The sequence below is a fragment of the Lissotriton vulgaris genome, chromosome 9, assembly GCF_964263255.1.
Source record: "Lissotriton vulgaris chromosome 9, aLisVul1.2, whole genome shotgun sequence".
Taxonomy (NCBI): Eukaryota; Metazoa; Chordata; class Amphibia; order Caudata; family Salamandridae; genus Lissotriton; species Lissotriton vulgaris.
In genome coordinates, this window is record NC_141697.1 from 601,071,655 (window position 1) to 601,215,833 (window position 144,179).

The 144,179-nt window shown below is 46.9% G+C and overlaps 1 long non-coding RNA gene across 1 annotated transcript; it reads right to left on the minus strand.

The window, feature by feature from the left end:
* Window positions 1–20,317: 20,317 nt before the first annotated feature.
* LOC147691939 (uncharacterized) lies at window positions 20,318–99,683 on the minus strand. The gene is made up of 4 exons (XR_015299974.1): window positions 99,481–99,683; window positions 65,710–65,919; window positions 22,802–22,846; window positions 20,318–21,867 (listed from the first exon to the last, which is right to left on the minus strand). It is a non-coding gene; the product is annotated as an uncharacterized LOC147691939 (long non-coding RNA).
* Window positions 99,684–144,179: the final 44,496 nt, after the last annotated feature.

Genomic DNA, 144,179 nt, shown 5'->3' on the forward strand with positions numbered 1-144,179 from the left:
TACCTTGATACTAGATGTGCCGCTAAACAGCACAGATACACTGTCGAGAACAGTGCAAGAACTTGAATGCTTGATATACTGCTAAACAGTACAGATACACTGTCTAAAACAGTGCAGACCGCGTTTGTGTACCCAAACCCGTCTTTACCGGATACATAATAATGCACCCGTCTAGATACGTCCCAGCAATGGTACTCACCGGGAAGCACGGAAGAGAAGGCCTCGGAAAACTCGACTGGACTGGACCGGACTGGACTCGACTCGACACGTGTATGCTTCGGAAACTGGTGGGCCTCTTGACACCTCGGACCTTGCTTCTTTCGGCTAGGCTCTGGTCGGGATCCTCCGCACTCCTCACCGCCTCGTCTGGGTGCTGATCGCAGTCTCCGTCACCTCCGTGGGCCAGAGGGAGATACAGGAAATCCTGCGGGTACGCGTAATTGTCCGACTTGACTTATGGCAGGGGGCAAAGGTTGCAACGCACCAACCGGCGCGTAAGGTCAATCAATCAATCAGTGACACTTATAAAGCTCGCTACATACCCTTAGGGTCTCAAGGCGCTGGGGGGGGGGGGGGGGGGGGTGCCGCTACTGCTCGAACAGCCAGGTCTTCAGCTTCTTCCTGAAGGAGAGGTGGTCTTGGGTCAGGCGCAGGTCGGACGGGAGGGAGTTCCAGGTCTTGGCGGCCAGGTAGGAGAAGGACCTTCCTCCTGTAGTCGCTCTTCGGATGCGGGGGACGGCGGCGAGGGCGTGGTTGGCTGATCGGAGGTGGCGTTTGGGAGCGTAGAAGTTGACTCGGCTGTTGAGGTAGCTCGGGCCTTGGTCGTGTAGGGCTTTGTGTGCGTGGGTGAGGAGGCGGAAGGTGATTCTCTTGTTGACGGGGAGCCAGTGAAGGTCTCTCAGATGTCCGGAGATGTGGCTGGATCGTGGGATGTCGAGGATGAGTCTGGCTGAGGCGTTTTGGATCCGCTGGAGTCTCTTCTGGAGCTTGGCGGTGGTCCCGGCGTAGAGGGCGTTGCCGTAGTCCAGTCGGCTGGTGACGAGGGCCTGGGTGACGGTCTTCCTGGTCTCTGTGGGGATCCACCAGAAGATCTTCCGTAGCATGCGTAGGATGTTGAAGCACGCCGAGGAGACGCTGTTGACTTGCCTGGTCATGGAGAGGGAGGAGTCCAGGATGAAGCCCAGGTTTCGTGCATGGTCTGTCGGTTTGGGTGCGGTGCCCAGGGCGGGAGGCCACCAGGAGTCGTCCCAGGCGGAGGGTGAGGAGCCCAGGATGAGGACCTCCGTCTTGTCCGAGTTCAGTTTCAGGCGGCTGGTCGTCATCCACTCGGCTACCTCTTTCATCCCTTCGTGCAGGTTGGCTCTGGCGGCGGCGGGGTCGTTGGTCAGGGAGAGGATCAGCTGGGTGTCGTCGGCGTAGGAGATTATGCTGAGGTGGTGTTTGCGTACGATGGCCGCGAGGGGGCTCATGTAGACGTTGAAGAGGGTGGGGCTCAGGGATGATCCTTGGGGGACGCCGCAGATGACTTCGGAGGCCTCTGACTTGTACGGTGGTAGGCGGACTCTCTGTGTTCTTCCGTCGAGGAAGGAGATGATCCATTCCAGCGCCTTGTCCTGGATTCCGATGTTGCTGAGGCGCCGTACTAGGGTGCGGTGGCAGACCGTGTCGAATGCCGCGGAGAGGTCTAGGAGGATGAGGGCCGCTGTTTCTCCATTGTCCATCAGGGCTCGGATGTCATCGGTGGCGGCGATGAGGGCGGTCTCGGTGCTGTGTTTGGCTCGGAAGCCGGACTGTGAGGGGTCGAGGGATCCGTTCGTCTCGAGGAAGGCGGCCATCTGCTTGTTGACGGTCTTCTCGATGACTTTGGCTGGAAACGGGAGAAGCGAGATGGGGCGGTAATTCTTGAGGTCGGTGGGGTCCGCTGTTGGTTTCTTGAGTAGAGCGCTGAGTTCGGCGTGTTTCCAGCTTTCAGGGAAGATGGCGGTGAAGGAGGTGTTGATGATGTCTCGCAGGTGGGGTGCGATGACAGCGTCGGCCTTGTTGAAGACGTGGTGAGGGCAGGGGTCGGTCGGTGATCCGGAGTGGATGGAGTTCATCGTGCGGATGGTGTCTTCGGTGCTGATCGGGGTCCAGGCGTGGAGGGTGGTGGTGGGGGGGGGGGGTGGCTGGTCGGTCGTGGTGTGCGTTGGTTGGTTGTTGAAACTGCTGTGTATGTCCGTGATCTTGTTGTGGAAGTATGAGGCAAGGGAGTTGCAGAGGTCTTGCGATGGGGTGATGTCGTTGTTTCCTGCGCTGGGGTTGGAAAGCTCTTTCACGATGTTGAAGAGTTCCTTGCAGTTGTGTGCGTTGTTGTCCAACCGGTCCTTGAATGCTGTTTTCTTGGCGGCGCGGATCAGCTGGTGGTGTTTCCGGGTGGCAAGTTTGTAGGAGGTCCTGTTGTCCGGTGTCGGTTCCCTTTTCCAGACTTTCTCGAGGGCTCGGCAGTTCTTCTTGGAGCTCTTGAGTTAGTCGGTGAACCATGGGGCCTTCTTGCTGCCGGGTCTGCTAGGCGGGGTCCTCAGCGGGGCGAGTTCGTCCGCGCAGTTGCTGATCCACTTCGTGAGGTTGTCGGCGGCCTGGCTGGGGTTCGCTGAGCTGGCAGGAGGGTGTTGGCTCAGGGAGGTGGCGAGCTGGTCTGCTGTGATCTTGTTCCAGCTTCTGCGGGCGGTCTGTTGCTGGTGTTGGTGGGTCGTCGTTCTCTTGAAGGTGAAGTGGACGCAGCTGTGGTCCGTCCATTGAAGCTCTGTGGCGTGGCTGAAGTCGATGTCTGTGCTGGATGAGAAGACAGCGTCGAGTGTGTGTCCGGCGAGGTGGGTGGGGGTGGACACCAGTTGCTTGAGTCCCAGGTTGGCGAGGTTGTCGAGCAGGGTGCTGGTGTTGTGGTCGTTGTTGTTCTCCAGATGGAAGTTGAGGTCTCCCAGGAGGATGTAGTCAGCGGAGGGGAGGGCATGCGGGCTGATGAAGTCGGCGATGTCCTCGCTGAATTGCGTGCGTGGTCCAGGGGGTCGGTAGATCAGGGTGCCTCTGAGGGTGGTGTTCGGGTTGGTGTGGATCTGGAAATGCAGGTGTTCGGCGCTGGTCAGGGTGTTGTCGGTGCTGGTCGTGAGACGGATGGTGTTCTTGTGGATGATGGCGATGCCTCCTCCCATCTGGTTGGCGTTTCGGTCCCTCCGGACGATCTTGTAGCCCTCTGGGATAGCGATGGCGATGTCGGGAGCTGAAGAGGCGTTCATTCAGGTCTCCGTGAGGAAGGCAACGTCAGGGGCTGTGGCGTCTAGGAGGTTCCAGAGTTCGATGGCGTGTCTGTGGACGGAGCGGGTGTTGAGCAGGATGCACTTGAGGTGGGTGCTGCTGGAGTTCGACTTGGCGGGTGCTGGTGCGGGGCTGGTCCGGATGCAGGAGAACTTGCAGGCGTGGCAGCTGAAAGGTCCGTGGGTGCGTCTTGGAGTGGCTTGGTGGCATTCTGGGAGTCGGCCGGTGTTGAGAGCGATGAGGGTGGCGGCTGAGTACGTCAGGCGGGTAGGTCGAGGTCTTCGAGGTCCAGGGGTCCTGGCGCTGGTCGCGATCCGGTCGCGGACGGGCGCAGACGGGCTTACCTTTGGCGCGCCTTCGGCGCACATTCGGCGCGCCCGCTGCGCGTGACCGCTGCGCGTTCGCACGGTCGCCATTTAAGGCGAAGTGCGCGGGTGGGCGGAGCAGCTGGGAGGCGGGAGCGGGGAGGGTTACAGAAGACAAAAAAGGGGCGGGGACAAGCGGCGGTGGCGGGAAGGGAGGGCGGGGGGCGGCGCGGTAGGCGGACAACAAGGAAGGAGAGCAAACACGGGGAAAATGCAAATATAATGAAACAGGCACAAATTAACGCAAAAACAGGGGAAAAAGAGAGTTAAACCAAGTTAAACAAAGCAAGCACAAAAAACCGTCAAAACAAGGGCAAAAACACTCGCAGCGGCGGCAGCCGGCAAACGAGGCAGCAGCGAGGCAGAGGGCAGGCAAGGGGCACACGCAGCAGCTGGTGGCCGTGCGGCGCGGGGGTGTCCCACAAGTGGGTCACACTCACCTGCGTCGCACGGTCGCCATTTAAGGCCAAGTGCGCGGGTGGGCGGAGCAGCTGGGAGGCGGGAGCGGGGAGGGTTACAGAAGACAAAAAAGGGGCGGGGACAAGCGGCGGTGGCGGGAAGGGAGGGCGGGGGGCGGCGCGGTAGGCGGACAACAAGGAAGGAGAGCAAACACGGGGAAAATGCAAATATAATGAAACAGGCACAAATTAACGCAAAAACAGGGGAAAAAGAGAGTTAAACCAAGTTAAACAAAGCAAGCACAAAAAACCGTCAAAACAAGGGCAAAAACACTCGCAGCGGCGGCAGCCGGCAAACGAGGCAGCAGCGAGGCAGAGGGCAGGCAAGGGGCACACGCAGCAGCTGGTGGCCGTGCGGCGCGAGGGTGTCCCACAAGTGGGTCACACTCACCTGCGTCGCACGGTCGCCATTTAAGGCCAAGTGCGCGGGTGGGCGGAGCAGCTGGGAGGCGGGAGCGGGGAGGGTTACAGAAGACAAAAAAGGGGCGGGGACAAGCGGCGGTGGCGGGAAGGGAGGGCGGGGGGCGGCGCGGTAGGCGGACAACAAGGAAGGAGAGCAAACACGGGGAAAATGCAAATATAATGAAACAGGCACAAATTAACGCAAAAACAGGGGAAAAAGAGAGTTAAACCAAGTTAAACAAAGCAAGCACAAAAAACCGTCAAAACAAGGGCAAAAACACTCGCAGCGGCGGCAGCCGGCAAACGAGGCAGCAGCGAGGCAGAGGGCAGGCAAGGGGCACACGCAGCAGCTGGTGGCCGTGCGGCGCGGGGGTGTCCCACAAGTGGGTCACACTCACCTGCGTCGCACGGTCGCCATTTAAGGCCAAGTGCGCGGGTGGGCAGAGCAGCTGGGAGGCGGGAGCGGGGAGGGTTACAGAAGACAAAAAGGGGCGGGGACAAGCGGCGGTGGCAGGAAGGGAGGGCGGGGGGCGGCGCGGTAGGCGGACAACAAGGAAGGAGAGCAAACACGGGGAAAATGCAAATATAATGAAACAGGCACAAATTAATGCAAAAACAGGGGAAAAAGAGAGTTAAACCAAGTTAAACAAAGCAAGCACAAAAAACCGTCAAAACAAGGGCAAAAACACTCGCAGCAGCGGCAGCCGGCAAACGAGGCAGCAGCGAGGCAGAGGGCAGGCAAGGGGCACACGCAGCAGCTGGTGGCCGTGCGGCGCGGGGGTGTCCCACAAGTGGGTCACACTCACCTGCGTCGCACGGTCGCCATTTGGTGGGGGAGGGGTCCCTATTCGGGCGCCAAAATAATGTGGTAAATATTTGATTTACCGTCCTAATTTCTATGCAGGTAAGTACTTAAACAAAAATAACTCAATCGGAAAGAAAGATGCAGAGTCCGTGGTGTTAGAGTTCTTAGGGGTTTTATTCCTTAAAAAGGAATGGTTCTGGTACCGGATATCGGGTTCCTGACACCACTGGGGTACAGGAAGGGATAGAGCATACTTTATTGACAAGACATAACTTTTATACCTAAATCATACAATAGATACCAATACAGTAGGCGTAACAGCTGAGAGAAACAAGATAAAAGCATACACATGTTAGCAATACGTAATCAGGAGGCGTGAACTAGGCGTGAACATAGAGGTGTGTGCTAGAAAACGTCACATGGAAGTGTCACAAGTAGGTGGGTACATAGCAGAATCTTGCAATGTCAGCAGAAATCTGAGGTCTGGATGCGCGCGCAGCTGCATGACGTGTGATTGACGTGGAGCTGGAGGGTGCAGGGGACTTGACATTTACACTAGTGGAAAGAGACAGAAGTCTGGCATGTCAGATCAACTCGTACCTATATCATATCTGATATCTGGTGTTTGGGAACCATATTATCTAGAGGGAAAGGTCTCTTGGGCAGAGGCTATTCTATACTAACTGTGAGTGCGTGTATAAGCGTCTACGTGTCTGCATGAGATGCGAGGGGGCATGGGCCTACCATGGTAACAGAAGCTATGAATTACTTGCACGGAGACAGTGAGGCCGGGCCCTTTGCTCTGCAGCTGGAAGGATGTTTACTTGAACTAGTAGGCAGGAATGTATTTTTGAGGAGCGGAGCAGATAATTCGAAGGTTGACTACAGTCTTGGCAGGCAGCAGGCTGAGCTAAGCGCCGTTAGCCGCGCAGGGAGTAAGGCAGAGGTCACGGGTACAGAGGCAGCCCAGGCTGAGGCGTTCAGAGTCAGAAGGCAGGAAAAGGCTCGATGGCAGAATTCAGGGCCTACTTCGCCAGAGCTGGAGAACGTGTAAAGTACACTACATAAAGACGTTGGCACAGCATACTTAGGAACGGAATATTCAACCCGTTCAGGGTGGATCTGAAAGAGGACATGTTGACGTTGGACGCAAATGTATTTGCGTCTTCATAGCTGGCACAGGAGGGAAGTTACATGCACTTTAAGCTTGTACATGGAGACGGTGGGGTACACGTTAGGGAACATTTCTTGACCATAACATTTATATTTCCTCAGTGGACAGAGAAAGATTATGCTATAATAATGGTTTGGTTTCAGTTTGGTAATATCACATTCTAGCTCACAACATATAGTGACTCGCTATAGTTCATATTTGTGTTTTTCCACTTCATTTTCCTTAGTTCCTCTTTTCAAACTCTTGTTCTTTTTTCTGCCCTGTGTTCATGTTCAGCTGTTTTTTGTTCATCTGATTTCTCCCGTCATTCTTTTACTCTTATTTTATGTTATACATGTCATGTAAGTGCTCTGTTCTTTTCTCCTGTCATTCTTTTACTCTTATTTTATGTTCTACATGTCATGTAAGTGCTCTGTTCTCTGCAGTATTTCCTTTCAATTTTCAACCTTGTGTTTTTTGTTTTATTTTTCTTGTTGTTTTGTCTGCCTTCTGCTTTTACCTGATTTTCCAGCCCCATTTCAAGCTTAATTCTTCGTTCTTTTTTATCCTGTTTTGTTTTCCTGCTATTGCTTTCTCTTACCTCTTTCTCCTTTGTCACTTTCTTGCTCTGTACTTTTTGGTCCTCAGCGCTCCCGGTTTTCCCTTTTCCCTCTTGGCCTGCATGGGTACAGAAAAACTGACAAGTACAGCAAGAATGATCTTTTAGAACATCTGCATTTGAGCTTGTGCAGAGCTCTGTCCAAGGTGCACTCGTTAGAGAATTGCAATAGAAACGGGAGGAAAGAGATTATTACAGCCTTGTGCCGTGCACCATCTGCCTATGCTCCTGTCCCTCTTACCTGTTCCTCTTAAACCATTGGATCTTTAGCCATGGGGGACGCCTCTTTGGGGATGGAGAACTGCATCTCGATGAGAGGTAGGGTTGCTGGCAGGGGTTCATAGGCAGAAACACCTACTGCTACAAGGCTGCTGTGAGGCAGGCAGTCTCTCCAGCCCTGAAAACACTTCGATCAGCCTCCAGCCTCCTAAAAAATCCCCAGGTCCACTGCAGTCTAAAAACGGCCTTCCCTCATTCCTTCTGGCACTTTGTATATTATGTCATTGATAAAGAGAATATTTTCCCCTTTTTATTGTGACATAGTTTTTGAGTTGCACTGCTTATACAATTTGTGCAACCATTCAACAACACCTGGTTCAAATATGTTCTCTCAATGTTTCAAGCTTTGTTACAAAGGTAACAAAAAGATGTTAATATTTCACTTCTGTTCTTGGATTTTCGTCACAATAGAATACACTGAACATAATCTTCACAAAAGTTATTAACAAAACTTTATGCTATTGCCATTATAAATTACAATAACTTTTATTTAAGTATTAATTATTGAAAAAAATTTAAAGCCTTTGTTATTTGTAATATAAATACATGTAAGTCACGTAAATACAACACATATTACATTACAAATGCTATAGGTGTCACATTTGCAAAAGTTATAACTATTGGCATTGTAAATGACAAAGCCCTTGTAATAACAGAGTTAGTCAGAGCACCATACATGTTGTCCTCTTTTGTTCTTTATATAAGGAACCAAGGACCAGATTTATCAAGCCCATTTTGAAGGGGCGGCAACCATGTAATTATAAAGAAGGTTATGACTACTTGTTATCGTTATCATCTTCTGGAGTATGTTGCGCCATGCTAAACTTTATACGAGTGTCACTTCAGATTAGGAAACGGTATGGCTAACCTGGCCTTAGACCTGTACATTGTTGTGGGAACCCGTTTTTATTTTACTTGTTGCTGTATGATGGCCATTCCATTATAAATATTCTGTGAAATAATACTTGCTGACTTAAGGTGATTGGTACGTGTTCTATTGTCTATATGTTTCATCCTGATAAATGATTTGTGGAATATATCAACTTAGGTTTTAATTTTTTTAATGTGTAATTTTAGATGGTTCATTTTAAAATTAATCATGTTTTGTAATTTAAAATGTATACTTTTATGATTCTCTGTTTGAATCGAATAAAGTTTTTGAACCGAACCGACAAAGCTATTAATTTCGCTATTTTCAAAAACAAAACATAAATAGAAAATTTGTCATTTACAATACCAATAGCTCAAACTTTCCTAATGCGAGACCTATTGCATTGCAAATGCTTGTTTTTTACTGTGGTAGCAAATGAGACAGCTGGCTATTCCAGTGAGAAGCACTTCAAGACACAGGACATGATCAGAGAAATAGAAAAGAATAGGAGTGAACTGTACCAAGGTCTACTGCAACCTCTACAGAAAACCCTTCAGCTTTTTCACTGAAACACTGCAACCCCTTAAGTAGCAGATCTAGCAATCTGGCCTTGACATCACCCAAACATCTAGGAAAAGCAAGCAGGCAAAGCAGATTTGTATCCAGAAATCCGACTGGGGGGTTTGCTACATCAAGGCTCATTTTCAGAGCTTGTTAGATGTACCCATTCCACCTTAGAGCAGTTGTGAGACTGTCACTGCATGTGTTCTGGCAAATGGCCCAACACTAGGCAACCCAAGTTCTAAGTGCAGTGGCTTACAGCTCTAATGGACAGGATTTTGGAAGTAAAATCTCCGTGAACTTATGGAAACGCATGTGGCTTCAATTGTGTTAATTTACCTTTGTCGAAGGAGCTGAAAAAAGCTTTGGGTTATTTGATGTTGGGCTCTTTTTGAGATGCTCATCTGTTGACAGCAAGTGGCAATTGCAATGTTTCCCACGCGGCAACATTTTGTCATTCAACGCTGGGTAGATCTGTTTTGTCTGTCAGGATTTCAGAGAGTAAATTGCATCTAGACCCCACAATTGTCAAGGCCAGATGTAACACTTCCGTCCGCCTCCTATGTAGTAACTGATGAAAATGAAGTGTTCTTCAAAGAGGTGTCTAGAGAAACAGGTAGCTCACGTTTCGGGGAAGTGGCTACTGTGCTAGTATTCTGTACGTCCAATTAAAGGACAATGTAAAAACTATTTGAAAAGAAAAGGCTGTCTGCTATACTGATGCCTTCCTTATCAGACAGAATAAAGTGCTGAAAGCCCTACAGCATCGGAGTCGCAGACAAAATTTAATTTAGAACTGCCCTGGACCTCTGGTCTGAAGCTGGAATTACCTGTACCGTCTGTGCCCAGTGCTTATCCTCATGCGAATGGCACTGCTCTGGATTTGGAGAGTTTAGGAGTCCATGTACATGCACTTTGGAAGTACCATTCCTGGCCCTATTAGTACAACAGATGGAGTTGACAACTCAGTCACAAAAGGATCAGAATCCAGACATTTACTGTCAGTACAGCCACACTGCAGTTGAAGGGGCACTAGGGGGTTCCCAAGGCTGCACCAGAGATTCAAAGGCTTTTCTGCAAAACAATAATGGACGCCATAATCTATCTGCTGGTCTCATTTGTGTTGGGTCAGCCTCCGTTTAAAAGAACACACCTGTTTTGGAGGTTGGATATTCTGAAAAATTAGACCAGAAACTGGGAAGGAATCAGAGGGTTCTTCCAGTGCTATTTTCCTGTGATAATGCTTCACCAATGAGGAGAATGTGTGGACTGTTAGTGTTTTTTGTTGGAAGTGACAAAATAGTGTGAAAATGCACAGTGAAATGACTAACCATTCTCTTGATTGTGGCACCTGCTGTGTGCAAAACAACCTACTGATTCCAGAGAAGACAATGCGCCACAAGAATGAACTGATTGAAAAACAAAATCCAGATCCAGTCAGCTGCCTGGAGAAATACAAAAACTGAATCTATGGGAAGGTTTATGCATTGAAAAATGGCTTTACATAATGGTTGGTTTAGCATGGGGTGAAAAGTAAAGTCCTACTACTGACCAGTTGAGGTCCCATTTCCAGGAATCTTTTCCTTCTAATAGGAAACCTATGGCTAGCAAATTATCAGAAGTATGGTACAATGGTGAGTGTAGACGGAAAAAGTCCTCTCTGATATCCGCACTTAAGAACCACAACATTAGCCAGGTTCAACGGGCTAGAAAGGATTACAGATGTGCTATGGCCGAGGCTAAGAGGGCATGGGAGGAATCCTATTGGGCAGACTTGAAGGCGGCTAGTCTGTCCAAAAATGGCAACTTGTTTTGGAGACTGGTCAGGAGAACTAATAGTCGGGACCCTGACCAGATCCCAAACCATATTACCAATCAGGAGTGGTACGATCATTTAAAAAAATTACATGAGGGAGCCGCTGACTTGGAATATCAAGAGACCATTAGCTGCCCACCCCTTATAGTTCCTCCCGAACCATTTCAACAAATTGTGGCGAGAGAGGTAGAGACAGCCATAGGAAAGATCGTCCCAGCGAAGGCCCCAGGCCAAGATGGCCTACCAGGCAACCTATACCGAGCAAACTCTAAAGAACGGGCCATATATTTTGCCCTGCTGATCAATGCCCTCTTGGAGGGGGCCCCGTCCCTGCTTCGTGGAAGGGGCGGAGGTAATCTCCATCTATAAGAAGGGCCCCAGGGGAGACCCCGCCATCTACCGCCCCATCAGCCTAATAGATGCTGGCCAGAAGGTGGTTGGCCGGGTCTTACTGGGGAGGATTCTCTCCTGGGCCGGGGAGAACAACATTCTATCGGATTATTAGGCAGGGTTCAGGGCATGTACAGGCAATATCGATCAGGCCTTTAGGTTGGCACTCCTGTACTGGAAGGTGGTGACCATTGGAAAGGGCAGTCTTTACCTCGCTTTTATCGATCTAAAGACTGCCTTTGACCTGGTCCCCCGAGACCGCCTATGGCTGGTCCTACAGGAGATGGGGATACCCTCGGCCATCCTGAATCTTTTGGTTCGTATGCACGAGGGCAATTATGCCCGAGTTAGGTGGGGTATACAGGACCAGAAAACTGAGAAAATCCCAGTAGAGAGAGGAGTACGCCAGGGTTGTGTTATGGCCCCAACCCTCTTTTCTCCTTTTGTGAATGGGGTGATCTCTTATCTATTAGAAATAAATGCAGATGTCCCAGTCCTGGCGGGTGATAAGGTGCCCGCCTTACTTTACGCGGATAACTCCTTACTAATCTCCAAAACAGCTGCTGGTCTGCAAAAATTGCTAAATAGGTTTTATTCTTTATGCAGCTTGAGGGGCCTGGCAAAGAATACCTCGAAGACCAAGCTCCTGTTTTTTAACCCCAGTAGGCAGATCAAGACCACTCTCACACTCGACGGGGTGCCCTTAGAGCGCGTCAAAACATTTGATTACTTGGGTATCAGAATCTCAGATAAATTGACCTGGAAACCACATATCGACAAAATGGCCCTAAACCATAAGCGGGTTGTGGGTGCCATAGGTAGAGAGCATCGCTCATCAAGATCCAGGCCAATTGCCCCTGCCCTCGTGATTTACGCAGCCAAGGCCGCAGGCTCAGCACTATATGGAGCCGAGCTTTGGGGCTTTGAAAAAAAAAAAAATCGATGACATGATAAAGGCTGAAAACAAGTTTTTTAGAGAGTTGATCTCATTACCACAGGGGACCACAACCAAGCCACTATTGAGCGATTTGGGACGCCGCTCATTGAAAGATCTCGCCACTCTACACCCTCTTCTCTATCGTGCTCGTCTGTGGCGTACACCCGAGTTATCCAAATACGCCGACGGCCTAAGAGAAGTGATGCATCTTGAGGGATTAGATGGCTCTCAAACATTAAAAAGTTCCTCATAGCAATGGGCCTCGGAGAAGCCTGGGATTCAGGGTCCCCGTTGAATAAGATAGCCGTCAAAAGTGCCTCCTGGGCTTGGGTTGACAGTCAGGAGACTAGAAACCATGGCCTAGGTAAGCTGACTGATAAATTTTTCTTGCATAAGCAGGCCCCAAGCCTAGAACCCTGCCTAGATTTTATTCAGAAACCCATAGACAGGGCTCTCTACATCCAGTTCAGATTGGGCACATTCCCAGTTCGTGAACACACCAGCAGCTGGAAACCTCCCTACCAGACACACCCGTTTTGCCCACACTGCGATGGAGTGGTCGAAAGTGTCCCACACCTTGTCTTTGCATGTGCTGCTTATACTAAGCCATGGAAAAAATGGTTGAATCCTGTTTGTTGTCAACTAGGAACAAGGAATCACCGCGAAGCGTTGAGAATTCTACGATCAGACACTAATACCAGTCTGGTCTGCGGTGTGGCGAAATTTCTAAGTTGGGCATGGGCGATTATATTGAAGAAGTTAGCTCCGGATGAAGCCCCTTTTAAAATTTTGTATTACTCTTTGTCTCAAAGCTGAGTTAGTTTAATCTATTTTTTTTAAAGTGTATTGTGTGCCCTTTCCCTGATGAATTGTTATGCATTGTCTGCATAATTAAGTAGGTGAGACATGGAGAAGGGAAAAGGAAAAGCTGTTTTACTTTGATGTGTTTTTTTTTTTTTATCTCCCGTTAATATGGTATCAGTGTCCTACATTTTTTTAAATGTTTATATTTGGACCCTTTTTGTTTATAAAATGTTAAATGCTTTTATGATATACTCAGATCGAAATAAAGCTTTGATGATGATGAAAGTCCTGTAGCTAATTCCAGATCCCCCACTTGTACCCAGGCATGGTTGGTGTTGTGCAGCGTAATATCTTGTTTTGAACCTTTTCAAAACATTTGGCGGGTGGGGGGGGGGGGAGAGGGGAGAGGGGGAGGGGGGGTTCACCTTCTGTATTTTTGAATAATACTGCCTGAACTATTCTGAGACAACTTCAAAGCCTGGCCTCAAGTGCACCTTCAGAAAAGTGCTTATGGAGAACTACACGATTACAAGAGCAGCAATAGTACTTAAACCCCAAGCAGCAATAGTACTTAAACCCCAAGCAGCAATAGTACTTAAACCCCACGCAGAAATTAAGCCGAGTATGTAATAGGAGGGGAAACTGTGCTGCCAAGAGCATAAGGCAGACGTTCAAAGTTGGTAGAAATGGTAGTTAACAAATAAAAAACATATGAACGAAGTTACTCCGTACCTCTTAGTCAGTGTGTAAATAAAACAAACACTGAAATGGTATATAGAATTGCCTCGTTTCTTTCACACTAAAACAACATTGGCCAAAGCAAGGAACAGTCACCTCCCTATTGAAATGTTTTCGATACCTAGGAGGGGACTGTGCGAAGCTTAATATGCTTCTAGTAGGACGTCTTCGTACATATTACCCGCCAAAGAAGTTCGAAGCTTTCTGACAAAACACACCGAGGAAGTACGCTCTCCTCTACATATTTTAGCATAAACAACCCTTCATCCCCAGGACTGCAGTTTGCGTATTAGCGATGGTGGAGAAAGGATTAAGATGCACACACAGTATACTGGTGGCCGAGAAAATTCCCAGTGTGTGTGAATTATTCTCAAGTAATGACTCTTGAAATGAATCGTACCTAGATTCATGCAGTCATGGACCTCTGTGACGAAGTCATAAAACAAGTGCAACCTGCATTTGTGCCCGTTTTAGCAGATGTTCTCATGAAGCACTGAGTGCAAAACTGGACTTGTTTCACTTACAAGAGTTTCCAGACATTTGCTTCACTCACAGCTGGGTTTTGTGTGTCTACAGCAACCAGGATCTTTCTGACCTGCATGCCGATTCAATCCTTCGCTTTTTTCAAACGTTGATGGTCATTAGTTTTTTTTTTTATACGGGATGCTTCAATTGTCCTGCTCAAGAAACTTTGAGGAAGACCCCCGACTATGATGCTTCAGGGGTCGGAATCACATCAACATGATTGTTTCACACTATTAGTAAATTATTTGGAAATTGCTGCACCAGAGTTCAGAGTTTTATTGAATTTTCAATAATTCAGTTTAATTTGGCACTTTAGATTTCACTTTAAATGTCCTCACTACCCCAGTTGTGTATTTTTAATACCATCAGTTGTAGATCATGAAATAAAAATACTACTTTAAACTGAAACTTATTACCGAACACCCTAGGACTTTCTTGCCATGTTTAAAACATTTGTGGAGCTGTTGAAATAATTGAAGGACCATTCCTCAGCAAAGGGTCTAATGCTGCACACTTTTCCTAAATACATTTAACTTAGCACCTACAATAAGCAGTCCGGATGGAACAATTTTCTTTGTCATAGTACCCTCAGGTTTCCTCAAGGTTTACAGCACGACACAATGTATGTTTATGTCGGCTTTTACAGAGGCAGCTCACACCAGTCTTCATCTTGGGGTACTGGCTCATGCAAGACAATATGCAACGGTAAAACACGTTATTGCACATTACTTACAATTGAGGTCATAATGGCAGCATACTCGGTGCCAGTGTTGGCCTAAGAAGTGAACCTGTTGGTGTAACAAAACCAAACAAGAAACCTTTCAAACAAGTTTATCTGGTAGAGACTATCTAGCTGCAGGTTCTTTACCTTAGAATTATCCCCAGGCGTCAGATTGGATCCGGAAAACTTTTGTGACCAGTACCCCTGCGTTTCAGTAGGTGGCGTTGTTCGGCTCAGAGAGGTGTTGTCCGCATCAGAAGTGATGTGCACTGTGTCTACTAGGTGCCACCCCAGCACGCTAACATCAGTTTCTTTTTGCGGCGTTTCGTGCGAGGAGCTCGAAGCCATGAAAAACACGGACCACTGGTGTGTAAAACTAGGGCCCTGACAGGGGAAAAACCTGTCCCTAGAAATCCATCCACCAAGCGGGGAGGATGGGTGAGTCGGTCAGGAACGTGAAGCTAGATAGTCTCTCTATCAGATAAGGCGTTATTGAATGTTAGTAACTTGTTCATCTTATAGAGGCTTCTAGCCCCAGATTCCTTACCTTGGAATAGATACCCAAGCAATATCTCCTTGGAGGTGGATATGCGAAACAATTGCACAACAAAAAGTCCTGCAGGACCAAATGGGCAAAGTGACCAACCCGACTGACCTGACTGTCCAGGCAGAAATTATTTGCGACCATGTGCAGAGAGACACACATTGCTACCTGGTAGTTGTACAGGATAGACACTCTGCATGCTAACGCAATGGTCGCAGCCTTTGCTCTGGTGGAATGAGCATGCAAGCCCTCGGGGAGTTGCTTCTTGGCCAATGGATAGCAGATTGTAATGTAGAGCACGATCCAGTGGGAAGCGGTCAGTTTCTGTACGGCTGTTACCTTCATCGCTCCAACAACCCCACAAAGAGTTGTTCATCCACCCAGAACTCTTGTGTGGTCAAGGTAGAAGGACAATGTTCTTTTTGGTTGTAGACAGTGGAGTCGGTCTTCTTCCTGTGAAGGATGTGGCAAAGCGTAAAATGCAGACAGGGTAATGGGTTGGTCTACCTGAAAGGGAGTGACAACTTTCAGCAGAAGTGAAGCTCTTGTGCAAAAAAGGCTTTTCTGGGTAGTTGCTCCGGTACGGAGGCTTGGATGGCAAAGCCTGAAGCTCACATATCCTCCGGGAAGATGTTACTGCCACCATCAAGGCCTTCTTGGTGATAAGGACCTTGAGAGGCTGATGCAATAGTTCAAAGGGTGTGCACATCAGAAACGTTAATACCAAATTAAGATCTCACTGAAGCATGATAAAGGGTGAAGGTAAAAAAGTGTTGCAAACTTTAAACAACCTATTTACAACAGGGGATTTGCAGAGGGGTGGCTGACCAGGCAACCGCAGAAAGGCTGAGATGGAAGAAAGCTAGCCCTTTAGGGTGCCCAAAGCAGAGCCCTGCTGGGTAAGAGAAGGACCTCAGAGAGGGGCCCAGAAAGAGGGTCAACCTGTTTCTCTATACACCATGCCACAAACTTACCACAAAGGCAGGCGTGTGCAGTCTTGGTGGACGGACGCCGGGCTGCAAAGATAACACTGCACACTTCGGGCAGAGGGTAGAAAGCAGTCAACTGTCATCGCTCAATCTTCACACATGAAGGCCGAGCGTTGACAGGTTCAGGTGGAGAACCCTCCCTTGTTGCTGCTAAAGAAGATCCTCCTGAAGGGACAGCCTGATCAGAGAACCAATGGCCATGCTTAACAGTTAGGGATACCAAAGTCGCCAAGCCCAGTCCGCAGCCAAAAGGATGACCTGGGCCCAATCATCCTGATCTTCTCAAGAACTCCTGGCAGGAGTGGTATGGGTGGAAAGGCATAAAGGAGGCCTGAGCTCCACTCGAGATGAAAAGCATCTCCAAGCAAGAGCCACCTTGGAAACTCCAGCATGCATAACGGGTAGCATGGCGCAATCTTGGCGGTAGCGAACAGATCTAACCAAAGCTCTTCCCACAGCTAAAAAGGACCTTGCACTACCTCCAGACGGAGATGCCATTCATGATCCGCTATGCATCCTTGACTGAGTTAGTCTGCCCTGCTGTTCATAGAGCCCGCCAGCTGTTGCACCACTAGGGAAATGCTCTGATATTCCAGCACTGTCTAGAGGTGCAGGACCTCTTGACAGAAGGTCCACAACCCCACAACATCCTGTTTGTAGCAGTGCCACATGGCGGTATTGTTGTCCGTGAACACCTACACCAACCTTCCCTTGATGGGAGGACAGAAAGGCTTTTAATGCCAGACGGATTGCCTGGAGCTCCAGTAGGATGATGTGGAGGCCTGCTTTCATCTGAGGCCTCTGATCTCTATCTCTCCCAGATGACTGCACTATCACAGGAGTGACACATCTGTCATAACTGTCAGATTGGAGAAGGGAGAGGCGTCTGCCACTGCCCCAATCGCTGGTTGTTAACCCACAGTGCATTTATTTTGCAGTTCCCTCAGAGATCTGAACCATGTCGGGGAGATTCCCCAGAGGCTGCACCCACTAGAACTTAAGGTCCCACTGCAGAGACTGCATGTGCCAGTGGGCATGTGTCACAATCAGGATGCAGGAAGCCATGACGCTCAGTAGCGTCAGAGTCAGTCTGCACGAAATACAGGACAGAGGCTGAAACATCTTTATCATAGCCTGAATGTCCTGGGCTCGCCGGTTGGGAGGATAAGCCCGAAACTGCACTGTGTCCAGAACAGCTTCGATGAAAGGGAGCATCCGAAAGGGAGCATCCGAGAGGGAGTCAGGTATGACTCTGGCACATGACCGTGAACTCCAGCGAGTGCAGGAGGTCTGCTATAGGAGACGACAGCCAGGGGCGAGCCTGCCTTCAAAAGTCAGTTGTCGAGATAGGAGAAGACTGCCCCCCCTGAACCTCGCAGAGGAGCTGCAAACACTTTCAGCACCTTGGTGAACCCCAAAGGGGTGCTAGTAAGGTCAAAAGGAATCATAGCGAACAAATATTGCTTGTGGCCCACCATGAACCGCAGGTAACGCCTGCCGGCAGGCAGGATGGAAATGTGGAAGTATGTGTCCTGCAAGTCCGACGCTATCATCCAGTCTCCATAGTCCAGGGCAGACAGGACTTGAGTGAGCGTGAGCATTTTGAACTTCTAATTGAGGAAGAAATTGAGAGGGTGCAGGTCTAAAATAGTAGTCCTCCGTTCTTCTTGAGCACCAGAAGGTAATAGGAAAAGTAACCACAACCTAGTTCTCACATCGGCAACCTCTCTAAGCTCCAGTGGCCAAGAGAGCCATCACTTCCTGGTGGGAGTAGCACCTTCAGACAATGTGAAGAACCCAGTGGTCTGATGTTACAGACCTCCAACGGGGCACATGATGGCGTATCCTGCCTCCCACAGGAGGACCATGAAGGCAGGAGGGCAAATTAAAGAAGTTTAGAGGCTGTGGCTAGCGGGGGAGTGGTGGGGCTCAACCTCTGGCTGCCCAACCCACAGGATCTGTGGGTACCGCATCCTCATCTATGCAGAGGCTGAGAAGCTTGCACGCTGTGGTGACTGGCCTGGTAAAGACGTGGTTGGAAGCCCCTATTATGGCCATGAAAGGAGCCAAAGGCGGACTGGGTTTGGCGAGGAGATGTCCGTAGCTGTGATATACTTTGAAGCCGAGTCTGCCTTTTCTCTAAAGAGATGGGAGTCAAAGGGCATGTCCATAAGCAATGCTTTGACATTCCCAGAAAAGTCAGTTGCTCTTAGCCAGAAGTGGCGCCGTAAGGCCACCGACTAAGAAACCACACTGCCCAGTGAGTTGGTCATGTCCAGCACACATCGAATCGTGAACTATGCTGCATCCCTCCTGTCAGGCAAAGCTTGGGGGAGTAAGGTCCTGGCCTTCTCTGGGACAATGGGCAGCACCTATGCAACTGAACCCCCCAGGGCATGGGTGTAATGGCCCAAAAGGCACATAGTGTTCATGGACTGCAGTTCCATGCTAGTGGAAGAAAACATTTTACTCTCAAGGTGTTCAGTCGTTTGGATTCCCTATCCGGTGGAGTGGTAGGGAATGCACCAGGATTTACATGGGAGGTGAAAGCTTGGACCACCAAGCTCTTCGGGGTAGGGTGTTGCATGATGAAGTTTGGGCACTTGGTGTGAGGAAGTAGTGGTGGACAATCGTCCTGTTCACAGACGCCCCTGTGCAGGGTTGGGACCAAGAAGCGGTTTCGAGGGTCACTCCTGGTTGAAGCACCTCCGTCAAGATGTTAGTTTTGACTGCCACTGAGGGTAGGCTAAGGTCCAGGACCTCAGCCGCCCTTATCACCACCACAGAAAATGAAGCCTTCCTCCTCCATAGCCACGGTAGGGGAAGAGAGCATGCCAATATTTGGAGAGGTATTCAGCCCGCTGGCATCCGCAAATTCCTCACACCACTCCATGTTAGAGAATAGGGGCTGGCATTCTTCAGGGTCCCGCTCAATCCTTCCAGAGTCTCAGCCCATAAGAATAGGGCTCCAGCCTGGAAGGCATGGCACCCCTGCAGTTCTGTGTTGGAGTCAGGATGGGTATGGAAAGGCAGCGCCTGGAGCATCTGCACTGGGGGAATGTCAAGGTGGTACAACCAGCTCTGGTCCAGATTAGTCTGTGGATCCTAGGAGCTCAACAGGAGCAGAGGACGGACCCATGGCAGAGAGCCCGGGGGCCATAATGCACACCAGCAGGAATGGGTGGTCCAAAGAGGAGGTGCATGGCCTCATTGAACTCGCAGAGTTGGGCGGGGTTGCTCCAACTCCTCAAAACTCAGGGAGGCACAGAGCCAGCCCAGGCACAGGCTCAACAGCGGAGCCAGGCCTAAAATAACAATACTGCCCTATCTTGTTGGATGACTTTGATGGATGAGCCAAACTCAAAGACCTCTGCGACTTCTTACTCTTTTTGCGTTTGTGGGACTTACCTGAAAACGATATGCAGTGCGACAAGGATCTTGGGCTTTGCGACTGATCCCAGGACTTTCTTCCTAACCGGGATTGAGACCGTCGCATGCCGGGCGGCAAGGAGCTTGAGGGCTACCTCTAGGCCTTGGGGTGCACAGCACGGCAGTCAATGTAGATGGCCATGTCGAGGTTGCGCTCGAGCCACTAGAGGCAAACAAGGTGTGGGCCCCATCACCGACATCTGCGATGACTAGCCCCACAGGGCTTGAAGCCGACCTTTTTAGTTGACAAACTGCTAAACCAGGAGAAAAATCTCTACAGACTTTGACAAAAAGATCAGTAAAAAAAATGGACTGGGGATAGCTCTCGGCACGGAAAGAAAAGAACTGACATCAGCTCGCTGGGGTGGCACCTATATAGGACCCGCACACATCACTTCTGATGAGGACGATGTCATGCGAAGCCGGATGACACCACCTACTGACATGCAGGGGTAATTCTCACAATGAATTTCCGGTTCCAGTCTGACGCCTGGGGATAATTTTAAGGTAAGGAATCTGCGGCTAGAAGTCTCTATCAGATATATTTGATCTTTACATTTGTGCAGGCAAGCTAGAAAAGAAGTCTACACGTCTCCTTCAAAAGCAACTGAAATGCAAGCTATACCAGAGATCTTTATTTCATATGAAAGTTCAGCGCTCATCTGATTCAATAGACTTCACAATTGATGTTAAGGTATATCATTCAAAACAGTATCATTTACAGGGGTGCCAATAACACGTTCTTGGACAGATGCATAAAAAAATCATCTATTAGTAACGTGCACTAAAAAGAACACTATCCTCAAATAAAAAAAATAAAAAGCAGTGAAAATAGGGGTTAATCATCAACTGCCAAACCTTTTTCTGGCTCTACCTTGCTACTTGTTTTTTGACCAGCACAATAAAACATGCATTTAGCTAGCTAAAAGCATCTACATTCATCTGTGTTCCACAAGAACACATACTTCACTCTGGTTCCAGAACAGTTTATTAACTTACAAAGGAGGGAGTGTGAATGAAGCTTCACAGGTATTTGGTTAAGACATCATTTTCCATGTTCTAAAGACTCACAAGGAAATCCAGGTTTGGGTTCCCAACTAAGAATCGGCAGTTGCTGGACGGTAATCCTTATAGCTTCTCTCTCTCCCCGCCCCTCCCCCCCCACCCCAAATTGCTGACCATGCCAATGCCTGCCATTCTGTTCAGTCTCCACTGAACCCTCGGAAGAGCAATTGGTCTCCGCACCTCAATCAATCCATGGCACACACCTTCCCGGCACATCGAATCGGAGGTAACATCAGTGAATTGGGCATCTGGAATTCACCACAATGGTACACCCCATCTTGACAACGATTGCAAAGGTAAAAAGGTAACTTCTCCCAGACCTGTAGCCCCAGATAGAAGTCGCTCAGCCTGCTGAAGATCCTTTTGTATTGGACTCAGAGTATGCTTTCCAACCCAACTCTGCACAGTAAGTATTATATATTTGTCTATTGTACTTTCGTACCTGGAAAAAAAAAAAGAACGTTCACAGGCTCATTCGCTCTTATACATTTACTGGACAACCATTTCCTTATGTTTCCCCCTCACCAAGAACATCTTAGTCAGAGAAGTGTACATGATAACTTGATATCATTTTAAGTTCCTCATTTTCGAAGGCACCCATCACTGTGTTGCGTGCTCACGTAGTTTCAACGCCTTCAGCTTGTACGACAGACGTTCTTAAGACCCCTTCTCTCTTACAAAAATACACTTCAGAAACAAGATGATTTTAGCCTGTTGGTAACTGTGTGGCAATGTTGAGTGAAGTACAGTCTAACCATTCTGACTTCCATATAAGTTACAAAACATATCAGTCTCTGTGGATTGCTGCTGTCCAACGTGTGAAAACATTAGGTACAGTTTAATGTGTTTACTACTGTGATGGACAAAGTATGTGGGTTATTGAAGTAAAAGGAATGTTATAAGGGGTTTCTGCACTCAACACTGCCACATTATTGCACGATTGTACTTTTTACAGTCCGTTTTAAAATTAAAATACTGATTGCACTTAAAAATGTGCAGTTTGCACTGCAGCCAGGCACTCCGGAGAATCCACACCTCCTTTCTTGTTAGCTTCAGTCCACACAACAAGCATCCTCAAGTATGTGAGTGAGTCAACCCGTCGACCCTACAAAAGAAAAATGGCGTCAATCCACTTTGATCACAACCTCATTTACCAAACACATTGCCTTTTGCCCCTCCTCCCTTGTTGACCAGGACAAATTCCTCCCAGCAGATTAGGCCTGTGCCATGGTAACGCCCTGGGTAGGAAAAAAAAATGGGTGACCTCCCTGTGATGCTAGTGCAGCATGGGGCCCCTTTAGTGTTCGCAGGTCAGCTTCTGGCTCATTACACAAACATCTCCACATCTGCCCCAGTTCACCTATACACTCACAGGTTCGCTCCAGCAGACTGATACCAAGTTGCTTGGAGTGGGTGGGGTTTGTTTGTGTGAGGCGACAGGGGTGAATGGGAGATGGAAGGGCAAGGATGGCTGTTGATGGGGTGTTAAAAACAGTGTCTGTGCAAGTCAGTGATTAATAAATGCACTTTAAACTGAATCACTAGTGCCAAGAGGCAGGAACGCTGCTCTGTGCATGAACTTAATGCAAACAGCTGCATGCGATCCTGTGAAGGTTTGTGCTTTGGGCCTGGTACAGTTTGCCCACGCCAAAGCCAGCCCTGCTTCCCAGCATGCCTTTGGTCATTCGGCATGCAGGAATAGGCTGCTGGCGAGCCCGTCGACACTCAAGTACACTCCTCTAGGTTCCACGCAGGGCTTGCTTCCTAAAACACCAGGAAAAGGGTCAAACATGCTAGAAGTGACCAATGCCGTGTACCAATTAAACCCGATTAGGGAAGGCAAGAATCAAACTTCAGAACTGCAGTTCTTGGACCATCATCTTAAAAAAAATGCATTCAAGTGGGCAAGAAAGTCGGTGAGTTACAGAGTCAAAAACAACCGGGAAGAGGTTAAGGAGTCGGTCTGATGAAGTAGATGGGAGAGCTCAAGAGAGAAGAGGGCACCAGATAAACCACTATCAGAACACAAACGTACTTACCTGACAAAAACGTACAGCATGTGCCCCGGATCATTCACAAAGATCCTACACAACAAATTCAAAAGCATACAATTAAAATTGGGCAAGTGCCTCTATGTACATCACATATCAAGGAAATGTACAGTAGGTCACATAACATTTAATTTAAACACAAAGCAATGCGGGCAACATCTGAACAAAAGTAACCTGCAGTCTGAACAGGGAGCAATGAATATGTTTAGCTTTAGAAAAGTTGCACCTTTACCTACGTGTTAGTTATTTTTTCACTATACTAGTTTTCACCACATTCATGCAAATCATTCAATCACATTCACAGGAAAGAGAAAGTACATAACACCCCCAGAATTTATTAGATCAAACCAATAAATCTGGGTTAAACCCTGCGGTATCAACTCCACTACTGGGTTTACCATGATATTAGAATCCTAATTTCTCACCTAATTGCATGTGATACCTTAAGGGTTTTAACTGATACCCATTTCTTTATTCTGCAGCAATAAAGCGAAGATGGTTCACCAGTTTTGATGAAAATCTGTTTTCATATGCAGTAGAAACATATGTGGAGGTCAACTTGTGACAAACACTTGAACAACCTCCGTTTCCTCTAGCATACATTTAGGAGATTCGTGAATCCATTAGGGTGAAGCCTAATTCAAGACCTCATGTCTGTGTGCACTGATGAAGCAAACACAAGGAGATGATGGACGGGGAGCTGAAACGTTTCACTCACCTCCAGTCGCAGATGTGGGTTGAATACATAATCGTTCTTTAGCTCACTTCGCCATCCAAGCTCATTCCCAGCTATATGCAAATCAGTTTTGACCCTGTGCCTCATGAGAACAGTCCAGCCCAAAATGCCAAGTCCCTGTACCGGAAACAAGCATCCTGGGACCGGTTTCAGGGGTAACATCCTGCATCAGCCAGGCTAGCTTAAATCCATGTGGCAAAGTGAGCAAGGGACCCAGGTATGGGCCAGAGGCGCTACTAGAGCCAAATTTCAATGGGGGCTAAGAAAAAATTTCGGGGGGGTTGCACCTTTAATCAGTAGGCAGAGTGGAGTGCAGGGGCTCTTCCAAGGGATGAAACAACTGCAAGGCCTAATTAACATTCAAATGGTCTTTTAAAGACCTGCAAAACGTTCTGGAGCGGCTCTGTGTGTGCCCGGGATCGGTCTCATCCCGGGCTGCCACACACGACGGGGGGAGCTGAAGCCCGGTGAGTCCAATGGGTGTTGCGCGCCTGGTATGGGCATACCCTGCCAACTTAGGGCGAACAAAGCAAACACAAGGAGATGATGGACGGAGCTCTGAAACATATCAGACATTCACCCCTAGTCACGGATCTGGGTTGAATCCATCATTGTTCTTTAGCTCACTTCGCCACCCCAGTTCAGACCCAGCTATATGCAAATCAGTCTCGCCCATAATGTATAAGATCAAACCAATAATATTGTGTCAAACCGTGCGGTAACTACTCCACTACTGGGCTAACCATGATATCAGCCTCCTACTTTATCACCCAATTGCATGTGATACCATAAGGTTTTTAACTGGCACCAGTTTATTTATTCTGCTGCACTAAAACTAGGATGGTTTACCACTATTGATGAAAAGCTGTTTTGACATGCAGCAGAAACATACATGGAGGTCAACTTGTGACGAACACTTGAACAACCTCTGTTTATCCGGCATAAATTTAGGAGATTTAGGGTAAAGCATAATTCAAGACCTCATATCTGTGTGTACTGATGACCTGAGAATCAAAGCCAAGCCTTAGAGGGGAATTTCCATTACCTTGTAATATTTTTTGTCTAAACCCACCTATAAAAGAGTACAGTTTCAGACATTTGTCCTGAGTTTTGGAAACTCTCAAGAGACCATAATACAGAAGAATGTGCACTTTGTTGCGCCAGTCTGTATGAAATGGAGTGTTCAGTTACCTGGAGGCTAACAGAGTTGCCAATATTTTTTTTAACAGGTTTATTCACAGCTTGTTCAAAGTGGGTGAGTGGTCTAGTTGGAGTATGCTTGGCACTGCCACAATCCACTGGGCTCATTTTTTGAGAACCGAGGAGGTCCTTTGTCCCAGCTCCTCCGTTCCCATCCTAAGTGTGACTCAGTCATAGAGTTGCTAGCCCCAGTTGGTATCAAACTAGATAATTGCAGCTGCTATATAGCCAAAGTACTTTTCCATGCCTGCACTATTGGATGACGTGCTGAGAGAAGTGAAGGTAGGTTAAACAAATATATATATATATTATATTTATGTACGCTTCACTGTCCATCTTAGAGCCGGTTTCTGAACTTGCGGCGGCTGCACCAAAACACGGGGTTGGACCCGTCTGTTCCACAACAACTTCAGCTCAGTAGTTGCACTCACAGGACCATTCAGTCTATATTCACATACACACATATATACATGCACACATATGTACATACACACATACATATATATCCACACAAACCTTGACGAATTGGATGCCCTTCCTAACGGGTCGGGCCTTGCTGGCGACGTCACCGCCCAAATATTTCACAAGAAGAATCACGCTTCCTTCCAGCATGAAATTCAAGCCCAACCAGTAGAGAAGTAAGTAAAGTAGATTTTATTTAACAGGCAGCTCTGTAGTAATAGCATCACATGTTTCAACACAACAGTGTCTTAATCATATGCAGCTGTGGGGAACAAGTGACTTTGAATTTAAATATACCCAGTTAGAAAACAGGGAAGAGGGATGCTTGTATGCACACATCTACTTTAAAAGCTCCAGTCACAACTTATTTTCGCTTTTTTGCTTTTCAATCTGGGACTGCACAACTGGTTTCCTTTCACAATAGTCTTATTAATTTCTTTGACAATGCATGGTTTTAAAGCAGTGTCCGAATCTGTATGGTTTAAGTCCCAGTACTACTTGTTTCTGGACTACAGAGACCAGCATGCAAAGCAACTGTTTTGCGAAATACAGCATCGCATCCTCCTTAAAGTCAATTTCAGTATTTGCCATGATACAAATGTTTAATCCAAAGGTTATAACATGTCTACATTAATGCTTTAAAGGAGTCCTTTATGTGTTGTGCAAGGGGACAGGTACAATTATTTTCCTTCTTTCAACTCAAGGGCATTGTTCCTCGAAGTGAAAGATGAAAATTCCATTAATTATCTGGCTGCCCGTTTTTATTGCTTTTCCTGCTCTCGAAGTGCAGGGAAAACCCCCAACCCTGGCTGCATACAGTGTTTGAAAGTCTTCAGCCAGCAGGCCTCCCATAGAGATAGTGGCAGAGCCTCCATTCTCAGTGGTGGCCCCACAGAAATCAGTCCTTCATTTCCAGTGACTGCAGCCGGCAGGCATCCTTCATATAAATCCATACGAACCTTGACGATTGGATGCCCCTCCTAACGGGTCGTGCCTTGCTGGCGACGTCACCGTCCAAATATTCCACAAGAAGAATCACGCTTCCTTCCAGCATGAAATTCAAGCCCAACCAGTGGAGAGGACAGTAAAGTAGATTTTATTTTAACAGGCAGCTCAGTAGTAATAGCATGATGCGTTTCAACACAACAGTGTCTTAATCATATGCAGCTGTGTGGAACAAGTGACTTTGAATTTAAATACACTCCGTTAGTAAACAGTGAAGAGGGATGCTTGTATGCGCATATCTACTTTAAAAGCGCCAGTTACAACTTATTTCTGTTTTTTTGTTTTTCAATCTGGGACTATATATTTTTTTATTATTTGGGGGAGGTGGAAGAAAAACAATGGCTCATGCCACTAAAGAAAGAAAGGGAAAAAATGCAGAGGATTGTGCAACACCCACTAATACTTGAATGAATGAATGATGCACATTTGTACAGTGCACGGTTACTCAGCAGGAGTGTCCCAGCGCTAGTAGTCTTGGGCAATGAGACCAGACAGCCACACCTAGCCCTGAAAAAAACTAGTTTTAAGAAGTTTCTTAAAAACCGCCAGTTCAGTCGTAGATCTGAGAGAAGCCGGGAGTCGGTTCAATGCTTGAGCTCCCAAGAGCCTAATAGACCTTCCCCAGACCGGGCTAGGCGCATTCTGGGGACACAGGCCAGGCCCATGGAGGATAACCTCAGAGATTTGGCTTGCAAGTAGTGGCTAACTCTTGTCCTGAGATAACCGGCGCCCCTTCCATGAAGGGCTTTAGAGAACAGTACCAGTGCCTTAAATTTGATCCTTTTACTCATAGGAAGCCAGTGTAATGCCTTTAGGTGCAGGGCATGCGAGTCTTGGGCTTGAGCCTAGGGACTAGTCTGGCTGCAGCATTTTGAGCCACTTGGAGGCGATAACCGGGAAGGCCAAAGTACAGAATGTTGGCATAGTCCAGTCGGGAGGTAACCAGAGCCTGGACCACGGTTTTCCTGCATTCCAGTGAAAGAAGAGGAAGTAATTTCCTCAACATACGTAGCAGGCCATAGCAGGTGTCCACTACGGACTCAAATTGAGATCTCATTGAGAGAGCGCTGTTAATGTAGATGCCGAGATTTATTACCGGGGTTTGAGCTGAGAGACAACCATCGTCTCCAATCCTCCATGGACAGGGTGCCAAAAAAGATGATTTCTGATTTCTCTGAATTACATTTCAGTTGGTTCCTGCTGAGCCAATTGAACACTATATTGAGGCATGATCTAATCCTATCACTATCAACATCAGCTCCCTTCTCACAGGTGAAAAATCAGCCGAGTGTCACCCGCGTATGATATTTTTTGGGCCCCACAGGCTTCCGCCAGAGATGCAAGGGGAGACCGATATAGATTAAAGAGAGAGGAGCTCAGAAATGAGCCTTGAGGGACCCCCCACTTTCAAGCTGAGATTGGGGAAGCAAATTGAGGTATCCAAATTTCCTGACTTATATCCTCCAAAAAGCACGCCAGCCATTCCAGTGCAGATCCACCTATACCAAGGTCCCTCAGCCTCTCCAGGAGCCCGTCATGTGGGACGGTATCGAAGGCCGCCGACAGGTACAATAAAATAAAGATAGCTCTGCTACTATGGTCAAGCTTTTCTTTGATGTGTTCAGTAACCTCCAACAGAGCCGTTTCAGTGCTAAAATTAGCCCTGAAGCCAGAGTGACTGATGTGAAGAAGGTTATTATTCTCTGCATAGTCAGAAATTACTCTATTCACATACTTCTCCAACGACTTAGAGAGAGACGGTAGAAGAGAGATTGCCCTGTAATTAGCAGCACATTCGGGTCAGGTTTCTTCAGGAGTGGAAGAATGTTCGCATGCTTCCAAATGGAAGGCGTACGGCCCATTGAGAGAAATGAATTCAGCACCTTATTGAGGGGTTAATGACCGCGGCCACAGAGGCCAGCAATTTTGCAGGACATGAGACTGCAGGCGATCCGGACTTTATACCCTTCAAAATATTTAGCGATGTCTCAGGCTGCAAAAAAAGTATCTCTAATAACATGGGGATTCCCCGATGGAACACTCCCTCGCAGGAACATGCCAAAGTGCCTGGTCATCCAGAGGCCCCTTTTCATGGAAAAACAAAGCCAGATGGCTAGTCCATTCTGCAGAGTGCAGAAGCACCTTGATGGCAGCCTTGGGGGCTGTGAACAGTTTTACAATATTGAAAAATGTCCTTTCCCTTATTGTTGGAAGCCTCAATTTTATTCTACAGATAGCTCTTCTTGGCACCCTTGACATTTGTATAGTGATATTTCAAAGCCACATTACACACCAATTTATCCTCAGGGTTATAGTTTTTCCACTACTTCCTCTCCAAGCGTATACTACTTTTTTGCTAGTTCTCAGAGACTCATTAAACCAGGAAGGTTTGGCCTTCTTGGAAGGGCGTACAGTCAAAGGGGCTAATTCATGTACATTCGCTCTTATCCAGGATTCCAGTTTTATTGCATCCTCTTCAGGATTACCAGATAGCGAGGGAACAAAAGATTCAAGGGCGTCCTCCAGAGCAGAATGTGGAATCCTGTGCAGGGCTCTATACTTATTTTCAGCTCTACTCGGCAGATTGATCAACTTGACAGTCGGAGGCACAGGACTGCATTGCAATCAGATGTCCAAGAATTGCCCTATGTGCCTTGTCACTCGGGCATAATCGTTGGAGGGTCACTCACACATGCTGTTGGTTACCTACATGCACCCACGCTATTTTGAAATGCTCACACGTCCTCCATACATTAAACATGAATTTTGATCAACAGAAAGCAGTGAGATAAGCTGCCAGCACATCACAGGACTCTTCCATTGGGCATTTTTACTGGTACACATAAACAATCTGTCAAACAAGGTAAGTGGTCTTACACGAATTTCAGTGTTTGAAGAGACAGAGATTATAGGAGTTTGACTCCAACACCTTTCTCAAAGACAGAGATCTAACGGCAGCCAGAGAAGACCAGAATTTAAAACCTCGAGACTGCCGAACTACCAGAGGGCAGGAACCTTTGGAGACCAAGCCCTGAAGATTAGTCCAACTTATTGTGTGTCTTTGTGTTAATATTTTCTAATCATTAACTCAACTGTTGCAAAGGGGCGTCATTTTCCATTATAACCTTAACCAACAGCATCTACAAAGAAGAACGAAGACAGAAAGCAGGTACCCAGTACTCCTTTGTGGTGGCAGGAAGCTAAATACACAAAAACATCAACACATCACAACACAATTTGGTATACTTATATAAACAAAAAAGTGATTGGTATTTGCTCTGGGATGCATTCCAGTCCATTGTTTTTTTGGCCGAGTGTGCCAATGCAGATAGAGATGAAAAGGATGGAAAGAAATGGTTCTGATCCAATCAACAAAAATAACCTCTGGCTGGGTCCGGCATGGTTGTGGCTAACCAGTTACATGCAGCTATTTCTATATGTATCACACAACAACACCACCACACAACCACTCATCATACTGATATCACAACAGTACACCCAACCACACTGTGCCTAAGCAAAACATTCTACTTCAAACTGACAATCATCACTCCATTGCAAACAATAATCGCTCTACAACGCCGGACTCAATCCGCTAATGGACCTAATCAAACCCTTCAATTTAAGTTGTTACAGTTACTCTTACTTCACATAGATAATCGTCGAGGTTGAAATAACGACCAACCTATATACTTTGGGAATTACCCATTGCCTCGGAACTATCAGCTAAAGAATGGCACAAACCCACCAAAAAAATAAGCACATGTAAATCCAAGATCCTCACTCAAAATATAAAGTCGACAGCAAATGACCATCTGGCCACTGAACTTTGCAATCCTTTGGCGAGTTCTACCAAGGTCAGAAACCTGGGAGTGATCATGCACTCTAGCCTAACACTCATCCCTCAAATGGGCCTAATGGTAAGAAGCACCTTCCACACAATTCGAGCCCATTCAACCCATCTTCCCACATTCAGTTTCTCAAAGGCTACCATCACAGTCTTGTAATGTCGGAACTGCACAAATGGAATTTAGCTTGGAGTAGCTATACTACAATAAATAAACCACATCCCACGATCAGCACCGTGCTCCAACTTATTGCAGCACGCACATCTCTACCACCCTACCAAAGCATATAGCACAATACAACAGAGCGTCCCAATACACCATATGATACCTTATAAAATCATGCAGGCCATAAAACAGACACCATTGCTGGTATACAGAAGGAAAATAAAGATAAAATACCACCCTTCAATGTATAGGAATAATAATTCATAATTGTTCAGCTTAACTAATTTGGGCGCTTTAGGTGGAAACCTGCGCACAGCCATTCTGACAAGCTGCTGTACTAGAAGTTCAGGTTGTGCTAGGTACTAGGGGTAAACGGGAGAAACGCAAAAAAATAGACAAAACAATTTTCCAAGGAGTATAAACATACAGGCACAGGGTCTTGTTCTCTACTCCAGAACAGAACAGGTCAGGCATTTATAGGGCAGTTCTTAAAGCCGGTGACTAAGGGCATTGGGCACCATTGCACTGCTCTCTAAGCTCCTTGTATTCCTATAAGGGAAGTAAAAAGTTATTTAAGGAGGCAATGAAAGCTTGAGGTGAACTTGTGTGTGCAGTCACATCTGAATTCTTCAGAGCACATGACTATATGTATAACGGTTAACAATTTAACAGTCAAAAGCAAGTTTAATATAAAAAGTCAGTAGGCCCCAACACTTTGTGGCCCCAGTACAACCCCATACATAAATTTGGTGCTTAGGCAGTATGGCATTATAATGAGGGGAGCATCAGGGTCTACAGCAATGTTATTCTATGGAAAGGGTAGGGAATTATTCAGTAGTCCTTCGCCCTCTACCCTTATCTTCAGCTATAAATAGTAACTGGTTTCCCATGTTCTAGACATGAAAATTAAGGTGCCAGACGAGGGGCAAGAGGTAGTTTTTTAGGGGGAATTATATTTTTGCTCTTTGTCCCTTTTTACCTGTCACCTTGGGTTCAAGCAGGAGAGCTCAGTGGGCTTAAACCAATGTTTCAGTGATCACCACCCAAAAATGAACAGCAACTGCCACATAAGACTGAAAAAAAAATGGATATTGATTTGGCATGGGAAACTGGGGATTGTCTGGTCTACGGGATGCCCAGATTTCTAGGCACTCTGAAATCTGTCACTGGGAATGGGGTAAACAAACAATACAGGGTACCATTTGCAAAACAAAAAACTGATCAGTTTAATCTTGAGGGTGCAAAAAGGCAATACTAGACACATTAGTTCTTTACAGTTGATGCCCACAGCTTTAAAAGCTGGTGACTCATAAATGGCATGCTGCCATCAAAATTATCAGGATGGAACCCCCGATAGGAGAGCAAAGCACCCCAGTTATGATAGGGAAGTCGCTGGATGATGGCTTTAACAGTTTCAGACCTAGAGCAAACAGATTAAGCCAACAGGGCACAATCCCAGGTCTTGGGAAGAAAGGAAAGCGGAACCCTTTCAGGCTTTGGCCAAAAGAAGCATCATGCTGATAACAGTGCTTTGTTTTCAAAAGAAAAACAATTAGCAGAAGTAAGCTTCTCTGTAATGGGCCATCACTACCATCTTTTGTCATTTATATCCTGGCTGGCAGAATGTGCCAAAAGGGAAGGGATTCCAAATATTCTTCAAACCCCCCATTCCGGTTTCTACTAAAAGCACCGAGGTTACTTTCACACAATAGTAAAACCTGCCTGACAGGAATTGTATGTTTTGACATTTATGTATTTGACTGTATTTTTAAAGCAGTAGCATAACGTAACTGCAATGTTTAAATACGTCTAGAAATATTTAAACATTCTCAGTTTAAAAGACTATTTTTTTTCTGGGAGGGCATGGCAGCAAAATGTTTGAACACAACTCAGTGCTCTGGGGCATTAATGGGAAGAAAAGGTGACGCCCCCCCCCCCCCCCTTCCAGTGGTATTGGGACAAGAAGTTTAGGAGTATTTCTGAATTTACATTAATGAGGCAAGATACCAGAGTTGACTATCTTAGAGAACCATTCATCCAATGTGGAGCACCCTCCATTTTGGTAAACCGATCTGCACCAAGGAGTCTTCGAAAATTGTTGACAGGGAACTATTACACAATAATATATAAAACCTGAGATTGCACTATTCACTTACAGTTTTTATATAGCTCTTTATCACCCAAAGGCTGTGATGCTAGCTTTTGTGATGTGTTAGTGGGAATGACGGATGTGATAGGTTGTCTGGTAAAGTCTTTTACAAGGAATCCAATCACCCTCCCTGTTTGTAGGGCTCTTGTGAATACTTAATAATTTTTTGTCACGTTTGGCATTTTTTCCATGTGCTTTTTAATTTATCTGGAGGTGTTCGATAAAAACATTTGTGGAGTAGTAGGGCAGAATATTAAACCAGCAGTACTCCTGAATTGGCAATGATCAGAGACTTCCTAATTTTTAATAAGCCTCACTTCTCCATTTTGAGGGACTTGTCAATGTTTAAGTCTGGAATTAATGTGTTCGTGCGAGTGAGACTCTTCGTATTCAATGCAAGGCGATGCGATATAGTGTAGTGTTGCATTAGTGTAGGTGTTGCTACACTTTCACTGTGCATCCTTTGGATATGTGAAGAGGAAGAGCAAAGGAAGGCCAAAGCAGTGAAGGGACTGGCGCAGAGCACAGCAAATGCACGGTATCAAAATACTCCCATAGGCTTTTTGTCTCAAGAATAACACAATTCAAGAATAACACTATAATACAATTTCATTGCACTCCAGTTTCACGAAGAGAAGCAGTGTAATTCATCCGTTTTATTTCCTTATGGGAATCAAATTTTGCATCTATCTTGTGCATGTCGTACCTTCAATTCAACGGTGGGTTTAGTGCAAATGGACAACTTGCGGAAAGAACAAGTATCTCCTGACTAAATAAACAGGTTTACAGACCCTTTATAAAATGTCTACCTTCCTGAGCAATACAAATTTGACAGCAAATATGGTGCTATTTATTTTTCTAGCATCTGGACAGCTGCCAAACCTCTTCTACGGGGAAGTGGGCACTTTGCCTCGCAATCATTTTACATGTGATGAGTCAGGCACAGGTGATGAAACCCAACAGTTTCAGTTGGGAACAAGCCACACCCATAGTTCACTGCTGCTTCATAAGAGGTTTCTAACAGAATTTTACATTTTAAAAGCAGGCCTCGCAAATCATCAAAAGATTTAGTCGGCTGGTTTTTAAACTATGCACCTCACACACTACGTTTGTGTTTAAAAAAAACGGCAGCTGGTGGGTCTACTATGTTTTGATTTCTGGCTTGATAACAATGTATTGTGATCACTAGATAAGGGGCTTATTTAAGAAGCAGTTGTTAGAAAAGGGGGTCTCTAGTTGTCCGAAGTAGGTACCTTTGACCAAATAGGGACCCTTGCTTCTAGTTAAGGTAAGGGGATACACATTTTAGATAACGCCTGCTCACCCCCTTGGTAGCTTGGCACGAGCAGACATGCTTATCCCAAGGGAAATGTGTACAGTATTTGTACCAACACTCACAGTAACACAATGAAAAGACGCACAAATAGGCACCACACCAGTTTAGAAAAATAAAATATCTTAATCTAAACTAAACAAAACCAAAAAGACCAAAATCCAACATACAATAACTCAGTTGAATGTCTTTAAAAAGGTTGTTGCAAAAATAAACTTATAGATGATGAAAAGCGACACTTTACTCACTAAGTACCTGAGATGCGTAACGCAAAACAAACAAAAGGGTCGCAGAGAAGGCAAAGCGTTGATTCTTCCTGCGCTCCAGTTCCGATGCGACAAGATGGCACCTCGATGCATTGCGACGATCCCGTGCGATGCGAGTAAATTACGTCTTTACTGCGATGCGACAACGTAGAGGCGATGTTTGAATGCCCGACAGCCATGCGGCGAACTCAGTGGTTTTCTGAGCCGCGACAGGCCCTGCGACACGCTTCTCTGGTGATGCGACAACACCCTTTGTGACGTCAACATGCTTCTCCGGTGTTGCAGCGACGATCATCAGCAGCGCGCTTTCTCCGTGATGAGACAGCCATGCAACACGCTTCTACAGTTATGTGACGGCACCCTCTGTGTGGCGGCATGCATCTCCGGTGATGCGATGGCGAACAGCAGCAGAGGCATCATACTTCTCTCTGGTTGCGTCGCGCTTCCAGCTCCCCACAGCAAAAAGGCCTCACACACAGTTACAGGCCCTCCTGGCAGACTGGAACGCCCAGCAAGGAAGTTCAGGGAAGCTGGGGGTGAAGTCCTTTTGTGCCTGTGACTTCAGAAACAGGAGGTCAGCTCTCCTCCGGCCCTTGGAGACCTTTCTTCAGACGCACACAGGAAAGTCATTCTTCAAGCAGGGGACACAGCAAAGTCCTTTAGCCCTCTTCTCAGTAGAAACAGCAAACTGCAGGCCAACCCCAGACACATAGCAAGGGCAGTACTTCTCCTCAGTCTCTTCAGCTCATCTTTGGCAGGGATTCCTCTTGATCGCGAAGTAGTCTAAAGTTCAGGGGTTTCAGCTCCAATATTTAGACCCCAAAAGTCTTTGTTCTCTATGTGTGAGGGGTCCTGGACCCAGTCCAAACCAGTTCTTGGTGCACTCTGCCAGTGCACAACATTTTCCTTTGTCAGTGTGGGGCAGGGTCATCAGACGCACCACAGGGGTTGGAGCCAGCATTGTGGAAGGCAGGTACAGCCCTATTCAGGCCCAGGTGCCACTCCTCCCACCACTCCAAATGCAAATCAACCTATTCAGCCTAGTGCTGACTCACCCAGACTTCTGGAGCCACCCAAGCCCCTGTCACTCTCAAACCAGACAGGCAATCCACAAACAGGCAGAGGCACACAGAAAGGTTGTACAAGAAAATAGCCACTTTCTAAAATTGCTATTTTCAAACACAATATTCAAAAACCATCTTTAAAAGATGTGTTATTAAATTCTGAGTTCAGGGATACCAGACTCCAATTTTTCATCTTGCTCCTGTGGGAAGATATGCAGGTAAACATGCTACACAGCATTCCTCATTCTGTCCTATGGGCAGATAGCCTTTCAATAGTGAAAAACGAAATTGTCAGTATTTCAGTTTTTTACTATCAGGACATGTTACCCACACTAGTACATGTCCTACCTTTCACATACACTGCACCCTGCCCAGGGGGGTACCTAGGGCCTACCATAGGGGTGTCCAATGTGTTAGAAAAGGGAAGGGTAATGCCTGGCAAGTGGGTGCACTGGCCATGTCGACATGACAGTTAAACTGCGCACAGGTACTGTGGTGGCAGGCCCAAGTTCTCTTTTCAGCGCTACTCATGTGGGTGGCATAATCAGTGCTGCAAGCCCGCTAGTAGCATTTGAATTACCAGCCCTGGCACACTCAGTGCACTTTACTAGGGACCTACTGGTAAAACAAATAAGCCAATCATGGATAACCAATCACAATTACAATTTACACAGAGAGCATATGCGCTTAACACTGATCAGCAGTGGTAAAGTGCCCAGAGTCCCATAGCCAAAACCCACAGGTCAGGAAAAACAAAGGAGGAAGAAGCAAAAAGTTTGGGGCTAACCCTGCAAAAAGGGAACTTTCCAACAGCAGTACAAAGAGACCGTATGACTATATATTAAGGCTGGGTCAGAAGAGAAGGATTACACAGTACAGGGGATTAAGTGGTGGCCATATGCCTCGTTAAAACCCTTTTTAAGTCATGGGTTCTTATGACACCCAGTGCCCAATGCATTCTTCACCTGCCCCGAAGCTGCACTGAGTGAAAAACTTTAGTGTGGTCAAATCCTTGCTCGTGCTCAAGGATTGCGTGAGGTGAGAGGGGGGGAACTGAAGAAGCTACTACCCAAAAAAGCTAGCCTCTTACTTCTCTCGCGCTCTCTCTCTCTAACTCTCCCTCTCTCATACGCACACACACACACACACACACACACACAAACATCCATGTATCCTCCCCCAACCCCCACAGTCAATAGTCTAAAATACAAAAGAAATTGCTGAGCGTAGTAGTAGGTTTTTATCAATTACTTAAAACTGCTAGAATTACATCAGCACGTTAATAAAATATTAGATACTTTATCAGCTTGAATATATAAAATCTAAGAGAAAAAGCACATTAAATGTTTAAAATATGAAAACATACATACGATGACATTGACTCAATTAATCTCCCTCAGATTATATTTGTTTAGGTACAAACGGCACACTGTGCTCCAGATTTATCAATGATTTAAAAGAGTTAAATATTAGGTTTACATATTTGCCAAATTGGGCGACGTTTGTTGGAATAATGGTTCTTAGACAGGAATCCAAGGCTTCTTTGCATTTTGAAATCCTGTATTTGAAACACACTGGTTTTAATAAAGTGCAACAGTGCTGATAGAAAATTGGGACAGCAGCAAAGCAAGCGTAATAGATTCTCTCTTGTATTTGTTAACTCTGCAGTTAGTTATAGTAGGCTCGGGTTCCCAATAGGCTCCAAGACATTAATTGGGAGAACCATATGTCTTACTCGAAGAACTTGATTTCTGCACTCCCTATTTAAGGCTGCTTTTAAGTACGATTGCATTTTCATTCCTCCATACAATTTTATAATTGCTGTGTGAGGGCCAAGTACGGTTGGTAGGGCAACAAGATTTTGAAGTCATTACTTTATTCTTCCCCTTCTCAAGAGCTTGGCATAAGGAGTTCTTCTTTAGTACTCGTAATATCACAAGGTCTACATTTAAATAAGTGAGCGAGTGAGTGTTTTTGTTTGCTTTTTGGGGAGGCAAAAAAAACAACCTTCCATGACGTGTTGAAAGCCTAACGTGTATAGCTTCAAAAGGAAGTCTCATCTATTTAAAAAAGGCAATGTTAAGTTTCAAAGAGAAGACAGTCGGGAGTCACCCAAACATTCAACAGCTCACAGTGCTTAATGGCATAACAAAAACATGTCACAGGGGACGGTTGGTGTCGAAGAGAGCATCAACACTAAAAATGGTGCTGTGCAGGAGAACAAGAGCATGGACAGGGAGAACAAACTCTGTAAACATATTCAGAAGGCTGCATCCAAACTAGCAGCCGTGTCAACATTATCACTCCTGGGAACCTTTTTTGCCCTAGATCTAGTAGAGGGTGTTGGGAATACAGGCCTTCCAAGATCACTGGTATCTCATGGAGTGGTGTAGATGCAGGAAAGTTTAACTCTGCTGCATAATATTTGTAAAGGTCCCCTGAACAGCAAAAGAGAGAGCATTTACAGAAACAAGCATCTTCTTGTGCACCAGGACTCATGTTGAGTTCTCCTAGAAACAGTGAATCTGTTCGACAAATATAAGGCAGAAAAAAGACCTGTTAAAATGGGCGTGCCACAGGGCTCAATTTTGAGCCCCACACTCTTTAATGTCTATATGACAACCTTGGCAAGAGTGATCAGGACTTACGGATTTGACGTGCAGTCTTATGCTGACGATGCTCACATTTTAATCATACTGGGACCTGATGTAAATGATACAAAACTACGGTTTAAAAACTGCCTGATCCATGTTGAATCATGGATGAATGTTAATCATCTGCAGTTAAATGGTGGTAAATCAGGAGGTTCTGCTTTTCGGCAAGGCAGCCAAATATTGGCTCATGATTGGTGGCCAGTTGAACTTGGCAGTTGTCCAACACCGAAGGAGTCAGTTCGAAATGTGGGATTTCACATGGATAACAAACTGTCCGTGGAAAGCCAAATTAATCATATTGTGGGCATTTGTTTTGGGCTAATGCGCAGTCTGAGAAAGATCTTTAAGTGGATTCCTGCAGAGGCCAGGAAACCCCTAGTACAGGGTTTAATTATTAACAGAATGGACTATGGGAATGCGCTTTTACTTTCTATAAACGAGCATTACCTGAACAGACTCTAGGTTCTCCAGAACACCGCCGCATGGCTGGTACTAGGCCTCCCACGACGATCTTCAGCCACCGTCTGTTTGAAAGATCTTCATTGGCTTCCGGTAAGGAAGCGTATTCTCTTTAAAACCCTATGCCGGGTGCCTAACCATATGTACAAAAGTGGTCCAAAGTATTGGTCCAAGAAACTGAGATGGTATAAGCCTCAAAGAGAACTTAGATCCAGCAATGAGTTTCGGCTGACACCCTTGAGAATACACACCTCGAGAAATGGCAGTCGTGCTTTCTCTTTTCTTGCCCCCGCCTACTGGAATAAGATGCCCCTCCATCTTCGCACCATTCCTGAACACAGCCTCTTTCGAAAAGGTCTGAAGACTTGGCTTTTTGCGAACTAGCCACCTACGTTTTTATCTTCCATGTCAGAGTCGTCTGCGAGCACCATGAGACTCCTTGGATGTGATTTGTGCGCGATACAAATGTTCCTGATTTGATTTGATTAGTCTTGGAGGACTGCATTTTTGTTTGGAACTGCTCATTCTTCTATCCCTTGGTCTAAAGGGAAAGACCTGTGCCAATAACAAGGGTTTGATGGAGCATTCAGAGAAAAACTCCTAGAGTCAGCTGGGATCTCTAGGATGCAAGGGAATCTCCTGTCTCCAAAGACATCCAATGTCTACAAATGGTTGAAGGAAATGTTGACTATGTTCAGTGTTACCCAGATCCAGTCATATCATATTCTGGGCATTCAATGAAACCATAAACATTAAGCATGTCAATTTTGAAGGCTGTAGAAAAGTGTGGCTCAACATAAAACTGTCCATGGACACTCAACAGAACTCTGTCAAACCACTCAATGCCAACTAAAATTGGGTGGTTCTAATTTTGCCACTCCAGGACCCTCACGGTTGTTATTAAATGACTGAACTAAGTTAATTGGAAAAATGGAGACGATCTACCTTTGAAAGTGCTGGAGAGCAAAAAACTGAAATGGAGCTTTGGCAAGACTATCATGAACCCCAAGTGTGGCCTAAAGTTGTATTACGCTCCCTTTCGAAGTTTTCTAAAATGACATGTTTGCAAATGCAGCCGCATCGAATGGTGTAACTTCCTGAGATATAGAACACTAGCTTACCCGTCGCGCGTTGCTGCAATCTCAGAAGAAAGGGAATTTAAGGAAACTTGTGATGATAACATTCAATTTACATTGTGTCATTTTTATTTGAACTTATTCATTTTAATATGGAAAACATTCCAAAGTGTTGTTTTAAATCTGTTTTTTTATTCGAGTGCTTGTGGATACCCGATATTTTTTGTTTTTCCGTCTGGTGCATAGACGAATAAATCAGAAGGTTTTCTGACGCGTGAGCTGGCCACATACGGTTGTCCATGTGAGAAGCACGCATTCTCCAAATCTAGTCCACACACTTGCAGCGATTGTCCTTGTGCTTTGTTGATGGTCATTGCATAAGCGAGTCGCACCGGAAAGTGTAAACGTTCAGTATTGGAAAGATTATGAGGGCCCTGGGTGGCCGGGAGGCCGATATTTAACATTTTTTTTTTTTGCCAGAAACCTTCGCAGGAGGGTACTCAACAACCCCCCAAAGTTTCATGCCGATAGGATGAATGGTGTAGTAATGTGTAAAGGACAAACGGACATACTTTGGTTTTTATATATATAGATGAGCAGCATGTTGATATCTTGGATTCATAATCCCCCACCACGGGAGCTGAATTTGCATTCTGCAAGAAAGGTGCAGAATGTACCGCAAAGAGACAACATCATGACTGAGAAGGAGAACGGAAAGAAAATGCGGTAAAGAATAAAATCTAAAAAATTAAAAAATCAGTACATTCACAAAAAAAACTTCCAAAGGACAGGAGCCTTGCAAAGAGAAAGAAAAGTGAAATTAATACCACTTAACTATTTTTCTAAAATAGAACAAGGCTTTTAAATCAGTGCTCAGAGATCCTTGGCCCACAGAGTGGAAGAATTAACAGAATTGTTAAGTGCAATGTGGGTTCTGAGAAATACAGTTCCATTTAAGTGCCAGTTCCTGTTTAGGTTTCGCTTGCGCAGTGCTTGTGAAGTCTACTGTTGAAATACATCTTAAATATTGGGCTTACATCCCGCCTCCTAAGCTTTTTATTGGTTTTTGTGTTGCCACGTACTTTTCCTCCGTTTCTATTGGCTGTAGCATACTATTTCCTGTTCTTTATTGTGGGTTCGCTTTTATCAATGTACCCGAGGCCCAAGTACTGTGTTCATCCGCTTTGTGGGACTTTTTTTTAAAGCTGCTACCTGCACAGCGCTTGCCCTGGGGTAAGTTGTGTGGGGTGGACTGGAGTGGATTGGTTTGCGGTAATGTGGGGTGGATTGGACTGGAGTACGGTTCATTTGGGTGTACTGCACGATTTTGTGTTGAAGCATAATTTAGGAAATTACACATAAGCAAAGAAACAATGTCACTTTCCAATATTTAGAACAAAATAATCCTCATCTTCTGAGAACAGCTACCGCTCACGAGCAAAAGCACAAGTGAAAAGCGACAAAAGAAGACTTGGCAAAATAAAAAAAAGAGTTAACTATAGAAAATAAAACTTTGCAATTTTGTTTGTCATGAAGAGCACATTTCTGACAGTTACAAGTCTTCTGTTTGCAGGGAACTAGATGTTGGGGTGGGGTGGATTAGACTCGATTGGAGTGGGGTGGACTGGATTGGAGTGGGGGGGTGGATTGGGGTGGGGAAGATTAGAGTGGGATGGACTGCAGCTGGATGGAATGGACTGGAGCTGGACGGATTGGGCTATGGAGACGGGTGGATTGGACTGTGGAGCCGGGTGGATTGGACTGTGGAGCCGGGTGGATTGGACTGTGGAGCCGGGTGGATTGGACTGGAGAGGGGTGATGGGATTGGGTTGAGTGGATCTGAGTAGAGGCTAGCGGATTGCGTGGGGTGGATTGGAGTAGAGTCGGTGCATTGGATTGGAGTTGGGTGGACTGGAGTGGGGTGGACTGGAGAAGATTGGATGGAGAAGGGAGGATTTATCTGGAGTGACTGGATTGGCTGGGGGGATTGAGGGGTGGACTGGGGTAGAGTGGGGTGCATTGTAGTAGAGTGGGGTGCATTGTAGTAGAGTGGGGTGCATTGGATTGTAGTAGAGTGGGGTGTATTGGATTTGAGTAGAGTGGGGTGTATAGGATTGGAGAGGGGTGTATTGGAGTGGCGTGGGATGAATTGGATTGGCTTGGGATGGATTGGATTGGAGTGGGATGGATTGGAGTGGGATGGATTGTAGTTGAGTGAGGTGCATTGGTTTGGAGTTGATTGGGGTGGACTGAAATAGGGTGGGGTGGATTGGAGTAGGCTGTTTTGGAGTGGGGTGTGTTGAACGGAGTAGGGTGGATTGGAGTGGGATGGCTTGTACTGGAGTGGGGTGCATTAAGATGGATTTGAGTGGGATGGAATGGGGTGGGTGGATTGTACTGGAATGGGGTAGAATGGATTTGAGTGGGTGGATTCGAGAGGGGTGGATTGGAGTGGAGCAGGTTGGGTGGGTTTAATTTGAACAGTGGGTGGATGGGAAAGGGTGGATTGGCTTGGCATGGGGTAGACAGGATTGGAGTCGGATGTATTGGATTGAGGTAGAATGGACTGGTGTGGGGAGATTGAATTGAGTGGGATGAATTGGACGGAGGTGGATTGGACTGCGTAGGTGGAATGGACTGGAGTAGGGTGGATTGTATGGGGTGAGGTGAGTTGGATGGGGTGGACTGGAGCTGGGAGAATGTGATTGGGGGATTGGACTGGGGTGATTGGAGTGGGGAATGTTGGGCTGGGCAGATTGATGTGGGGTGGATTGGTGTCGGTTTGGAGGATTGGATTGGGGTGAGTGGTGTGGGGTGGACTGGAGTGGATTGGTGTGCAGTGCGGTGGGATGGATTTGAGTGTGAGGATTGGAGTGGGGAGGATTGGACTGGAGTGCGGTGGATTGGGGGGTACTGCATGATTAGGTGTTAAAGCATAATTTAGGAAATTACAAGATTTACAACAAGATAATAGTCATCTTTTGAGAACAGCTAGCGCCCATGGGCAAAAACACAAGTGAAAAGCGAGAAAAGAGGATTGGCAAAATAAAATAAAGGTATCCTATAGAAAAAAAACTTTGAAATTTTACTTATCCTGATGGGCATGTTTCTGACAGTTACTAGTCTTCTGTTTGCAGGACACAAGATGTTAATAAAAAGAACAAAATAGTACATCTATCACGTCGGTAGCGGCCAGGCACTGATTAAGTTGAATCAATCAGTGCTTGCTCCCTGCTCCACAGAAGGGAACAGAAATTATGCTTGGCCTGCAGTGACCAATTATGATGCTGTAAAGAAGAGTGCCATGCAAGCCAACAAATGGTAAGCAACGGGCAGGCTCCAAGCCCCTTCTGTTAACAACAGTTACTCACAAGTAAGACCCATGCGCGTGCGCATGGCAACAAGTGGGCTCCAAGCCCTTATTGTTAACAACAGTGTTTAGCAAGCGAGATGCATGCACTCACAGGCTCAACCCTAAAGATGAAGACACGCCTTCTCCATACCGACAATCTGAAGCAGGACGGCTCCTACCCTGCTGCAACTAAGGCGGAAACTGAAGACGTATCACTTCAATAAGCATTACACCTCATAAGGTTACAACTCAACTGTTGTTTGCCCCGTACAGGACTGAATCATTCAGCGGGCTTTCGATAGTGTGCAGTGCTTTGTTGCTTGTGAGCTGGGTTTGCATTCTAAGTGTCAGCACATTCACACACATACCTATGAACCATGTCTAAACACTATCATCAAGTTGCAGGGCTCCAGTTGTGGAGCACCGTCCATCTCTACCCTTCTGTACATTCCAGCTTTCAGAAAAGGCAGTGAAAACTCTTCCTCAAGTAGGAATTCAAACAACACTTGAACATCACTAAATCCCACAGACCTCAGTACCCCAGTGCTCTTCAAGCCCACAATCAACTGAAGACTGAGATACAAGTCTCAGGAGAAACCTGCAACCTCACCAACACCATGACATGCTGAACGCTCTTATGCAACAGCAGTTATCTTACTTTATTTATTAATATATTCATATAGCGCACACCATGCCTTCGAGCACCAGAGCACTTTACAAGTAGGATTGCCTCAATATACAAAGGTTAGACAAATCGTCGGAAAAAGAAAACTATTGAAAAGATTGGAAAGTAACACATGATAACAAACTCAATAATTAAATCAACAAGCTAGCGCCGTCCCCTCTAACTGGAGACCCATATCTAGACATAATGTGCAAAATATAATAATAGGATCTTGGAAACAACAAGCTCTCAGTTCACAGCCGGTAATCCACAAATGTTGCAAGTAATCCTTATATAGAAACAGTTGAAATACTAGGCTACCAAGGGGGCAGTAGAGGGACGCCCCACCAATCACTTTCCACTAGGGATCATTTATAGTAGAAGACAGCAATGGTTCTAGTCAGTGCACAGCAATGAAAACACCCTCTCTTTCAAGAAGCAGAAAACACAATCTGTAATAATGTATTTCTAAAAAGTGAAGCAACGATAGGTCCTTCACCAGCCGTGCTTCCTTGCTGTACAAAACTGTAGGCGGGTGACAAAAACAAAACGTACAACTGTTTTCAGTTCAGCCTCTTCTCGAACCGGCCATAAGCATGTGCATGTTTTCATACACAAAAGACACGAGTTATCTTACAAAATGAAGTGTTTAAACTTGTAACCAGACATTCACTAGCTTCTATGCGCTCTATACTAGGTAAACGGATCATAGCCTGCTGGCCAGGCACCTCTACACCATCCTAGATGATCAGGAGGTGGTGTTATAGGATGGGGACAGGGGATGTACACCAAGAGAGAGCTATTGTACTGCCCTGTGGGTCGATGCTCCTGATATGTGGCTTCAAAGGGCGAAGAGAAGGCAATTAACAAGCATTTACAATGCAATGGTTTCGCCTTTGTTAAAGTTTGAGCTTTTGGTATTGCTTTTGACAAATGGTCTTTTCTAACTTCTTTGAATTATGTGTAAAACGTTGATGTGTTTTACTTTACACAGAAATATGGATACATTTATAATGCAATTAGTTGCAGATGCACAGTGAATTAGAATACACGTTATTTCATAAAGCATGTTAGCATGTTAGTGAAGCCAGGAGTGTGAGAGAAGACAGGAGAGAGAGGGCAAGAAGGAGAGAGTGTAAGATAAAGAGAGAGGGCAAGAGGGAGAGAGATGGAGACTGAGTGCAAGAGAAGAAGTGATAGATATAGAAGTTAAGGAGAGCAGGAGTAAGAAGGAAGAAGGAAGAGAGGTCAAAAGGAAGAGAGGGCAGGAGAGAGAGGGAGGGCAGGAAGGAAAAGAGGGAGAAAGGAGAGGGCGGGCAAGAAGGAGTGGGAGGGCAGGAGGGAAGGTAGGAGTGTGTGAGAGAGGGCAGAAAGGAGAGGGTGGCAGGTAGGAGAGGGAGGGCAGGAAGGAGAAGGAGGGCTAGAGGAGGAGAGGACAGGAAGGAGAGAGAACAAGAGAGAGATGGAGGACAAGACTCTATCTCCTCTCCAATCCCAGACAGGCAGGGCGGTGATTTAACCAAAGACCAACCACTCTGCACATGGCACAACGCCAAACCATGTGGCGTTGTCTCGGTGATGGAAGGACTTCACATCCCACGTCAGAGCAGGTACTGGCTGAAAGAAAGTGCAATCAGTAAATATATCCTGAGGGTGCACCTCTGGGAGGACCAGGCAAGAGCCAGAAGCATGAGAGGTTTGGTGACATCCAGCCATACCTCTTTCAGAGACTCCAGTCTCTTGAGAAATATTGTCTTTTCTTTCTAGACAGGCACCTTCACTCTAAAAATATAGTAACAGACTGCAAAATCCTGGAGGCAGAGAGAAGGGTAAAGGGGCTTTGCTTCAAACACATAAAAATAGCTGCATGTAGCCAATGCATCTTATTTATTCCATTATTTATTTATGGCGGTCCCTTTAAACAAAGCCATATCCCATCTTTGTAGCGGCTAGTGAGCTGCGACATTTCAGTGCGCTACAAAATATCACAAATAACCTATATTATACTCCTTTTTACTTTGCTTGCAGACATTTTGTTTTTAAAATAGTGTTATTGTACTTTTGAATACCTTTCTTAAAATATTGCGATTTTCATTAATTTTATCATAGTGATGTCTAAATTGGATGAACAGCATTTCACGTATTTTTCTTTTTAAATGAAAAAAATCCTGCCACCTTAAGCAAATGGACAACGAGGCTTGAACGTGAAGTTGACCTCGCCCCCCCCTCCAAACACACACACACACACACAATTAAAAGCACCGTCCAGCATGGTGAACACACACGCCCCAATGACTTTGGACAACTCGCATTCCCAAAGAGGGTGTGTCCCATGCTCCTGTCAGAACCGGACTGAAAACAATAAACAAGCATTGGTAAAGATGTTCCCGCAGCCCCACACTGGGACACCTTGAGTCTGGACTGGCTCTTTAACTCGTGCTGCTTTGCATGCAAGGACTCTGGAGCCCAGGCGGGCAATGTTTACAGTCAACATACATGTGTCAATAGTGTTACATTCAGTTGATTTATTTGACAGCAGGTGTCAAGTAAGACACAAGTGAAGCGGCCAGTTAGGGGTTAAGTGGCAAGTGCGACAATCCATTAGAAAGGCGCTAAAAATGGAAAGAAAGCGCTGTGAAACGGGGCACCACTGCCGCCGGACCAAAACTAGGTGAACAGTATTCCTATCGCCCCCCAGGGAAAAAAAATAGAAAGGGCTTTAAACCCCTTACGCAATGACCACCATGCAGAATCGAAACAAAGAAAAGCAACATTAAACACACGGGAAGCCCCTCATTTTATCACAACACAGGACCCCCAAAGCTTCACGAAGGGACCTTCTTTTCCAGGCTACTGGGGCAATGCATATCTATTTTTTCACAAGGGGAGGGGGCACAATTTATAAGTATCTGCTAGTTGCCCCAGCGTGCTTCTAAGCGCCTTCGACATATACGCAAGCATAAACCAACAGAAGTGGGGGTGACAACCTGAAGACGCAAAAAAGCGATTTGGCCAGGGTCCCGCTCGCTTATCTAAAAGCCATCAAAAGAACCTTGACAGCCCTGGTCAACAGCTAAGCGCCTTAAAGCGGCGGCGCTATCAGAAATACAGCGCTTTTTCACGATCTGGAAAAGGCAATGGGCAGCTCTGTCATATCGCAAACTCACCATGAAGCAGCGGCGTCATACAAAGTACATGCATGAACATTCCGCAACATATTAACCATAAAAACAAACGCCATATACTTTCCAGAAACAACTGACGAAATGTCACTATTTACCCAAATGTCATGCCTGGGAGGAGGGGGCAATGAATTATCGCCCTCCGTAACAAGTTCTTCCCCCCAAGCAAGACTCTCCGGTTGTCCCATTTGCAGTGGGAGCTGTGCATCCTGGCCCGGATTTTAACAAGTGCATTCTGGGACTTGTGGTGTTGTTCTACGTTGCATATAGCGCGCACTACAAATCACGTAAGGCAGAGAACACTTAAGGAACGGGCGACTTACTCAAGCCCAACGCGGGACACATTACAAATCTACGTGAAGAGCAAAGGGCATTAAAGTTCAGTGGCGTAGCTAGAGCTTGTGGCGCCCGGGGCTATCCTTCAGATTGCCGCCCCCCTCGGGGGTGCTGGGGAAAAAGGACAGTGAGCACCTGAAAGAGGTCTGAGCGACACGTGGTATCGCCGCTAATAGTTTCCTCGATCAATCAAGTTACATGCACATACATGACAGGTCCCAGGGCTAGACAGCCCCTGTCCCCAAAATAATGCTGCCTAGGGCAGACCACCCCCACCTAGCTGCGCTGATGAAGGAAAAGCAGAAGGAAACCCAAAACTTACATCAGTTCTACCTACCCTGTTTGTGACATCTCACTCATAACATCACAGCTTGTGCAGGACCCTTGTCTCCTATCTGCCCCGTCCATGACCTAAGCAATGTCTGCACCACTGGGTTTGACCACAATTCCCCTGGCAGCACCCCCCTAGCTACGCCACTGAGTGTGGGAACTTGACTCTTAATAGCCGTGGTTTCACAGCAGAAGGCTTTTTTTTAAGTGCAGTGTATATTCGAGTTTCCTATATGCTTCTGAAGGCGGCGTGACCCCAGGTCTGTTTGTGGTGTCACAGCAGAGTATAACAAGGGGTCCTCAGAGGTGCCTGTGACTTCTGTCTATCGCCTCTCTTGTGCCTCCATCTCTTACACCCACACTTCTCTAGTGTCCCCTTTTTTTTGCACTCAGAGGGTGTGTTCACTGCCGATCATTCTGTGTCAACATCCCTGTGTTCATTACTTGGGATGAGTGTCCCTTTTACTTTCATCCACATTTTCCTGCTCGGGTTTAAAGTACTAAACTTGGAAAAATAAGTTTTAAAGTGCTTCATTGCAGCCCAATGTTTTAAATAATGAAATAGAAAGGATTGTGAATATTGGCTTGTTCACTACAGCTGTTTTGTTACAGTGATTCAGGGGTCTGCTGGGAACACCTGGGGGTGCAGTACGATGGCACCATCGGGCACTACCCCCACTGTAAGAACTGATGCCCTGGCAGTGATTGAGACCTGATGACTCTCTAAACCTGCGGGTTCCCAGTGTCCTTCACATTTTAAAGGTTTGCTTCTCTCACTTCCTGTGCTGAAAATAGTGGTGGTAGCCTCTTTCATCATGTGATTGCGGATGAGATGTTGCATTTTCATGTACCTTAATGTATACATTTTTGAAAGGTAAAGCATTTTTGTAATGTGATTTCAACCAGACTCCCCCATATTATGCATGTTGAGCAGGTATATAAACCAACCAAGCGACCTTACTAGCATTAGAACAAAGTACCTGCTTGTTATCTACAGACCACCCCAGCAGGCACTGGACTTTATGACCTCTCTCAGAGGGACCAGACTGTGAAATCTGCAGCTGACCGTTTCCATGGGAAGCGCTCTACTCACCTATTTAATTAAAGCTGCACAAGCTCTTTTTTCACAACACAATACTGAGATAAGTTTGAAGGGTTTCAAGAAGGATTTGACCCTTTCCAGATTAGTCCATTCACCCTGACACTTGTATGATGACCCCCTACACCCCCCAACAACCCCCCTCCACTCCCAGCTCACCCTCTGCTCCAGCTACTTTTGTTTCTCCCACACCTGTGTGTTTGGTGCAGCACATCCAATAAAAACATGAAAAGTAAACACTGAAAAACAGTGTTGTGCATCGTTATGCTTGACATTTAAACAACGAGAAAAGATTATTTTAAAGAGTTATGAAAGCACCAGAAATGTATCAAAGCCACCTAAAAAAATTAACGAAACAATGACAATTGGACCCCTATACCCACACCTCCACCTCAATGCCTGGATGCCATCCAAAAGGAAATATTACACTTACACCATATTTGCCCACTGGATGAGAGCACATGCATGGAACCCCACCCACAATACCCCTGCCACGTGGCTAACCCACAACTGCAGACAAGCTAATACCATAGACGAAGTTAACACATAAGTGGTAAAGACGTGCCAAAAAAACATCACATTACATCAAATCCGCTGTAAGATGACATCACACCCAACATGAAGACAGCTCCTAATATCCACTTCACATGGATGAGAGGCTCAGACAAACCGTGCTGGGGTCAGAGGCTGGGGACCTGGTTAAAAGTGGCCTCTTTTAGTTAAAATCAGATACCGCAATGCATGTAGAGATGAAAGATAAAGATGGGGCATGCGAAGGGGTGGGGGAGGGGACGGAGATAAAGATGAATCCTGTGTGAGAGAGGGAGGCAGAGGGAAGTGATGGCGACGCCACACCAGAACAGCCATCGCATTTATAGGAATGCGGCCTAGTTTCATTTTTCACAGGCCTGAAATCCTCCGGGGGAGGGTGGTGGAGACAGATGCATTACTTTAAAAAGTATTATACTGGCCCTTCAATACTTTCTCCGTAGCTACTTTCTGGATGTGGGGAACGAGCATCACGATTGGGACGCGTGGAAGGATACATTGGTACTGTACTTGGGCTCCAGAACACTGGTACATGTCATTTCATCTCGTTTTAGCAGAACATTGTTGTTACATTTCAAAGGTGGTTTATAGAAATGCTTTTACTAACACATATTTTCCAAAAACTGTTTAATACTTATCTTGTGCCCTTTAAATCGCTTGAAGGGCGTTTTGTAAGCTTTTATTGCAAATGTAGAAAATGAAATAAAAGCATTTTTGAATTAAAAAAAAAAAAAGTGGCATAGTGACGCAAGGTGCTTGTAAATAAGCCCCCCCATCTGTTTTCCACAATAATTACATAAGAAGAGGGGGAACAACGCACCCTCGCACAGTAACTTCCCCGGTCTCCAACACTCCCACACGGACAACTCACCTGTAGCAGATCACACGGCGCGCTCTCTTCACACAGCACTTCCGGTTGAAAATAAAATGAGGGCTTAAATGGCCGGCCCCCACCACTACCAGTGAAGTCCCCAAGTATTTCATCCAGTGGGGGAGGTCAGCAGGGGGCAGCCCCAGAGCACCATCCAATCACCCCCACCGGATCCAAATAAGCAGCAGCTGAAGTGAGACCCCGTTTTTGATGTGCTAGCTTTACTCATTGGGGGAACCCGCCCGGCTCCGGAGGAATGAGCAGGCCTGCGTGATCAGCGCAGTCAGTCACCCACCTGATCAGCGCAGTCACCCACCTGGAAGATAGACAGGCCTGCTCACTCCGTGACCGCTGGTCGGGGCTAGCGCACTTGCGGTCGGATCACGCCTGGGGCGGACCGCCCCCTCCTAGCTACGCGCCTGTTAAAGTTATACCCATCCCCACCCACCTAACGAATGAAAATAAATAAAATAACAAGAAGCCGCGTGGAGGGAACGGCTCCCAAACACCAGTGGGCCAGTCACGGAGCCCCCACCAGCCCTCCTTCACTTACCGGGCGGTTCGTGGGGGACTCCGGTCCTTTCTCCTGTGTGGCGGTAGCGCTTGGCGGGGCTCTCTCAGCACATGAGAGCCCCGCCTTCACAATGCTCCCGGCCCGCTACCTGTTCCCCCGGTCCCCCATCTCGGGACCGGGCCGTCAATGGCTCGCACGGTTTGTTTCTTTTTCCCCGGCGGCAGCGAGCAGCCAATCGGTGCGCGGCGGCAGGCGGGACTTCCCTCCAAATGCGGAAGTCCCGCCCCGCGTCAGGCACCGTAGTGCCTGGCTTCCTGTTTTGCGGCGCTCGGGCCGCGGCGGTGATTCTCGGGCATTTAAGAGGGGTGGACACCCTCGAGACCAAAAGTAAACAGTGAAGCGAGGTGGGCACTCGCAAAGGGTGCCATAATCGGGGTGGCACCCGTCAATTAAGAATAAAGTGCAACGAAGCACTGGGGGTACCAAATTACTGCAAACCCCGGAATCCAATCACCACACGGCAACAGTGGTGACGCTGCGCCGCACGGGCCAATCCCGTCGCGGCGTTTGGTGAGGGGGCTCGGCTCTCCCGTCCAATCGGAGAGCAGCGGGCTCGTTTTCGGTCGCGTTGGTACCGGCAAGGTACGGGGCCCTTCGTCGGGGGTTTACTGATCCCGGGTTGCGGTGGTGAAGCTGCACAAAGGTTATTTTAGTGCGCTCTGCTCGGGGAAGGCTCACAAACCTTCAGTCTGCACCAAACACGTGTCGATGGATTCGGGGGCGTTCCCGGCGTCGCGTGACGCCGGCAAAAGCCAAAGAATCTCGGGAACGCCCCCGTGTCTGGTCCGGCATTGACGGACGCCTCTCTGTTCCAATGGCTAGCCTCCATTTATGGAGCTAGCCAATGAAGCAGAGGGGCGTGTTCAAGTCACCCATACTAGAAACTACAGATTTCTCTGGAGGAGGAGCCTAACGGCTCCGCCCCCCAGCGAAACCTAAAAAGGGCCATTTTAATGCACTGCATGTGGCCTGGTGCACAAAAGGCATGGTGTGATGCGAGTGGACGTGGGTTGAACAGTGGGAAGCTTCTACAAGAAGGGTCCATGCGGAGGGCAAGTGCTGTCATGTCAGAGGCTTCGGTGTGGGGTACAGAAGGGGAGCAGCATGACAGGGTGTGGATCGCAAATGCTCCAGAGGTGAAGGCTGTCATGTGATGCTCCTGTGGGAGGTGCAAAGAAATCAACACTGTAGGATGTAGAAAGGAATGTACAATGATGCTGAAGTGGACCTTTAATTCCTCATGAGCGTACACAGGGGAAGCATAGTGCACAGGGTGAATTATTCCTGTGATGCTCTTGTACCTTGGCGCACAGAAGGGAGCCTGTACAGAGGACGAGTCTAGTCCTCCGATGATGCTCTGGTAAACGGGTGAGTTTAAGAGCTGCGATGCTCCTGTTTCAAGCCCGCGGCACCATGCACAGTGACAGCGCAGAGCTGGAAGAAACACAATGTCGTTTTACAATATTTAGAAAAATATAATTGCTATCTTTTGACAACAGCTAGCGCCCACGAGCAAAAACAAACATGAGTGCAAAGTGAGAAAAGAACACTTGGCTAAATAAAGGAAAAGAGTTGACTATAGAATAAATCTTTGCAATATTGCTTGTCCTGATGGCAAGTTTTTGCCAGGTACACGTCTTCTGTTTGCAGGGCACTAGAAGTTAATAAAAAGAACAATAACAGTACCTGTATTGGGCAGGAGCATCGGACGTGCACTGATCAAGTTGAATCAATCCGTGCTTGGTCCCTGCTCCACAGAAAGGAACGGACATTATGCCAAGCCTGCCTGGACTAATTACGAGGCTTTAAAGAAGAGTGCCACGCAAGCCAACAAATGGAAAGCCACGGCAGGCTTCAAGCCCCTTTTAGATAAGATACCCTATCACTCTCCACTACTAATGAAACTATATCCTATCATTAGAAAAACCAAAGGGATTGAAGATCGGACCCACGGTATCTCCTGGAGAGGGTTCTGATCAGAGATAAAAGAGGGAACATCAGAATCCTCTGAAACGAACACAGACTCCGTGCCTACTGCAGGGACTGCGTCAGCATCAGATGACCTGACCTCGCTGGTGCTGCTATAGAGAAGAAATGCACACAGTCCTCATGGATGGATGCTCTTGCTGTAGAAATGTAGAGGTTTTTTCATTTTTTTCCTACCTCTTTGTGACACTCGCTCTTGGAGATTTTCGTTCCTCTGATTGGGAATAGAGTTACCTTCTCCCTATGGCAAGGACCGCAGATATGAGCACAAAGTCCCACCTCAGGATCACAAGAGCCTTTATCCTATATACCGAAAGAACCAAATGCAGGACTTGCATTCTGGGTTTCCATGCCTTTCAGTACCATCTATATGCAGCTGATGCCAAGCAGCTGCCTCGTCAAACACTGCATTTTGGTGTGGATACATGGCCTCAGTTTCTCACAAATCCAAAGCTTCTCCTATGCTATACTATAGATATTCTATCCAGACTGCTGAATCATGTCTCGCCGTGGACGTGTCTTGTATACCAACAACTAAACCAGTTGAAACATACAGTTGCTTTTTGTTATAGGATTCTAAAAGCATGCTGAAACCAAATAAAACACAGAAAGGCACAACAGCAGTCTTCAGTGTAATTATTTGCAGTTCATATTCACAGCTCCACCGTGTAGTATACTGCACAGTTAAGCCCTACAAAACTTTTAATGTCAGCTACATCAATTGAAAAACAGTAAATCCGCAATGCAAAAAGGTTGCATTTTATACAACGGTTAATAATGAAAATGCATGGAACTTCCATTTAAAGCTAACCAAATAATCCTACTTGAGTACAGCGCACAATCTCAGTTGGTTACTCCAGCTTCGTTGCTTCTGCCAGTCTCTCCACTGTGCATCTCTCAGTGCGTTTATTATTTTATATTATAGAGCCTTGTTGCAACTTTTTACCATAGCCACTGATGAGCCACTTTGTTGCTCTCCATGCTGTACAAATTTGAAGTGCTACAGTGTATGGTCAAAACAGGTGATGCCTGGCAGGATTAGGCAATGGTATCCTTGCATCTAGTTACCTTTTTTTCCCAGAATACTTTATTGTTTATTATTTTAAATAGTATTCAGCATAGGGACATATTGTCCACAAATACACTGCATACAGTTTTTTCGCTATCCTATAATAACTTAAGACGCGTCCATATTCCTTGCTTCTGTGGCCAGTCAATATCATTGATCATAACAAAGGGCATACAATTTCAAATAACTGGACCCTGTCTTGCATGAGTAAGCCTGCACCCTGCCATGCTATTTGTTGAGTACCCAAAATAACCTTAAAATCCCAGCCACTTATTCATTCACCGAACCAGCGTTCGCACTGTCTTTTTAATCGTACCTGGGCATCCACTACCACAATATACCAATTTTTCCACCTCCATGCATCAGTCCACATAACATGACCATTCTTCTATGGTTGGCGGATGTGGAATCCCCCCATCATTGTGCTATATCTCAATTAGCTACTACCTTACCCTGGTTAATAAATAGCTTTTGATATCTGGCGGCATCAGGTTCCTCCAAGATATACAGAAGTGCCATGCCCACCCCAGATTTGAGGAGTGCCCCAGTGTCCTCTCAAGGTCCCTCATAGCCCTCTTCCAATATATCTCAATACAGGGAAGCTCCAAAATAGTTTGCAGAAATGTCCTAGTATGCCTACAACCCTGCGGGCATGTCATCCTGCACCTGTCCAAAACTCCTTAACTGGACACTGGTGTAAAATATCCTGTGAAGGAACTTTAAATGTACAAGGTGGAAGCTCGATCTAATGGAGACTTGCTGTGGAAATCCCAAGGCCTCTTCCAAGTTGCCATCCTCAGTTGGACCTCTAACATTTTCCCATCTTGTTTTAAGGCATTTCAAATCTTTCTGTCTAACATTAGGGTGCTAAATGCATTGCTTTGTTATGTAATCTGGAATCAAACAGTCTTCTCTTCAATGAGGATTTCTCGAGATGTTCTTGCTTTGCTCAGGTATAGGCCATCAGAGCGGTTTTGAGTTGCTAACATTTAAATGCTTCATGGCGATTTAGATCACATTTTTTTGCAGACGTTCAAATGACTGCACACCCAGTCGGCCTCATTTTCCCCTAGGGTCTCTATCACGAGAGATTCCCACACAGCAAACCCCCTAAGAACCTGGGTTTCCAATATGGCATTACCCACCCACAGTGGTATCCTTGAAATCAATCTGCCATACCATCCAGTTTCGCTGGTCTGTGTCAACAAAGTATTCACAGTGTCGTCGGCCGTAGAGGCTAGCTTACTGATCTCCCATCAGCCATATAGAAAAAACTTCGTCAATCTATCTAGATAAATTATTAGGTAATCTATTGATACAAATGCCTATTCGTTGACTGTCACAAGTTCTGACACTTCGTAGTATTTTTTTTGTTTTAATGTTCGGAAGGGCAATCCAATCCGCTTATGCTGCTTTCTAGAGCTTGACCAGCGCTATTTTATGGGAGCCTCCCTGCCAGATCAGTGTTCTAAATAGGCCATCCACAGCAACCTTTGAAAGCATTTCAAAGGTATATTAAAAAGGTGTGTTCTACAAGATATACAGGCAATTTGGCAGTGATTTCATCTTAAACAAGGAACCTATCCCAGCAGGAATAGTGGCAATCCCTTCCACTGGTAGGCCACATCATCCAGTTTAAGTAATGAGATTAAGTTATTGGAGTAGAACATGTCACTCAGAGTTAATAACAATATCCCCAGATATCTTATGTGATCAGTTTTAACCATGAGTGCCATGAGGCAGCATCATCGGAGGTGTCCATGGCCAGCTAAGAAAATGAAGAGGATTATCCCAGTTATTGTGGAAGATGTATTCTTTTCTTTCTGTTTCAAATATGTATCCCTGCCTATGTAGGATGTCAGACAAATACAAAACAATGTTGTCTACTTACAGTAATATACTCTCATCAAGTCCCATACTACATGTCCACCCCCTTACTAATGCATCTGTAGTCACCGTACTAGTGGCTCAATCACAAGGCCAAATAAAGCTGGTGATATCAGGTATCCCTGCCTGGTACCCCAGCATATAGGAAATATCCACAATTTTGAGCCAGTAAGTTGTACAGTCAACTGTGGAGCAGTAGATACATGATGTACCCATTATAAAAAAAAGTAAGGTCCAATGCCAATATTTGGCAGGATCTGAATCTTGAAATACCATTTGACAGTCAAAAGTCTTGTCCGCATCCAATGACGTGAGCACCACTGATTTACTGACTCTTTGCACACAACTGATTGCTATGGAATCGATGCAGATTATTTAAAATGTGGACCTAAGACAGCATGTCCCCAGATTTGTATGCATGTGCTAGTCTGTGATGTTTCGGTGACAGTGTACTCATGACTACTTTTGCTTTGCCGTTTTTCAGGGAAAACATCTGGTATGAAGTGCATTCTTCCCTTTCTTTTCCTTCCTTAGTTATTAGGGCTACCGCAGCAACTACCAATTCAGCAGGGAATGGTCCTTCAGTTCTAGATGCAAGATGTTTTTCGAGTAACAGTTTGGATGCAATATTAGATAGCCCCTTGTGTACGTCGCAGTTAGTCCATTGGGGTCAGGTGTCTTCACTGTCTGCTTCGGTTTTAAGATAGTTGGGTCTTCTAAGGAAGGCAGTGTTCCAGCTCCACTTGTTGCACTTGCATCCTGCGAAAAACTCTGCTACCGTCTAAATAGTTCAAGTTACTCAAGATGCAAAGAAAGATTGGTAAAATCACAAATGTCTCTACAATTAGCCTGTATCAGAGTCCCTTAGGATCGGTCATCCCATGAATGAGTCTCAAAATGTATTTTCTTCTGAATCCTGCAAGGCCCACTCCTTAACAGGGATAACGCAGGATGCCTGATCACTCTTGATCGCATAAAATCTTAACTCTGCACTTTAAATGAATCGCAATAATGAAACAAAAGATTAGTCAGTAAACCACTAGAGAAAACTTCAAAACATATTTTCATCTGTATGATTTACAATACCACAAAGAACAAAAAGAAAAAATACATTAGGTGCATTTTTTTTTAAACTTTATTGTTTTTTTAAAAAAAATGCATAACACCAGAATATACCAAGTCGTGGGTACAATATTCATAAACACACAAATCTATATGTGGCAACAATAACATTTGTCTTAAACGAAACAGCCAAAGGAAAAAAAAATGTAAAACAGTGGAGAAGATACCAAAAAATTCAATCAGTACCGATTATAAAACATAAGGAACTTATTTGAGAGAAGGGGCTAAGTTATTTCAAAGCATAGACCAATGCTCTAAAGGGGCCCAGATCTTAGAGGCCAGCTGACGCCGTCTTCTCCCCCTTAACAGATACACAGAGGACTCCAAATTGTACCAAGCAAGCATCCTAGCTCTCCAGTTGAAGAAAGTAGGAGCCTCCGGACTTAACCACTGAAGTTATACAAAGCTGCATCATTGCCATAGCTATGAACAGAAATGCTCTAGTATATCTTGATCTTTCGGAAGCTCCGGGATATTCACACTTCAATATAACTAACCCCGGAGAGATCTCCACAGGAATATTAAAGCACCTCGTTAATAAAGACCTCAATGTCTCCAAGAAAATCCCTCAAATTTGGACACGAATAGAACATATGAATTGCGTCTGTCGCTTGTAGTCTACACCTAGAGCAGTAGTCTCCCTTTCTCCCCCCCCATTTAGCGATCTTAGCCGGGGTAAGGTACAAATCAAACATAGCCATGTAGCTTTGCGTACGCAAACTGCCCGATACTAAAACATAGCTAGCATGCTCCAAAGCAGGTCCCAAATACACTACTAAGATACCAAGTTTTCCCGACCACTTATTATTCTGAGCATTCAAGTCATCGGGAAGATCTGATAGAAAACATTGTTAAATAGCTCCTATTCTGGCCCTCGTTTTAACAAGTTCAATTAAAACAATCTCATCATAAAGAGTGGAAGTGTTATGATAGTTTCTGTCTAAGAAGCTCCTGACCTGAAGATATTTAAAAAAAATGTATTGGAGTGCAAATGAAACCTTTCCCTTAGAGAGGAAAAAGAGGCCAGCTGCCCATCGGAACTCAAGTCGCCAATATCTTTTAAACCCATAATCTGTCATTTAAAAGTGACCCTATCCTGAAAAATAGGTGGAAGCAGACTCGTAGGGAGCATAGAAATTGATCTTCGAGATACTGAACCTATGGCGAATTTTCTGCCAGACTGAAAACATGGCCCAGCTAACCTTAAACCTTATCTTTTTAAAATAGCTTGGCTCAAGCACCCGTGTTAGAACACCCTTGGCAGCGTCGCCCAGGGCTATCTCATATATAGGTGGCCTGGTACATAAAGGCACAGCAGCTCTATCCCCCAACAATGGCGAACCAAAGTATTGCAGCATAGCAGACCAGTAATAATATAAAAGATTAGGGACCGCCCACCCCCCACGGGCCCTGGTAAGACAGGTCCACTTCGCCGCCCTTCGTGCACGTCGATAGCCCCAAAGAAACCGAAGAAAAATCCTCTCAGCCCTAACCAGCGTTTTATGTGGAATCACCAGAGGAATTGTCCTAAAGAAGTATAAAAACTTCGGAAGAATTAGCATTTTCAAAATGTTGCAGCGACCGAACAGTAAAAGATGCAAGTGATCTAACCTCTCCAGCTTAGTGTTGAGAGAATCGACAGCCGGGAGAAGATTTAAGTCCGGGATGTCAGTAACTGCCAAAGAAATTTTTACCCCAAGATACATTGCTTCCGTTACGACAGACACATCAGAGAGGGACATGCTTTCCGACTGAATGACCTGGGTTTTTGTAATGTTTAGCTTATATCCAGAAAGAGCACCGAATTGCGCAGCCAACGTCTCCAAAGCAGGAAAAGCAGATCCAACATCGTTAGTTAGAAACACAATGTCATCGGCATAGGCCAATGCTCTACCCCCTGAACCCTTATTGGACGAATATCTTCGCTTGCTTCTATTATACTAAGAAACGGCTCAATGTAAGGGGCAAAGAGCAGGGGCACCCTTGTCTGGTTCTCCTGCTGATGTTAAAGCACCCCGACTCCTGCCCTGAAATACGGATTGTGGCGAATGGAGAAATGTAAAGTGACTGGAGGGCCTGAATAAACTTGGGGCAAAACCCCTTCCAACGGAGCACAGACCACAGGAACCCCCAGGAGACCCTGCCGAACGCCTTATCGGCGTCCAACAGGATCACACCATGGGGGGACCCCATGGTCTGAGCCCAATCCAAAAGCGCAATAACTCGTAAGACATGGTCTGCTGTGTCCCTGCCCGGAAAAAACCCATGCTGACGGAGTAAAACCAGAGGGACAATAACCTGAGAAAGTCTAATAGATAAGATCCTAGAGTATATTTTACTGTCAATATTAATGAGTGATATTGGCCGATAAGAAGAAGGGTGTAACTCCGGTTTGCCTTTCTTTTTAAATAATAGCACCGTAGTTTGCCGCCACGAATCAGGTATGACACCACCCTGTGCAGCCCTAAACACTGACAACATATCCTGACCAACCAATGAAGAGAACAACTTATAAAATTCTAAAGGAATAGAATCGGGGCCAGCAGCCTTCCCATTCGCCAGAGTTTTAATTGCCACCTCAGCCTCCTCCCAAGTAACTGGGCGGAAAGTAATTCATTCTGTTCTGGCGTGACCACTAGAGTATCTAAGGTCTGAAGAAATTCATCCGCAAAGTTCTCACTTTGAGAAACAACAGATTCCTCAGAATACAGCAAGGCATAAAAATTCTTAAAGACATCCATTACACCAACTTGAGTATCCTGAATACAGCCCTGCTGGTCCAGGATGCGAAGGATACGATTTGCGACACTTTTCTGTTGTAGCTTTTTAGCAAGGGTCCTGCCGAAATTTTCGCCAAATTCAAAAATCAATGTGCGAAACTGCACATATTTAGCAACTAGATCCTGGCCAAAAGACTCAAAAATTTTACATTTTAATATATCAACCGCCTTCTGACTCTGATCAGTGTCCCGACTGAGGTGAATATTGGTTACTAGTTCCAATTCTGCCACCCGTAGCTCCTCAAAACGACTTTTAATCTGCTCTTGCATCCTCTTCCAGCAATAGGCTGAAAAACTTTTTGTCTCCCCACGTAATGCAGCTTTAAATGTGTCCCAGACGATACAGTCTGAAGCAGTTCCCCTATTAATATTCATGAACTCCGTAATCCAACGTTCCATATGATCCAGATATGACAGATCCAAAAGGAGCTTTCTCTCGAATGTCCAGGATGTTTAACACCTTGGCTGCTAGGTGTTTTCCCCTCCTGTGCTGGAAATTGCCATTTTGCTGGTGTCATGACGAGCTCAGCTCGTCATCAGCACAGCTCAACTGTGCATCATGACGAGCTGAGCTCGTCATGAGCATCGAAAGGGTTAATAGGACGCTCCCATGGCCATTCCAATACTAATGCATTGTGGTCTGACAGAGTCCTTGGCAAAATAGCAATGGTGATTGCCCCTACGTACTGATCAGAAACAAAAATATAATCTAAGCGAAAAATGTTATTGTGAGGGACCGAATAATATGTATACCCATCTTTATCCTGATTATGACAGTGCCAGGCATCAGTTAGACAATGCTCTATAATTAAAGTCTGAAGGGCCTTAAAAACCCGAGATTTCCTGCCAGAATAATTACAATTATTTACTAAATTAAATTGGCTTGCCAAATTAATATTGATGTCCCCACAAAAAAGCATTGGGTGTGGCCATGTTGCTAATTCAATATTTAAGTATCTAAAGACTTCCAGATCATCTAGGTTAGGCCCGTAAATCGAACAGATCGAGAAGGACCTTCTGTTTATAAGAATTTCAGCGATCACCCACCTACCTGCCTTATCCTCTTTGACTTTCTTACAACAACCTACTCCTTCGTTCAACAGAATAGCCACACCCCGGATCATGGATGTCTGGCGGGAACAGGCAATAAGGTTGTAGCCAGGCAATTTTAAAGATTCACGCCTCCCCATGGTATGTGGGTCTCTTGCAGGCACAGTATGTCAACCTGCATTGTTTGGATAATCTTAAAGAACAGCCCCGCGTTTTCCCGTCATTCAGCCCACATATATTCCAAGAGCTAAGTCGCAATCTGTTCTGCCCCATTCATTAAAAAATTTAAGTCCTACTCTCCACTGATATAGAACACATTTTTAAACAGTATTGTAATCATCATCATTATCCAGAAAATAACAAAAAGAAATTTGTTGCCACCGAAGCAAATACTGCTTCCACGACTGGGGAAAAACAGAAAAAGACTCACCCAACACACCCAGCAAGCTCCCCCACCACCACCTCCTGGACCCACCCCAAGCCCCTCCCACCTCCCCCGACCAATCCCCCTCACCCCCCTTGTGTGGCAACAGGACCGAAGTCCTTGCGATGGGTTAGGTTGGAACCCCCACTCTCCCCTGGATCCTACCCCCCGCCCTTCAAACACCATCTGAGGGCATGAGCTGATCACATAACAGAAAAAGTAAAATCCACAGGAAAAATAAATAAATTAATCAAACCAGCCGGGGTATACTATATCATTATCAATTTATCAATGGTTAGCCCGACCCTGATACACAACAACAAAAATATTAGATAGAGTCCAACAACTCCTTCGCCTGAATCTCGGAGAGAAAATACTTGGTTTGGCCCTGAAAAATTACTTTCAGCTTTGAGGGGGAAGAGCAAAAAAGTGTGCGCCCCCTTAGCCTGGAGTGGAGTGATAAGCTGGCGGAGCTGCCACCTCCGCTCCACAGTGACTGGACAAAAATCTGGTCTGACAAAGAATTCACAGCCCTTCCCCGCCCTTCTCCTATCTGGTCTAGCAAGATCGTAAATTTTCTCCCGGGCCAAATAAATTGTTCAAACAAACAAGGATTGCTCGTGGCTTATCTCCAGAGGACCCAGAGGTCTGCTTCTTCTTCTTAAATGGAAAGCGATGTGCCCGCTGAACTTCCAACTGCCAGTCCCATTGCGTAACCTCCGGAAAGGCTTCGGTAAATAACTCCACAACAAACTGGCGAACATCTTGGCCTTCCTTGCCTTCATAAATTCCTAAAATCCTCAAATTGTTTCTTCAAGCCCGGTTTTCTAGATCGGTCAGTTTCCCAAAAATATCCTCCCGTTGGTCTTTAATCACATCCACGAGCCCCTTCTGAACAGCCATCGCGTCTTCCAAAGTAGAGATGCACTCCTCAGCCTCGACGATCCTAGCAGCAAAATCGGAACAAGTTTTTGCCACTCTGCGAATTGAATTTTGCATCCTGCAACAGGCCCCCTGCGTTCGAACACTCTGTCTTGTCTCTTCACGGTGAGCCATGATAGTCTGATAAATGATAGATAGGGTAATTTCCCTCGGAGGCTCTGGTGGGAGCAAGGCTCCCATGTTACCCCCTGTAGACGTAATAAAGTCACCTGCATTAGCTGAGCCAAGCTGTGCTGACAAAGAATAATCCTGTAGCACTGATTAAGAAGAGCCTGAGCCACTGTGCAACATTGCCTGTGCATGACCTTTGAGCTTGGTAGCTTTGCGAACTGTGCTGGCACCCCTAAATGCAGTCTGGTCTTTCGACACCTCACTGAGACACCAGTCCCCCAACACACTATCATAGTCTGACCATTCTATTTCCTCACCCTCCTCCACTGATGACACAGAATGGTCCGACATAGAATAGAACGTATAATTTTGTTCAGTTCCTTCAGTCCCCTCCGATTCCTTTGAATCACCAACAATTTCAGAGGCAGGTTCCAGAGAAACACCTCCCAAAGCCAAGTGGTTAGAAGCTTGGGTATTTAATTGGACTATAGGTCCCAGCATGGAATGTTCTGGAGAGCAAGCACCAGGTAGGGTTTCATTGTTCTTTACCATACCCAGAGACTCCTCATCCCCCCATCAAAGCTGCATATTTTGAGAGGCTTGGCAAAATGCTGGGGGTGATTGCCGATGAAGCAGAGTCAACTCTTTGGTCACAGGAAGTGATAGCTATGCTACTAACCTCTTCGCGGCTGGAAACGGAGGTGCATGATGAGTGAGCAAGAACTCCATCCCCCGCCCTTACAGCAGAGAGTTTTGTCAGTTTCACTGGATCTGCAAGCTTCTGCTTTTGGCGCCAGCATCCTGGGGCACTTTTCCTTTCAAGGACGGATGCCGGAAAATCTCGGGAAGACTCGGTTTGCCCTTTACAGAAGCCGCCGAAACTACCTGAGGCGTGCTGTTGGATGCTGCAGCTGCCGCCACACTCCCGCTAACAGCTTATGGCTCCTTCCGGTCAGCATTGCCAGGATTGATGATACGAGTAGAGCCGTGGGTCTTTACCGTAGCGGAGGCATTCTTAGAAGCTGTTTTCGGAGCCATGACGGCAGCGGCGAGGGAAACTTGTGTAAAATGTACCCAGACGAGCGAGCAGGAGCTGGAAGTCGAACATGCCCAGAGCCAGAACGTCTTAGCTGTAAGTTTCTTCTGGAGCTGGAAGAGTCTGTTTATCATATCAATGAGGAACGCAGACTTGTAGCAACGTATGGATCAAAGCAACAGATAGAGTTAATTTCCTCTTAGATTTAACAGAAAAGTATGGTCTCCGAGGTAGGGTTGAGGCAGCTACTATGAGGGAGGGATTCACCGGAGGAGCCCTGACACCAGCCTACTCAGCCGAACCAGCGGCCGCCATCTTGCCCTCACATTAGCTGCATTCCATCGATTTTTTATGATCCTTAAGTAATTTCTGAATCTAGCATGGTTTAAGGAGCTGAGATTCTCTTTTACTGGAGTGAAAGTCACGGTTGCAAATGAGCCTGGAGTTACTTAACAGGGGAGTCTTATTGGGTAGTAGCCGGTAAAATTGGAGAGGATTAATGTATAGGTTAGAGAAGGATTATATTTGAAGCGGCATGTTAGTTCCTGCTATGTATCTGTGTGAAGCATTATGGGAAAGGATGGATATGCTGAAGGACACTGTTGTGCATTTAATTCTGCTGCAGTGATCTGCTACCCACTGACGGGCTTCAAGTGGTTGTGAGGCATAGACACATCTTTTATGACAGAAAAAGTGAGGCATACATTTCAATATTAAAAAACTAGCAATAATTTGATACGCAGCTTTCTACATTACAATCTTATTTATTTTTAATCACATCTATTACTAATTAGAACCAAAGAACTTAAATATAACAGTCATGTTGCCATTTACTCTAAGGCAAGTTATTATATATATATATATATATATATATATATATATATATATATATATATATATATATATATATATATATACTAATATAATAAAGAGAGAGCCAAAACCTTTGAGGCGGGTAATCTCAGGAACCACAGCACCAATCACAACACCCAATACAGCGTTGGAAAGGGCAGTTGCAGCAGAAGGACACAGGCTATGCAGACGCCCACCATATACCTTTAAAAGGTAAAAGAACCGTGCCAGCAAAGTAGTCCCTTGTGGGCGTGTCTGCGTTGTGCTGTGGGCGTGTGCTGGGGGGCGTGATAAACGCTGGGGTCGTGTGGTACGTTCCGCTTTTCATGCCATGTCTCATATGGTGTGCTAATCCCACCCTGCTCCCTTTAAATACCCCTGCACCCCATAATCATAACCCACCCTTACTCCTTAAAATACCCCAACACACTTAAACACTAACCCATCTTAACCCTATAAATATACCCTGTACCCCAAAACCCAAACCTATCCCTAAACCCTAAAAATACCCCTGTACCCCAAAACCCAAACCTAGCCCTGAACCCTATAAATACGCCTGTACCTCAAAACCCAAACCTACCCCTGAACCCTAAAAATACCCCTGTACCCCAAAACCCAAACCTATCACTAAACCCTAAAAATACCACTGTACCCCAAAACTCAAACCTAGCCCTGAACCCTTAAAATACCCCTGTACCCCAAAACCCAAACCTACCCCTGAACCCTAAAAATACCCCTATACCGCAAAACCCAAACCTAGTCCTGAACCCTAAATACAACCCTGTACCCCAAAACCCAAACCTACCCATGAACCCTAAAATACCCCTGTACCCCAAACCCCAAACCTAGCCCTGAACCCTAAAAATACCCCTGTACCCCAAAACCCAAACCAAGCCCTGAACCCTTAAAATACCCCTGTACCCCAAAACCCAAACCTACCCCTGAACCCTAAAAATACCCCTATACCCCAAAACCCAGACCTAGCCCTGAACCCTAAAAATACCCCTGCACCCCAAAACCCAAAACTATATCTAAACCCTTAAAATACCTAAACACCCCAAAACATATACCTCAGAACCCCAAAACATATACCCCTATACCCATACTTACATTATCCAAACATTTTTTTAAAAACATGTTTTTACCATTCATGCATTTACAACTAATTTCGTTGTAAATGTATGCTTGGTAAAAGCATATAAAATGTAATGCCATGCGTTATAATGGCATTGCGGAGTCATGGTACTTTCGTAATGAAAGTATGCGGAGTGATGGTATGTGGAAAGAAAATTGCAGAATAACGGGTGTTTACCCTCCCCCTGTAAGTACATTGGTGGCACGGCGGCCCACATCTCCAGCAACATACTCATATTTTTTCACCACCAATTTGAAAAATGCACAGGTCTCTCTTATTGAGGGCCAGCACCGACATACACTTTTAGACACACCTCCCACCACAAGTTCTAGAATTGCGAACTTTAGAGCTGGGGAGCTACGTTTGAATCTCGGCATCAGCTCAACATCCTGTGATTCCATGCAAATCGCTTTTCTCCCCGTGCCTACCACAAATAAATGTGTTCTTCTGTAATGTAAATTGTGCTCATGCCATGTTGTCGAGTTTGCGCTATATAATATTGCAAGGAAAAATAAAGTAGGGAAACTCGAGTTCACACACTACTGAACGCGCACTCTTAAGTGCATCAGCAGTGCACTGTGAATCGGAGCGCTTCACAGGCCTGTCACAGATAAGAAATGCTATCTAAACGAAATCCTACAAAACAATATACTACTGGCCGGCAGCAATTCATACCCGGACAACGTCGGGACGGGCTGCTAGTATATATATATATATATATCTATCAATAGGATCCCTCGTCACCATTCTCACCATCAGCTCTGCCTCTACCGAACAGCAATCAGAACTAATATCTGAGATGAAGGTAAGTTGATTTTAACCTTTTTAGCTAACCTGAGATCCTATGACCATCACATTTAGATTTAGAGGGAAGAAGTGATCCATAAAAGATGTGGGGAACAGAATATTCAAATCCATAACTGGAAAGCACAGAGATTAAATAACTGAAGCAAACCCCTCAGCTCACTGCTCCTACCCAAGTATCTGCATGACTAAATCAAACAAACGTACTCCTCCCTGGAGCATTTGGGGAACATGAGGGATCTTCCCTTGGACATCAAGTACATACGGATAAATGGAAATGCACCAGACACAAGCAAACATTGCACACTTAATTGCTTCACTAACCTCTCCCCCCAGTGGTAAAATGCTCGGTCTTGATAGAAGTTACACAGGAAAAGCCAAACGCTGATTGTTTCCATCCAGAAAATAACGAACAGGAACCAAATAGAGGACAGAAGAAAAAGCTCACAAGCCATGGTTGCAGCCGGAGGAATGGACGGAAAAGTAGGAAGAAACTGAAAAGGACTTCCCGTTCCCAAAGATGCTACATTTGCGCTGTAAAAGGAAAAATCAAAACAGACCTTCAGCTTTAAGTCATTAACCACAGAACAGAATAACAATCATTTACATTAAAATTGTGTACCATGTCACAAGACGTGACAATTAGCAACCACATCAGGGGAGACAAACTTTAAAGTTCACCAGGAGAGACTGGCAAATTTTACATACTTTGCTCTTTCCAAAGTGATATGTTGTCAATTTTGCAAACTTTATAGAAGCCATTTGCAGCAAAACAAGTTTTGCAAGAGAATTCTACTACTAAAAATTAGTTTTAATAGTTTTTTTCTTCGAAACAAACTTTTGTAATCGTTTTAATGCATCTAAAAAATACGCTGAAATCTTTGCAGACCTTGTGAATTTTCGAAACAAAGCTTTATGAAGATTGCCTAGAAAATACTTTTCAATGGAATATATTCCTACTTCTACACCCAAAAACCCATCTCCAAAAAAGGTGGCATGCTACGATGGGCTCAAAAGCAGAGAGGCAATATACATATTTTTTTTTTTCAAAGTCAACTTTCAGGCTGATTGACGAGAAAAATTATATATCCTTTAACTGGGCCTGGTTTCTTCACATGACATTTCGAACCTCAACCACCGATTGGTTTCTGAAAAACAAATCAGACAAGCATTTGCAATGCAATAGGTCTCGCATTAGGAAAGTTTGAGCTATTGGTATTGTAAATGACACATTTTTTATTTATGTGTTTGTTTTGAAAATAGCGAAATTAATAGCTTTGTCATTTACAATGCCAATACGTTTGTAGTGTAGTTCCTATTTTCCCAATAGGCCCTGCGCATTGGAATAACAAACAGTAGTATCGACGTAGAAGTGCGGATCTTTTAGGCCTCTACTGACTATGCTAAACTTAATTGGGTTTGTTACCAACTAGCTCAGAGGTCACTGGAAACTTTCTTCTCTGAATAGGAAGTGATCAGCTTCCCTGGTACAGACAAGAAGGGATTCAGTTTTCCAACAACCGTGCAACATGACAACTTTGCTCCTCAGATAAGAGTCAATCTCTAGGGTCGTGTGAAACAATAGACAGTTATGTTACTCAGTCAGTTGTAGTGCAGATTACTTTCACAATATGTAGAGAATAGAGAGACAGGTGTTTTCAATAAAGGGTAACATTTATTGAACAGTCTTTCTTCTCGTACAAGAGAAATGAATTGCCACAATTGCAAGACTTGTTATTATAAAAAGTACGTACAGTAAGATGAGTATTGCGAAATAATACTGTAAAAGCATTGATATGGTTTCTTAGCTATACAATGGTTTAAAATGAGTAAAAAATGTATACATTCATATATACATTAGGCTAAAATACTCAACTGGTGCTTCTAACTACGCCTACCCCAGTGTACCTGACCTAAGCCTAATACTTGGGAGGGGAGTAAGTAAGTAGCTTTAGTTAAGTTGGTTTTGCCAAGGTTTGCTTCAAGAATTCTCCCTAAGGGTTTAGTCAACACCATACCTCTGGAATAGAATGATGGAGGTCTGGTATCTCCTTCAGGGAACTCGATATCCCAGTCACTCGCAAGAGTGGCCTGGAAATGCCGGAGCTGGATTTCTCTGCAGGAGAAAAGACAGCGTCTCTCTCAGCGCGCCGAGGAGGAGGAGGAGGAGGGGCAGCGTCCGCGGGCAGCTTGCATCTGCTGGGCTCTTGCAGGGGACGGCTGTTCAGCTCCTAAGTTCACCACACCATCGTTCGCTAGTTAGCAGCGATAGCAGTAGCGATCGCAGCTATGGTATCATCAGCATAACAGCAGCAACTTCAGCGAGACAGCTTCAGCTTCAGCAAAAACAGCAGCGTTTGCTTAAGGCAATGTTGGTAATATTTATACCTGAAAGGTGCCTTGTTTGACGTAAGTTTTTGGACAGAAGACGTCAATAAAGATGTCACTAGGAAGTGATCGTCTATCAGTTCTATTACTAATCAAAACATAGCAAGCGGGGTTTTCCCAGGTTGCTGAGTTTTTATCTTGTTGAAGAACTCGGAGTGTTAATCTAGGAATCTTAGATAGTGCAATGACATAGCAGAAGTTACTAATTGGTTGCAAAGGAAGTGGCAGAGGAAGAGATTCTGAAATGTGGCTCTGTTCGTGTGAGGCCAGAGACGAGTTTCTGAATATTGCATTTGATCGGTTATGCCAATATAGGGAATAAATGGATTTTTAGCCGTATAGGGGCATAAGGTCACAGTATTGATTAGGGTCCTAGATTAGAACGCAACACGTTTAACTTTTGCAAATGTGACACCTATAGCATTTGTAATGTAAGATGTTTTGTATTTACGTGACTTAGATGTATTGATATTACAAATAACAATGGCTTTTAATTATTTTTAAAACAATTAATACTTAAATAAAAGTTATTGTAATTTATAATAGCAATAGCTTAAACTTGAGTGAAAGTGAAATATTAACATCTTTTTGTGACATTTGTAATAAAGCTTGAAAAATTGAGAGAACATATTTGAACCAGTTGTTGTTGATTGGTTGCACAGATTGATGCTGTAGTGGCGCTGAGTGATGTTGTGGTGGCGACAAGTGATGCTGTAGCGTTCAGTGATGCTGTGGTAGTGCATAGTGATTCTGTGGTGCCCCTGAGTGATGCTGTGGTGGTGCGATAGATATAGTGAGGGCGATAGATAGATAGATAGAGGAAGGGTGATAGATAGAGTGAGTGCGATAGATAGAGTGATGGCGATAGAGTGAGGGCGATAGACAGATGGATAGAGTGAGTGGGATAGATAGATAGAGTGAGGGAGATAGGACAAAGTGATCATATGGCATGGGTGTCTCTGTGCCTACTCAGGACAAAGTGATCATATGGTATGAGTGTCTGTGCCAACGCTTTGGGACGCAGTGGCCATGTGGCATGAGCGCCCCTGTGTCTACTCTTTAGGACACAGTGGTCTTGTAGCATGAAAGCTTATGCAGGGTACTCCTAGTTAGGGTACCTCTGCGGCCTAGTCTCCAAGATACAGCAGTCACAAAGCATGAGTTAAAGTGCGTCTACTCTTTGGGACACAGTGGTGTGACATGGAGTGGGTGCTTCTGTAGCCTACACTAACCTTGGAGCCAAAACTGGATTGCAACAAAGTTGTATTTCTCTCCTCTGAAAAGCAACTGGATGGTACTGAGATAAAGTGCTTCTTTAAATGTCAGAACTTTAACAGAAAACACCCTTTAATAGAGTGCTGACTCACCAAAGAGTGAAAACACGGATTACAGACAGTAGTAAAGAGTGGAGTTCATTCGATCAACTTCAAAAGGGAGCGGTGTGCAGCAGCAACAATCCAGGGGCCAGCTGCCTTAGTTCCCTCCTGTGCATTGGAACATCCAAACCCAATTTCCAGGTCTCGGAAGATCCAATCAGGTGGCTCAATCAGTATTAAAAAATTGCAATAAATATTTGAAGATCAGTTGTCAATCCCTGTGGCCACCACAAGATTTGGCTTGAAAATAAAAAAAATAAACACGTCCAAGTTACAATAAAATGACCCAAACACTCTCTGTGTTTCATACTGCAAAGGAAGTCCCTCTTCTCTACTGAAATCATGCAGTTGGCCGGGAAATCATGAAAATTAGCCTTACAAAGAGAGCACAAAATTGAAAGTGTGTTGTAAAAGTAATGTTTTTCCAGTCAGTAGGGTCATCAGGGTATGCGGTAAACACTGGCTTCTGAGAAATGTAGTGATCTGTCTGTCATGAGTTACAACCCCGGCAAGACTAACTCAGGCTTTCATCCTTCCGAAATTATTATATAGCGTAACATCAGCTTGGGTAATAGCTGATATTTACAGCGCATAGGCATAGCAGAAGCACAGTATGAAGCGCGATCTAAAAACAAGTTATCATTACTATTCCGTTTCAGCTTCTCTCGTGCACTTCGCATTTTTCTTCAAGCACACCCCCAACTTGAGCATGGACGAATACGTTGTTTGAGCGATTTTTTTTCTGCAAACCACAAAAAAATCAATAGAAAACTATACTGCAAAGTTTCTACCCGTTTTAGGCATCAGGATTAAAACTCCCGGGAGCAGTTTAGCACGGGAAACGGCGCAGTAGAGTTATTTATTTAATGAAAGCGCCACAACTACGTTGCAGAATACTATTAAAAACAAGACCAAACCAGTGGGGTCTTTGTTTGGGTGAGAGCGGAGGTGCCAGCCCCCTCAATTGTCCAGAGAATGTCCCTTTCTTCATCTTGCACTGCACTCCGTTGCTTTACACCTAGGTTTGCACTAGACCTTTTTATACCGAACAACGAGCATCTTACATATACACATCAGCATAACTCACATCACAAACAGCAGCGTTTTTCATAAAATATGGTATTATTTCCCCACACCAGGAAAGCTGTAAAGGTCGGTTGACTATGCTGTGGCCTGAACCTGTGATTGCAGATTGAAGAATGACTTTTGCAACAGCCACTCAACCCACAGAGCTAACTGCAAGGACAAAGCAGCGCATCAGTGCGAACAGAGCAGCACAGCATCATTAATTGGTCGAACGGATTTTACCCCTTAGCTCCTACTGCAGCCATTTGAGAATGTCTTCGAATCTCTTTTCTGACTTGCCAAAACAATGATTGGCTGCTGCCATCCATTGTGCCTGATGTACAGTCTCCATGCCGCAATCAGTCACTTGCTTCGGGATGTGTCAGACACAGCGGGGAGGAGGCCTGCCGCCTCCCTCCGGGCCCACGAACCGGGATACAGTATCCCGCTCCACCAATCCCCTGCGTCCTCCGTAGGATCCCGGCGCAGCCACCGACCCCCCCGGCTCGTACCCCTGGCCCGCCGCCGCCGCACCCTGCTCCCGTTCGCCGGCTCTCCCCGGCTCCGTCTGAGAGTCCTGCCCGCTGCCGCAGGATGCTTTAATCACCGGGTTTGTATTCATTACGCTCGGTGCCGTAATTATACAACTCGCTCGCCTTCCCCTCCCGTCCCCTCCCTCCAGCAGCAGCCGTCGCCCTGGCAACCGGATTAGCGATTCTGCAAGCGCTGGAGCTGCACACACTGAGCCACGCCAGGTGGTGGGCATACATTTTGGGGGTGCGACGGGAAGCGGACTTTCAATGACAAAAGCCTGAACAAAAACATATTGACCAGGTTCAAAGAGCGCACCACAGAGAAGTATTAATTAATTATTCCCATATTCCCCCCATCCCGATTTCAAGAGCCAAAGTTTTGTTTTGGAATGCCGTGTCAAATTTTATATAAATCACCATTTGTTTTCTGAGCGCGCGCGGCAAACAAAAAACAAGCTCAGCGACAGAGTTTGAACCGGAAGTTCGGCAGCGTGAAGCCGGTCGTGGGGCGGGACTTCCGCCTTCTGCGTGAAGCCCGCATCCACGGAGTGCCAGAGAGCAGCATTGGCGACGCGGGCGGGGCTCCCATGCCTGAGGGAGAGCCCTGCGGTGGCTGCCGAAGTCAGGAGTGGCGGCGATGTGGTGAGTAGGGCTTAGTTGTAAGGGGGGGCGGGGGTGTGTGTCTGTGTGTGTGTGTGTGCAGGGGCGGGGGGTTGGGGGCTGCGGCGGGTGTATGCGTGCATGTCTGTGTATGCGTGCGTGTCTGTGTGTGCGTGCGTGTCTGTGTGTGTGTGTGCAGGGGGGGCGGCAGCTTGTGTATGTGCGCGCGCGCCTGTGTGTGTGGGGGCTGGCTGTGTGTGTGTGCGCCGTGTTTGCATGCAAGCCAAGCGAAAGCAGGGGCTGTGTGTGCGTGTCTGCGCAAGCGCCTCTGAGAGACGCGCTCCCGCGGTGAAAACTGGAAAGGAAAAGCGCGTGGCACATTGCTGTCCACATTCCCAGATACGGGCAACAAAAGGTCTCGAGCAGACAACGCTGCTCGACCTAAAAAACGTCATGGTATGTCTCGCTATAAAATGATAATCAAAATGGCAAACACAATTTATGTAATTTTTTTCTCCAGTTTCTTGAAAATAACATTTTTGTGCTCCTTTTGAGTGTGCATGTTCAGACCCGGAAGCACAGTTATAGCAGGGTAAAGTATGCACCTGGCGGTGCAGTATTACCCACTCATTTTCAGTCCGCAGGTCAGAATGAGGAATAATATACGGTATCGGAGTTTGCATACCCAAGTACTGCACAATTGGGTATTTCCAATTCGTTTTCCTCTGATAAATTTTACTGGATTCTTCCTGATAGTTGAGACCAAAAAAAAAATATGCAGAAATGTGGCAATTACCAAAACAATCAGAATTCTGATTCCATGCAAAAGAATCAGGATTTCCACAGGACTCCTAAAAATGCAACTAAAAAAAGTAAATCGTTTTTATTTCTTATATGCACTGCACTCCCTAAATCAGGTGAGGAAAAACAAACTGCTGTGCAGGGATTTCTCATGTTTCATCGGTTTGTACAGGTTGTGAGAAGTTGGCCTGATATATGATGCTCACTGGTTCTAGTGATCACCTTGTATCAGTCCAAACAACCCTTATGGTGATTGGTTGTAAAGTCAACCTTATAGACCAGCTATCCTAATGGTAGCATGGACAAAGCAGTCTTAAGCTAAACTCTTTTGGCATGTGAAGCCAGCTGTTTTACCACATATAACCCCTTGAATACCAAGTGAAAGGACACCACACAGGTTGTTATGAAAATAAACAAGTATTTATTAACTAACATACACCTCTGAACTCTTTATGAGATCAGAGGGCTAAGCACATGACAAACCCTTAGGAAAAATACGTTTAAGTTGCACGATTTACAATGGTGCCCTAGGGGCACGACAAACCATATACTAAGTAAGTGGAATGTGAAAGTCGATAATAGGAATGGAGCTGTCCAGAGGCTGTAGGATCGCTGGGACCACGCTATACTAACTTGAGGTAAGTAATAGGAGACCCACGGAGCGCGTGTGCAGAGTGTGAACTCACACGCGAGATGCGTACAAACGTCTATGGACAGTACAGTTTAAGAAAAAGGTGAGTACGGACGTCCCTGACTAGATAGGACTGAAACGACTGTGGAACTGGACACTAGGAGAGTCAAGCTACTCTTGAGCACCGAAATGCTTGTGTTACCCCACCCACAGGCTGCGGGTGCATAGGTGCCAAGTCGTGTCGGGTTCCGGCGCTGAAGTCTATGGAGCCTGGAGGAAAAGATACTGCAGGCGGTCAGGAGGAAGATGTCCGGTGTGATCCAAGGGTGGATCAGTGAAGAGAAGAACCTGAAAGCAGAGGGGACAATGTTCAAAGTCACTAGCCAGTGACTGGAGTGGAACCAGGAGTGGAACCAGATGTCGTCGTCGTGATCAGGTGAAGGTGGACGCTTGTCTCTGCAGCCACGTGGACCAGGTGGTGTCTTCGACGACCAGGATGGCGGCACGAGGATGGAGGCACGAGCTGTCCCACGCAGGCTCTCGCTGTCGGCGGTGTCGGCTTCGGATTCGGAGTCAACAGGCCTTGGCAAAGGCAACCCACGCGGTGAGTGGAAACGGCGTCTGGGGTGGACCAGGAGGGTCCGGGGTGCTCCTTTTTTGGAAGGGAGCAAGGGCTAGTCTGGAGCAACCAGACCAGCAGTGAAGTTGTCGGTGTTAGTCGTCTAGGAGGTCACTAGCCAGCCGGCAAGTGACCAGACAACGCGTCGAGCAGCAAACAGGCAGAAGGGCCCCACGCAGATCTCGTGGATGCTGGAGGGCTGATCTTCGGTGCAGGAGCTGCTCTGGGTCGGGCTTCTCAGTCCCCAAAGCACTTGGACGAGGATGCCTCGGAAGTCGTGCTGGAGCGAAGTGCTGCTTCTTTAAAGATGGCTGGTCCCACGTGTCTCGTCGCACCCACGGATCTCAGCTGTGCTGCAGATGTAGGTAGAGGTCGGAAAGGTCTGGAAAACCGGGTCTCGTCGGGCTCTGAAGTCTAGATCCGGGAGGGAAGACGACAAAGGGAAGCCGCTGGACGCTGATGGTGCCTGCTTGTGCAGGGTGGACACTCCTTGCCCACAAGGGAGATTTCTTCAGTCTTCTGGGGAGCAGAACGTCGAAGTCCAGAGTTTCTTCTTGTAAAGTTGTTCAGGATAATCTAATCTGGAATGGGGCCAGCTCCTACCTTTATCCGGCTAAAGGGGGCTGTACTACGATTAGGTCCCTCCTCTGGGTGGGACCAGGAAGGGTGGTGGTTACACCCCCTATCCTTTGTCCGGTCTTGCGCCAGCTCTGGGGCTGGAGTGCCCCAGGAACTGGTTTAGACCGGAGTATGCACAGGGACACCTTGTGTGCCCCAGGCATGTCTCATTCCTTTCAGCCCTGTCCTACCTAATACACAAAATCCTGTCTGGGGTGGTGCTAGCACCTCCCAAGGCAGGAAACCCTTTGTCCAAGCCTCCCTCGCTGGAAGGACTCCCAGCAGCAGGAGGTCAGACTTGTGTCTGTGGTGGCAGCATCCATTTTGTGATGATGAGGCTCGAGTTAACTTTAACCGGGGTTCACAGTTACATACATGTTGTGTCCCTCTAGAAGGGTGGAATGCTACCCCCATCGCCAGAATTGGCGAGGGGGTAGTATTCCAATTCGTATGACACCTTTCTCGACATGTTTTGATAATGTTATACCAAAGTTGGCAATAACCGCGAGGATTATAATGCACTTAAGAGTATATGGTATAGCGTTATCATGGAAACAGCTAAAGGACTTGGTTCCGAAAGCTGCTGACAGGCTCAGCTCATGCTAGAGCACCATCTCACATAATTCCAAGCACTCTGCCTTCAGGATTGATAAGGCCTGCCATAGGAGTGACTGATAGGAGGATATGTGGAAATTTAGTTTGTGAACTGAACATTATCTGCGCCAGCTTGTCACCCATGTACAACGTGCACGATCGCCATTTTTAGCATCATGGTCTCCCTGTCCACGATCGATCGCCAGCACGTCCCCTCTGACCCAGCAGGCATCCTCCGCGCACCCTGGCTCCCCCTCCCTTCTCCTTCTGAGCACGACCCTTCTGCATGACCCTGTCCTTGGGAGTCACGCCAGCGCCTGACCAACACCTCCTCCCCTGCCATGAATGCCCCTCTGTTGATAAACCTCCCTCCTGCACTGGATTGTCCACGCAGCATGAATACCTCTCCATTGATGGCCCCTCACCCCGTGTCCGACTGTCCACACAGGTCCGAGGCCATTGCCTAAGCCGAGAGATACCATTTACTGCCCTTATTGTATGAGGTCACTCTCCTTCAAAGGACCCTCTATTGATCCAGGCCTCCCCACCCCCCTGTGACATAATCAGGCGCACACATCCTAAGACTCGACGAAACACTCAGCTGCGTGATGACCCTCTCTCTTATCAGCAGGTTGAGGACCTCCATTGTGAATGTATATGGGGGTGGGATTAACACGAGGATTACGGGGATGTCTTTTCCCATGCCTTACAAAGTTGTGATTGTATTAAAGGAAGGTCACATGCCATAAACCAGGGTATAAGAGGCCAGGCTTCTGAGTGGCTGTTAGAGCACCTCGAGACGATACCTTGTTGTCTGATCTGATGTGTTCTGCTCCGTCGGAATAAACTTCTGTTTCCTGCCTTCTGGTCTCCGGCGCCTGCCTCATTGCTTGGTAATTTGAATGGTACAAGGGCGGTTAGCGCCGGGCAAAACTTGAGAAAGGTCCTAGCCCTACCTTTTTCTACAAATTGGCGTCCCAAAGCGTGGGGCCCATCAGCGACACGTGGATCCAGTGGGAGAGGTCCCGATGACAGAGTGAACGACTGCAACGATCGGGAAGAGCTCATGTCCGATAGACCCTCGTCTGACAGCCGATCATCCGACCTTCACTAGTTCTGAGCAGACCTCTCTCGAGTGATCTACGGTCCTGACTGGGAACCATCAGGAGTGCCGCGAACATCACGAAGGAGAGAGGACGATCGGGCGCTGGATCCAGAGGACAGGAAACCGTCCATGCGGTCCGGGTAAGGTCGTGTAAACACGACGAATTGAGGAAAATTGTTTTTGTTTGGATAATACTAGTATTACGCTTTGTTGAAACCTCTGGAGATTCGCTGTCTGCAAACGGGGAAAAACAAACAGGCTCTCTCTTTGCAAACAGTGAAGGATAGGTAACGCAGACTTTTGTCCCCATTGTAATCCGTCGTGCCTATCTTCCTCCCCCACTGTTTCCCGAACTATTGTTCGTGGATTATTGTCTGGAGATTCTTTGTCTGCAAACCGGGAAGAACAAGGTCTCTCTTTGCAGGTAGAGAAAGAGTGGGTAGCGATAACTTTTCGTGCCCACTTATTCTCCCCACTGAATTGTTTGATTGGCCGATTATTCGGTATTGGTTCGTTTGAGGTATTCACCGCCGCCAAACAACGGAGAATAGAAATATTCTGCCTAGTCTTTGCCCGCTGTGATAAGATAGGTAGTGCAGATTTTTGTCCCCGGTGTAAACCGTCATGCCTATCTTCTCCCCACTGGTTGGTAGCCTGTTTAGCCCGGACCGCTTATTAGAGATGAACCATCCAGCTCCACTGGAGGGCACCCCTAATAAGGACATGTTCACTAAGTATGGACTAGTCGCTATAGCTTACACTAGACTATGGCATAAATACACGAAAAAGAACCCTGAAAGTCAGTGGCCACTGATAGGTTCCTTTAGTGAAAATAAAATAAAAACATTAGAAATAGCGCTCCAGAGGAATAAGACCACGCCCACTATGCTCGACAGTATCGGCATGTGGCGCAAAGAAACGGAACAACGGAAGAAAAGAGAAGAAGCAAAAGTAGGGAAAGAATTACGAAAGGCAGCCCACCTAGCCGCAAAGCAACTAGAAGAGGAAATAAAAGAAAGGAACGAAACTACACAAAACCAAGAATCGGGGTCAACAGGCCAATGTCCTGTTAGGACCCCCTCTGCGCTCTACCCTGAACTACCCTCCAAACAACGGGCAAACGATGAGTTATTGCTAGGTCCCCCAATCATCTACATGCCCCCTCCATATGCTCCCAGCCAACAAAACCTGCAAGCCCCGAGTGTGAGTGAAAGTGACCCTAGTGCTAGTGCACCAGCCCTCACGGCCTCCGCACCAGCCGCATTAACAACTTCGTTAGGCGACCCCGAGGCTAGCAAACAATCTTCAGCCAGGTTAAATAGGTTAAGCAAAGATGAGCGGGATGGGATCGACAAAATAGCAAAGACATTGGTAGAACGAAGGGAGAGCGAAGAATACACAATGAGCGTGTATAATTCACATGCCGACAGCCACAGACGGCATTTCATTTTGCGATTCAGCTTCCACACCCTGAACGCGTATGAAGATAGGTATCAGAGTAAGGGTCCCGCTAAACTAACAACACTGTATAGGAAGATTGATGTCGGAGATGGGACTGAACGTGAGGCGACGGAGCTCTTCATGCAAATGCTTGAGGTCTTCCGCCACCTCGCAGAACAGAAACCAGAAACCAAGGTTACGGCCCCTGAAACAACCTCGGCAGAGGTAACCAATACTATGATGCCTATCAGAGAAGCGGCTCCTTACTGGATCCCGCCACGGGGCCAGGGAACGAGCGATGATATTAATAATGAACATGCAAAGGGAAGGGTTGTGTACAATTGGGTTTACCAACCATGGGACCGACAAGACATCCTAACCTTCAAGCAAACCTTGCCCGACTTAAGAAAGAACCCGACGGCATTTTATACTGAATTAGGCACAGCCTTGGGTTCGACAATAATGACTTTAGCAGATATTGACGTGTTCTTTGGGTTATGCCTGCCAGCTGATGTGTGGAAGCAAATCCGGAAAGTCGACCACACGGATCTGTTTGGACATACCTGGGACCAACTCGGTAAACTCGATAGACAGCGAGAGCCAGGGAGTAAACCAGTGAAGGACATACTGGAACTCCCAGACAAACTGGTCCAGAAGTTAAAAACCCTGGTCCCGGAAAGAAAAGTAGACTGGTCGATAGTCACGGCCTGTCGACAGAAACCCCAGGAGGATGTGTCAGAATACTTCTCCCGATTCGAGACAGTGTTCTCCGACTACAGTGGCCAAGACATGACCACCGCAACCGGACAACACCTGTTTGTGCAAAATTACGTAAAGGGACTAACGCAAGAAGTCTCCCAAAAACTGCAGACGAGTGAGAGTAGTTGGGGAGCCTCCAAACCCGCAGCCATCCTTCAGATGGCTCAGTATTACGAGAACCAAAAGAATGAGAATGATAGGGCGTCCGAGAAAAAGAAGAAAGATTTGAAGGAAAGGGTAATGATAGCCCAGATACAGGGTATAGCACTAGGACGGGAACACCAAAGGGGGAACTACCAATCAACCACCCCCAGAGATCTACCTCCTAAAGATCACACCCCAGCACCCCACACTGGACGTAGAGACGTTAGCAATGACCAATGCGCCTTCTGCAAAGGGCTCGGTCATTGGAAATTTCAGTGTCCAGTTCTGACAGAAATGAACAGAAATAGGGAGTCCAGGGATGTGGCGGGTGGTCCGAGGAATAGAATACAGGGACGAGGGAGCCCCAACGACACCAATAATGACAGATCAGGAAGACTGAACACATTTGACCGTCCCCGACAGAACCAATATCAGCTATCCGAAGGTGAACATGCCCCCGACTTTGCATAGGACTGCCAGGGGCAAGGGAGGGATCCAGTCGAGCTCTGTGTTGACCAGCAAGGTCCTTATGTCACCGCTAAGGTCTTGGGTACAGAGTCTCCATTCTTGGTAGACACTGGGGCGACACGTAGTGTGTTATCAAAACGACTGATTCCAAGGGCACCCTTGTCTGGCTCACACATAACGTCGATAGGTTTCGATGGGACGCCCTCCACTAACCCCCTGTCCGTACCTATTACCTTTGACCTAGAAAACAACACTACTGACGCGACATTTCTCCTTTCCTCCAACTCCCCTGACGCCATTATGGGCATTGACTTACTGAAGCATTTTCGAGCTACCATTAGGTGTTCCCCAGATGGAATACGAGTCATCCTGTACGACAACCCAGACATGCCCAGATCCCGTCCCCCACGACACATGTGCTCTATAACTGACGCTGACCTATCCCTGCTTGACACCCTACCTTCGTACCTGTGGGCCAAAAATGACTCTGATGTGGGGCGAATGATGATTGACCCTATTCACATAACTGTACGACAGGACGCTATGCTCCCGAAACTCCCGCAGTATCGGATATCGCCAGAGGGTGAGAAGGCACTGGTAGCGATCATTCAGTCTCTGGTAGACGCAGGAGTGGTTGAAGAAGTGGTTAGCAACGTCTGCAACAGCCCAATCCTACCTATTGTTAAGAAGCAAGGTGAAGGAGATGAGAAAGCGTACCGCTTCATCATCGACTTGCGAGAGATTAACAAAGTGGTTGTACCCCAATATCCTGTGGTCTCTGATATCACCACCATTCTGACCCTCATCCCGTCCACTGCCACCACCTTCACTGTTATCGACCTTAAGAACGCGTTTTTCTCTATCCCCATCCATCCAGACAGCCGTTATCTCTTCGGCTTCACTTTAAAATCCCGTTCGTACCGATTTTGTAGAGCTCCCCAGGGGTACACTGAAAGTCCCAGCATTTACAGCCAGGCCCTCAAAAGACAACTGGATGCCTTCCAGCTACCAGAGGGAGTGGTGTTGATCCAATATGTCGATGATATCCTTTTGGCGGCTGACACCACCCCGCTTGCAACGGCAGCCACCGTTCAACTCCTGCACTTTCTTGCAGAAAACGGTCATAAAGTCTCCAAAAAGAAGTTACAGTTCTGCCAGCCACAGGTGACTTACCTAGGCCATCTTCTGTCCAAAGAAGGGAGAAAACTTACACCCGACCGAATCCAAACCATCCTAGCTACCCCCATCCCGAAAACACAAAAGCAGGTTCGCTCTTTGGTTGGCCTGACATCTTTTTGCAGACAGTGGTTGCCTAATTACAGCCTCATTGTGAAACCATTACTTGCCCTACTGACCAAGGATGCCCCCTCCCCGTTTCCTTGGACCGCTGAGTGTCAAGCCTCCTTTAAGGAATTACGGGATGCACTCTGCTCAGCGCCCGTCCTTGGAACGCCGGATTACTCCAAACCCTTCTCCCTCTTCACCCACGAAAGGGAGGGATGCGCATTGTCTGTTCTAACTCAATCAATTGGTCTTAAGCAGCGCCCTTGTGCCTACTTCTCTGCCACTCTTGATCCTGTAGCCAGAGCTTTGCCTGCCTGCCTTCGAGCAGTAGCCGCCGCTGCTGTCTCTATCCGTCAGAGCGAGGGAATTGTACTTTCCAACACTCTCACAGTGCTAGTACCCCATGCGGTTGACACCCTCTTGAACCAGACCAAAACCCAGCACCTGACTAGCGCACGACTGACAGGGTATGAACTGACGCTACTTGCACCCCACATCACCCTAAAAAGATGCACGACTTTGAATCCTGCCACATTGTTACCCCTGCCTGAAAATGACCCTGACATTCCTCCCATCCACGACTGTGTGACCCTCACGGACGAACAAACTAGGAGTAGGATTGACCTCCGAGACACTGCTTTCCCTGACCCCGATGGAGAGCTATGGGTAGACGGCTCTTGCATCAAACTCCCAGATGGCACCACTTCAGCTGCCTATGCAGTAACGACAGCCCGAACAGTAGTTGAGACAGCCTGCATCACACAACGATCTGCCCAAGCAGCAGAGCTGATAGCCCTCACTCGAGCATGCATCATAGCCGCAGGGACCACCACGAACGTATATACGGACAGCCAGTATGCCTTCGGAGTGGTCCACCATTTTGGGCTCCTGTGGAGGGAGAGGGGATTCCTGACGTCCCACGGCACCCCGATCCTCCACGGAGATTTAGTCTCCGCCCTGATTGAAGCAGTTCTCCTCCCCAAACGATTAGCGGTGATAAAATGTCAGGCACACAAAAGGGTGACAGACTTAGTTGGACAAGGGAATGCATTGGCTGACATTACTGCACGAACCACAGCCGAGAATAGGTCGGTGACACGCATGTACGTGACCAGGTCACAAGCAGAAACATGGAGTGACACAAGGACAATGATCAGAGACATACAATCGGCCAGCACCCCTCACGAGCTGACTAAGTGGGCAGGGGTGGGTTTGAAGGATGAGGAAGGCTGTTGGCGAACGAAGGATGCAAGCAAATGGATGCTGCCCGACTCATATCTGATTCCCATACTGACCATGGCTCACTCCCCCGCACACATAGGATCTGCACCCATGATTGAACTCATTTCCAAAGTCTGGCATAACGACAAAATCCCTGACTCAGCCAGACGCCTAGTTCAGCAGTGCCTTATCTGCCTGCAACACAACCCCGGGAAAGGGACTGTAGTGCCCCGGGGAGGGTTCGGGACCCCCAATCACCCCTTTGAGGTCCTTCAGATGGATTACATCCAACTAGAGAGATGCCAAAACCTGAAGTATGTACTAGTCATCGTATGTGCCTTCAGCAAATGGGTAGAAGCCTATCCAACCCGTGACAACACTGCCATGACTACTGCCAAAGTACTACTGAAGGAATTCTTCCCTCGCTATGGCCTTTGCCGAATTTTATGGAGCGACAATGGCCCCCACTTCATAGCTGAGGTTATCCAGCTAATCCTGAAAGGGTTAGGGGTGAAGCAACGATTCCATGCGGTCTTCCACCCCCAATCCGCTGGTCTAGTGGAACGCCACAATGCCACACTCAAGCTGAAACTGGCAAAAATAGTGGCCACCACTGGACTTAACTGGCCGGATGCCCTCCCACTGGCTTTGTTATCAATGCGCTCCACTCCCACCAAGCACCATTTGACCCCCTACGAGGTCGTGTTTGGGCGGCCTATGAATCTCTGGACTGCTCCCAAACCGACCTCCATTCTTGACGTCCCAGACGTCCTACTATCTGATTATTTGTGCAAGTTGACTAAAACGTTGTCTGTCATTCATCAACAGGTGCAGCAGGCCATCCCCGATGCTTCCAGGGGCCCCGGTCACGACATCCAACCGGGAAATTTCGTATTGATACGAAATTTCCAGCGAACCAAGAGTCTGGAACCTCGGTGGACGGGCCCCTGGCAAGTGCTGATCACCACCCGAACGGCACTCCGAGTGGAGGGGAAGAAGCACTGGCTGCACGCGCATCATTGTCGGAAGGTCCCTGAAGACCTGGCCACGACAGAAAACGTCAGCACCCAAGAAGAGCTCCTGAACAAAGACCGACCGATATTGGACTGTTATCCAGATACTGGGGCACTCGAACTTGCAAAATTCTCTGATCCTACTGTGCCATCCAGAGAAGGGTATTTCCTGCGTCGAAAGGAGGGAGTCTCGGCTAAGTAGGCCACGGACTAAGTTAAAATCTCAGAACGGTGACCTACACACAATCAAGGGTTGCCGGGAGAGAAGCTAAACGAGGTCTGTGGTTCTGCCCACTACCGAGCCCCTTGAAGGTGATGGAAGCGCCAAATAAGAAGATGATGGAAGCGCCAGATAAGAAGATGATGGAAGCAACGGGAAATACCCAGTATAGAAATCCAAAGGCTGACAACCTACACAAATCAAAGACAATTGCACTCTTCATTGTCATCCTCTTCTGCCTCCTACTCATGACCTCCTTCTGGATCCTGGAAGAGAGCACACCGGCTCGTGAGACATTGCTACCTACTGCACAGCCAACACCCCTGAAAGAGCATCACCTAATCTCTCTGTCGCCTCAGCTCCGAGAAAGGCGCAGGGAATTCTGGAACAATTCCTTCGTGCAACTGTTGCACCAACATAACCTTGCTGCCAATGCTACGAACTGTTGGATCTGTGGGTTGCTCCCGCATGCCACTGGACACTCCATCCCCTTCATCCCTTCACCCTTCTCAGTTCACTGCTCTTGCCTCGCCTGGTTGATCCTCATGCAAGAAAGCCACAGGGACAACGCTACCTCCAGCCGGACAGTGTCACACTTCTACTCTGGGTTCTGGCTGAACAAAACAGGAAAGACTCCAGCTGCCCTGTGTCCTGCGCTCACAGGCACCGCCTTCATCAAAGACATTCCAGCCAAAGAACGAGTCGAAGTACAGGTGCTCCACAATCCAGCCAGAACCACCTTCTCTCATCTGCAGAAACAAACTACCGCCACCCTGACTGTGGCTCTGTCCGTAATCAATGTCACTGGCCTTGTGTGCCTAGAAGGCCAGGGAACGCAGCTGGTGGGTTACAGCGCCTGCCGAGTCACCAGAACATTGGACTCAGCTGAACCCCCTTCTTTTGTTGCCTCACCGAATATGTACTTTGTGTGTGGCACCAAGGCTTACACCTGGCTCCCGAGAGGATGGAAGGGCACCTGTTATATTGCCTTCGTTCTTCCACCCACATATGTAGCCCCTGCCAACCACCACCGGCAGAGGCGGGCAGACGACCTTGGACAAGCCGACTCCACCGGAGCACAGTTCCTGGATGCAGCAAAGGGACTTGTTCCTCTGTGGGGTCCAATGGCAAACAGCCGTGCTATCCGACACCTGACCCAGGCCGTAGAAACAACGATCAACATCACGGCTGGCATCCTCGCCAACAACACTGCGGAACTTCAGGCGGTCCGCCTTGTGACTCTTCAAAATCGACTCGTCCTAGACGTGGTCCTAGCCGACCGAGGAGGAGCATGCCGCATCATCGGATCCAGCTGCTGCACCTACGTGCCTGACAACTCGCCTTCAGTCTACAAAGCCATTGAACACCTCCACAGACTGTCCTCAGAGGTTCACCAAGAGCAGGAAGGATGGTCGCTTGGGAACTGGTTTTGGGACACTTTGAAAAATTGGGGTTGGAAGTTGTTTTCCTTCGTACTGGTACCTGTTGTGATATTATGTGGGTGTTGCTTAGGTATCCAATGTCTGCCACCTTTGCTCGGCCTTGTTTCTAGCTGTATGTGCCCAAAGACTTTGGACTTCCGAAATGAGCACATGAGTCCCCTCTATGAAATAGAAGTACATGGCCTTATGGGGATAAATCCAAACTGACAAGTTGGCGAGATATGTTAAAAGGGAGGACTGTGGAAATTTAGTTTGTGAACTGAACATTATCTGCGCCAGCTTGTCACCCATGTACAACGTGCACGATCGCCATTTTTAGCATCATGGTCTCCCTGTCCACGATCGATCGCCAGCACGTCCCCTCTGACCCAGCAGGCATCCTCCGCGCACCCTGGCTCCCCCTCCCTTCTCCTTCTGAGCACGACCCTTCTGCATGACCCTGTCCTTGGGAGTCACGCCAGCGCCTGACCAACACCTCCTCCCCTGCCATGAATGCCCCTCTGTTGATAAACCTCCCTCCTGCACTGGATTGTCCACGCAGCATGAATACCTCTCCATTGATGGCCCCTCACCCCGTGTCCGACTGTCCACACAGGTCCGAGGCCATTGCCTAAGCCGAGAGATACCATTTACTGCCCTTATTGTATGAGGTCACTCTCCTTCAAAGGACCCTCTATTGATCCAGGCCTCCCCACCCCCCTGTGACATAATCAGGCGCACACATCCTAAGACTCGACGAAACACTCAGCTGCGTGATGACCCTCTCTCTTATCAGCAGGTTGAGGACCTCCATTGTGAATGTATATGGGGGTGGGATTAACACGAGGATTACGGGGATGTCTTTTCCCATGCCTTACAAAGTTGTGATTGTATTAAAGGAAGGTCACATGCCATAAACCAGGGTATAAGAGGCCAGGCTTCTGAGTGGCTGTTAGAGCACCTCGAGACGATACCTTGTTGTCTGATCTGATGTGTTCTGCTCCGTCGGAATAAACTTCTGTTTCCTGCCTTCTGGTCTCCGGCGCCTGCCTCATTGCTTGGTAATTTGAATGGTACAAGGGCGGTTAGCGCCGGGCAAAACTTGAGAAAGGTCCTAGCCCTACCTTTTTCTACAGATATGTGCCCATTTTAGGGTTAGATATAGGGATACTATATCGAAAGCAAAGGGTGATTACACCACCTTGCCCCAGCTGATTGATCAGCCAGTTTTGTCAAATTTGGATGGCCAGCCAGGGGTGGAATAATACATGCTACAGCCCCTGGTAGGCCCTGGGTGCACCTATGCCTTGGGTACCTAAGGTACACTGTACAGGGGCCGATAAGGTGACTCAGTATCCAATTAGATATGTACCTAGAGTACATGGAATCCATTTTACAGAGAGAGCAGTGGGCCTGGGGTCCTGAATAGCAGGGCCCCAGGTCGACTAAGTCGAAAAACCAGCAAAACACCAGGCAAAAAGTTGGGGGCAACCATAGTCAGATATCCACCTTCCTACACAGGTCTACACTTTCTTGTTGCAAAACAACAGATAGCTATGCATTCACAAAAACTAGATCACATTCTAGAAATCAGGAAGCAGTCTAGTGGATGTTACTCCTAGCATATTACGTGTAAACCAAAAAAACAGAAGAAAGGCATTTCGCAATAAATGTGAAAGGAAAAGTACAGAAACAAATCTGCGGCAACCAGCTGAAATTGTCTTTTCCTTCATCTCCTTCACATATAAATACACTGTTACATTGGGAAGGTGGTCCTTCACAGGAACATCCTGGCCCCTGTAAACAAAAATGAACAGAGGTGGAGTCCGCGGGCCGAACTAAGCCAAGGGCCCTACTTCAACCTTATGCTCGGTCTGCTGGTTTGCGGACTAATGCTTCCAAGTCTGTAGTGGCCTACTTTCGACCTCATGGTCAAAGGTTTAAATCCTGGCAGGACCATTCAGTCTTTCATCCTTCTGAGGTCTAAAAAATTAGTACCACCGAGTTGGTGACCCACAGATTACCCAAACAAACCCAGCAGTGGCCGCATCGTTTCATTGAGCAAAAACTCAAGCACGGGAACCTGTGATCTGCGGGCCATGCGGCCCTCTCGCCTGCAGGTGCATTAGCCACCCGAGCAGGCCCAGACTCGGAGCCTGTGATTTACAGGACCTATCCTGGGGCATTCAGCCCAATCCGCGGTCAGTGGCTTTAAGAGCATATTTTACCCGGCTGAAAAAGTATTTATTCAGAAAACTGTATAGGCCGTGAACAAGGCCTCCGAGCTGCTCAGAGCGCCACACATTTATGCATGTTACAATTGAGTATATACAGTGGCTCAGATGTATAAGAGAGTATGGGGACTTTGATCCTGAGCATAGTGGGGGCACCGTCAGTGTGAGTCGAAGGCGGGTCAGATTACAAAAAAATAAAAGGATTAATAACTCTACAGCTATATTGTTGGACTTCCGCAAAGTGTGTGCCTCAAGGGGTGCAAGTGATTGCCTCAGGGGGTGTGATTGTATGCCTCAGGGGGTGCGAGAGCATGCGGTGGGAGGGGAAGGGGCTGAAAGCATGTGTCTCAGGGGGGTGCGAGAGTACGCCTCACGGATTTACAAGAGTGCGACTCGGATGTGCGATAGTGTCCCTCAGGAGGTTGCCTCAGGGAGGTGCTAGAGTGTGCCTCAGGAGGGTGAGAAGGTGCACCTTGGGGGGGTGAGAGTGTGCCTCGGGGGTGTGAGAGTGTGCCTCAGGGGCACACACAGCAAAATACAAGTCGAGCGGCACACTATGCTAACCATATTTTTAGCTTACGTGTTTTTAAGCCCCACACTTAATTACATTGGCCACACACCTTTGAGACCTCCCCCCCACCCAAATCCCCCAGTTTTTTCATGCCAAGTAAAGCCCTGGAGACACCCCACCGCAAAAACACTGGGACAAGCTCTAGAGACTCCAAGGCAAATGAATCAGTTCACCATGCAACAAAGGTGAAAAGACGAGCAGCCCTGCAACAGGGTTAACCCTTGAGTGCCCGCGGGCAGCGATGGATGTGAAAGCAGGCATCTGACCACAGTACAAGTGCGGTACAAAAGGGGGGGGGGTGGAGGGGGGCTGATGGACGGAGCATCTGAATCAATCAAACACTCACACCCAGTCAAAAGATCTGGGTTTAATCCATCACCGTTCTTTAGCCCACTCTGCCACCCCAGTTCAGACATGGCTATATGCAAATCAGTCTGACCCTGTGCCTCATGGGAACAGTTCAGCCCGAACTGCCAAGCCATGTCTTCCCTGGACCGGAAACAAGCTTCCGAGGACCGGTTTCTGGCATTCCAGCCGTCTTCAGCCCGGCTTGCTTGAATCCAGGGGCAAAGTGAGGAAGGGACTCACGTCTGAGCATACCCTGCCACACTTATGGTGGCCAAAAGCGGTACAAAAGGGGGGGCTGATGGACGGAGCATCGGAATCAATCAAACACTCACACCCAGTCAAAAGATCTGGGTTTAATCCATCACCGTTCTTTAGCCCACTCTGCCACCCCAGTTCAGACATGGCTATATGCAAATCAGTCTGACCCTGTGCCTCATGGGAACAGTCCAGCCCCAACTGCCAAGCCAGGTCTTACCTGGACCGGAAACGAGCTTCCGAGGACCGGTTTCTGGCATTCCAGCCGTCTTCAGCCCGGCTTGCTTGAATCCAGTGGCAAAGTGAGCAAGGGACTCACGTCTGAGCATACCCTGCCACACTTATAGCGGCCAAAAGCGGTACAAAAGGGGGGGGGCTGATATACGGAGCATCTGAATCAATCAAACACTCACACCCAGTCAAAAGATCTGGGTTTAATCCATCACGTTCTTTAGCCCACTCTGCCACCCCAGTTCAGACATGGCTATATGCAAATCAGTCTGACCCTGCCTGTGCCTCATGGGAACATTCCAGCCCGAATTGCCAAGCCATGTCTTCCCTGGACCGGAAACAAGCTTCCGAGGACCGGTTTCTGGCATTCCAGCCGTCTTCAGCCCGGCTTGCTTGAATCCAGTGGCAAAGTGAGCAAGGGACTAACGTCTGAGCATACCCTGCCACACTTATGGCGGCCAAAAGCGGTACAAAAGGGGGGGGGGGGGGGCTGATGGACGGACAAGTACAAGTGCAGCACAAAAAGTGTTCCCCCTCAGCCATCTCTCGTACCGCCCAGTCACAGCGCTCCCTCTCGCTCTCTGACTCTCCGTTGTGCCGGTGGGTGGGTGGGGAGAGTGGTTCCTTGATGATTGTCCCATAGAATTTGTGCCTTTATGATGAGTTGAGAGGTGCGGGGCAGGCGTGTGGTTGTTAGTGGGTTTACCTCGGTGGTCCAGTACAGGGCTAGAATAAATAAGTTGTATAAAACCAGGACACCTGCTGTTCCATTTCCAGCATGCCTACTTGAAAGAACAAGCATTTTCAATGTAATAGGTCTCGCATTTAAGCGAGTTTGAGCTATTGGCATAGTAAATGGCAATGCTTTTATTTAGGCTTTATTTTTAAAACATAAATAAAAGGCATTGTCATTTACAATACCAAGAGCTCAAACTCGCGTAAATGCAAGACCTATTGCATTGCAAATGCTTGTTTTAACTCCGAGTTAAAATACATGAACTCACTCACCTTTCGATCTCTCTCAGCTGCTGCCTGTCCTTCCACACACACACTCACTCACTCACTCAATGCACTTCAACATAATTCAAAGCATTACAGGTATGAATGAGCAAGCAATGCAGCACAGTATATAACACTCACAACTATTTCCGTAGTTCAACTGAGACACGTGAAGCCTACAACCAAGGCAGGCATCAACAACATTCTTCACTGTTTAACCAGCCTACATCACATTGGACCGGAAAAAAATAAAAAATGTGAAACCAAAAAAAACAAGTAACATTTGAAAATTCGATGATGTAAAATATTGCATTCCTTACTAGCTAGCCTATCAGAATTTGGACTGTTCAAACGAGTAATTGTATACCTTGAGGACCAATTTTTACTGCCCTCTACATTCCATCTCTCTCCACTCCTGTGTGTGGGGAAAAGAAAGACTACAAGACAGAGAAAAGGCAAATTATGAGAAATTAAGCTAGAGAAAAACAGAACTGGCAGGGACAAAGATGGCGTGAGACAGAAGAACAGAGCAAGAGGCTGACAAAGTGACCAACCTTGAGAAATAGACTGAGAAACGGAAATCGCAGACCAAGTGATATACACAGAGCACAACAGGTAGTGACGCTAACAGCTAAATAAAATAGAGACAGCGAGAAAACATTATTAAGAAAGTTAGTGAGAAAAAAGCAGCGACAGGCTAACAAAGCGTGGAAAATACTGAAAAAAGGGTAAAGAAAATTCAAGAACTGAACACATGTTACGGGGAACAGGGTCGATCTCTTGCTGTAAACGCAAATGCTTAAATTGCCTTTGGCTGGGCAAATTTGATGCTTGCATGAACTATTTCGGAAAAGGTTTAGACTGGCCTAACATGTAGCCTCGCTTACGGAAACTAAACAGACATGTAGCTGGTACAATTGGCCCCCTTCATATTTTATACGGCCACACCTCCAACACTGAACATTACATGACAATTCGATCTCAGAGGGCCTTTCATTATAACTTCGACAGGATGACAGCTGGGGGTGTGGAGCAATTTTGTCGAGCCAAGATTAACAAGCATTTGCAATGCAATCGGTCTCGCCATTGGGACCTTTATATGTATTTAGGTAGGCAGCACATTAGCCTGGGTGCTGAAACATCTACTGTTCTTTAACATGGAGGGAAAGCAAGCACCAAACGGTGTGATACGCCAGCTATGGGAAAACATGGAGAGAAATAATGCCTTTTAGCGGGAAATGGTATAGTCCAAAGCTCTGTTTTAAATATAAAATCAGGGCCTTTGGTGGTCACATCACTGAAAATACAAGATTTAAAAAATATATATTATTGTCTACGGGTGCTCGTGGAAGACAATTTCTATGGACTGGAACCTAGAGAATGCTAAAGTGATTCTGGTATTTTACTGACTTCTGCTGGTCGTTTTCTATCAAGAAAGTTAAATAGAGGCAGTTGAATAAGCAGAAAGCAATTCTGATATTTTACTGACCTCTACTGGTCGTTTTCTATCAAGACAGTTAAATAGAGGCAGTTGTATAGAAAAAAAAAGTCCCTAAAGCGGAAGCAAACAAGTCCTAGAGCGGATCACCAGAGCCCACAAAGTACATACACATAGAAGTATATGCTAAAGTCTCGAAGAGGTCTCGAATGCTTGACCTAATAAAAATGGCTACCCAGATGGATACGAACAGCATTTATCAACAACTGGACATTCAGCTTTTGAAGCTTTTTGAAGATGCTTATTGGGCAGCTGTTGTCCTACGTTGCTATTTGCCACCAATGTTCTGTAAATCACACGATCTTAAAACTATTGCTTTACATTAAAGGGTACACTGCACTAAGTATTGATTACAGGTTATTCATATTACTTTTTTTTCTAAAATTGCATTTAACAACTTTTTTGTTTGCACTCGTAAATAAATAATATAGCTTGACAAATACTGCAGTAGGAAAAAAACAGCGGCGCAAAAGAACAATGTGCATTCAGTGGGGACAATCAAAGGAAACCTCAACTTTTAAATAAAAATCGCTAGGGAAAAAAAATCTATAATGACCAGTTACTGTGGCAAAAAGGCATACAGTGTTATTTCCGCTTCTCCTGTGATTTAGCGGAATGAAACCAGCTCAGAATAATGGATAGAGGAGGCAGAAAAAAACACATAAAACAAGATTAAAACAGCAGTATGGCAACAGAAGTACCAATCATTTTTTTCGACTTTTCTCATTAAAATGTACACACTGCAGTACACCTGGAAAGTCAGTTAGTGCAAATTCATCATCATGTAGTTTACCAAGGCCCGTGCTATAAAATCAGAAGCAGAACAGAGAACAAAGTTGCATTTGAATGTTATAATCATAGTATCCTCTTTACTCTATCAATTTAGTCACAAAAACGTTCTTCCTGGGAAGCGGAACCTGGGCAGTCGAAAGTGTAAAATTTTCAATAGATCACATTAGTACATAGATTATGTTGCTTGTTAAGGGATTACACAGCAAAAAAACATTCAACAACATTTTTGTGCAGGAATATAAAAACCTCCAGCTCGTTCCGCAGCCTAATGTTTAAAAAAAAAAATCTTAAAAATATCTTCAGATATGCTTAGATACAGGCAGGTGCTCCAAAACAGACCACATCAATTGGTCTATTGAAGTATCACTCACATTTTGTTTCTGCCCACTGCAGCATACTGCATGGTGAAATGGGTCAGCCCACTTCCTCTACTGGCTGTCTTGCACTTTCAGTGATTGAGTTGTGCCTGATCATCTGCACAGCTGCCTAAAACGAAGTGTACTTCAGTAACTAACACACCTATATTCGGAATCTGTTTTTGTTCCTTGGTTTAACTTTAGAAAGTTAGAAGACATTTAGTCCTGCAGACTTGGGACTTGCAAAGCAAGAATTTAGAGAGAGCACAAGTTGAATATTTTAAAGTGTATTTGGGTGGTATCACTTGTGCATTGGTGAGACATGTGACTCTTTCATCAGAATTCTCAGATTTTCAAAGTAAAGGTTAAAAAGAGTTAAAGCAAAGATTGAATACCGAGGCACTACCGATGTAATAAAAGCTGGGGTTGGAGCAGATTACTGAATGCAGTATTTGAATTCCGCATTCAAGTTTATTAGCAAAAGGAAAAATCAAAAGGAAGACCATCTGGACTTCCAGCTCTAGACCCCTTAACAAGCAGATGATCGGCGATCCGAATGTTTTTTTTCTCGTTTTTTTTTAAGCGAAACCCAACCAAGGTAACACTTAGGGCATCATTACGAGTTTGGCGGTGCGGGACCGCACCACTCCTGCACTACCGAACCCGTGGTTGAACATCCCACAAGATTAGGAGTTTTCTCCTGTCTGGTGGGCGATTCTTTGGCATTCCCACGGCGGTGCCTAAGAAATAGGCACCGCAAGAGGACCGTCATAATCAGTACCTGCCCGGCATGGACTGCTGTTGTCAATGCAGTGCAGGTACTGGGGTGCACGCGCACTGAGGGGCACAACATGTTCCCTCCTGCATGTACCCCATGGCCCTGAGCAACAAGGCCCCCCTTTGTTTCCTCTCCACCACGGTTTACATGGTGGACTCACCACCATGAAAATTGTGTCAGAGAGGAAACTTGTAACATGATTGGTGGGACCACTGTGATCCCGTCAAGCATTTTGTGGCCTCAAGACCACCGCGCCACTGACAGGGATCTCTGATCCCTGGTAGTTGCGGTTGTCCTAGGGTGCCCTGGTCGTAATAGCACTGTCGGAATACCATCACCACCGATGCGCCCCCACGAGTCTCGTGGTCTGTGGACCACCAGACTCATAGTAAAGTCCTAAGTGTTCACTAGGCCGTAACACTTTATAGGGTAATAGCTGACTAGGACAAAGACTTATCCAAAACTCAACACAATAAACTGCGAAGGGGTGGCGGAATCATTTTCCCAGACCCAACTTAGTAGCCCATACTTGACCATGGACAGATGACCATCCCAAAGCAAAAGAGAGCAGAAAGGAAAACACCGGGAAAGCACTGAATCTTTGACTAACACTGACAGCAAAATCAGAGACAAATTGCTTCTGGGTTTACTCCTCAGCACATTTTAAGTTCCAAACAACACCATACCCCCCCAGAAAACCTGGTTTATGGCTAGCCTCAAATGAAAAGTGCACATCTAATTTTTTGCATAATCAGCAGACTTAGCTGTACATGTAATATGCTGTTTCCCAGTCTCTCTAATCCAGAACAGCCAGCAAGTCGAAAAACAGGATTTCCAATGCCAAGAAGGGCTCCGGAAGAAAATAATAATTAATAACTTGTTTTTTGCATGATTCTTGGAACCATTCACTTTATCAGCATTCAATAACACATTTTACTTTAACCGAAATCAGTTGAAATAATGTTGTTATTCAGAAGGCTGAAATGTGATCAGGACTGGTACTCGAAGTGGTTGGACCTGGGCCCAATGTATGTAATGATATTTATGTAGTGCAAGTCAGGCTGGACAGCAACAGAGCAATGCACATACATTAGGGAGTTACATATTTGTAATATGACTGTGGAATGCACTGCACATATTTAAACTTGCATTACATTTCACGCATAATTACAACCATTGGTGCATAAAGATAATCATTAAATGATTTACAAGTGAGCTGGCATTAGAACCCTCGTCCCCGGGATCCAAAGCCACAGCTTAGCCAGAAAACCACATTGTATTTCTTAGGTGACTGGTTTAGACACCTGGAATTCTGACATGCAGGGGCGTAAAGGGAATAGAGGGAGGGGCATACAAGGAACAGTAGGACGATTTTGATGGTAACAATACCAGTAATATTGTGCATACATAGGTGGTCTTTGAAAAGCTTATGTTATTTGTGATACAAAGTGGTTCACAGAACTACAGTTAGCTAAAGCTTGCGCCGTGTCCTTTTCGAGACCCCGTGTTCTTTACTCCTTTACAGACTTCTATGTCATGGACATCTCTGCCTTGCTGGACCGAAGTATACTCATAGGAGTTTGTATTTTTTATTTTATTAGTTTAGTTATTTAGTTTGTCATTTTGACCTGCAAAAAACTGAATCCAGTACACAATTATGTTGTCAACGTATGTAGAGATGGAGTATGCCATCAGGGTATATAATTAGCGTCTTGTAGCGGTAGTCAATATTCAGAATTTGATATTTCTGTAGGTAAAAATATTTAATAGAATACTCTGGTAGAGCACGATCTTCACCTATGCCCAGCACAGCAGGAATGCAACAAGACGGAGCTGTCTATCACTATCCTATTTTGCATAATAAACTGTCATGTAGAGAACCTATTACAATTCAGTACTTTTACACCAATCCGGGCCTGCCTTTGTAGTACAGTTCAGATATACAACTATGTGATACCAAAAATGAGCTTCAAAACTGCACCATGCACAGCTTCTGGGGATAAAACAACTTTCCAACTAAGGGTTGAAAGCAGATAAGATGTATGTCAAGCATCTGAAACGCAACCCATCATCCTCAAATTTGAATATGCAATGCTAATGAAATGCCATTGTACAAGTGAATGGAAGGCAAGTGTAAACTGAAGCATAATCTTAAAACACGAACCCCCATCAATATTTATTTAAATTCTTGAAAATTGTAAGACTAACAGCAAACTAACATAAAACCTGTTACAATGTACTGAGCCAATCATTTAAATACAGAAATTACAAAGTTGAACTGATCACGTTATGCAAATTATATCATATAATAATTAGTAAGCATAGGTGCCCACTATTTTTCTAACACAGGCTTAAAACATCAAATTATTTAATCAATTCTCACCATAATATTAAGCTGGAGAGATTAAAAGGGGGTGAAATATATTCAGTTACTTTGCGGTTCCCTGCAGCCCTCATTTCAGTTGTCTAAACTGGGCAGATACATATTAGACAACTAAGATCCTATCTACAATAACCATACAACCTGCAGGGTAAAGTAAGGTTGAACTAACAGATACAAACGTTTTAGAGGAATTTTAAAACCCAAAATGAAGATATCCGAGGCTCACAAGAGCAGATAGTCATAAGCTGAGCTGGGCAGCATTTGCTATAAAAGCATCTTGAACGTGATAAGCTCATTTCTTACTACGAATAAGCAGGAGGTCTCTAGTGAAAGAGACAGGTCCCACTCATGTTTATATAACTCTGACATGACTTACTGTTCTTGCCGTTGCCACACGGCTAAATGAATTAAGAATACGGACTCCGATGACAAGGAATATCACGGTCAATGACTGTTTTGCCAGACTATCTTAAATTTTGTTGATAGCAATATGTTCTTGGATTAAGACACATTAGCTGTAGAAAGTTTGCTCATGAGAGCGAAATTTGGCAACTGTATTTTGATTTGCTGATCACTACTTAGGGAATAAAGAAGACCATGCGAAGTTCAATTGACTTTTATATATGTATTTTGAACAGTAGCGCGTGTTTGACTAATGGCATACTATTCTGATTAGATAAGCAAAGGTCTAAAGGACAAGTAGTATTTACCTTTCTCCCTCCACCAGTAGGCGGCAGTGTGGCACGGTTTTAAGCACAAATCAACTTATTGTCATGAAAAGTGGGGAATAGGGCAATGGTGTGCATCGACAAAGACATTATAGCACGTCAGCTCGTATGAATCCTTTAAAAATGAGTTAAAGTTGAGTATGAATCTATGATGAAGGGACTAGTCTAGGCAAGCTTTACACAGACGTTTAATGCCCCGCAGGCCAAGGCTGGAAAACATTTAACATTTGTTATCAGAATCAAGGCAGCAACCGACAGCAAAGGTAAATCAGTATAGGTTTGCTCAAGTCAAAAACATTTCCCTATGTTTGGATTTCAAACCACTCTGATGTAATTTATGACAGTATACACAACTAGATAAATACAAGCAGCAACAAGTTTTATTATATGATCACACTTGCGAGATCTGCATGTGATTATTTTGTGACTACAACGAATTAGCGTCATCCTACATAAACCGATCTGAAGATACTTCGCAATTAGCTATCAACAACGTCCGAAGACCCACTGCCATATGATTTACTAGCATGGTCTTGTCACCGATGCACTTCTCTTTTGTGACTAGTTTTAATAGGGATCTTGTCTGGCTCCTGCAACCTCATAGCTCTGACCCTCCCCCACCCCTCAAACTCATGAAGATTGCAGGCATATTGGCTCATGCCCACACTGTTGAGAGCAAATGTGCCCACAGAGTATTGCAGCACACATATAAAAATAATTAGAAGGAACATTGGTCACAGCATGTCATTCAGTCAAGGGGTCACTCTGGATTTAGTGGTACACATAATTTCAGCACCATAAATGTGTGAGCGTGCTATGAAGCTATTACGCTCACACACAGTGACATTCAGAGTAGACTGAAGAGAAAGCACCCTTCAACAAACAAACACCGATTAAGCCAATATGTTTGACTTTGAGAGGCCGGTTTCCCTTTTATTTTTTGTTGTAAATATATGTCATAACAAATAAAAGAAAATTGTTCTGATTAAACATAGCGGGCATGTGCGTGCAGTGAAAAAAAAAATCAAACTAAAAAACAAATGCACCATCTTTAAATATAATTTTAATAGAACAGTACAGGCGCCTACTAGCAAGCAGGTGCACTCAGAACATATATAGAGACTCATTTTGGTGCTAATGCAAAGCAAAGAAAATATTCTTACTGTGGGAAAGAAAAATACTCTCAGAGTAAGACTGACAATGGTTAGGGACCAATTGCCCGATGCTGTATTCATAAATGAATGACAGTTTAACCATGGCTAGAGAGGGCTGACAAAAGCCCCTCTATGTTCATGTATAATTTAAATAAAAGTCTTACAATTATATTAGACTAGAGATTCACCTATAGCTGACGTCGGACAAAAAACTAAAATATGTACATGTGACTCTGCCCCATTATTAACAACGATTGCATATAAAGCATAATTATGCTGTTAAAGGGTACCAGGCCTGCCAACTTACATGGTACTGCTGTATGCCACTTTATTTCATGCCTCATCCCCCAGTTACACAGTGAGCTGGAAACCCTTGCACACAGGTGTTAGTGCTTCACACAAATGGCCCCCCCAAAAAACTCCACACGAAATGGGAAGTGATGCCACTTGAGTTCCTTATTGCTGTGTTAGAGATTAGCTGGGCTGTCTAGACAAGAAAGGGGCTCAAATGGCCCACTCGCCAAGGCCCGCTGCCTTCTCCCTGCACACTCACATTGTGAAACATATCTTTAGGTACCAACATAAACACAACTAGCACGCCTAGCAAGTGTGTTTTCAAGGTCATTGACTAGCTTTCAAAATGTGCTGCTCACATTAATTTTAGTCCTTTGGAAAAGCAGTCTATTTCTGGACTGTTCCATTTTTAGGTCGCAGCCAACCAGGCAGTGCAGCTGTGTGGTATGTGAAAGAAATCTTGGGGAGTTTCAGAAGATGACCTGCGAATGCACTCTGCCAATTGCTTGCCAGTAGCATTGGGATTAAAAAAACCACTTTTTCTAGCTTTTTCCATTTGCTGGCTTAGGCTCTCCAGGTTCACTTCATCCCTCCCCTACCAATCACTCCTTAAAACTCCATGATTGTATGCTCACCCCGACTCACTGGATGAGCACTCATTGCATGAAATGAAATTCAAGTAAAACAGAGATGATTATTTTTGGAAACCTTTTCCCACCATGGTCCCCAGCTAGGTGGCCAGATAATCTTAGCCGTCTCCCTACTCCTGTGGATAAAGCCAAAAACCTTGGGGTTATTATAGATGAGAAACTCAGCTTCAAAGCCTAAGTTTTCAAGGTTGTGTCTTCCTCGTTCTTCACGATCAAAACCATAAGAAAAATTCTCCCATTAATTTCAAAATCTTCCAGAAAGCTAGTCGTAACCTCTTTAGTCCTGTCTAAACTTGATTACAGCAAAGGATTATATATCAATGTGCAATCTACTCTCCTCAGAAAGTTACAGGCAGTACAAAACGCTGCCGCAAGACTTATTCTGGATATACCTAAACATCAGTCTTTTAGATCAGCAATTCTGGACCTTCACTGGCTGCCAGTCGGTCAGCGGGTAAAGTTTAAGGCACTTTGCATCGCCCACAAGGCACTTCACAAAGAAGGACCAAAATTCCTAAGGGACCTTTTTAGATGGTACTCTCCTAACACCATCGGTGCGGTGCAGATTTACCCTGTGCGCTGACCATCATTATTTGTATGTAACTTCTGATAAGGAACTTATATTTTAATGAAAACATTTGAAATCAGAAAAAAATAAAAATATAATTATTTCCCATTGTTCATGACGAGCTCAGCTCATCATGAGTGTCCGAGAGGTGTACCTTAGCTCGTCATGAGCATCGAAGGGGCTAATAGACCTCTGCGTTCGACCAATGCCAATCTGATGTGGATGACCAGAATTAAAAAGATGAACTGGGGGGGGGGTTAGTTACAATACAGTCAAGGAATGGAATTCCTTTCCTCTATGTCTTGGAAAATTCCCTCCCTTCTTGAGTTCAGAAAACACCTGAAGACCTGGATTTTTTAGAAACAGTAGTCCATAGTACAGTCTGTAGCACTGGATGTACCAAGACACCTAAGGGTATACGTGCGCTGTATACATTTAATTAACATAACATATTTACCAGTAACCTTCCGAAAGCTCCCTATCTGCAAACAGGCATGTAAATCTAACTTATCTCGTCACATTTACTGTGCATTCAAAGACTGAGGTGAAATGTCAGGCTGTGTCTTTGAGAGCCTGGTGTTTAATAAATATGCTTTTGGCTGACTTCAAAGAGAGGGTGTTTACGGGTGTAATGCAGACTGCTCTCCCCGTGGAGTAGGGGCGTCACAGACAACCCCATGCGCAAGAGATTCAGGGACTGCTGTGCCAGGGTGCATCCGCTTTGACATTACCCTGTGTTCCAACACCCAACCATCCCACCTGGACACTTAGGGACTGTTATGGCATTGTACAGCCTGCCTGCATGAAAACCGCACAAGCTGCTGTGGTTTGATGACATTTCCTGACCTGTACACAGCAGGAACTGCTGTGTTATTATATGCCCCCACCTCACACCTACCTGAACACGGTATGCCCCACGGTTGCAGGAATGTCTCCAACATCCAGTGCCCGATTTATTTGGATGTTGCGTGCCCCGATGCTGAAGGAACTGCAGTAGCAATCCGTTCATTCAGCAGAAATTGAGCTGATACTGTTAACCTCCACCTGCCACAGCCTTTATAAACTGCAAGAAGCTGCAACACGAGCACGCTTGAGCAGGCAGGAGCAGGGGAAAGTTGATCACGCGCCCCTTCCTTCCCTGTTCCCTTCAAGGGCAAGAAGCCAGCAGAGTGTAAAACCCCACTCCCCTCCCCAGACCTGAAAGCTCAAAAGCGGCCGGCCGAGGAGGAATCATTTCGAAAGCATGGGCAACACAGTCATGGACTCTAAGAAGAAACAAGCATTTGCAAAGCCTATGCGAGATCGATTGGCATTATCAATGTTTTTTAGCCATATTACCACAGCAGCGCAGGCTTCAGTGCAGCATGGCGCTATGACGCATTCGACGTTGCCTGTTTTTCTATACTTTTTAGCCATGTTGTAACATGGCTAAGAAACACTGGCAAAGCCAACAGAACTCACAAAGGCGAGACCTATTGGCTTCGCCGGTGCTCGTTTCTTTTAACTGTCAACTCTATGTTGTTTCCTTGCCTTTTTTAAATTCCGATAATTACAAATCGGAATGGGGCAGTGTGTTCAACATAACGAAGGAATATGTCCTTTTGCTGCAGTTTGAATTAGTACCATCCTGCCGCGACCTGCCCTCATAAGTTGCAGAGGGTGTCGTGGGGTATCGCTTCCCATCTATCGTAGAAGCAAGCCCTCGTATGAATCTCAGCACCGAATAAGTGTGTGAGGTGGGGCAGAGGTAAAATTAGGTAGCATTGACTTGAACGCAGAGACACCGAACACACACACAGGTACTACGCTGGTTTTGTCTACGTGTGACGCCACCCACAGAAGTAATTCAAGTGGACAAAACTACGGCAAATATTAGACCAAAACAGAGCTAGTAAACTAGAACATGTAAACAACACATATCTCCAAACCCGTGCAATAGTCTACAGATCATCTTACCAGCATAAACTGCTTCCGGGTGACGGCAGTCGAGAATTTCCTAGGAATATCCTTTATCTAAAACTCAGAGTTATGCGGGGTGCTTAGAAAACAAATAACGTGCAATTTTGTTAAGACGAAAAAGACCAGAGTCGCAGGACTGGCATCGAGATACTCACGACGAATCCAGTAGATTGAAAGATTCTTGAATGGTAGAATTGGTTATGGGAACTTCTGTCATGCTATTGGCTGGAGAGTTCTAGTTCGTTGTTCATTGGTTCTGGGCCCCGGAAGACTGTACGTAATCTTGGGATTGGCTGAGAAACACTAGCCAGTTCATCAGCTGCTAAACTATGGAGACTACACGCTATGCCATGCTAGTTGACTCAGTCACGTCATGGATACGTCCATGGGCGGGATCCAGCAGTGACGCTCCCACAGCTATAGAGTACTGATTGACTGTTGGCTGCTGTTGTCCTCTGTAGATTGAGTTCTGCAGTTGGTAAATATTTGTTAGTGTTGTGTAACGGGGCTCCACTAACTATGCTCTGCGGTCAATACAACTCAGAAAAAGTCTCTCCTGCTCTAAATTAAAGTTTCTAAACATGGGCACGTTCATGCTAAATTATAGTCATAACATATATAAAATATTTTTTATGTAGGTCACGAACTAATTGCTTAAACGTGCTCTCACGTGTGACGAACAAAGTAAACGAGAGACAGCACTGTAAAGTAATTTGACCAATAGTATACATAGCTGCCAAGGTTTCAGATTGCTGTGTGTCATTTCCATAATTTCAGTGTAATTATGAGTGACATTTCAATGACTATGAGTGACACTTTCTTGTGAGCTAAATCAAGTAATGATGACGAGGGAAACAATATAAATATCAGAAATGAACACCCATTTGAGCAACGAGAAACTCTAAGAAGAACTCGAAACTGCTGCAAAGAACAAGAAATGGAAGGGCACTCACCGGAGACACACTGCATACCTGCAGTCAGAGGTGCAACTAGAGCCAAATTTCGGGGGGGGGGGGGGGGGGCTGAATCTTTAATCAGTAGGCAGAGTGGAGCTGCAGGGGCTCTTAGAAGGGGTGAAACAACTGCAAGGTCTAATTAACATTCAAATGTATAATGTTCCTTCCTTGCCCCCACATTCACTGCTCTAAACCTCAGTAGGTGAAGAACTGCTTTATTTGTATATTACAAGTTTATCACAAGCTTAGGGCGCCGAGCGTCTATTCACAGCGAGCTCCGGTCGCCAACTGCCGCTTTCCCAGTTCGCGCCTTCAATAGCTGCCTCCAGCGCATGCGCGCGCCTTCCGCTCCTGCCTATGGCGTGACGCGTCATCGCGTACACGCTCATAGACTAGAGCGCACACCACATATCTCCCCCCTTTAACAGTAACAAGATAACAGTCCCCCCAAACCCACTAAGTGTCCATTTGTCCCCAAAGTCTCTATCTCTGGAGGACACCATAGCAGTAACAATACATCATGACTAGTGTCCACTCATTTCAAAGTCTCTATATCGGGAGGGCACAGTAACTGCCCTGCCACTGCGGGTGTGTCTTACCGGCATGTTCTCTTCCACCTCTCTCTCTCCTCGTGATCTCTCACCGTCTCTCTGATCTTCTCTCTGTACTACACCGGCCGGTGTACTGTCTCTGTCGGTAGACTCTGTATTGGGAGTTTCCGCTTCTCTGTCATCTCCTACTCCGTCCCACAGGTCTCGTGCGTTATGCACCAGTGGAGACCTTGCTTCTTCGGACTCCTCCTGTATCTCCTCCTCCTCGGACTTGGGCCACACTACTATCTTGTTGACTCTGGCCATGCGGTCTTGGGACCACACCTTGCCGTCGCTGAGGAGAGCCGCCCTGACTCGCACTTCTTTGACCTGTAAGGGCTGGCTATACTTGCTGTCTCCTTTCTTTTGTAGGGTAGGGAGTTTGACCCTGACCCATTCTCCTTCTTCCAGTTCTGTTTCCTTCGTGTAGCGTCGTTTGTCGTAGTGTGCAGCATAAATCTTCTGGGCCTTCTCCAAGTTGTGCTGAACCACTGCAGGGGACCACTTGCTGGTGATGGTCTTCTCCCTCCATACTACATTGTCCCTGGTGAACGGAAGTCGTCCTCTGAGCACTTGGAAGGGACTGTACCCCACCACCGTGGGGGTGATCCTGTAGGCCCACAGCATGCTCATTACTTCGGTCTCCCAGTCTTTTCCCTGCAAGATGGCTGCCTGTATGGAGCCCATGAGCACGCGGTTGAAGCGCTCCACTTGGCCGTTGCATGCTGGGTGGTAGACGGCCGTGTGCTTTGACTCAATCCCGTTCCTCCTCATAAATCGAGCCCACTTGTCCGAGACAAATTGCGGTCCGTTGTCACTAAGAATGGATTTGGGTATACCTTCTCTCAAGAACACAGACGTCAGAAATTTCAGTATGGTGTCCGTATCCATGGACTCTTGTATGTCCACTTCAGGCCATTTAGAATACTTGTCTATCACCACACATAAATATTTGTTCACACCTCTGCTGTCCAGGACGGGCCCAAGTATGTCGATGGCCACGTTCTCCCAGGGGTTTTGTGGGGTATCAAACTTTCCCAAGGCTGGTCTGAGTGGTCGTAGAATTTTGTCCGCTCCTTGGCATTGCCCACACTCCCTCACTTGTCTCTCTATTTGGACATCCATGCCTGGCCACCAATACATTTGCTTGACTCGTGCCTTGGTCTTTACGATGCCCAGATGTCCTTCATGCAGTTGTTTCAACAACTTGGGTATCAGTGTTTCCGGTGGTACTACCCTTTCTCCTCTGTATAGGAAGATTCCTGAATCGCTCAGGGACAGTTCCTCTCTCATCTCGTAGAACCTTCGCACTCCTTCCGTGAGCTTCTTTTTGTCTGGCCATCCAGACGTAAGATGTCTTTTTATCTCTACCTTCTCCGCATCCTGTTCGTAAGCATCCGCCCATTCCTGACAGCTTATCGTCGTCTCATGGTCCTCCATGCTGGCCACCATCTCCTCCTTGTCCGGGGCCTCCTCTGGCGCATCCTCCATCGCCGCAGCTCGGCTGAGATAATCCGCTACCCTGTTTTGCGTTCCCGGTAGGTACTCCACGTCATAGGTGTAATCAAGTAGTTTTAGCGTCATTTTCGCAATTCTCGGGGTCGCTGTATCATGGCCCGAGGACGTCAGGACTTTGATCAGGGGCTTGTGATCTGTTTGAAGCTTGAATCTTGTGCCCCAAATGAACTGCCGAAACTTGCCCATGGCCCAAGTGACCGCCAGCATCTCTTTTTCAATGACGCTGTACCTTTGTTCCGTCGGGGACAGCGCTCGTGAAGCAAAGCTGATGGTTTCAATGGATCCATCTTCCCTTTCCTGTGCCAAGACCGCCCCTAAGCCCTTGTCACTTGCATCCGTCGTCACTATGGTCTTGCCTGTGGGGACGTAACCTTGCAGTGGAACGGCTTGGCTGATGCAATCCTTTATCGTTTCAAATTCTGATTGCGCTTCTGCGTCCCAATCAAACTTTGCCTTGTCTCTGATGAGTTGCCTCATTCTGTATGTTCTGGTGGCAAAGTGCCTCACAAACTTGCTATAATACTCGGCCATTCCGAGGAATGACCGCACTTCCTCCTTGGTACTCGGAGCTTTGGCGTTCCTGAGGGCCTTCACGTTTTGTTCCTTGGGTGAAATACCATGCGTACCAATTTCATGACCTAAGTACGTTACTGAGTGAGTTCCAATCTTACATTTGCTCCACTCTGCAGTTAAACCTTTGTTTTGCAGCACTTCTAGGACTCTGTGAAGCTTTTTGTCGTGATCTCCCTTGGTGGAGCCCATCACCAGAATGTCATCCTGGAAGTACTGCACACCAGAGATGTCCTTGAACAACCGATGCATCAACTTCTGAAATACGGCCGCTGCAGATGCTAGACCAAAGGGCATCCTCCGGAACTGGTAGCACCCGAAGGGCGTAATGAAGGAGGTGTACTTCCTACTCGAGGGATGCAACTCAATTTGATAGTACGCTGACGTGAGATCTATGGTGGAGAAATGGGTGACACCTTTTGTTCTTGCCAGCATCTCCTCAATTCTGGGAAGGGGAAATCTCTCCACAATGAGGTTTTTGTTGAGCTCTCGGAGGTCCACACAGAGACGAACCTTTCCATTGGGTTTCTTGACTACCACCAAGGGGGATAGCCACTCCGAACTGTCCACCGGCTCTATAATGCCCTGCTTCTCCAACCTCTGAAGTTCTTGTTGCACCGCTCCACTTGTGGATATGGGGATGTTCCTGACTTTGTGCACAACTGGTACTGCTCCCTCCTTGAGGACCATTTTGTGGACGAATTTGTCCAGTTTACCGACTGTACCCCCAAAAACCTTGGGGTATGCAGATCTCCAGTCTCCTTCTTTCGTGAGGGTCCACTCGTCCGTTAATAGTATCTGTTCTCTCCCGCCCGGGTTGAGTATGATTCCTAGATCCCCTGCGTCTCTCCATCCAAGCACAGAAGGGCCTTTCTCAGCGACGTACAGGGTGCATGTGGCCGACCTCCCTCTGAATTCGAATGTGAAGTCTCGGCACCCCACCAAGGGAATGGCGTTCTCTGTATACGAGATGGGTTTGATGTCCGGCGGCCATAGGTCTGGCCCCACTACTGGTGCGAAGTCTTCATCCATATGGATCTTTGTACGATGGTCCAGGGAGATCCTGAGTCGACAGCCACGTGTACTTTCACTCCACCTATGTGCATGTCCGTGCGAGGCTTATCTCTTCACTTCCCTGTCACCTCCAGCACCTGGTCCTCAATGCACAGCACCATTTCACCCTCTTCTAGGTCGTCTTCCTCGCTGATTTCCGCAGTGGCAGATTCAACACACTTGACCGTGGACTTCTTTCCCCTCTTGCGGCAAACTTTTTCAAAATGGCCGACCAGACCGCAGAACGCGCATCTGGCGCGGAACGCAGGACAGCGTTTATCCTGAGCAGAATGCGCCGTGCTACCACATCTATAACACGAGAACTTGCTGTCTGTGCTGGGGCGGACCGTCTGTTTCCCTGTCCATTTTGTATCCTTCCTCTGTTCTCCATACGTCCCCTTTTGTTTACTGGACTGTGAAGCCTCGTCTATCTTGTTAATCATCTGCCTCTGCGTGCCTTCCCTTTTTGCCGCATCTGCGCCGCGTTTAGACATTTCCGCCTTTTTTTACCATTGCCACAACTTCCTTGAGCGAGGTTTCGTTCTGCGCCCATAGTTTGTCTTGGACGGCCCTGCTGGTGGTGTGCATAACTATCTGGTCTTTTATGTACTCATCCTGTAGAGCACCATACTGGCACGTGATGGCCAGTCGTCGGAGCGCGGCCACGTAGTCGTCTATGGATTCGCCTGCCTCTTGTTTCCTCTGTTGGAAATTGTAACGGTCTATGGAGACACAGACTGCTGGGCGGTAATGACTGTCCAAGTCTTCCAGTGCATTTTTGAAGACATCCGTCTCCGTCGCACCCCTCTCCTTGGGCACCAAGTTCTTGAACACTCTCACCCCTTCCGGGCCTAAATTGTGGAGTAACAGTCTCTTTTTCCTTGCCGGGGTGTATTCCTCACCATTTTCATCCTCAAGAGCCTCAATGTAATTTTGAAAGTATTCCCTCCAATCCTCCCATTTTAACTGTGGTTCTCCCGGTCTGGGCAGGAATGGGATGGGGGCCAACAGGGCTGAAGCTTGATTCGCCATCCTGGCCTCGCCTCTGGGATCTACCGCCTGGGCACTGGGTTGGTCGGGCACACTGGACGCTCCTGCACTCCCTGCCGTGTCACTCTGACTTCTGGGACTACCTGGAGTGCTGTCCCTTATGGCCTGCGTGGGGTTGTCTGTCTGCGCCCCTTCCTCTGGCTTGGGGGTGGTGCTTTTGGTTGCCAGGGTGCTGGCTATAGGCTCTTTCCCTTGGGCAGCACTGACCTGAATGCTTGTGCCTGTATTCTGGCCCTTGTGGTGCTGTTGCGCTGCTGCCACGCCCTATGCTCGTGCTGGTTGCTGTTCTGTCCCTCTGGCTGGTGTAGGGCTGTTGGAGTGTGCTTGCTCCTGTCCACTGTGCTCGATGGTGTTCGTGGTACCAGCCTCGTCGCCAATATAATGTTCCTTCCTTGCCCCCACATTCACTGCTCTGAGCCTCAGTAGGTGAAGAACTGCTTTATTTGTATATTACAAGTTTATCACAAGCTTAGGGCGCCGAGCGTCTATTCACAGCGAGCTCCGGTCGCCAACTGCCGCTTTCCCAGTTCGCGCCTTCAATAGCTGCCTCCTGCGCATGCGCGTGCCTTCCGCTCCTGCCTATGGCGTGACGCGTCATCGCGTACACGCTCATAGACTAGAGCGCACACCACAAAATGGTCTTTTAAAGACCTGTGAAACGTTCGGGTGTGGCTGTGTGTGTTCCCCGGATCCGTCTCATTCCGGGCTGCCACACACGACGGGGAGGGGGGGGGGGGGGGGGGGGGCTGAAGCCCAGTGAGTCCAATGGGTGTTGCGCGCCTGCCTGCAGTTCTCTGTAACAGAGGGTAGGCAGGCACTGCGGCTGCTTAGAAGACGAACCATTGATCTGATCATTCATGACCTGCACTAGCCTAAATAAGCAAAGTTGATAGCAAAGCAAGTGCAACTAGGAGAATATACCGTCACTCAGGCAATTACTGTTTTTGTGAGTATGGCGAGCTAGAGCTGCAGCAACAGGCAGGTCCTGTCACACTTTGCTGCCCAGCTGCCGGTCTCTATGGCAGCATAAACTCCACGAGACAGTGTAGGAACTATTTAAATGAATGCAGTATTTAACAGACAATATATACTTTCTTAAAAAAGAACACATGTAGCCATTGGACAGAAAGTGTCTGCCTGGTTTAAAAGAACGAGACCACCACCCCGCAACCTACACCCGCACCAGTCGACTGACCACCTGGTTCAACGTCAGCAACAAAGACACCATCAAGACCAGGAACTCCATCCACTCCGGATCCCCTTCAGACCCTTGCCCCCACCACGTCTTCAACAAAGCCAGCACAGCCATTGCACCCCACCTGCGGAAAACAATCAACACCTCCTTCGAGACAGCAACCTTCCCGGAAAGCTGGAAGCACGCCGAGATCAACACACTACTGAATAAACCCAAGGCGGACCCCAAGGACCTCCGCCCCATCTCCCTGCTCCCCTTCCCAGCGAAAGTCACGGAGAAGATTGTCAACAGACAGCTGACCCGCTACCTCGAAGACAACAACATCCTGGACCCATCACAGTCCGGATTCCGCAGCAACCACAGCACCGAGACCGCCCTCATCGCCGCCACCGATGACATCAGGATCCTGATGGACAAAGGAGAAACAGCCGACCTCATCCTCCTGGACCTATCAGCAGCCTTCGACACGGTCTGCCACCGCACCCTAACAGCACGCCTCAATGACGTCGGAATCCAAGAGAAGCCCCTGGCCTGGACCACATCCTTCCTCTTCCGGCAGAACCCAGAGCGTCCGCCTCCCACCCTTCCGCTCCAAGACCACCGAGATCATCTTCGGCGTCCCACAGGGATCCTCCCTCAGCCCGACACTGTTCAACATATACATGGCACCACTCGCCCGCGTCGCATGACAACATAACCTCAACATCATCTCCTACGCCGACGACACTCAGTTGATCATATCCCTCACCGAAGACCCCCACACCGCCAAAGCCAACCTCCACAGAGGAATGAGGGCCGTCGCCAAATGGATGAAGCACAACAGACTGAAGCTGAACTCAGACAAGACGGAGGTCCTCATCCTCGGCTCCACCCCCTCAGCCTGGGACGACTCCTGGTGGCCTACATCGCTGGGAACAGCCCCAGAACCCACCGACCATGCACACAACCTAGGGATCATCCTCGACTCCGCCCTCGCCATGACCAAGCAAGTCAACGCAGTCTCCTCGTCCTGCTTCAACACCCTATGAATGCTCCACAGAATCTTCAAATGGATCCCTCCGACACGAGAAAGACCGTCACCCACGCCCTCGTCACCAGCAGACTGGACTACGGGAACGCCCTCTACGCAGGAACAACAACCAAGCTCCTGAAACGGCTCCAACGCATCCAGAACGCTGCAGTTCGACTGATCCTCGACATCCCACGACGCACCCACATCACCCCCCACCTGAGAGACCTGCACTGGCTCCCCGTCGACAAGAGTATCACCTTCAACCCAGGCCCTCCACAACGCCGGACTTGCATACCTCAACGACCGACTCAGCTTCTACTCCTCCACCCGCAGCCTCCGCTCGGGTAGCCTCGGCCTCGCCAAAGTTTCTCGCATCCGGAAAACCACCGGCGGCGGACACTCTCCCTACCAACCTACGACAGACCCAGGACCCACTGGCCTTTAGAAGACATCTCAAGCCCTGGCTCTTCGACCAGTAGCAGACCCCCCCCCCCCCTAGCGCCCTGAGACCCTCACGGGTATGTAGTGCGCTATACAAATGCTGTTGTATTGTATTGTAAAAGGCAACAACTGCCGCGACTCTTGGGATATACAACAAAAACATGAAAAAATACCAGATAACATCAGATATATAAAGGTTAGCAGTATACTTTAGGGGAAACGTTTCTATACTACAAATTAGGCATTGTTCTTAGGTGGAATGTGTTGAAATTCATGCCCCATTTGCACGAGACTTATGCGGAAACTATAGTGTCTTTGGTGCTCCTGAAAACATGTTTTACACCTTGAATACTTTACCTTGGCAAAGACATTAGTACGTCAACCACAGTTTGAAACTATGGTCCTCAAAGCAGCATATAGTGACCTGAAGTGAGCCTGCCAACTGAGCTATGTATCAGGGCTGATATTGAAGCCCGCGAGTGCAGCACTGCTACACAAACCTACTCACTATACTGTGGCGCTGTGGCGTGGCCTCTGTTTCAGCCTGTCACTTGGTGGTTAGTGGTGCTGCTACAAATAAAAAGACCATGAGTTGACAATTCACTTTTGCTAACTCATAGTGCTGTGCAAGTAAGAATTCTTGTCTCACAGCCATGAGAGAAGTGTTTCTCATCAAATTGCACTGACAGGCAGTGCCTGATAGTGCATCTGTGGGTGAGATGCACATTTTGCTGGTGTTTAAACGTAATCTCACATGACACCCCCAAATTGTAATTGGACAGGTGTGCATTGTTTCAAATGTATTGCCTGATGTGTTACTAAACTGAAGTGAACATTTATTTGTCTTTTATGCTGGTTTTTCAGTAGGGGAAAGACACAGCTGATCTGAGCTGATGGGGTGGCGCCAGGGCCTTCAAGGTTAGGAGGCTGAGCACTTGTCACGTCCTCTGAAGTTCTGTTGACAGAGTTTTTATCACCCTAATTACGAACACCCTGACGCCAACAGAGAGGAGCCGAGGCCTATGGATGGCGCTGCAGCGGGGAGTGTGAGAAGGTGGGTTGGTATATGCTGTCCACTTTTCTTTAACTTTTTTTGCATTGTTAATTGTGACAATTTCAACATTAGCCTGAGGGGACAGAGTCTGGGTCTCTTCAGGTGACCAGGGGCTCGGTAGTCGAATTCCCACTGATATCGGGGGCTTCAGGTGAGAAGAAGGGTTGCTTGACTCTGCAGCCACAGGGACCAGGAGACATCAAGGATGGCCAGGTTCTGCAGGTGAGCTGTCCCACAAAGGACAGAAGTGCTGAAGGGTCGATGTCCGGCTGGAACACCAACAACCCTTGGCAAATGCAATCCATGCGGTCAGGGGAAACAGGTTACTGAGTGGACCAGCAAGGTCCAGGGGACTCTCCAAGCAATCGGGAGACAGGGCACATCCGGAACAACCAGGTAAGCCCAAGAATTGTCAAAGTGACCCTCCGTCTATATTTATCTATATTTATTTTTTGCTAATTTTATCTGTATTTATCCATATTTATTTTGGAATTTGTGGAAACATTAAGCTGAAATTAGTATATTTCCACATTTATTTAAATGATAAGTATGCACTTTTGCTTGAATGTCTGCCAGGTTTCAGTGTTGTGAACACCCACAGAAGATAAATCAGTGCACATATATGAAAATATACAGGTTTCAATATCAACCTTGTGCATATCTACTGCTGCTAAAGCCTCTTAACTAAAAGTAATTTCCTCTTTAACCCCCTTATCTATTAATCCACACATCTATTGGCCTGGCAGTCATAGCAGACCGTATTTAGAATTACTCAAAAAGCAACCCAATTTCCATTTTATCCACATTTAAACATAAATTCAAACAAGAAAATTAATGTTTTCTGTCTGTATTTATCTGTAAAAATCAGTAAAAACGGAAAACTGGGAGCCTTAGTTATAATGCACTTAAACATATATGTATAGCTGCATCACAGACAACCCCAGAGAATGGTGTCCAAAGGCTGCAGAGGGGCTCTGCTCATGTAGGGGCACCGTCTCATGTAAGACCCAGCACCCTGCCTTGAGGATTGTTAAGGCCTGCCCTAGGGGTGACTGATAGGTATTTAAGTGTAGTGATTTAGATAGATATGGTGAACCTATATCTCAGTAAGTGGTGCAAGCACCCTCTTACACAGTCTGCAGTAGTAGGCCTTTCGTGTCAATTTGGATGGCCTCTCATGGGTGGCATAATACATGCTTCAGCCCATGGGAGGTCTCTGGGGTACCTATGCCCTGGGTACATGGGGTACCATATACTAGGGACTGATTAGGGTACCCCAGAATCCAATCTGGAGTGTACCTAAAGTACACGCATTACAATTTAAGAGAGAAAGCAGACAGACTGGGGTCCTGGATTGCAGGATCCCAGTCAGACTAGGCCAAAAACAGTGTGACATCCACAAAAAGTGGGGGTAACCATAAGAAGCAGATACTAATTTCCTCTACAACCCCCCCGCCCCCAAATGTAAAGACATTAAACTAACCTTGGCCAGTTGAGTCTTCATTTTCTAAGTGGAAATATCTGGAGAGTCCATCTGCATTGGGATGGTTACTCCCAGGTCTATGCTCCACTGTATAGTCCTTCCCCTGTAGGGAAATGGACCACCTCAAAAGTTTGGGGTTTTCACCCTTCATCTGTGTTAGCCATAAGAGGGGCTTATGGTCTTTCTGAACAATGAAGTGAGTGCCAAACAAGTATGGCCTCAACTTCTTCAGAGCCTAAACCACAGCAAAGGCTTCGCTCTCAATAGCTGACCAACGTTTCTCTCTGGGGGTCAGCCTTCTGCTTATAAAAGCTACTCTCTGATCCTGACTCTCTTCACTCAGTTGTGATAACACAGCCCCTACCCCCAACTCAGATGCATCAGTTTGAACAATGAATTGCTTTGAATAGTCAGGACTTTGCAGAATGGGAGCAATGCAAATGGCCTGCTTCAGGTCATCAAATGCCTTTTGACAGCTAATTGTCCACTGAACTTTCTTAGGTATTCTTTTGGAAGTTAGATCATCGAAAGGGGTCACTATGGAGCCATAACCTTTGACAAACCTCCTGTAGTACCCAGTCAGGCCCAAGAAAGCTCTGACCTGAGTCTAGGTAGTTAGAGCAACCCAATCCAAGATGGTTTGGATTTTGCTCTGCAATGGTTGAACATGTCCTCCACCTACAAGGTGGCTTAGGTATACAACCTGCCCTATCTGGCACTTGGTGGCCTTGATAGTGAGGCCTGCCTTCTGCAGGGCCTCCAAAACATTTCTCAGGTGGACCAGGTGATCCTCCCAGGTGGAGCAAAAGTCAGCAATATCATCTAGATAAGCTGCACTATAGGCTTCCAGACCTGTGAGAACTTTATTCACCAGTCTTTAAAATGTGGCAGGTGCATTCTTCAAGCCAAAGGGCATCACCACAAACTGCTAGTACCCACTAGGGGCTGAAAATGCTGTTTTTGGTTTTGCATCCTCAGCTAATCTGATGTGCCAGTAATCAGCTGTCAGGTCAAATGTACTTAGGAACTTGGCTGAGGCCAAATAATCAATTAGTTCATCTGTCCTTGAAATTGGATGATCATCAGTCCTAGTGACTGCATTGAGTCCCCTGTAGTCAACACAGAACCCCATCTCTGTTTTACCACCTTGGGTGTGAGGTTTTGGTACTAAGACTACTGGACTAGCCCAAGGGCTATCTGATGGCTCAATTACTCCCAGTTCCAACATTTTCTGGACTTCAGTCCTGACACAGTCCCTAACATGATTGCCTGTAAATCTTATTTTCAACAGGCAGACTGTCACCTGTGTCCACCTCATGTGTACACCAGGTAGTCTGACTTGGAGTCAGTGAAAACATGTGTCTGTACTGATTGAGAACTTTCCTACAATCAGTCTGTTGCTGTTCAGTGAGGCTGCCTGCCAAGGCTACACCATCAACTGAACCATCATCAGGGTTCTGTTAGAGAGGATCAGGGAGTGGATCACTCTCTTCCTCCTGTCCCTCATCAGTAGCCATGAGCAAGCCCAAGTCTGTCCTGTCCAAACATGGCTTAAGCCTGTTCACATGGAGCACCCTGTGGGGGCTCCTGGGAGTTCCAAGATCCACCAAGTAGGTAACCTCTCCCTTTTGCTCAAGTATGGTATGGGGCCCGCTCCACTTGTCATGGAGAATTGCTGAGGCCACAGGCTCCAACACCCATACCTTCTGTTCTGGCTGGTACACAGTCAAAAAAGCCTTTTGGTCATGCTAGGCCTTTTGAAATTCCTGGCTAGCCTCAAGGTTTTTCGTTGCCTTCTTCATGTACTCAGCCATCCTGGAGCGGAGACCAAGTACATAGTCCACTATGTCCTGTTTAGTGGTTTGAGAGGTGACTCCCTCCCCTCCTTAACCAAACATAAGGGATCCCTAACTGGATCTCCAAACAGAAGTTCAAAAAGGCTGTAATCAACCCCCTTCTGAGAAACCTCTCAGCATGCAAAGAGAAGGCAGGGCAAAAGGATGTCCCATTTGCGCCTAGGCTTTTCAGAGAGACCTTCTATCATGCCCTTGAGGGATTTGTTGAATCTCTCAAGGAACCCATTACATTGTGGGTGATAGCGTGTGGTGAATTTGTAATTCATTCCATACTCCTTCCACATAGCAGTCAATTAACCATACAGCTGGTTGACGGCGAACTGTCTCCAGCTTAATGCCACCAAGACAGAAGTTATGATTGTCGGGAAGAGAGTGGAACTATGGGGTGACCAATGGTGGCCGTCAGAGTTGGGACCGACTCCGACTCCGGTGTCGGAATTGAAAAACCTGGGAGTCTGGCTGGATGCTGGTCTCACCTTCATTGGCAACACCAAGAAAACAGCAGAGTGCTGTTTTGGCCTCCTTCGGGGCTTAAGACCTGTCCTTAAATTTTTCGATGCCCCAACCAGGCAGCTGGTATTCCAGGCCACTGTCATCTCTCGCCTGGATTACGCCAGCTCCCTCCTGGTGGGGGCCAACCTGGCAGAAATCACCCGCTTACAACGGGTACACAATGCTGCGGCTAGAGCAATTGTCGGCCTGCCCAGATTTTGTCCTGTGTCAAATGTCCTCCGCTCCTTGCACTGGCTTCCAGTGAGGAAGCAAATCCATTTTAAGGTCCTTTGTTTGACCTTTAAAATTCTGAAGGGAATAGGTCCCCAGATCATGTCTAGCTTCCTGTCCTTTTATGTTCCTACACGCACTCTGCGTTCACAAGGCCAGGCTCCCGCCGTGGTCCCTAGATTCAGGCTCTGTCATGCGGGTGGACGCTCCTTTAGTGTCAAAGCTGCAACCATCTGGAACTCCCTCCCGGTTGAAATTCGCCTGTTGGAGGATCTTATGCTTTTTCGGAAAGCTATTAAAACATTCTTGTTTTAGTTTGTCTTTTCAGTGGTCTTTCCCTGTTCTGTTCTTTGTTATGCTATGTCCTACCTTGTCACTGCGCCAGGACGCTCCTTCGCTGGAGCAGCTGTGCGCATAACAAATACCGATAACATAACATAACATAACATAACATAACATAACATAACATTTGCATCTCTTTCTGATACTACCTCCTTAGGGAAAACCGCTCTGGAAAAGATTCCCAGGAGAGCTCTAGCCACAGCAGGAGCTGTGGTAGTCCTAAGGGGAATTGCCTCTGGATACCTAGTTGAATGGTCCTCCACCACTAGTATGAATCTGTGCACAGATGCAGTTGGAGGATCCATGGGGCCTACAATGTAAATCCCAACCCTCTCAAAGGAAGCCACCACCACAGGTAGTGGTATCAGGGGGGCCTTTGTAGTACCACCTGCCTTACCACTGGCTTGGCAAGTGATACAGGAGCGACAAAACTCCTATGTGCCTTCTGACATGTGAGGCCAGTGAAAGCGAGGGAAAAGCCGGTCCCAGGTCTTACTTTCGCCTAAGTGTCCTTCTAGTGGGATACTATACACAAAGTGGGAGACCCAATATACTCTTGAGGGCTTGGGCTATGTAAATGATAAGGTTGGGGTTGCCTTCAAGGGATTTTTATGGCCAAAATATTTCACAAGTTATTTATAAGAAATAAATCATAGGCCCGAATACTTTTGGCCCAAGCTAAACAATAGCACATCACCATATAAATTTGCAGTGACTTTCTGATTTGAATAAAGCACTAAACATTACATAAAGAAAATACATAAAAAACGAAAGAGAGCACAGAAACCGGTGTATATAAACACATTTTTTCTTTATAATTGTATTTTAAAGAGGGTACTAGAGTGTATATGAACCATGTGACAAGAAGGGAAACAATACACAATAAAGACACCTTCACTGTAACATTATGTAACGCTTTTCTTCTCTGTTAAAATTGAATACAAACAAATGATGAAAGAAAAAGCGTGGGTCGACGTTTCGGTCTCTACCGTTTCAATACAGAGACCATCTTCAGGACTATACAAATATACAGAAGTTGACCCCTATAACAGTAAAACAAAACATAATTACTGCTCAATTATTGATAAATTGATCTAATAAAAACAACCGGATAAACTGTGCAAGAAAAAATTGATTAATATCACAAACAAATTTACAAAACCGAAAAGAGTACTTAAATCATTTAATGGCTTTCTTAATGTTCAGACATATCTTTCCAGATCATTGTCCTAATTTAAATTTGTTCACTAGATGGGCATAGTCGACTTGAAAAATGCCCATAGGTACCTATGTAGACAGAAACATACAGATAAATACCTGGTATCAGGTGGTGGCACCCGTATTCGAGAACGTCATTCAGATGTACTTGAGTAATTTTAGGTCGAATCTGAAACCATCAACGAACATGTGATATATTGTTAATGTGGTATATTTAGGTTAACTATGTTTAAAGTGCAACAGCATTTTGGATGGAGAATCAAAAATAATATGGATATCTGAACTGGCCTCATATCACAGACCAGTATATGAGGTCTTTATTATACCTATCGTTAAAACAACTTGATTGTCCATCTAGTTATAACTAATGACAACATTCTATAAGTGTGTTGTTCAGTAACAGGAGGCTGTTGAAGCGATATTTAAGTAGCAGCCTCATTATCATATCCATCAGCAAACGTAGCCTATATGATGACATATATCATTGCCCTATAGTGATAATTTAATGGAGAAAGGAGGTTAACGAGTAAAATATATACTGTGAGGTATATTTGGAACCATACAGTCCTTTATTTATTGTATGTGGAAGTTGTTTTTAGACAGTGATTAAAGCTAAAAGAAATCATTAAACAAGAATGGTAGTCATATATAGCGCCAGACGTCACCTCAAAGCTTTTTCTTCAAAGGTCCATTTGCTTGTTTGATTCGGGTGATGTTTTAAAATTCGGAAATATAGCGTGCATTTGGGTTCTAAATAAGGAAAAATAATAATGAAGGGCTCAAAGTTCTAGCAACACTATTAATCAAATCGTGTTTTTTTAGAGAAGAGGTAAATAGCGAACAATCACCTTATTTGCCCAGCACGGGAACGCGTATATTTTCCGGTGCCTTGTTATTTGTTGTCAAAGCGTTCTAGGATCGGGTCAGTTAAGTTGACAATCTAATGAGGCAAAAATGGCTTGGGTTACTTATCAAGTTACGAAAATGGTCTCAGTTTTAGTTTTTAATGTCCACGTTTAACGGATATCGATATACCTTGTAAGCAGCTAAAGGCTTCGTGGATTCAGACGGCAACGATTTCCAAAGAGTTATAATGTTGCCAAGGCGCTACTTTATAGCCGTGTTTGGAGCACGAAAGAGGACTTGAAGCCAAACTAATGACCGCCATCTTAGACTAGTGCCATGTTTGAAGCGCGAAGGAAGACTGGAAAGGGATTAATTAATAGCCGCCATCTTTAGCTAGAAAATGATGCGATGTTGTTGATGGTGAGTCTACCATAGTTAAAGCTATATTAGAAACAATCTAGGACTTCGTATGATTGTATCCAGTTTTGGCATAAATGTTTTATATTCGTAAATGGTTTTAAGTTCAGCAACAACTTATAAAGTACAAATTCGTAGGAGATAGCTACAATTAAATGTTTACACCGAATTACAGCATAAAAAATAATAATAATGAAAAATATAACATCTCTAAAGGGTAACATTGCTTGATTTTTTTAAAGTATATTTACAACCAGGTATTTCTAGTATATATTTACAGTTTCAAAGAAAATGTTAAACAAAGTCGGTACATTGCACAAACTTCTAATTAATATGCCAATCAATAGAATATACAAAATATGAAAACATGAATTGTCTTTATTATCAAACATAAATACATGAAGTATTTTCAAGCCTAAAAAAGCCCGCACATTGCACAAACTTCTAATTAGTATGCCCATCAATAGAATATACAAAATATGAAAACATGAATTGTCTTTATTATCCAACATGAATACATGAAGTGTTTTCAAGCCTAAACAGTTTCAGTCGGGACCATGATGTAATATTTATAGTCAAGGCTTGAAGATTCATGTTATGTACCACCTAGGTGATATAGGATCACATCAGTTTTGATTATGACCTTTATTAGTACGGAGGCAAACATTGATGTTATTTAATGTAGGCAGGCTAAGGCATGCCATTCAGTGGCAGTGTTCAGGCCCCAGTTTATGGTATCAGCCATGCAAATCAGTTTGCCTTCCCTAAGGGTCAAGTTCTTGTCAACATTATTTTGTCTCTTAGTGGGTTTAAAAACCTCAATCACCCACCAGAGTATGTCATTCTCAGTGTGCCCCAAGCGTAGATAGTGCTCCACTAAGGGGGCATTTTCTTTTTTACATCTTATACTGGACTGGTGTTGGAGGATACGTTTCTTAATAGGCTGAATCATTTTGCCTATATAATGTAGATTGCATGGACATCTGATGCAATAAACCACGTTAGTGGTATTGCAGTTTGAAAAAGATTTGTTTGTGAATTTCATATCATTAATTTTGCAAGTCTTCGTTGTTTCAGTTGTATTACATGCCCTGCATGTGTTACATTTATAATGACCAAGGATAGGAACTAATTGACGCATATTATCCACCGTGTCTTTGCTGTCAATGTTATCATACGCATGGACCAGCCGGTCCTGAAAATTGGTACCTCTTTTAAAGGCGAACATTGGTTTTGGTATCAATTCTGGAATGGCTTGAAGTAACTTCCAATGTTTCAACAGAATTTTCTTGATGTTATTTGTGTGTGTTCCAAATGTGGATACACACACAAGTTTTGGTTCTTTCGGTCATTCTTTAGTTACCAACAGTGCGTCTCGGTCATTATACCAGGCCCGTTTCATGTTCCTCTTGAGCAATTTCGCTGGATAACCTCTAGACCGAAGTTTGTCTTTCAATTTCTTCGCCTCTATAAAATAGTCCTCCCTAAAGGTACAATTCCTGCGCAAACGCAAAAATTGCCCAAAGGGAAGGCCGTCTTTTAAGGCTTGTGGGTGGTGGCTATCATATTTTAAAAGCGTGTTCTTAGAGGTGTTTTTTGTAAAAAGTGTAGTGTACAGATGGTTTGTAGCATCATTTCTAATAGTAATGTCAAGGAAGTTCATTTCCTGTGTGTCATGTTCCATTGTGAACTGAAGGTGTTGACTCCGGCCATTTAACCAGATATGGAAGGCCTTTAATTCATCGACATCACCATGCCAAATGAGAAAAACATAATCAATATACCTAAGCCATTTCCGGATGTTGTTGGAAAATGGATTAGATATACTGAAGATGCATCGATTCTCAAAGGCTGATACATAAATATTCGCAATATCTGGAGCGTAAATCGCTCCCATTGAGTTGTTAGTAGAATGTGGCTTGAAATAGAAAGACATTTTTGCATAATGAGATCCATACACAGTCTATGATAAAACTTCATGAGGCCTCGGTCTTGTCTCTAACAGTTCTGTGAAGATGTTCAGCACCTCTTGTTGAGGTATATTTGTGTATAAACTTTCTATGTCCATAGAGACCAGTAGTTCTGTACGGGGGTCAAATTCATGATTCTCAATAGTATTAATGACCGCCGTAGTGTCTCTTATATATGAGGGTTGGTATATTGTAAAAGGTCTGATGAAGTAGTCTGAGTACTGGGCAAGTGGCTTTAGAATGGAATTGCATCCCGAAACTATTGGGCGTCCAGGTGGATTTTCAACATTTGTATGCACTTTTGGGAGCATATATATTGCCGGGACCGTCGGTGTCTTATTTGTAAGGAAAGCTGCTTCTTTTTCTTTTTTTTTTTTTTTTAAATTTTTGGAAGACCTTTATTGATAGGAAGACATATATACAACCATATGCGCAGCCCGAAGGCCCAAGAGTGCAATACAAATCAATAAGGCGAGTCCATCAGGATCAAAAACAGGAGCATTGTGGTCTAATTTTCAATTTAAATCTGAAGGATATTTGCATCAGGATAGCAATAAACAGTACATTGGTTCCGTTCTCGTGAAACAGGATTAATCAGAGTACTATGCAGAATATCGCCAGAACCATACCTGGCCGCAATTGGAAACCGTCTCGGAAGGGGCACGGATCAGGAGGTACATTGAACCACAAGTGATACTCAAAAAACAATAGTCCACAGTCAGGAGGATAAAAATACAATCAGTCCACATTAAGACGCGGTGGATAAGACTTCCCGATCACACTAGACCCAATCCCACTAAAGAAGACATATTAAAGAAGGAAGAAAAGAGAGAGAGGAGAAAAAGACAGAGGGCCATAGAACTAAGGTAACCTAAAGCATTCCCATCCCCGAAACCCACCCTGCATACCAGCGGAAGGCCACGGCCCACCCCCCCCCCAATAGGCATGCCTGTCGCCCCAAAAAGAACCCCACAAAAGGGAAAGCGGAGGAGGGCCATAGCACCGGCCCCTTATACACCCCCAGCCCAGAAGCGGAGGCCCACTCAAACGGAACGTGGGCCCCAACCCACGGTCACCCCAACCATAAACAGTCACCAGTATGAACGACAATCCTCTTCAGCACCAAAGTCACAGGAAGGTAGTCCAGGTAAGCAGGAATCAGCCCTGGCCAGTACGAAGAAAGGGTAGCGATCGGTCCCACCAGCTTCCAGGTAGTAGCATCAAGACAGCAGTGGCAGGCTGGGCCATCCCGGGTCGAGACAAAGACCAAAGCGAAGTTGCAGGAGCAATGTCCCAGGGCACGTACAAGTTCCACAAAGAAGCAAGGCGAAGGTAGGACGGCCATCCACCCACCGGCGGGTAGGCAGTCTTGGGAGCACAGTCACAGTTCGTCCAAGCTCCAAGTGTCCAGCACATGCGGGGGGTGACCAGTGCAGCTATCGGGACGAAGGCAGAGTCCCGCTCTTCAGTACACTCTGCTGCGTCCTGTGGCGCCGCGGCAGTGGAGGAGGGCTGCTGTAAGATGGACGCTGCCGCCTGCAAACCCTGCATTTCAGCGCGCAAATCCAGAAGAGCCAGCCAGATTTCCTTCATTGTGGGCTCCATCATCGCACTACCAGCGCCTATGGACCCCGGGGCTCACACGGCGAGGAATCTGTCACAGCAGCTGTTCAGCAACAGTAAGCAACACGCTGCGGGAACCGGAGCCCGGGGGACACAGCACTCTCTCACCGAGTTGCGGCGCGATGTCTGCCGAGGCGAGCGACTCCTCCGTCCGGGCCCCTTTCAGATCACAGACGCCAGCAGGGTGTCTTATCACGGTGATCGATGTCGCGCTGCAGCGAGGAATCCAGGGAGCGACGTCGGGAGCCGTTTCGGTTTCGCTTCTCGGGCACCGGCACCCGGCAGTCAGGTGAGGCCGTTGCTGACTCGTTGCTGGGCGGCTATCGCGCTACCCGAGGTCCCGGCGCGGCCAGCTGGGAGGGCCAGAAATTTGCAGGCGGCAGTGCGCGGCCATCCGAGGCGGTAGGATCGTCGGAGGAACGCGGCCGGGATCGACCACGATTCCGCTGCAATAATCCGTGGTTGGGGTGCAGGATAGATAACAGGAGATCGACGCAGCTGAGGGCGAGCTACGGAGCCGGGCGTCTATGCGGCCATTTTGGCCGCTGTCTTGGCTCCTCCCCCAGCTGCTTCTTTTTCATTCAGCCATCCATTTTCCAAGCCAAACTTACTCAGTTCAGAGATCTCTTTTGTCAATATAGCAGTAGGGTTGGAAGTCAATACTTTGTGATTAGAGGACACAGAAAGTTGTTTCAGCATTTCTGTATTATATTTCTCTCGATCCCACAAAACAATACCACCTCCCTTATCAGTAGGTTTGATAATTGTATTTTTCATGGATTGTAGGTTTTGTAAGGCCTCCTGATGGTTTTTAGAGAAATTTGATTTATAGTGAATTTTGTTTTTGAAGAGATTCTCAATCTCTATTAAGACGGCATTTTCAAAGGTGACTATTTCCTTCCTTATCATTGAATTTGTAGGGTAGAAGGTAGAAGGGTTCCTTAACCCATTAATGCCTTCATTGTATATATTGACATTCTGTGAGAAGAAATTTTTCAATCTCACAGAGCGAAAAAATGTATACATCTCAAGTTTAGTTTGGAATAAATCATTTTTATAACTAGGCACAAAACTGAGCCCTGCAGATAGGACCACAGAAGTTGACCCCTATAACAGTAAAACAAACTTCTGTATATTTGTATAGTCCTGAAGATGGTCTCTGTATTGAAACGGTAGACCCACGCTTTTTCTTTCATCATTTGTTTGTATTCAATTTTAACAAAGAAGAAAAGCGTTACATAATGTTACAGTGAAGGTGTCTTTATTGTGTATTGTTTCCCTTCTTGTCACATTGTTCATATACACTCTAGTACCCTCTTTAAAATACAATTATAAAGAAAAAAGTTGTTTATATACACCGGTTTCTGTGCTCTCTTTTGTTTTTTATGTATTTTCTCTATGTAATGTTTAGTGCTTTATTCAAATCAAAAAGTCACTGCAAATTTATATGGTGATGTGCTATTGTTTAGCTTGGGCCAAAAGTATTCGAGCCTATGATTTATTTCTTATAAATAACTTGTGAAATATTTTGGCCAAATAAATTCTTTGAAGGCAACCCCTACCTTATCTTCTAGTGGGATGTCATGTGCCAGTGTTAATAGAAACCCTCTAAACTTGAGTGGTATAACCATCCTCCTGGACCCTCTGAATACAGACGTCCATCCTCCCAGTAGATCATGTGGGATCCACTGGCACTCCCAGCAGCCTCAGCAGCAGCTTGCTGTCTGAGGGGTTCAAGAGAGTGGCAGCTCAGTTGCTCCTGTCTCAGATCTGCCCTGGAAGGGCCCACCGTCCCCAAGAACTCAACCTGATCAAGTTCAAGTTCCTTTGAGACAGTACCTGCACAGGGACTGGGATCATCTCCCTCGGGAGACTGATCCTCACTCTGAAGCAGGGGGAGAAACACTGCCTTACCCCTTCTGCGCCTTCTCTTGGAAGCCCCCTGGTCCATCTGTTCAGGATCCAGGGCCTGTTCAGTGAAATACATTTTTGCCTGTGACCTAGTCATGGCAAACACACCTGCAGGGATGCCGAGCATTTCTGCATGTGTCCTGAGTTCCACTTCAGCCCAAGCTGAAGTTTCCAAATCATTGCCCAATAAACATTCTACAGGGAGGTCTGAGCTAACCACAACTTTCTTAGGGCCAGTTACACCTCCCCAGGTGAATTTCACAACTGCCAAGGAATGGTATGTCCTGACATTGCTTGCATTGGTCACTTGGTACATCTCACCAAGTATGATCTGTTCAGGGTCCACAAGATCTTTTGTCACCATTGTGACACTTGCACCTGTGTCCCTGTATGCCATGGCCACCTTACCATTGATCAACGGTGTTGTCTGTACTTGCACAGGTTACTGGGACTGACAAATAAGGAGTCAAAATCCATGCCTCCATCACAAAATAAAACAGCCTGAGTTGGAATTCTGACAAGGCCAGAATCCATCTCAGATCCCAAGGTTAACCCTACCATACCCTTGTTTTGTACACCACCACTTAGAACTGAGCTGAAGGGAACAGTTGCCTTAGGGGCAGTGGTGGCTGGAGTAGATTTCTTGGCCCTTGGACAACTGGCATATTTTGCCCAATCTGTTTTCTCTCTACAAATATGACACCAAGGTTTATTTTTGCACTTTCCCTTGCTAGACTGTGACTCCCCCCAGATGCAGGTTATTGGGGCCTTGTGAAGAATTCTGGTCTTTACCCTTCTCCCCACCCTCATCTGAGGTTTTAGCATCTTGCTTATTTTGGTCACCACCTTGATTCTGAGTTTTCTGCTACACCCTGGTTCTGACCCATTTGCCTTCTTTCCCAATTTTTGGGGAGAGGTCAGATCAGTATCAACCAAGTACTAATGCAACAACTGATTTTGGCAAATATTGAGGATCTGCTCCCTCATAAGTAAATTGTACAATCCTTTAAAATCACACACCTTACTGCCAAGTAACCAGCCTTCCATAGCCTTAGTAGAACAATCTACAGTCAACCCAGTCCTGAGTCTTTGCCTTCTGGGTGTCTCTGAACGTAATCCTATATTGTTCAGTGGTTAAGCCAAACCCATCAATGAGAGCACTCTTCAATACTGACTAATTATCAGCATCCTCCTCTCTAACAGTGATGAGCTTATCTCTACCTTTGTCAGCAATGTAGTGCCACAAGACAGTTTCCCACTGCTCTTGAGGGACCCTCTGTACCTTACAGGCTCTCTCTAGTAAAGTTATCCATTTGTGGATGTCATCTCCACTTTGGTAGAGAGGGACTCTCTAGTTCTAGGGACACTGTTGCTGCCACCATGGGACTCTCGTCCCAATCTTCTTGTTGCTCTTTGGAGTTCTAGGGATTCCCTGTCTAGGGCCAATTGCTCTTTCTTGAGCCTGAGCTTGACTCTCAGATGCTCCTGAATTTGGCACTGCTTATCATAATAGGATTCCCTCTTGGTTGATATGGAAGTCCCAAAAGAAGTACCTGAGTGATTAGACTCCACAGAGTGAGTTCTGGATCTTCTAGGTAAACTCTGTACTCTTCCTGGTGGAGTAAAGAGAGGCCACTGGGGCCTTCTCCCCCACCTAAAGGAAGATATATGTTGCCCAGGTTAGAATCATTTTGCTTCTCCTGGTCAGGATTTGAGTCTAGGTCAAAAAAGTTTTCACTTTCTGGCCTTTCCTCATTCCCTGTTCCACCCACTCTATCTACCTCATCAGACCCTGGGGTCCTTCTAAGGTCATCTAATAGCAAAATCTCAATAGACGTTGGGTGTTTGCTGTTCTCCCTGTCCTCAACTTCCTGGATACACACATGGCTTTCAATTTCTGAAAGGAATAGCCATTGTACCTAGTTGGCAAAGAACCACTTGGTTCTTCTCTAGAAGACATACTAGTGTTATGTGGTATAGGCACCCACCTAACCTAGTGGAGACTAAACTCTCTTGAGTTGGAGAAAGCGTATGCTAGACCCTTGGTTTACCCAACTCCAAGTACAGTATAACTTACTTTATTCGCACCTTGATTGTATTATATGTACCTAATACTTAGTGGTTTTCTGTTAATCATTAACCCCTTCCACGCTGATGACGAGCTGGGCTCGTCATGGCGTAGCCTCCTCGCACGCTGATGACGAGCCCAGCTCGTCACGTAAAGTGCGTTTTCGCAAATCCCAGCGTGCGAGCGGAATTCCGCTAGCGCGCATGGTGTTAAATGAGATTTATCTGGTAAAACAATAGCAAGCTTGAATCCTAACCGCTGCACACCAATGTGAGAAGGTGGGTTGGTATGGGAAAGTCGGGGTTGCACATTTAAAGTTTAAGGACACTTCTACAAGGACTTCGAGTAAACCCTTCGGAACATAGGAGGTTCTAGGGCCAACCCACCAGTGAGTACAGAGATACCTGTGTTACCTATCCCAGAGGAGTCGGGTGCATAGGGGTCAAGTGGTGTCGGAAACCTGAAAAGCTGCAAAGAAGTACTGCTGCCAGGAAGGCGAAGAGTGTCTGGTGGAATCCAAGCCTGGATTCAAGGTGAGAGAAACCTGAATGCAGAGGGGACAGAGCCTGGGTCACTTCAGGTGACCAGGGGCTCAGTGGTCGAATGCCCACCGATGTCGGGTGCTTCAGATGAGAAGAAGGAATGCTTGACTCTGCAGCCACGGGGACCAGGAGACATTGAGGATGACCAGGATCCTAAGGTGAGCTGTCCCACAAAGGATGTCGAGTGCTGAGGGGTCGATGTCCAGCTGGAGCACCAACAAGCCTTGGCAAATGCAACCTACTCGGTCAGAGGAACCAAGTTAAGGAGTGGACCAGCAAGGTCCAGGGACTCTCCAAGCAATGGGGAGTCAGGGCACATCTGGAGCAACCAGGTAAGCCGAAGAATTAACAAGGTGACCCTTGCCAGGACTCACAGGCCAACGGATCGCGGGGTACCTCAAGCAAGTCTGCAAAGCAGCAGCCCACATGACACTCGGGGAGTGGAGGCCGAAAATCTTCAGTGCAAATACTGGCTGGAGCCGGTGCAAAGATCAGACTGCTGCAGCGGTATCACGGAGTTCAGCATATGTGTATATATATATCACCTCTAGAACAGAAACGACGGGAGACTCAGCGGGCAGTACTCAGGTAGGTTTATTAATTCAGAATGGTGTTGGCATGACGCGTTTCGGAGTAGTGTCTCCTTCATCAGATGCCTTCATTCCCCCAGACTGGCGCCAAATGCAGTCCCTCATTAATATTCAAAGTGCATCCTCCCCATTGGTGGTGACCCAGGAACTGCAAGTTCCAGCATCCTTCGTGACGGATGATGGAAAGGGCTGTCAGAGTCCTGAAAATAGTTTCGTGGGGCTGAATAACCGTTCTGTGCTGCCCTACGCCTTCTGCAGCCTACGTTTTGGGCGTATCTGGGAAATGCCGTGCCAGTGCTCCGTGTCTCTCCGTGAAGTCACGGTCCCATCTAGGCCAGAATTTCGCCCTCCTGTGGCCGCAGCTCGCCAAGCACACTACTGCTTCCACGATTCTCCTCAAAAATTGCCACAGAGGTGCTTGGTTCGTTAGGGCGGGTCTCCTTAATTGCGTTGTGGCTCCGCAAAATATATCCAAGAAAGTCGCCTCTAGAACAGAAACGACGGGAGACTCAGCGGGCAGTACTCAGGTAGGTTTATTAATTCAGAATGGTGTTGGCATGACGCGTTTCGGAGTAGTGTCTCCTTCATCAGATGCCTTCATTCCCCCAGACTGGCGCCAAATGCAGTCCCTCATTAATATTCAAAGTGCATCCTCCCCATTGGTGGTGACCCAGGAACTGCAAGTTCCAGCATCCTTCGTGACGGATGATGGAAAGGGCAGTCAGAATCCTGAAAATAGTTTTGTGGGGCTGAATAACCGCTCTGTGCTGCCCTTCGCCTTCTGCAGCCTACGTTGTGGGCGTATCTGGGAAACGCCGTGAGAGTGCTCCGTGTCTCTCCGTGAAGTCACGGTCCCATCTAGGCCAGAATTTCGCCCTCCCGTGGCCGCAGCTCGCCAAGCACACTACCGCTTCCACGATTCTCCTCCAAAATTGCCACAGAGGTGCTTGGTTCGTTAGGGCAGGTCTCCTTAATTGCGTTGTGGCTCCGCAAAATATATCCAGGAAAGTCGCCTCTAGAACAGAAACGACGGGAGACTCAGCGCGCAGTACTCAGGTAGGTTTATTAATTCAGAATGGTGTTGGCATGACGCGTTTCGGAGTAGTGTCTCCTTCATCAGATGCCTTCATTCCCCCAGACTGGCGCCAAATGCAGTCCCTCATTAATATTCAAAGTGCATCCTCCCCATTGGTGGTGACCCAGGAACTGCAAGTTCCAGCATCCTTCGTGACGTATGATGGAAAGGGCTGTCAGAGTCCTGAAAATAGTTTCGTGGGGCTGAATAACCGTTCTGTGCTGCTCTACGCCTTCTGCAGCCTACGTTTTGGGCGTATCTGGGAAACGCCGTGCCAGTGCTCCGTGTCTCTACGTGAAGTCACGGTCCCATCTAGGCCAGAATTTCGCTCTCCCGTGGCCGCAGCTCGCCAAGCACACTACCGCTTCCACGATTCTCCTCCAAAATTGCCACAGAGGTGCTTGGTTCGTTAGGGCGGGTCTCCTTAATTGCGTTGTGGCTCCGCAAAATATATCCAGGAAAGTCGCCTCTAGAACAGAAACGACGGGAGACTCTACGGGCAGTACTCAGGTAGGTTTATTAATTCAGAATGGTGTTGGCATGACGCGTTTCGGAGTAGTGACTCCTTCATCAGATGCCTTCATTCCCCCAGACTGGCGCCAAAAGCAGTCCCTCATTAATATTCAAAGTGCATCCTCCCCATTGGTGGTGACCCAGGAACTGCAAGTTCCAGCATCCTTCGTGACGGATGATGGAAAGGGCTGTCAGAGTCCTGAAAATAGTTTTGTGGGGCTGAATAACCGTTCTGTGCTGCCCTACACCTTCTGCAGCCTGCGTTTTGGGCGTATCTGGGAAACGCCGTGCCAGTGCTCCGTGTCTCTCCGTGAAGTCACGGTCCCATCTAGGCCAGAATTTCGCCCTCCCGTGGCCGCAGCTCCCCAAGCACACTACGGCTTCCACGATTCTGCTCCAAAATTGCCACAGATGTGCTTGGTTTGTTAGGGCGGGTCTCCTTAATTGCGTTGTGGCTCCACAAAATATATCCAGGAAAGTCGCCTCTAGAACAGAAATGACGGGAGACTCAGCGGGCAGTACTCAGGTAGGTTTATTAATTCAGAATGGTGTTGGCATGACCCGTTTCGGAGTAGTGACTCCTTCATCAGATGCCTTCATTCCCCCAGACTGGCGCCAAATGCAGTCCCTCATTAATATTCAAAGTGCATCCTCCCCATTGGTGGTGACCCAGGAACTGCAAGTTCCAGCATCCTTCGTGACGGATGATGGAAAGGGCTGTCAGAGTCCTGAAAATAGTTTCGTGGGGCTGAATAACCGCTCTGTGCTGCCCTTCGCCTTCTGCAGCCTACGTTGTGGGCGTATCTGGGAAACGCCGTGCCAGTGCTCCGTGTCTCTCCGTGAAGTCACGGTCCCATCTAGGCCAGAATTTCGCCCTCCCGTGGCCGCAGCTCGCCAAGCACACTACCGCTTCCACGATTCTCCTCCAAAATTGCCACAGAGGTGCTTGGTTCGTTAAGGCGGGTCTCCTTAATTGCGTTGTGGCTCCGCAAAATACATCCAGGAAAGTCGCCTCTAGAACAGAAACAACGGGAGACTCAGCGGGCAGTACTCAGGTAGGTTTATTAATTCAGAATGGTGTTGGCATGACGCGTTTCGGAGTAGTGTCTCCTTCATCAGATGCCTTCATTCCCCCAGACTGGCGCCAAATGCAGTCCCTCATTAATATTCAAAGTGCATCCTCCCCATTGGTGGTGACACAGGAACTGCAAGTTCCAGCATCCTTCGTGACGGATGATGGAAAGGGCTGTCAGAGTCCTGAAAATAGTTTCGTGGGGCTGAATAACCGTTCTGTGCTGCCCTACGCCTTCTGCAGCCTACGTTTTGGGCGTATCTGGGAAAAGCTGTGCCAGTGCTCTGTGCCTCTCCGTGAAGTCATGGTCCCATCTAGGCCAGAATTTCACCCTCCCGTGGCCGCAGCTCACCAAGCACACTACCGCTTCCACGATTTTCCTCCAAAATTGCCACAGAGTTGCTTGGTTCGTTAGGGCGGGTCTCCTTAATTGCTTTGTGGCTCCGCAAAATATATCCAGGAAAGTCGCCTCTAGAAACAGAAACGACGGGAGACTCAGCGGGCAGTACTCAGGTAGGTTTATTAATTCAGAATGGTGTTGGCATGACGCGTTTCGGAGTAGTGTCTCCTTCATCAGATGCCTTCATTCCCCCAGACTGGCGCCAAATGAAGTCCCTCATTAATATTCAAAGTGCATCCTCCCCATTGGTGGTGACCCAGGAACTGCAAGTTCCAGCATCCTTCCTGACGGATGATGGAAAGGGCTGTCAGAGTCCTGAAAATAGTTCCGTGGGGCTGAATAACCGTTCTGTGCTGCCCTACGCCTTCTGCAGCCTACGTTGTGGGCGTATCTGGGAAACGCCGTGAGAGTGCTCCGTGTCTCTCAGTGAAGTCACGGTCCCATCTAGGCCAGAATTTTGCCCTCCCGTGGCCGCAGCTCGCCAAGCACACTACCGCTTCCACGATTCTCCTCCAAAATTGCCACAGAGGTGCTTGGTTCGTTAGGGCGGGTCTCCTTAATTGCGTTGTGGCTCCGCAAAATATATCCAGGAAAGTCGCCTCTAGAACAGAAACGACGGGAGACTCAGCGGGCAGTACTCAGGTAGGTTTGATAATTCAGAATGGTGTTGGCATGACGCGTTTCGGAGTAGTGTCTCCTTCATCAGATGCTTCATTCCCCCAGACTGGCGCCAAATGCAGTCCCTCATTAATATTCAAAGTGCATCCTCCCCATTGGTGGTGACCCAGGAACTGCAAGTTCCAGCATCCTTCGTGACGGATGATGGAAAGGGCTGTCAGAGTCCTGAAAATAGTTTCGTGTGGCTGAATAACCGTTCTGTGCTGCCCTACGCCTTCTGCAGCCTATGTTTTGGGCGTATCTGGGAAACGCCGTGCCAGTGCTCCATGTCTCTCCGTGAAGTCATGGTCCCATCTAGGCCAGAATTTCGCCCACCCGTGGACGCAGCTCCCCAAGCACACTACCGCTTCCACGATTCTCCTCCAAAATTGCCACAGAGGTGCTCGGTTCGTTAGGGCGGGTCTCCTTAATTGCGTTGTGGCTCAACAAAATATATCCAGGAAAGTCGCCTCTAGAACAGAAACGACGGGAGACTCAGCGGGCAGTACTCAGGTAGGTTTATTAAGTCAGAATGGTGTTGGCATGACGCGTTTCGGAGTAGTGTCTCCTTCATCAGATGCCTTCATTCCCCCAGACTAGCGCCAAATGCAGTCCCTCATTAATATTCAAAGTGCATCCTCCCCATTGGTGGTGACCCAGGAACTGCAAGTTCCAGCATCCTTCGTGACGGATGATGGAAAGGGTTGTCAGAGTCCTAAAAATAGTTTTGTGGGGCTGAATAACCGTTCTGTGCTGCCCTACGCCTTCTGCAGCCTACGTTTTGGGCGTATCTGGGAAACGCCGTGCCAGTGCTTCGTGTCTCTCCGTGAAGTCACGGTCCCATCTAGGCCAGAATTTCGCTCTCCTGTGGCCGCAGCTCGCCAAGCACACTACCGCTTCCACGATTCTCCTCCAAAATTGCCACAGAGGTGCTTGGTTCGTTAGGGCGGGTCTCCTTAATTGCGTTGTGGCTCCGCAAAATATATCCAGGAAAGTCGCCTCTAGAACAGAAACGACGGGAGACTCAGCGGGCAGTACTCAGGTAGGTTTATTAATTCAGAATGGTGTTGGCATGACGCGTTTCGGAGTAGTGTCATCTTCATCAGATGCCTTCATTCCCCCAGACTGGCGCCAAATGCAGTCCCTCATTAATATTCAAAGTGCATCCTCCCTATTGGTGGTGACCCAGGAACTGCAAGTTCCAGCATCCTTCGTGACGGATGATGGAAAGGGCTGTCAGAGTCCTAAAAATAGTTTCGTGGGGCTGAATAACAGTTCTGTGCTGCCCTACGCCTTCTGCAGCCTACGTTTTGGGCGTATCTGGGAAAAGCCGTGCAAGTGCTCCATGCCTCTCCGTGAAGTCACGGTCCCATCTAGGCCAGAATTTCACCCTCCCGTGGCCGCAGCTCGCCAAGCACACTACCGCTTCCACGATTCTCCTCCAAAATTGCCACAGAGGTGCTTGGTTCGTTAGGGCGGGTCTCCTTAATTGCATTGTGGCTCCGCAAAATATATTCAGGAAAGTCGCCTCTAGAAACAGAAACGACGGGAGACTCAGCGGGCAGTACTCAGGTAGGTTTATTAATTCAGAATGGTGTTGGCATGACGCGTTTCGGAGTAGTGTCTCCTTCATCAGATGCCTTCATTCCCCCAGACTGGCGCCAAATGCAGTCCCTCATTAATATTCAAAGTGCATCCTCCCCATTGGTGGTGACACAGGAACTGCAAGTTCCAGCATCCTTCGTGACGGATGATGGAAAGGGCTGTCAGAGTCCTGTAAATAGTTTCGTGGGGCTGAATAACCGTTCTGTGCTGCCCTACGCCTTCTGCAGCCTACGTTTTGGGCGTATCTGGGAAACGACGTGCCAGTGCTCCGTGTCTCTCCGTGAAGTCACGGTCCCATCTAGGCCAGAATTTCGCTCTCCCGTGGCCGCAGCTCGCCAAGCACACTACCGCTTCCACGATTCTCCTCCAAAATTGCCACAGAGGTGCTTGGTTCGTTAGGGCGGGTCTCCTTAATTGCGTTGTGGCTCCGCAAAATATATCCAGGAAAGTCGCCTCTAGAACAGAAACGACGGGAGACTCAGCGGGCAGTACTCAGGTAGGTTTATTAATTCGGAATGGTGTTGGCATGACGCGTTTCGGAGTAGTGTCTCCTTCATCAGATGCCTTCATTCCCCCAGACTGGCGCCAAATGCAGTCCCTCATTAATATTCAAAGTGCATCCTCCCCATTGGTGGTGACCCAGGAACTGCAAGTTCCAGCATCCTTCGTGACGGATGATGGAAAGGGCTGTAAGAGTCCTGAAAATAGTTTCGTGGGGCTGAATAACCGTTCTGTGCTGCCCTACGCCTTCTGCAGCCTACGTTTTGGGCGTACCTGGGAAAAGCCGTGCCAGTGCTCCGTGCCTCTCCGTGAAGTCATGGTCCCATCTAGGCCAGAATTTTGCCCTCCCATGGCCGCAGCTCGCCAAGCACACTACGGCTTCCACGATTTTCCTCCAAAATTGCCACAGAGGTGCTTGGTTCGTTAGGGCGGGTCTCCTTAATTGCGTTGTGGCTCCGCAAAATATATCCAGGAAAGTCACCTCTAGAAACAGAAACGACGGGAGACTCAGCGGGCAGTACTCAGGTAGGTTTATTAATTCAGAATGGTGTTGGCATGACGCGTTTCGGAGTAGTGTCTCCTTCATCAGATGCCTTCATTCCCCCAGACTGGCGCCAAATGCAGTCCCTCATTAATATTCAAAGTGCATCCTCCCCATTGGTGGTGACCCAGGAACTGCAAGTTCCAGCATCCTTCGTGACGGATGATGGAAAGGGCTGTCAGAGTCCTGAAAATAGTTCCGTGGGGCTGAATAACCGTTCTGTGCTGCCCTACGCCTTCTGCAGCCTACGTTTTGGGCGTATCTGGGAAACGCCGTGCCAGTGCTCCGTGTCTCTCCGTGAAGTCACGGTCCCATCTAGGCCAGAATTTTGCCCTCTTGTGGCCGCAGCTCCCAAAGCACACTACCGCTTCCACGATTCTCCTCCAAAATTGCCACAGAGGTGCTTGGTTCGTTAGGGCGGGTCTCCTTAATTGCGTTGTGGCTGCACAAAATATATCCAGGAAAGTCGCCTCTAGAACAGAAAGGACGCGAGACTCAGCGGGCAGTACTCAGGTAGGTTTATTAATTCAGAATGGTGTTGGCATGACGCGTTTCGGAGTAGGGATTCCTTCATCAGATGCCTTCATTCCCCCAGACTGGCGCGGATGTACCATGTTACAACGCATACCGTTACAACTACCTACCATTACAACGCGACCATTACAACGCATACCATTACAACGCATAGCGCTTTGAGGTGCTGGATAGTGGTAAGTATAATTTACAATTCTAACTCCAGTCCCCGTGGACACTAGGGAAGGTGTTGGATAGTAAATTAAACTTATTCCCTATCCTAGAGCGCCCCCCAGCGCAATGCGTTGTAATGGTATGCGTTGTAAAAGTCGCGTTGTAATGGTAGTGCGTTGTAACAAATGCGTTGTAACAGGTGTATACCGACTGGCGCCAAATGCAGTCCCTCATTAATATTCAAAGTGCATCCTCCCCATTGGTGGTGACCCAGGAACTGCAAGTTCCAGCATCCTTCGTGACGGATGATGGAAAGGGCTGTCAGAGTCCTGAAAATAGTTTTGTGGGGCTGAATAACCGCTCTGTGCTGCCCTTCGCCTTCTGCAGCCTACGTTGTGGGCGTATCTGGGAAACGCCGTGAGAGTGCTCCGTGTCTCTCAGTGAAGTCACGGTCCCATCTAGGCCAGAATTTTGCCCTCCCGTGGCCGCAGCTCGCCAAGCACACTACCGCTTCCACGATTCTCCTCCAAAATTGCCACAGAGGTGCTTGGTTCGTTAGGGCGGGTCTCCTTAATTGCGTTGTGGCTCCGCAAAATATATCCAGGAAAGTCGCCTCTAGAACAGAAACGACGGGAGACTCAGCGGGCAGTACTCAGGTAGGTTTATTAATTCAGAATGGTGTTGGCATGACGCGTTTCGGAGTAGTGTCTCCTTCATCAGATGCTTCATTCCCCCAGACTGGCGCCAAATGCAGTCCCTCATTAATATTCAAAGTGCATTCTCCCCATTGGTGGTGATCCAGGAACTGCAAGTTCCAGCATCCTTCGTGACGGATGATGGAAAGGGCTGTCAGAGTCCTGAAAATAGTTTCGTGGGGCTATATAACCGTTCTGTGCTGCCCTACGTCTTCTGCAGCCTATGTTTTGGGCGTATCTGGGAAATGCCGTGCCAGTGCTCCATGTCTCTCCGTGAAGTCACGGTCCCATCTAGGCCAGAATTTCGCCCTCCCGTGGCCGCAGCTCCCCAAGCACACTACCGCTTCCACGATTCTCCTCCAAAATTGCCACAGAGGTGCTTGGTTCGTTTGGGCGGGTCTCCTTAATTGCGTTGTGGCTCAACAAAATATATCCAGGAAAGTCGCCTCTAGAACAGAAACGACGGGAGACTCAGCGGGCAGTACTCAGGTAGGTTTATTAATTCAGAATGGTGTTGGCATGAAGCGTTTCGGAGTAGTGACTCCTTCATCAGATGACTTCATTCCCCCAGACTGGCGACAAATGCAGTCCCTCATTAATATTCAAAGTGCATCCTCCCCATTGGTGGTGACCCAGGAACTGCAAGTTCCAGCATCCTTCGTGACGGATGATGGAAAGGGCTGTCAGAGTCCTGAAAATAGTTTCGTGGGGCTGAATAACCGCTCTGTGCTGCCCTTCTCCTTCTGCAGCCTACGTTGTGGGCGTATCTGGGAAACGCCGTGCCAGTGCTCCGTGTCTCTCCGTGAAGTCACGGTCCCATCTAGGCCAGAATTTCGCCCTCCCGTGGCCGCAGCTCGCCAAGCACACTACCGCTTCCACGATTCTCCTCCAAAATTGCCACAGAGGTGCTTGGTTCGTTAGGGCGGGTCTCCTTAATTGCGTTGTGGCTCCGCAAAATATATCCAGGAAAGTCGCCTCTAGAACAGAAACGACGGGAGACTCAGCGGGCAGTACTCAGGTAGGTTTATTAAGTCAGAATGGTGTTGGCATGACGCGTTTCGGAGTAGTGTCTCCTTCATCAGATGCCTTCATTCCCCCAGACTGGTGCCAAATGCAGTCCCTCATTAATATTCAAAGTGCATCCTCCCCATTGGTGGTGACCCAGGAACTGCAAGTTCCAGCATCCTTCGTGACGGATGATGGAAAGGGCTGTCAGAGTCCTGAAAATAGTTTTGTGGGGCTGAATACCCGTTCTGTGCTGCCCTACGCCTTCTGCAGCCTACGTTTTGGGCGTATCTGGGAAACGCCGTGCCAGTGCTTCGTGTCTCTCCGTGAAGTCACGGTCCCATCTAGGCCAGAATTTCGCTCTCCCGTGGCCGCAGCTCACCAAGCACACTATCGCTTCCACGATTCTCCTCCAAAATTGCCACAGAGGTGCTTGGTTCGTTAGGGCGGGTCTCCTTAATTGCGTTGTGGCTCCGCAAAATATATCCAGGAAAATCGCCTCTAGAACAGAAACGACGGGAGACTCAGCGGGCAGTACTCAGGTAGGTTTATTAATTCAGAATGGTGTTGGCATGACGCGTTTCGGAGTAGTGTCTCCTTCATCAGATGCCTTCATTCCCCCAGACTGGCGCCAAATGCAGTCCCTCATTAATATTCAAAGTGCATCCTCCCTATTGGTGGTGACCCAGGAACTGCAAGTTCCAGCATCCTTCGTGACGGATGATGGAAAGGGCTGTCAGAGTCCTGAAAATAGTTTTGTGGGGCTGAATAACCGTTCTGTGCTGCCCTACGCCTTCTGCAGCCTACGTTTTGGGCGTATCTGGGAAAAGCCGTGCCAGTGCTCCGTGCCTCTCCGTGAAGTCACGGTCCCATCTAGGCCAGAATTTCACCCTCCCGTGGCCGCAGCTCGCCAAGCACACTACCGCTTCCACGATTCTCCTCCAAAATTGCCACAGAGGTGCTTGGTTCGTTAGGGCATGTCTCTTTAATTGCGTTGTGGCTCCGCAAAATATATTCAGGAAAGTCGCCTCTAGAAACAGAAAAGACGGGAGACTCAGCGGGCAGTACTCAGGTAGGTTTATTAATTCAGAATGGTGTTGACATGACGCGTTTCGGAGTAGTGTCTCCTTCATCAGATGCCTTCATTCCCCCAGACTGGCGCCAAATGCAGTCCCTCATTAATATTCAAAGTGCATCCTCCCCATTGGTGGTGACCCAGGAACTGCAAGTTCCAGCATCCTTCGTGACGGATGATGGAAAGGGCTGTCAGAGTCCTGAAAATAGTTCCGTGGGGCTGAATAACCGTTCTATGCTGCCTTACGCCTTCTGCAGCCTACGTTTTGGGCGTATCTGGAAAACGCCGGGCCAGTGCTCCGTGTCTCTCCGTGAAGTCACGGTCCCATCTCGGCCAGAATTTCGCTCTCCCGTGGCCGCAGCTCGCCAAGCACACTACCGCTTCCACGATTCTCCCCCAAAATTGCCACAGAGGTGCTTGGTTCGTTACGGCGGGTCTCCTTAATTGCGTTGTGGCTCCGCAAAATATATCCAGGAAAGTCGCCTCTAGAACAGAAACGACGGGAGACTTAGCGGGCAGTACTCAGGTAGGTTTATTAATTCAGAATGGTGTTGGCATGACGCGTTTCGGAGTAGTTTCTCCTTCATCAGATGCCTTCATTCCCCCAGACTGGCGCCAAATCCAGTCCCTCATTAATATTCAAAGTGCATCCTCCCCATTGGTGTTGACCCAGGAACTGCAAGTTCCAGCATCCTTCGTGACGGATGATGGAAAGGGCTGTCAGAGTCCTGAAAATAGTTTTGTGGGGCTGAATAACCGTTCTGTGCTGCCCTACGCCTTCTGCAGCCTACGTTTTGGGCGTATCTGGGAAACGCCGTGCCAGTGCTCCGTGTCTCTCCGTGAAGTCACGGTCCCATCTAGGCCAGAATTTCACCCTCCCGTGGCCGCAGCTCGCCAAGCACACTACCGCTTCCACGATTCTCCTCCAAAATTGCCACAGAGGTGCTTGGTTCGTTAGGGCGGGTCTCCTTAATTGCGTTGTGGCTCCGCAAAATATATCCAGGAAAGTCGCCTCTAGAAACAGAAACGACGGGAGACTCAGCGGGCAGTACTCAGGTAGGTTTATTAATTCAGAATGGTGTTGGCATGACGCGTTTCGGAGTAGTGTCTCCTTCATCAGATGCCTTCATTCCCCCAGACTGGCGCCAAATGCAGTCCCTCATTAATATTCAAAGTGCATCCTCCCCATTGGTGGTAACCCAGGAACTGCAAGTTCCAGCATCCTTCGTGACGGATGATGGAAAGGGCTGTCAGAGTCCTGAAAATAGTTTTGTGGGGCTGAATAATCGTTCTGTGCTGCCCTACGCCTTTTGCAGCCTACGTTTTGGGCGTATCTGGGAAACGCCGTGCCAGTGCTCCATGTCTCTTCGTGAAGTCACGGTCCCATCTAGGCCAGAATTTCGCCCTCCCGTGGCCGCAGCTCGCCAAGCACACTACCGCTTCCACGATTCTCCTCCAACATTGCCACAGAGGTGCTTGGTTCGTTAGGGCGGGTCTCCTTAATTGCATTGTTGCTCCACAAAATATATCCAGGAAAGTCGCCATTTAGAACAGAAACGACGGGAGACTCAGCGGGCAGTACTTAGGTAGGTTTATTAATTCAGAATGGTGTTGGCATGACGCGTTTCGGAGTAGTGTCTCCTTCATCAGATGCCTTCATTCCCCCAGACTGGCACCAAATGCAGTCCCTCATTAATTTTCAAAGTGCATCCTCCCCATTGGTGGTGACCCAGGAACTGCAAGTTCCAGCATCCTTCGTGACGGATGATGGAAAGGGCTGTCATAGTCCTGAAAATAGTTTTGTGGGGCTGAATAACCGTCTGTGCTGCCCTACGCCTTCTGCAGCCTACGTTTTGGGCGTATCTGGGAAACGCCGTGCCAGTGCTCCGTGTCTCTCCGTGAAGTCACGGTCCCATCTAGGCCAGAATTTCGCCCTCCCGTGGCCGCAGCTCGCCAAACACACTACCGCTTCCACGATTCTCCTCCAAAATTGCCACAGAGGTGCTTGGTTCGATAGGGTGGGTCTCCTTAATTGCGTTGTGGCTCCGCAAAATATATTCAGGAAAGTCGCCTCTAGAAACAGAAAAGACGGGAGACTCAGCGGGCAGTACTCAGGTAGGTTTATTAATTCAGAATGGTGTTGACATGACGCGTTTCGGAGTAGTGTCTCCTTCATCAGATGCCTTCATTCCCCCAGACTGGCGCCAAATGCAGTCCCTCATTAATATTCAAAGTGCATCCTCCTCATTGGTGGTGACCCAGGAACTGCAAGTTCCAGCATCCTTCGTGACGGATGATGGAAAGGGCTGTCAGAGTCCTGAAAATAGTTTTGTGGGGCTGAATAACCGTTCTGTGCTGCCCTACGCCTTCTGCAGCCTACGTTTTGGGCGTATCTGGGAAACGCCGTGCCAGTGCTCGGTGTCTCTCCGTGAAGTCACGGTCCCATCTAGGCCAGAATTTCACCCTCCCGTGGCCGCAGCTCGCCAAGCACACTACCGCTTCCACGATTCTCCTCCATAATTGCCACAGAGGTGCTTGGTTCGTTAGGGCGGGTCTCCTTAATTGCGTTGTGGCTCCGCAAAATATATCCAGGAAAGTCGCCTCTAGAAACAGAAACGACGGGAGACTCAGCGGGCAGTACTCAGGTAGGTTTATTAATTCAGAATGGTGTTGGCATGACGCGTTTCGGAGTAGTGTCTCCTTCATCAGATGCCTTCATTCCCCCAGACTGGCGCCAAATGCAGTCCCTCATTAATATTCAAAGTGCATCCTCCCCATTGGTGGTAACCCAGGAACTGCAAGTTCCAGCATCCTTCGTGACGGATGATGGAAAGGGCTGTCAGAGTCCTGAAAATAGTTTTGTGGGGCTGAATAATCGTTCTGTGCTGCCCTACGCCTTTTGCAGCCTACGTTTTGGGCGTATCTGGGAAACGCCGTGCCAGTGCTCCATGTCTCTTCGTGAAGTCACGGTCCCATCTAGGCCAGAATTTCGCACTCCCGTGGCCGCAGCTCGCCAAGCACACTACCGCTTCCACGATTCTCCTCCAACATTGCCACAGAGGTGCTTGGTTCGTTAGGGCAGGTCTCCTTAATTGCATTGTTGCTCCACAAAATATATCCAGGAAAGTCGCCATTTAGAACAGAAACGACGGGAGACTCAGCGGGCAGTACTCAGGTAGGTTTATTAATTCAGAATGGTGTTGGCATGACGCGTTTCGGAGTAGTGTCTCCTTCATCAGATGCCTTCATTCCCCCAGACTGGCACCAAATGCAGTCCCTCATTAATTTTCAAAGTGCATCCTCCCCATTGGTGGTGACCCAGGAACTGCAAGTTCCAGCATCCTTCGTGACGGATGATGGAAAGGGCTGTCATAGTCCTGAAAATAGTTTTGTGGGGCTGAATAACCGTCTGTGCTGCCCTACGCCTTCTGCAGCCTACGTTTTGGGCGTATCTGGGAAACGCCGTGCCAGTGCTCCGTGTCTCTCCGTGAAGTCACGGTCCCATCTAGGCCACAATTTCGCCCTCCCGTGGCCGCAGCTCGCCAAACACACTACCGCTTCCACGATTCTCCTCCAAAATTGCCACAGAGGTGCTTGGTTCGTTAGGGTGGGTCTCCTTAATTGCGTTGTGGCTCCGCAAAATATATCCAGGAAAGTCGCCTCTAGAACAAAAACGACGGGAGACTCAGCGGGCAGTACTCAGGTAGGTTTATTAATTCAGAATGGTGTTGGCATGACGCGTTTCGGAGCAGTGTCTCCTTCATCAGATGCCTTCATTCCCCCAGACTGGCACCAAATGCATTCCCTCATTATTATTCAAAGTGCATCCTCCCCATTGGTGGTGACCCAGGAACTGCAAGTTCCAGCATCTTTCGTGACGGATTATGGAAAGGGCTGTCAGAGTCCTGAAAATAGTTTTGTGGGGCTGAATAACCGTTCTCTGCTGCCCTACGCCTTCTGCAGCCTACGTTTTGGGCGTATCTGGGAAACGCCGTGCCAGTCTCTCCGTGAAGTCACGGTCCCATCTGGGCCAGAATTTCGCCCTCCCGTGGCCGCAGCTCGCCAAGCACACTACCGCTTCCACGATTCTCCTCCAAAATTGCCACAGAGGTGCTTGGTTCGTTAGGGCGGGTCTCCTTAATTGCGATGTGGCTCCACAAAATATATCCAGGAAAGTCGCCTCTAGAACAGAAACGACGGGAGACTCAGCGGGCAGTACTCAGGTAGGTTTATTAATTCAGAATGGTGTTGGCATGACGCGTTTCGGAGTAGTGTCTCCTTCATCAGATGCCTTCATTCCCCCAGACTGGCGCCAAATGCAGTCCCTCATTAATTTTCAAAGTGCATCCTCCCCATTGTTGGTGACCCAGGAACTTCAAGTTCCAGCATCCTTCATGACGGATGATGGAAAGGGCTGTCAGAGTCCTGAAAATAGTTTCGTGGGGCTGAATAACCGTTCTCTGCTGCCCTACGCCTTCTGCAGCCTATGTTTTGGGCGTATCTGGGAAACGTAGTGCCAGTGCTCCGTGTCTCTCCGTAAAGTCACGGTCCCATCTGGGCCAGAATTTCGCCCTCCCGTGGCCGCAGCTCGCCAAGCACACTACCGCTTCCACGATTCTCCTCCAAAATTGCCACAGAGGTGCTTGGTTCGTTAGGGCGGGTCTCCTTAATTGCGTTGTGGCTCCACAAAATATATCCAGGAAAGTCGCCTATAGAACAGAAACGACGGGAGACTCAGCGGGCAGTACTCAGGTAGGTTTATTAATTCAGAATAGTGTTGGCATGACGCGTTTCGGAGTAGTGTCTCTTTCATCAGATGCCTTCATTCCCCCAGACTGGCGCCAAATGCAGTCCCTCATTAATTTTCAAAGTGCATCCGCCCCATTGGTGGTGACCCAGGAACTTCAAGTTCCAGCATCCTTCGTGACGGATGATGGAAAGGGCTGTTAGAGTCCTGAAAATAGTTTCGTGGGGCTGAACAACCGTTCTGTGCTGCCCTACGCCTTCTGCAGCCTATGTTTTGGGCGTATCTGGGAAACGCCGTGCCAGTGCTCCGTGTCTCTCCGTGAAGTCACGGTCCCATCTCGGCCAGAATTTCGCTCTCCCGTGGCCGCAGCTCGCCAAGCACACTTCCGCTTCCACGATTCTCCCCCAAAATTGCCACAGAGGTGCTTGGTTCGTTACGGCGGGTCTCCTTAATTGCGTTGTGGCTCCGCAAAATATATCCAGGAAAGTCGCCTCTAGAACAGAAACGACGGGAGACTTAGCGGGCAGTACTCAGGTAGGTTTATTAATTCAGAATGGTGTTGGCATGACGCGTTTCGGAGTAGTTTCTCCTTCATCAGATGCCTTCATTCCCCCAGACTGGCGCCAAATCCAGTCCCTCATTAATATTCAAAGTGCATCCTCCCCATTGGTGTTGTCCCAGGAACTGCAAGTTCCAGCATCCTTCGTGACGGATGATGGAAAGGGCTGTCAGAGTCCTGAAAATAGTTTTGTGGGGCTGAATAACCGTTCTGTGCTGCCCTACGCCTTCTGCAGCCTACGTTTTGGGCGTATCTGGGAAACGCCGTGCCAGTGCTCCGTGTCTCTCCGTGAAGTCACGGTCCCATCTAGGCCAGAATTTCACCCTCACGTGGCCGCAGCTCGCCAAGCACACTACCGCTTCCACGATTCTCCTCCATAATTGCCACAGAGGTGCTTGGTTCGTTAGGGCGGGTCTCCTTAATTGCGTTGTGGCTCCGTAAAATATATCCAGGAAAGTCGCCTCTAGAAACAGAAACGACGGGAGACTCAGCGGGCAGTACTCAGGTAGGTTTATTAATTCAGAATGGTGTTGGCATGACGCGTTTCGGAGTAGTGTCTCCTTCATCAGATGCCTTCATTCCCCCAGACTGGCGCCAAATGCAGTCCCTCATTAATATTCAAAGTGCATCCTCCCCATTGGTGGTAACCCAGGAACTGCAAGTTCCAGCATCCTTCGTGACGGATGATGGAAAGGGCTGTCAGAGTCCTGAAAATAGTTTTGTGGGGCTGAATAATCGTTCTGTGCTGCCCTACGCCTTTTGCAGCCTACGTTTTGGGCGTATCTGGGAAACGCCGTGCCAGTGCTCCATGTCTCTTCGTGAAGTCACGGTCCCATCTAGGCCAGAATTTCGCCCTCCCGTGGCCGCAGCTCGCCAAGCACACTACCGCTTCCACGATTCTCCTCCAACATTGCCACAGAGGTGCTTGGTTCGTTAGGGCAGGTCTCCTTAATTGCATTGTTGCTCCACAAAATATATCCAGGAAAGTCGCCATTTAGAACAGAAACGACGGGAGACTCAGCGGGCAGTACTCAGGTAGGTTTATTAATTCAGAATGGTGTTGGCATGACGCGTTTCGGAGTAGTGTCTCCTTCATCAGATGCCTTCATTCCCCCAGACTGGCACCAAATGCAGTCCCTCATTAATTTTCAAAGTGCATCCTCCCCATTGGTGGTGACCCAGGAACTGCAAATTCCAGCATCCTTCGTGACGGATGATGGAAAGGGCTGTCATAGTCCTGAAAATAGTTTCGTGGGGCTGAATAACCGTTCTGTGCTGCCCTACGCCTTCTGCAGCCTATGTTTTGGGCGTATCTGGGAAACGCCGTGCCAGTGCTCCGTGTCTCTCCGTGAAGTCTCGGTCCCATCTAGGTCAGAATTTCGCTCTCCCGTGGCCGCAGCTCGCCAAGCACACTACCGCTTCCACGATTCTCCTCCAAAATTGCCACAGAGGTGCTTGGTTCGTTAGGGCGGGTCTCCTTAATTGCGTTGTGGCTCCGCAAAATATATCTAGGAAAGTCGCCTCTAGAACAGAAACGACGGGAGACTCAGCGGGCAGTACTCAGGTAGGTTTATTAATTCAGAATGGTGTTGGCATGACACGTTTCGGAGTAGTGTCTCATTCATCAGATGCCTTCATTCCCCCAGACTGGCGCCAAATGCAGTCCCTCATTAATATTCAAAGTGCATCCTCCCCATTGGTGGTGACCCAGGAACTGCAAGTTTCAGCATCCTTCGTGACGGATGATGGAAAGGGCTGTCAGAGTCCTGAAAATAGTTTCGTGGGGCTGAATAACCGTTCTGTGCTGCCCTACGCCTTCTGCAGCCTACGTTTTGGGCGTATCTGGGAAACGCCGTGCCAGTGCTCCGTGTCTCTCCGTGAAGTCACGGTCCCATCTAGGCCAGAATTTCGCCCTCCCGTGGCCGCAGCTCGCCAAGCACACTACCGCTTTCACGATTCTCCTCCAAAATTGCCACAGAGGTGCTTGGTTCGTTAGGGCGGGTCTCCTTAATTGCGTTGTGGTCCGCAAAATTAATATTCAAAGTGCATCCTCCCCATTGGTGGTGACCCAGTAGCTATATATAGTTAGGACCTAGATACCATAGGAAATTCCGAACATTCTATTGGGATTAACTTTGGCGCCGATTTTGGGATCTGCCTGTAATTTTCTTTAAATGTGCCTCGCTGCGCTCCACTCCTTCCCTGAAAGTTTCGGGGGGATTGGTCAAGCGGGGGCCGAGAAAACAGGGGGGTCCCAAACGTGTTTTCTCCATGTTAATTTCGATAGGGACATTCTGACAAGGCTACAGCTCGTACGTCTGAACGGAATTATACCAGATTTGGCAAAATGGTAGGGACTGGTATGCAGCAGTGCCTTTTGTATGTTTGGTGTAAATCCCTCTAGTAGTTCTTGATAAAATTGAATTTGAAATTTTTCAAATGGCATTTTCTATGGGACCTTTAGACACGGCTACAGCCCGTACGGCTGAACGGAATTACACCAAACTTGGCAAAATGGTAGGGACAGGTATGCGGTAGTGCCTTTTCTATATTTGGTGAAAATCCTTCCAGTAGTTGTTGAGAAAAAGAATTTGAGCAAATTATATATCTATATGCGCTCAACATTCTATTGGGAATAACTTTGGCGCCGATTGAGGAATCTGTGTGTAATTTTCCAGAATTTGGGCCGGCTCCGCTCCGCTCCTTCCCTGAAAGTTTCAGGGGGATTCGTCAAGCGGGGGCTGAAAGGGGGGTCCCAAAACGTGTTTTCCCCATGTTAATTTCCATAGGGACCTTTAGACACGGCTACAGCCCGAACGTCTGAATGGAATTACACCAAACTTGGCAAAATGGTAGTGCCTGGTATGCAGATGTGCCTTTGCTATATCTGGTGAAAATCCCTCCAGTAGTTGTTGAGAAAATTGAATTTGATCAAATTATATATCTATATGCGCTCACCGTACACGCATCGTACGCATACGGTACGCGTACCGTACACGTACGTGTGCGTACCCTTACGTGCGCGAGCGAGTTTCTAATTGGCTGGCAGTCGACTGTCAACATTCCAAACTGTCCAAACCAGGAAGTGTTGGCCACCATCTTGTATTTCAGGAGAACTGAGGCACAAGAGAGCCCAAAACAAGAGTGGAAAACACGAAAAGGGGGCAGGGTAGAGACCCCCCAACCCTCTAGGCCTTCTCAGGGGGTCCCAAAAGGACCCCAAGGGCAAAAAAAAAAAATCACAGGGTACGCGCACCGTACGCGTAGGGTACGCGTACCGTGCGCGTACCCCGTGATTTAAAAAATAAATACTTTTTTTTGCACTTGGTGGTAAGGTTTGTAGAGAAGTCTAGTAAGTATCTGTCCTGACCTGATCCTGTCCTATAGTCTTTGATTCCTGATTCTAACTCAGGGGATCCCCACCAGTCCCTTGCCCATAGGGGTGCTTTCCCAACATTTCTAATAGGTCAATATTATTCTGTTTAAAAAAAAATGTGCATATTCTTTTGCAAATGTATTTTTGTTTGAACCTTCTGTCTCTTCATCTAAGCTACTCTTTTGCATTTATTTGTTGAATGAGTTTGTGTCATTTGTGAATTTTGCCAAATGAAATTTTCTCTCCCTTGTGAAGAATGATGGAGTTTGCACTGTTAATCTGTATTAATGAGAGTTCCATTTTCAACTGAAATCTTAGATAAAGCTTATAAATCTTACCCAGAGTCTGTGGTTATTTTACTGAGATTTGTGAATTGGTAGATATCTGTTAATATCACCATCAACTAACTCAACTAATGGTCCATCAAACAGAGGAAAGAGTGTTGATCTGTGAAAGATTAGTTGGGTATTAAATAGTTTTCAAATTTTGTTTGAGATTACAGAAAGCTAACTAATCAGAATTTAAGTGAATTATAAAACTTGACCCCCAGCGGTTTTGCCAGGGAGTGTGGATGAACATTTGGGTAAATGTGTATTGGCCCTATTGAATATTTGTTTGTGAAATATTATCCCTGGCTTTCCCCTGGATCAGTTTTTCTGGTAGCAGAGTTATGGTTATTATTGATTAGTTTGGTGATTATTGATTATTAACTATATGTTTAACATCAAGAGTTAGTGTCGCGTTTTATGTTGTTTGGAAGTACAGGTACGTGGCTACCTGGGACTCCCAGGAATGGAATTTAGAAGAGTGTGGTTAGGAAATCACACTGCAGAAGGTTACTTGTCTATTGTCATAATACCTAAAAGCTACGGGGGCTGTATGTGTTATATTAGGGACTATGGGCCAGATGTAGGTAAGTAACATTTACCGAATCTTAATTACCGAAAATTACCGAATTTTACCGATTCGGTAATTAAGATTCGGTAAATGTGAGGGGTTGGTATGTAGGGAATCCAGATGTTCCCTTTTACCGAATCGGTAAAATTCGGTATTTACCGATTCGGTAAATACCGAATCGGTAAAGCCTATTGATTCCTATGGGCTTCAAAGCCCATAGGAATCAATAGGCTTTACCGATTCGGTATTTACCGAATCGGTAA